This window comes from Macaca fascicularis, chromosome 3 (genome assembly GCF_037993035.2).
Source record: "Macaca fascicularis isolate 582-1 chromosome 3, T2T-MFA8v1.1".
NCBI lineage: Eukaryota > Metazoa > Chordata > Mammalia > Primates > Cercopithecidae > Macaca > Macaca fascicularis.
Genome location: NC_088377.1, coordinates 85,253,999 through 85,393,703, shown reverse-complemented (window position 1 = coordinate 85,393,703; position 139,705 = coordinate 85,253,999). Strand labels below are relative to the sequence as shown.

Here is a 139,705-nt window from a genome sequence, read left to right as displayed (position 1 = left end):
CCATTCTCTGGTGCTCAGCCTCTTACTCCACACTTGCTCCTGTCCCATCCATCCATGTGGCTTGTCACTAGCCTCATTCATGAGAGTAATGGGTTTTCACACCCAGAGTCTGCCTGCTGCCTCTGTGCTCTCACCTCCACACCCAGCCTGTCCTTGCAGCAGCTGTGGCCAATTCCTTTCTGCTCTGTCTCCCTCTGCTCAGGCTGGGGTCACAGCAGTGTGGTGGGGTCAGCCTTGTGTGGGGAGGAACACTCAGCATAGCTTATTGCTAAGGAAGAGCTGGGAGGTTTCTTTTTTTTTTTTTTTTTTTTTTTTTTTTTTGAGACGGAGTCTCGCTCTGTCGCCCGGGCTGGAGTGCAGTGGCCGGATCTCAGCTCCGCCTCCCGGGTTTACGCCATTCTCCTGCCTCAGCCTCCCAAGTAGCTGGGACTACAGGCGCCCGCCACCTCGCCCGGCTAGTTTTTTGTATTTTTTAGTAGAGACGGGGTTTCACGGGGTTAGCCAGGATGGTCTCGATCTCCTGACCTCGTGATCCGCCCGTCTCGGCCTCCCAAAGTGCTGGGATTACAGGCTTGAGCCACCGCGCCCGGCCGAGCTGGGAGGTTTCTGTCCTGTTTTGTTCACTTGGAAAATGTATTGATTGCTTGGTGGCACATTTTTCTGGTAAACAGGGCATGGATGGTGTATGGGAACTGGACCTGGGGAAGCTAACCCCACACTGCTATGATATAGACCTTGTGATGTGCAGCATTTCTCCATCTGCAGGATTGTTCTTCTGTTTGCTCAGCTCAATGAAGATTTAAACTGAACAGATGGTCATGTTCCTTCAGATTTTCTTTCTAGAATATTCTGACCTTTTTTAGCCTGTAAGGATTTTTTTCTCCAAGCAAAAGTAAAAGCAAGAGTATATCTTGGTTGCATTGGGTGTTACAAAAGTGATCTCTGCAGGTCTCTGAGTCTTAGGACTTCTCCCAGCCGCTGCTCTGTGGGAGACAGTACCCTTGGACTTCTCTACTAGGTGTTGGAGGTGGAGGCCTCACATCACTGATGAGGCCTATTCCCACCCCATTATATGCATGTTGACCAAAGCTAGGTTGAATTTTCCAGGTCCAGCCTCAAAAAATACCATCTCCCAACTGACAGGGATGGAGGCAACTGTTTTGGTTAGCTTAAGGGGCAGGTAGGGGTCAACAGAAAGCTGTCTACCCCCACCCTGTGGCTTATTTTGGCCCTGAGTGGCCTTGGTCCAAGGCTGCTTACTTTAGTCCAAGATGGAGCTGGCCTCACCCCCTGATGAAATATTGCCCTCCTGCTGAGAGCTCAGCACATGGGGGAACCATGGGAGCACAGACAACCCCTGGCCTATAGCCACGCTGTGCCCTGCCACCGATAAACTGGCATGACTTGGCAGCATTCATTGTAGCCATTTGGGGGAAAATAGGAAAACACCTACAAAAACAGGGTAGAAACCCCCCTGCAATACCACCAGCTGGACACAAAGCACTCTCAATGTTATATTTTTTTTCCTACCTACACAGAGAACGGATACTACCACAGTTTTGTTTCTGACTACCCTGGCCTGGAGCGCCTCTCTCCAGCCCCTCCCAGCATCTTCCCTAGATCCGTCTCACGCATCAAGGTGGGGTCTGGGCTCCTGGGAGGGACAGTGTGTCATAGTGCTCTCTGTGGCCTCCAGCTCAAGTATCTTGTGAACCTGCAGCAGAGTGACAGCAAGCCAGGGGTTGCTGCTCCATCTGTTCTTCAGGAGCTCTGGGGGCTGAGCATCACTTTAGACCAGGACAGAGCTTCCAGAAGACATGGCTGCATTCTAGGGGAGGGGCTGGTGTGGGCAAAGCTCTGTCCCTTCTGGGGCTCGGGAGCAGTTTTTGGAGAGGATGAGTTCGTCAATGCCCACCTGTGGTGCATATGCACCCACATGGCTGTAGGACGTGCTGTCTGCCCAGAGCGCTTGCCCCTCCTCTCCCACACTGCCAGGCAGGGAGAGGGTCACAACGGACAGAGGCCAAAGCCAGCTGTTCCCTGAATGGAAAAGGAGCACCCTGGTGACCACTGGAGAATGGCCTACAGCCCATGAATTAAAAAAAAAAAAAAAGGGGGGGGGTTGCTGGGGGGAGGCTGGGTGTGATGGCTCACGCCTGTAATCCCAGCATATTGGGAGGCCAAGGCAGGTGGATTGCTTGAGGCCAGGAGTTGAAGACCAGCCCAGTCAACATGGTGAAACCCCGTCTCTGCTAAAAAATGTAAAAATTAGCTGGATGTGGTGGCACATGCCAGTAGACTCAGCTGCTTGGGAGGCTGAGGCATGAGAATTGCTTGAACCTGGGAGGCAGAGGTTGCAGGAAGATACAGATTGCAGTGAGCCAATATCGCACCACTGCATTCCAGCCTGGGCGACAGAGTAAGATTCTGTCCCAAAAAAAAAAAAGAAAAAGAAAAAGAAAAAAGAAAGAAAAGAAAAAGTGGGGCGGGGGCAAAGAATTTTGAATAAACATTCCTCCAAAGACGATATATGAATGGCCAATAAGCACATGAAAAATTGTCCAACATCATTCATTATTAGGGAAATGGACATCAAAACTGCAATTAGGTAAGACTTCACATCCTTTAGGATGGCTATTAAAAAACAAACAAACAAACAAACAATAAAACCACTTTGGGAGGCCAAGGCGGGTAGATCACCTGACGTCAGGAGTTCAAGACCAGCCTGGCCAACATGGTGAAACCCTGTCTCTACTAAAAATACAAAAACTAGCCAGGCATGGTGGCGGGCACCTGTAATCCCAGCTACTTGGGAGGCTGAGGCAGGAGGATCCCTTGAACCCAGGAGGCAGAAGTTGCAGTGAGCCGAGATTGTGCCATTGCACTCCAGCCTGGGCAACAAAAGCAAAACTCTGTCTCAAAACAAAACAAAACAAAAAACAAACAAACAAACAAAAAAAGAATTATCATTTGACCCAGAGGTTCCACTCCTAGATACATACCAAGAGAATTGGAAACATGTGTCCACACAAAAACTTATGCACAAATGTTCCTAGCACCACTGTTCATAATAGCCAACCCAGATGTCTATCACCTGATGAATGGATAAACAAAATGTGGTGTCTCCACACAGTGCAATATTATTTGTACATAGAAGAATGAAGTACTGACAGATGCTACAATATGGTTGAGCCTTGAAGACATTATGCTCAGTGAAAGAAGCCAGACAGATGAGGCCATATATTGTATGATCTCATTTATATTAAATGTCCAAAATAGGCATAATCGAAGAAACAGAAAGTACATTAGTGGTTTCCAAGGGCTAAGGGTAGAGGTAGGTAATTACTACCAGGTAATGAAGAGTGACTGCTGGTGGGTATGGGTTTCATTTTGGGGTGATGAAAATGTTCTAAAATTAGACAATGGTGTTGGTTGGTTGCACAACCTTGTGAATATACTAAAGATTACTGAATTGCATGTTTTCAAATGGTAAGTTTCATGGTGTGTAAATTACACTTCAATAAAGAAGCAGGAGGAGTGTAAGTGAGGATAATTAAAACAATTACATCTAAGCATTTTTTGAGGGGAGACCAATATAACTTCAAATGTAAAAAAACAAAAAGAGAAAAGGTCACCTTTATGGTTCTGTTTCTTCATCTGCAAAACGGAGACAGTCACTCCTGCTCCCAGAGCTGCTGGGGGACTGGACACTACAGTGAGGGAAGCCATCCCCCAAGCCCATGTGTAGGATCTCCTATTCCTGCATCCTGGAATAAGGATCTCCTCTGTGTGCATGTCATTGCATGCCATGTCATGTAGTCCTCGTACCAATTTGAGGGGAGGGTTCTAGTAAACTCGTTCTGTTGGTAGGAAATATGGATAGACTGGAACAAGTGGGTAGAAGGTGGACTCCAATATAGGCACTGTCCAACACAAGCCAGTGATGCCATCCCAGTGCTTAGGCATCACTCCCCATCTGCAAAGTGAGTGTGTTGGTGTGACATGGAGGGCGTGTGCCTGCATGCCGCGGTCACAAGTCCTGACCTCACCCTGCTCAGTGCCTCAGGCAAGTCATGGAACCTCTGTTTTCTTACCAGTAACTAGGCAATGATGGTAACTCTCACCTCAAAGGTATTGGGTGGGGGATTTTTGCAAAGTGCTAGAACTATGGTAATTTGTGAGTTTTTCTATTCACTATAGTGAATGCTATGTATGGGTTTGTCAAAGTGGTGTGTGATGCAGGTGAACCTTCTGTCACCTTCCCCTTCCTAGCATGTCATCCCATCTCTTGGGCTGGATCTCAGGACCCCAGGAACCACCTGTCAATTATGACCTTTTCCCCTCAAGGCTGTGGGCATGAGCAGGGAGTGCCCACCAGCAAGCTGGACCCCAAATGTGTCTCCCACTCTGGACTTCCCTGAAGTTTTCACTGGTCACTAAGGCCCTCCGCTCAGCCTGACAGTGGGGCTTCCTAAAGATCTGGGGGAGCTTTGGGCTTTCCTCTCACTTCCAGTGCACTAGGGAGGAGAATGTGAACAGGAAGTGGGCAGATACTGCTGGGCTCTCTGATGAGGTGACCTGCAGAGGGCAGAGGACCCACCTAATGTCTAGGACTGTGTAGGATTGTGTGGTTGAAAGGTACCCTTCATGTCTGATTGCTCTGTGAGGGAGGTGCCTGCCCCATCCTGAATTCACTTAAGCCAGGGACAGACTCCGGAGTTGGCTGCGTGGAGGTTTCTGGGGGCTTTTGGGTTGGGCTAGGAGTCAGCTGCCCTCCCCAGGGCAGGAGCAGCCAGACATTGACCTGTAGGCCGGAGGTGACCCTGAGCCCCCGCACCTGCAGGTGCCTGGCCATTCAACAGGAGAGGCCCCAGAAAGTACAGAGATTGAGGCCGGGCGCGGTGGCTCAAGCCTGTAATCCCAGCACTTTGGGAGGCCAAGACCGGCGGATCACGAGGTCAGGAGATCGAGACCATCCTGGCTAACCCAGTGAAACCCCGTCACTACTAAAAAAAAAATACCAAAAACTAGCCGGGCGAGGCGGCGGGCGCCTGTAGTCCCAGCTACTCGGGAGGCTGAGGCAGGAGAATGGCGTGAACCCGGGAGGCGGAGCTTGCAGTGAGCTGAGATCCGGCCACTGCACTCCAGCCTGGGCGACAGACCGAGACTCCGTCTCAAAAAAAAAAAAGAAAGTACAGAGATTGGATGTCCCAAACTGTCATATGCCACACAAAGGCCCTGCTGGAAGACGTGAACCTGCCCACACAACAAAGTGGCAAGACGAGAACCTGCCCACACAACAAAGTGGCAAATCAAGCCAGGGTGCTCTCTGAATTTAGGTTGACACATACGAAGGAGGAGAGCACAGCTCTGGGGGCACAGAGAACACCAACTGATGGAAAAGAGGTAGGAGCTAAAGGGCTGAGGGCTGAGGGGATTGAGGGGGCTAAGGGGGCTGAGGGGCTGAGGGAGCTGAGGGGCTGAGGGGGCTGAGGGCTGAGGGACTGAGGGGCTGAAAGGGCTGAGGGGTCTGAGGGGCTGAGGGGGCTGAAGGGCTGAGGTGGCTGAGGGGGCTGAGGGGCTGAAGGAGGCTGAGGGCTGAGGGCTGAGGAGCTGAGGGGGCTAAGGGCTAAGGGGCTGAGGGCCGAGGGACCTGAGGGCTGAGGGGCTGAAAGAGGCTGAGGGCTGAGAGGCTGAGGGGCTAAGGGGGTTGAGGGCTGAGGGGGGTGAGGGCAGAGGGGCTGAGGGGCTGGAGGCTATGGGGCTGAGGGGGCTGAGGGCTGAGGGAGACGAGGGCTAAGGGGCTGAGGGGCTGAGGGTTTGAGGAGACTGAGGGCTGAGGGGCTGAGGGGCTGAAGGGGCTAAAGGGACTGAGGGGCTGAAAGGGCTGAGGGGGGGCGAGGGGCTGAGGGGGCTGAGGGGCTGAGGGGCTGAGGGGCTGAAGGAGGCTGAGAGCTGAGAGGCTGAGGGCTCAGGGGCTGAGGAGTTGAGGGGGCTGAGGGCTGGGGGGCGGGGGGCTGAGGGCTGAGGGGGGTAAGGGCTGAGGGCTGAGGGGCTGAGGGCTGAGGGGCTGAGGGGGCTGAAGGGCTGAGGGGGCTGAGGGGCTGAAGGAGGCTGTGGGCTGAGAAGCTGAGGGGCTGAGGGGGCTGAGGGCTGAGAGGGGTGAGGGCTGAGGGGCCTGGGGCTGAGGTGCTGAAAGGGCTGAGGGCTGAGGGAGATGAAGGCTAAGGGGCTGAGGGGCTGAGGGGGCTAAGGGCTGAGGGGTTGAGGGGGCTGAGGGCTGAGAGGCTGAGGGCTGAGGGGCTGAGGGCTCAGGGAGATGAGGGCTAAGGGGCTGAGGGGTTGAGGGGGCTGAGGGGTTGAGGAGGCTGAGGGTTGAGAGGCTGAGGGCTGAGGGGCTGAGGGTGCTGAGGGGGCTGAGTGGCTGAGAGGCTGAGGGGATAGGGGGTTAAGGGGACTGAGGGCTGAGAGGATGAGGGTTTGAGGGGGCTGAGGGCTGAGGGGCTCAGGGATTGAGGAGGCTAAGGGCTGAGGGGTTTAGGGGTTGAGGGCTGAGGGACTGAGGGGGCTGAGGGACTGAGGGGGCTGAGGGGGCTGAGGGGATGAGGGATTGAGGAGGCTGAGGGCCTGAGGGCCTGAGGGGTTGAGGGGGCTGAGGGCTGAGGGGCTGAGGGCTGAGGGCTGAAGGACTGAAGGGTTGAGGGAGCTGAGGGCTGAGGGGCTGAGGGGGCTGAGGGACTGAGGGAACTGAGGGGCCGAGGGGTTGAGGGGCTGAGGGGCTGAGGGCTGAGGGCTGAAGGACTGAAGGGTTGAGGGAGCTGAGGGCCGAGGGGCTGAGGGGTTGAGATAACTGAAGGCTGAGGGGCTGAGAGCTGAGCCGGCTCAGGGCTGAGGGGTTGAAGGGGCTGAGGGGCTGAGGAGCTGAAGGGGCTGAGGGGCTGAGGAGCTGAAGGGGCTGACGGGCTGAAGGAGGGTGAGAGCTGAGGGGCTGAAGGGGGTTGAGGGTGCTGAGGGGCTGAGGGGCTGAGAGAGCTGAGGGCTGAGGGGGCTGAGGGAGGCTGAGGGGCTGAGGAGCTGAGGGAGGCAGAGGGCTGAGGGCCTGAGGGCTGAGAGGCTGAAGGCCTGGTTCCATGAGGGCCCCTGAGGGGCTGGAGGAGCTGCTGAAGGCTGAGGCTGGGGATGGCCTGGAGAAGGGGTGGTCAGCCCGGGGGCTGCAGGTGTCTCCCGAGGCTTCCCTGTGGGTCTTTCCAAGAGCACAGGCCCTGCTCCCGGAGGCTGGGAGTTCTGGCTGCAGGACCTGTCCCACAGTTACCAGGCTCCAGAGGTCGGTCCCAGCGCCTCAGACATCCACTTCCAGCAGGGACAGGGACAGGGACAGCTCGAGGCTGGGATAGCGTCAGCCCTGGGCCACGGCGGCGGCTCAGCAGCACATCCCGTGACAGCTCTCGGGGCTGCTCTGTCTCCAGGCGTACTCCCCAGCCCTGCCTGAAGATGAACCCTAAGCCTTCCCCAGTGGCCGGGTAGGAACAAGGCCAGGAGCCCTGTGGAGAGGAACAGGGGACCACTGCGTGGACGGGGCAGGCTGGGGCACAAAGGCACTGCTTCCTCTGGAGAGCGCTTACTCCGAGAGCTCGGGCTTCTATCCCCCGTCGGCGCGCCGGGCCTCCTGTAGTCAGGGCCCCAGCGGGTGAGTGGGGCGCGGGTGGACCTGACCGAGGAGGCGGCCGGAGACCCTGCGGGTGAGGCGGGAGCGGCGAGCAGGCGGGTTGATTCAGAGGGTTTATTTGCAGCGCGGGCGGGGCGGACAATGCGCGGCCTCGGGGCGCGGCGGGTGCGGGCGCTCAGCGGCTGGGCCAGAGTAGGGTGAAGGTGCCGCGGGCGCAGCGGAAATCGGGCTCTGGCTGCTCCGGCCTGGGCTCCACCGAGACGAGGCGCCGGGCCCCGCGCTGGCTCAGCGGGATGCAGTCGGAGACGCGAACCTCCAGGGCGCGGCCCTCCCTGCGGCAGGAGGAGAGGTCAGGGCGGCCGCGCGGTCGGGGCTTCGTGCCCGCCACCGCCCGGCCCGCACTCACCCCTGGCAGTGTGCGGCCAGCACACCCACCAGCTCCCCAATGCGGTTGTCCAGCGGCGGCCGGGAGCGGTGCAAGCACACCACGAGGTCGTCCTGGCCGCGGGCGTGCAGCACCACCAGCTGGTCTCCTCCGCTGGTCACGCTCAGCCCTGTCACCTGAGCGGAGCGCGGGGTTAGGGTGCAGCCGCCTCAACCCGCACCCCAGCCTAACCGGACTCACCCCCTCCCCAGGAAGCATCTCCCGAACCCCCAACCGCACCCGGGGAGAGCCGCCCTCGCCAGGGCCACCAGCCCCCCACCACCCTCTCCTCCCTCTCAGGACCCTGCTGACAGGGGGAAGGTTGGGCGGGACGCTGCACAATAGGATTTTCTCCAGGACCGATAGTTCTAGATCCTTGCTGTCCAACAGGGCCGCCGCTGCTCACCTGTGGATGCTGAGCCCCTGCATGTGCTACTGCCTGGAGGAGCTGTTTTTAGTTCCAGGTCACTTTCACTACATTTAAACAACCACTCCGGCTCTGGGCTGCGGCGTTAGACAGAGAGGCACTCACCGCCCTTTCTATTGGGACAGTCATGGGACCCCTGAAACTGTGGGAGACCCCGAGGTAGCCTGGCCTTGATCCCTGCCCCCGTCCTGTGGGAAAGAGAATTTATGGGAACAGCAACTGCTAATGAAGGGAGCAAGTAGGCCACGGAGCTCAGCAGAAGGTTCCAGAGTGGCCGGGACCGTATCCCACAGGAGGTCCTGACATTGTGGCGGGGACTCAGGTCCCGGAATGCCCAGGTGGGAGAACCCCTAGTTGGGCACAAGTTGGGAGAAGGGACCATTTGGCTTGGCTAGAGTGTGAGAGTGTGGCGGATGGTCGCTGGGCTGGTGGGGATCACAGGACGAGACCTTTCACTCTGTGGGCGTGGGAAGCCACTGCAGGGTTTTCGGCACGGGAGCTACCATCGCTGAGTTTTAGGATGGTCTGGGCCATCACAGGTAGACAGTGGGGAGAAGACTGACGCAGGACTCTGAGAAGCCCAGCAGTGCCCCTCACAGATGCTGCACACTACCCCCAGCCCACGATGCTCACCGCCTCAAGGGGCACAGCCCGCATCACCCGGTACTGCCGGTCAGGGTCCAGCTTGTAGAGGTGCCGGTCTGTGAGCAGGAGGGCCCGGTTCCGGATCTTGTAGAAGCGGTTCACCTGTGCGAGAGGTGGCTTGGCCCAGGCTGGTGCTGCCCCGGCAGTCCCTACTGCCTCCCCTCCCCGCTGTCCACAGTTTCGGGAGTGTCAGAGCAGCTGGGCCTGGGCTGGGATTGCCTCCATTTTCTCCCAAGTGCCCCCCCAGAACTCTGCACCAGCTTCTAACCTTGCAGAGGTGGCTAGAAAAGAGCACAGCCCTGAAGCCATCCTTGTCCCTTGTCTAACCTTACGGATGTGGCTTGAAAAGAGCACAGCCCTGAAGCCATCTTTGTCCCGAAGTGTCTTTAGTCGCTGAGCAAACAGGCTTGATGCTGTGGGATTGTCAGTGGCCTGAGGACAGATGGAGGGGAGGGGGCGCTGCTTGGGATTGAGTCATGCGACCAGACTCAATTGATGGCAGCTCTCTGTGAATCAGCATAGCTATCCTTCATCTCAGGAAACTGAGTCACACAGACATGTGCATGAGCTGAGCAGCCCTGGATTTCCTGAGGGCACAGAGCCCTCTTGTGTTGACTTCTAGGCTGCATCTGAGCCCGGCCCTCCTGTCATCCACACCAACCCCGGAAGGCCACTGCTCCTGAAATCCGGGTTGATACCTTGCAGAGCTCTGGTAGGGGCTGAGGTGCAGGGCCTCAGACAACCCCAGGCCTGGGAGAGGACATCTGAGGGGACCTGGTCACAGCGTTAGCCAAGAGCCCTCTTTGGCAGCCCACCTCCCCCAGCAGCCCTGGACTCGCCTGGCACTTACAGAGGACAGGTAATCTCGGGCCCAGGCCCGCCGGCAGCCCCAGTCCTGACGAAGCCCTTGCAGGGCCCCCATGGCGGCCACCTTGGCCTTGATCTGGGCCATGTCTGAAGGGGGGATGTTCTTCACCAGCTGCCGGGCCCGCCACCTGGGAGAGGGCATGCAGTCAGACAGATGCTGGCCATGTGTTCATGTGCTCGCTGAGCCCCTTCTCCATGGAGGAAGCCAAGACCTCAGCCTGGCGCTGCCAGCTTTTTATGTCCCAGCCTCTGCCGGCTTCTCTGGTCTCGGACCCTTGTGCCTAACGCTTGTTCCTGGAAGGTGACCCAGAGACCAGCAGCCGCCCAGCGCCCTCCTGTTCTGAGCATGCTCTGTGCCCATCCTTCTGGAGAACGCCTGCTTGGCCTTCAAGACCCCGCTCAGATGCAGAATCCCCTTACTTCCCAGCCCTGACGGGCTCCCCCCTGCAGGCTGCAGCCCTGGACTTTGAATGCCCACAACAGTACCCAACATGGTCAGGACTCTGCACCAACTGGGGGACACGGGCAGTCAGCTAATGTGGCACAGCATCCACCTTCCCACCTATTAAGGGGGCTGGTATGTCTCCTGTCCAGGCACTGCAGGCCAGGGATAATGGGTCAAGGTGTTCAGTGGATGCTGGCTGAATGGAAAGTGTGATGGGCTGAGAGTAGTACCTGCAGAAGAGTGCTTGGCAGGTGTCCTGGAAGGGCTGCAACACAGCAGGGGGCAGCGGCCACACAAGGTCACGCCCGTAGAGCGGCGGCTGCCTTGCAGCCTGGAATCGCCGCTGCAGCTCAGCCAGGTGAGCCCGCACCTTGTGTCTCCGGAACCAGCGCATGATGGTGTAGATAGCCCTCAGCCTCCGGCAGCGCCACCTCGCCAAGGTGCCCCGCCATGCCTGGGTGGGCCAGGCGGGATGGGATACGCAGTCAAATTCAGCCAGGCCCTAACCCTTAGCCCCAAACCTGGCCCTAAGCATTTATTAAACACTCTCTGGCCTGTCTCCATCAAGCAGAGACGCCTGTGAAACTTACAAGTGTGTTTGTAGCCCCTGGGACACAAGCTTTCCCCACCCCCATAGTGGATGTCTGCCTGCCCTGCCCACCTCACCTTCTGCAATAGTAGCACAATGATGGGGATGAGGCGGGCTCGGCTCTGCTCCAGTGTGACCAGTGTCCGGGGTGAGCGGATGAACAGCTTGCTGTGGCCAAAGGCCACGTCCCCCTGCAGCCCGTGCTGCTCCAGGAGAGCGCTCACAGCTGCCCTGTCGGAGCCCAGCAGGTGGTTGGGCCATGTGTATTCACAGGTCATCTTGTACCTGTCACCACAGGACACGACAGTGTGACCCAGGCCTCGGGGAGAGATCATGGAGCCCACCCTGCCCACCCCACACCTGGGGAGATGGCAGGGATACAGAGTGTGTTCCTGGAGCACTTATGACACCTGTGCACATGTGTCTTCCCATACACATGTCCTCACATACATGTCCTCACACAGCTCTCATACCCATGTTCCCACCTGTGTGTCCCCATATGCGTGTGCTCACACACATGTTCTCCCAGATATTTTGGTGTCTTGAGGCCAGCAGCGTGCTGGTTCCTGCTTGTATCGATGTTTGCGACGTGCTGACTGGGGACCCTCTGCTCCTACCCCTTGGACTCCACACACGGACTACGGCCCATGGAGTGATGGGTGTCAGGTACCAGTACCTGAGCAGGAATCGAGAGTAGGGCTGGCGGGAAGCGAAGCCAGCCCTGCGGACCCTCACGTTCTCCAGCAGCCCCAGGTATGCAACCTGGTGGCGACAGTGGTTCTCATCCAGCTTCCCAGCCACCTTGTCCTCATTGGGCTTGATGCAGCGGACGTAGAAGGGCTCCTGCGGGGACAGAGGGGACTTGGAGAGGGTCTGCGCCAGCAGCACTGTGCACCCTGCCCCACATCAACCCCTCAAGGTCCCAGGCCAGGAGGAGAGTCAGGAACAAACAAGGGTAATCAGCAGAACAAGGGCCCTGGAAGTCCTAAGTGCTGGGCAGAGGCCAGCAAGGCCAGATTCAGAGCCAGGTTCCAGCCCCTGGTCGGGCAGGTGGGTGTGGCAGAGGCAGGAGCAGGCCACATCTGCCTTCCTTCTCTCCTTCCAAAAGGGGCTGACATCTCTGGATGTTCTGTTGTTAAGCTCACCTCACGCTAACATGTCCTCTCCCCGACCCTTCACCTGTTCCCCCTCTGACTTTGGACCCAAAGCTCCCCAAGAAAGCTTGTGTTTCCTGTCCCTCTGGCCCCACCTGCCAGAAGAATCCTGGGTTTTTGCCAAGAGCTGGGCTGGGTCAAGCCAGTCTCCCAACAGGGTCTCCTCAAACGCCTCCCTGCTCAAGAGACAATGGGGCAAGGAGAAGCCTGGGTTCCCCATGATTGATCAAGCCTCAGCCCAGCCCTTAAGGCCCCACATCTCACCTGTGCAGTAGGTGGGGTCCCCTGCTGGAGCAGATGTGGCTCATACAGACAGGACAAGAACCCTCCCCCCACCACTATGGTGTACAGAGGTGGTTGGGACCCTACTTGGCACCGAGGGCACAGAGAGAAGGATCCAGAACAGCCAGAGTGGGAGAGGGGTGGAACATACCTTGGAGGCAAGGTTCTCCACCAGGGCCACCATGGAGTTCTTGAAGAGTGTGCCGGCCGTCAGGGGGCGCTTGGTCACCTCTGTGATGTCCTGCTGCCCATCTGGCCACATGGCCCGTAGAGTGGGATCCGTGCTGCAGACACAGGCCGAATTCCCAGCCATCCTCAGGGAGAGCAGCCCCGCCCACCCTTGTTCTGATGCTAGTCAATGCCTGACCCTAGAGTGTCTGGGGCCCCAGGGCCCTGGCCCTCCCTATGGTGCCCAGCAAGCCGTGCTCACCTGTTGTACAGCAGCCGCTTGAAGTCCTGGAAGAGGAAATCTCTGTTCTTGTCGATGAAGCCTTCCACGGAGTACCTGCCAGAAGCCAGGGCTGGTGAGGGAGCAGGGGTGGGGGCTGCCAGGCCAAAGTGCTGATGACCCCAGCAGCCCCCAGGGCAGAGATGATTCTCTTCCCATCTGCCTTTGTTCCCATAGGTCAGTCTCTCTTCCTCCCTCTGCCTTGGCTCCTCTCCTTCCCCTTCACACCTGCTTTCTCTTTCATCACCTAAGACTCCCTCCTTCAGGAGACATTTCTCTCCTGGAAGATGAATCGAGTGGTTAAGCCCCCAACTCCGAAGTCAAATGTTCTAGCACTGAGTCCTGCATCTACCACATGCATGCTGTGTGACCTTGCCTAAGCCACTCAACCTCTCTGTGCCTCAGTGTACATCAATTGCTCAGAACAGTGCCTACCGAGTTTTGATAAACATCAGCGACTACAACTATGAACTAGGAACTCCTGAGTCCTGGGCCTATTTTGATCTGTGGGCACTGAGAGCCTCAGAATCACTGTCTAGTTCTTGGACTGCTAGAAATGTCAGTGCTAAATGTTGGCTCCAACTGCAGCACCTGTGAAGCCTCAGGGACTGGATTTTTATTATTTTTTATTTTATTTTATTTCTTTTTGAGAAATAGTCTCACTCTGTTGCCCAGGCTGGAGTGCAGTGGTGTGATCTCAGCTTACCACAACCTCCACCTCCCAGGTTCAAGCAATTCTCATGCCTCAGCCTCCCGAGCAACTGGGATTACAGGCATGTGCCACCATGCCCAGATAATTTTTATATTTTTAGTACAGATGAGGTTTCGCCATGTTGGGCAGGCTGGTCTCAAACTCCTGGCCTCAGGTGATCCACCCACCTCAGCCTCCCAAAGTGCTGGGGTTATAGGCATGAGCCACCTCATGCAGGCAGGGCGTAGATTTTGCAAACAGATACAGGTAGATGATATTGGGCTGCTTTGTCGTCATCATCTATTCCTCTCCTTGAGAAGTTCTCATGAAACACTTGTACCTCGCTGTGAGTCACCTTAAATCGTTTTGGGATGCGGCAAGCAGCACATAAATTAATAGCCATCATGACAACCTCTGAAGGACACCTGGGCTTTGGCACTGGGAGCGTGGTCCAAGTATGGTAGCGAGGCCTCACCTGGGAGCTTGTTAGAAATGTAGAATCTTGGCCCACTCTGCACCTTCTGCTCCCTCCCCACTCCCACCTCACCAGCCTGCAGCTCCCCACCCCACAGATGCTGGCATAGGGTTGGGCCCAGACATGAGACGCGGGTATTTTTTAAAGGCTCCCAGAAGAATGCAGCCATGGTTAACGACTATCCTCAAACCCTGTTTCCGGTTCGTCACTTGTGAATCTGCTGTCTGGCATGCTTTCAGTGTCTTAAAGGGGTGGGGGTGGCAGAAGGGGCCATAACACCTGTCTCCCAACCACTCTCCTGAAGCATTCCTGCTCCATGACACATGCCATGGTGCCTGTGGGAAGGCCAGGGATATGGGGGGGAGAGGGCCCTTACGTGACATCCCCTGCATAATGCTTGATCCGGAAGTCTCGGCCAAACTCCATGGTCTTGTCTGTGGGGCAGAGCTATGGGGACAGGCTGAGGTCAAGGCACAAAAGGTGTGTGGGGGGTCTGTATGAGGGGATAGCCCTGCTTCCCCACCTCCAGGACACAGAAGGTCGCCACAGTGACGACAATGGCACCAAAGCTGGGTCCCCACCCAGTCCCCACGAGGTATGGGCAGTGTGGTGCCTGTGGGGCAGGTCCCACCAGCCCACTGTGGTGGTGCTGGGACAGCCGGGGGCACCTGGCGGCTCGTGTAATGTAGGTGATGGCGGTGGTGCGTGTCCAGGGTCTGCAGGAAGATTCGGTCAGTGATGGTGCCGGCAGAGCTGCAGGCCTCGTCCAGCACGGCCAGGATGCCACGGTGGGGCCGCTCCACCAGATCCACAATGGTGGCGTTGTTGAAGTACTCAACCTGGGGCAAAGGCAGCCAGCAGGGAGGCTCCCAAAGCCTTTCAGGGCACCTCCCCTCCTCCGCCCCACACTCAGCCACCTGCCAGGCCAGCCCGGGCCCCTCCCCATGGGCACCCTGCCGCCTGCCCTCCCTCCAGGCCACAGTGCTCACGCTCTGCCAGGCGATGCCCTCGCGCTCGTACTCCTCCTGCTCCTGCTTCAGGATGAGCCGGATGAACAGCTGCTGCAGCTTCTCGTTGCAGTAGTTGATGCAGAACTGCTCAAAGCTGCGGGTGGGTGGGCCTTTCAGAGGGGAGGTCGCTGCTTGTGGTGTGCATGGTAATGGATGGCTACTCCCCCAAACATCTCTGCTAATGTTCATCAAGGGTTCTGGTGCCAGCACCCCATATGGCTTCCCTGTGGCTTATGCATCCCTGCGCTGGACTCCTCCTTTACCCTACCCACACCTCCTGCATGTGCGTTCTGGAGTGGACTTAGGAGTCACAACCAGGAATTACTCATGCCCCGTAATTCTGCCTTCCATCAGGGCACCAATGGCCAGATGGTGCAGGTGAGGCAGGCCTGGGAGGCATGAGCCTTGGGCCCAGGGACTAGCTGGGAGAAACCCAGACATTCCTGCTGCCCAGCCCCAGCTGAGCTTTCCAGGACGAAGTGGGCAAAGCCACTGGGCATCAGAGGTGGAGATGTGGCTGGCTGGCCACCCACCTGTTGACGGGAAACACCTCAAAGCCATAGATGTCCAGCACGCCAATGACTGTGTCCTTGCCATCACGCCGAGGGTCTCGGCCTCGGGGTTCCATGACACTGTTGATCCTGTTCACCACCCACTCAAACAGCCGCTGGTACACCGCCTAGGAGATAGGAACACCTTACTTCCTGCTGCCTCTGGCCTGGCCTCCCCCATGAAGGCCTCCTGGGCTTCCCTCCCTGTGCCTGCCCCAAAGTACCTTGGCACAGGCATCCCGGGCGTAGCTGGCCTCAGCCGCAGTGTGGCCCTTCTCTATGAGTTCCCTGCCTCCCGAGGCAACTGTACGAGCCAGCAGGGAGCGGAGCACGAGGTCCCGGGGTGTGGCCGTCAGCTCAGCCACATGGTCCACCAGTGTCTCCTCGGCCACTGCCAGGCCCTCCTTCTGCAGCCCACTCTCCTCCGTCTCCACAAATTCGATGTTTCCCTGGTGGTGGGAAAACCATGAACAGTCCAGGCTCCATGTCCCAAAGGAGCCTGGACAACTTTGGACAGAAAGGAGGAAGGAAAACAGGGGACATGGATGTGGTAGAGTATAGCTCCTTCTCAGACCAGCGTGGTCAGCTGCTCATCATAGGCACAGACACAGCCAGAGATTGGGGGAAGGGGGCACGGGCACACCAGAGTCTTTGCCAAGGTCTCGAGTCCAAATGGTATGTGACCGACCCCATTGCATCCTCCCAGCAGCTAGAGGAACCCTGCATAACTTACTCCTCATGCCCCTTAGAGAAAACTGAGGCCAAGAGGCACTGAGTAAATGCACCCAAAGCCACACAGCTCATGACTGCACTAAGAGGCAGTCTGCATGATGCTCAGCTTTTACTGTGCCTGGCTGCCCTGGCCCTAAGAGTGGGGTCTGGACCACGTACCAACTGAGCTCATCACTCAAGCAGCTCAGCTTCTGCAGGAGAGGCAGTCAGCCTAGCACATTGCTGGGGAATCTCCAGCCAGTCTCCTCCTCCCTGGGTGCCTCCCAGCTGGGAAACCCCTGTGGGGAGGTAGCCCTCCCAGGCTTCTGAGCCAGGCTCACCAGGTGCAATATGGCAGCCAGGATGCGATGCACAGACTCCACCTCTTCAGGACTGAAGCCGATGACCCTCATGGCCTCAGTCACTGCCTGGTGGCTCTGCTCATCACTGTCCAAGGCCTAGGGTAGAAGGGATTCATCACTCCAAAACCACCCTGGGCCCAGGACACCTGTCCTTTAGGCTTGATTCCTCCATCCTAGGCACCTGCTCACCCTTTTCCCCTGTCCCCTTCCTGAACCCTGATTCCTCTGGCCTAGGCACCTGCTCACCCCTGCACTCTGTCCCCTCCATCAGCCATTTTTCCTCCACCCCGAGCACCCTCCCCACTCACCCAAGCAGTTCATTTTACCCTGGCCTGTGCTGAGTGCTGCCCATTCCCTGCCACCACACTTAGGCCCTGACACTGAGCCCAATTTGAGCCCTTGGTGCCCCTCACACTCACGCTGTGCACAATCATGTTGAGTCCTGCTCCCTGGCGCGTGAAATTGTATACAGCAGGGTTCCTCTCCAAGTGCAGTTTATGCAGCTGCTTGTCCTCACTGCCTCTCAGCAACTAGAGGACACAGACATCTTTAGACAAATAAGCTCCCAAGATGTCCCCCCGTACACACACAGGGGCAGGAGAACAAACAGACTTGTGCTTCCTTCCAGTGCTGAACCAACAAACAAGGGGGAAGGTCAGACAGTGTGAACACTTTCTGTGTGCCAGCGAGCTCCCCATTCAGCTGTTCAGTGGGTCAGGGAGCTCCACTTCAGTGGGAGCTATGACTCCACCATGAAGACACTATTCTTGTGCCAGACCTCATCTTGGTGGGTAGCTCAGATCCTGTGGAGACATTGCCCTAGACCCAGAGGGATCCCACCTCATTGGGGAGCTCAGAGTATGTGGAGACACACCCGAGTCCCAAAACCTCCCACTTGAGTGAGGAGGTAAGAATCTGTGGAGAAACTGCAGAATCCTAGGGAGCTCCACTTCAGTGGGAGCTCAGAGTTACTGGAGACTGCCCCTGTCCCAGGAAGCTCCCACCTCAGTAGGGAGCATGGGTTCTGTGGAGACATTGCTCTCCACCCAGGGAGAGCCCATGTCCTAGGGAGCTCAGCATCTGTGGAGATACGACCGGCGCTGCATGAACTCCCACCTCTGCAGGGAGCTCAGAGTTCATGGAGACACTGCCTATGTCCCCACTTCACTGGAGGCGGTAAGAGTCTGTGGAGATCCTGCTGTTATTCCAGAGAATCTGTGGAGATGCTGCCCTATGTCCCAAGGGGCTCCCACTAGTGGGAAGCTCAGATTCCACAGAGACAGTGGTCATGTCGCAGAGAGCTTCCACCTCAGAGGGGAGTGGAGAGTTCATGGAGACACCATCCATATCCCAGGGAGTTCCCAGCTCTGTGAGGAGCTCAGAGACCATAGAGACACTGCCAGTGTCCCAGACAGCCCCACTTCATGGAAGCTCAGTCTGTGTGGACACACCTTGTGTTCTAGAGGGCTCCTGCTTCAGGGGAGCTCAGAGTTCTTGGACACTGCCTGATTCCCAGGGAGCTCCACTTCAGTGGGAGCTCAGAATCCGTGGAGTGACGCTGCCACTGTCCCAGTGAGCTTCACTTTGGTGGGAATTCAAAGTCCAAGGAGATATAGTCCCTGTCCCAGGGGGCTCTTACCTCAGAGCAGAGCCCAGAGTTGGTAGAGACACTGCCTGTGTCCAAGACACGGCCCACCTGAGTGGGCATTCCAGAGTCTGTGGAGACACTGCTTCATGTGTCTCACTGAGCTCCCACCTCAGTGGGTAGCTCAGAGTCCTTAAAGACACTGTCCATGCTCCAAAGAGCTCCATTTCATGGGAGTTCAGAGTCTGAAAAAACTCTCTGTGTCCCAGGGAGCTCCCACCTCAGTGATGACTTTATAGTTCATGGAGACCCTGCCCAAATCCCATGGAGCTCCCGTCTCATGGGGAGCTCAGAGTCTGTGGAGACCCTGGCAACGTCCCAGGGAGCAATCCCCTCAGCCGGGAGCTCAGAGTCATTAGAGACACTGCCCATGTTCCACCGAACCTCCCCTTCAATGGGGGAACTCTGGGTCCATGGAGACCCTGCCCATGTCCCAAAATCTCCCACTTCAGTGGGGAGGTAAGAGTCTGTGGAGATCCTGCCAGAGTCCCAGGGAGCTTCATTTCAGTGAGAGCTCAGAGTCTGTGGAGATGCCCTCTGTGTTCCCAGCGGCTCCCACCAGGGGGATGTTCAGAGTCTGTGGAGACACTGCCAGTGTCTCAGGGAGCTTTTACCTCAAGGAAAGCTCAGAGTCCACAGAGACACTGCTGGTTTCCCAGTGAGCTCCCACCTCAGCACAGACTCACTGGTAACACTGCAGTTTCCAGGGGCCTCCCACCTCAGTGGAGCTCAGAGTCCTTAGAGACACTGCCATGTCCCAGACAGTGTGACTTCAGTGGGAAGTCAGAGTCGTGGAGACACTGCTGTGTCCCAGGGAGCATCACGCCATGGAAGCTCAGAGTCCTTAAAGGCACTTTTTGCATCCCAGGAAGCTCCCACCTCAGCAGGCGGTTCACAGTCCCTGGAGACCCTGCCTGCCACTCAGGGAGTTCCTGTCTCACGGTGAGCACAGAGTTTATGAGATACTGTGCTTGTCTCAGGGAGCTCCCACCTCAGTAAGAAGCTCAGAGTCCATGGAAACACTGCCTGTGTACCAGGGAGCTCGGGCCTCAGAAGGTAGCCCAGATTCTGTGGAGAAACTGCTGTGTTCCAGAGGGCTTCCACTGCACTGGGGAGCTGAGAGTTCGTGGGGACCATGTCTGTGCTGCAGGGAACTCCTAACTCAGTGGGGAGCTCCAAGTCCCTAGAGACACTGCCCCAGTCCCAGGGTGCTCCCAGTTCAGTGGGGGAGTTCGGAGTCTGTGGAAACACTGCCAGTGTCCCAGAGGACACAGTGGGCAGCCCACAGTTTGCGAACACACCACTGGTGTGCCAGGGAGCTCCACTTCAGTGTCAAGCTCTGAGACTGCAGAGACACTTTGTTTCCAGGGAGCTCCCACCTCAGTGGGATGTCAGAGTTTGTGGAGATAGTTCCTGGGAGCACTTATCTCAGAGAGGTGCTCAGAGTCAATACCCGTGTCCCCAGGAGCACCACTTCAGTGTTGAGCTCTGATACCACTAGAGACACTGCCTGTGGGGACGCCCACCTCAGTGGGGAGCTTATTGTGCACAGAGACACTTTATGGGCCCCAGAGAGCCCTCATCTGGAAGTGTTTCAGATAAAGGGGACATCCTGCTTTCGTTCCCCATAAGCTCACACCCTCTTGTTTGTGGGGTGTGGGGTACTAGTTGGGGTGAGTGTGGTGGGAAGTGAGGATGATGGGCTAGGTGGGGTTGAGTGGGCAGAGAGGGGGAATTGGGGTAGTGACAGACGGGTCACAAGCTGGCCCAACTTGCTGCCCTCCCTTTCCCCACCCCATTGTTCCTCCTCCCCGTACCCTCAGGGCTTACCTGGTAGAAGGCGTGGAAGTTTCTTTCACCCACGTGCTGCTTGAGGACCCGAGACTGAGGAGAGAGGGGCAGATGGACTCAGGCCTGGGGAGGAGTCTGACCCTGGGGACCCCATCTGAGCGTTCCCAGGTGGAGGTCAGAGAGTCCTGACTATGAGGACACTGAGGCCCAGAGAAGGGCCACAGGGAGAGAGAGCTCAGCCCTCCTAGGCTGCACTGTTGGGATGGGTACCTTCCCAGGCCTGGGATGGTTCTCAGCCAGGGCTCCCCATGGAGGTCTCCTCAGCCCACCTGCCCACCTTCTCCAGTAGATAGCTGTGGATGTGTCCTCCGATCGGGTCCCCCTTGAAGTCGAAGTTGATGTCCATGTACTTGCCAAAGCGGCTGGAGTTGTGATTGCGGTTGGTGCGGGCATTGCCGAAGGCCTCTAGCACACAAGTGGACTTGAGCAGCACGTCCTTGACCCTGTCGGGGCAGAGGGGCTGGGGCTCAAGGCAAAGACTTCCTATCTGGGGAAGGCTGTCCCTGCCCCCGAGTCTTCCCAACAGAAATCACAGCATCTCAGGATAGGTTCCTCTGAACTTGCTGAGAGGGAGCCAATGGCCTGGCCTCGCCCAGTGTTGCCTCTGAGGTTGTATGATGGTCACTTCACCTCTGAGAGGCTGGGAAATGCACTTGCCAGGCTGGCTGTGCTCGGCATGGTCTGTGTAGCACTGAGGTCCTTGTTTCTCACAGCCACCTCTTCCCCTCCCAGGCCTCAGCTGCAGCCTGGTGAGGAGGGGCCGTTCTGACCATTGGGCCTTAGACCTCCAGCTACAGGGGTGGGCAGTGATGCTGGCCATATGTGCTCAGGAACCAACATTGCTTGTCCCCCTGAATCCCATCTCACTGCCTCTTGACAGGAAGAGACAGGCGCTGACAGAGGAAGCTGCTTCCATAAGGAACAGGTTTACTGGTTTCAAGGCTCCTGGCCACCACCCACACAGCCACCTGGCATGCTTGGCCATCTTGGCCAGGGCCTGCCAGCTTCTCCAAGTTTCCATGGAATCCGCCTGCTGCCCTGTCCATGAGCCATTTCAAGCATCTCTGGGTTCTGCTGCACTTCTTCTTATCCTACCTGTGGCTGCTGCCTCCGCCCAGCTGGTAGCCTGGGTCCCTTGGCTGGGTCTCATCCACCCAAGGAGAGGTCCTTGGCATGGGTCACCCTGTCTCACCTCCAGGTGTGTTGGCGTTATCTGGAAACTTCCCAAATTCCCGCTGAACTTGACCTGAGCTAGACTCCAGTTGCCATCTCTCGCTCCCCAGAGTCAGTCCTTCCTGCCACACCAAGGTCCCTGGCCTGCCATGCTGAGGCCCAGGGCTGCCCGTTGCTGCTTACCTCTCCACCTCAGCCCTCTGGCTTGGGTTGGTGACGGCAGCAATGTACTGCATGATGTGCTTACTGGCTTCTGTCTTCCCTGCCCCACTCTCACCTGCCGGAAAGACCAGAGTTGACAGAATCAGCCAGGTTCGATCTCTTAGCCCAGCTCCCCATGCCCACTCACACCCCTAAGACTGGTGAGATGGGGTCCTAGGGCCCCCATCAGGACACAGGGCACAGGAGATGCTCTAATGGCCCTCCCAAATGTTCACAAATGAAGATGTCGAGGGTGGGAGCCTGGCTGCAGGGACAGGTACCTGAGATGACGATGCAGGTGTCCCTGGACCGGTGCTTCATCGCCTTGTAGGTGGCATTGGCCACAGCGTAGAGATGGGGTGGCCGCTCATAGAGCTCGCGGCCCTGGTACCTGGCAATGGCCTCAGGCCCATACAGGGGCAGCTCCTGGTAGGGGTTCACGGATACCAGCACCTCACCAATATAGGTGTAGATGCGGCCCTTCTCGAACCTGGACACAGCAGGGACAGACAGGCCTCAGCACTGACAGGCTTACAGGCACCCACAGGCCTCTCACCAGAGCCCATATCAGGGCCTGGCCCCAGTAGGCCAGCACTCCCACCCCAAGGGCCTGAGAGAGGAGAAGCAAGAATGGAGCAGGTGTTGACCTTGTGTCTCCCTGGTGCCGCCCTGGGTGAGCTGAGCCACTCAGAGCCTGTCCCCATTGCGGCATAGAGTTTAGAGTCCACAATGGTCTCCCCAGGGGTCCCAAGGTCACTGGAAACATGACCACCCATTTTGCAAAGGAAACAGACTTGCCCAAGACTGCACTGGGCGCTGTGAGTCAGAGCTGGCTCCTGGGGTGAACCCCACAGGGCAGATGGGGAGATGGGGTTGAGAAGGAGTGACTGGGCTGGGAGGGAAAGGAGGGGCCTCCTCGGCTGTTTCCTGTCTCAAGGCCTGGGCGGGAACCCAAAGACAAAAGGGGACCCCACCCAGCCCCACCCAGATGACAGGGAGGGGGTTGGGGCAACAGTGTCCAGCACCTGATGTCATTGTCTTTGCACCCCCTACCCCCAAGCCTGTGGCCAGTGGCTGCTGCCTCTCCCCTGGCACAGCCTCAGACTTCTTGACCCTTCCCTTCACAAAATTGATCACCAGTGTGGGTGGATGTCTGCCCTTCTCTCGACCTTTCTGCCCCTGGGAGGAGGACTGGCAGGCTTGCCCCTCAGACCCTTCTCCCCTTCGTGTGTGGTACCCACCCTTCCCTGGATGGCCCTGTCTCCCAGCAGCCTGTCCTGGGTGGGCCTGTCCTGAGGTTCCTCTTTCTTCACCACCTCTGACATGGGTTTTCCTGGGCCCAGCTCCTGTCCTCCCACAAGCTGGGGATGAGGGCACCAGTCACCCACATCTCCAGGGCTCAGTGTTCTCATCACCAAAATGGAGAGGACAGTGTTTCATAAGCTCATTTTATAAGAATGAGGTAGAACAATGCACACAAAGGCTTAGCTCATTTCCTGGCTAGCCCTCCTCTCTTTGGGCCAGGCTCGTGGTCTCTTGACTTCTGTGCTTAGTGGGGCTCCTGGTCCCCAGGCTCTCCCCAGGGAGCTTCCTGAGCACACAGCAGGCAGCCTTCTGCCCCTCCATGAGAGTCCTGGCATGAGACCCAGCTGCCTGCATGGCCACCCTACTGTGCCATGCCCCCACCTCCCGGGCTTCTCCCTGCCCTCCACCTGCCCTCCTTGATGGTAAATTGAGCTCCGATACCGCTTCTACCAACTGTGTCCTGTGATACTCCTTGCACCCCAAAAGAATGTCACCTCAACCTGGTGGGAATGTTTGGACCCTAGGGTGGAGGCTGCCTGCTTCATCTCAGTGTCCTCAGGGCTCAGGCCAGGCCCCATGGCCTGGCCCCATGAGATGCATTGAGGGAGCATCAAAAACTGGCTGGGAAGTGGCTGGAAAGAGGTGCCCCTGGTCCCTGCTGGAAAGAGTGCCTGGTACCTATCTGTCCAAGAAGTGTTATGCCCTGGCCCCTTCGGGCAGGAAAGAAGGGGCAGAAGATACCTGGACTGTGTGGGAGGCAGGGGTGGGTTGGGGTGGTGGGCAGATCCAGTGCTGACTTGCCAGCCCTGACAGGGACAGTTGCTTCCTTGTCTGTTCCCGTCCCCTGGGGCTGTGCTTTGAGGCGCTCATTTCGGCCCCATCGGGTCTGGGTGGGTGTATGCCACTGCCCCCTCCCTTGGACAGCAGCATGCCTTCCTTTTTCCCTCAGGTCTCTGTGAGGATGCAAGGTGGGAGACCCTGGAGGAGGGGAGCCAGCGCCTCCTGCCCTGGGCCTACCTGAGCTGCAGGTTCCTCATGAAGTCCTCCATGGTCACTTGGTCCAAAAGCACGAAGTCAGGTTTGCCACACTCAGGGCCTTCCTCGTCCTCCATCCTGCCGGCTGGAAACACCTTGCCTCACCTTCCTGTGCCTGCCGGCAGGACAGTGAAGGAGAGGGGAAGGGGAAGGGAAGGCTTGGGGAGGCCCCACCGCCCCCGCCCTGCCTCACCAGCCTCCTCCAGTGCTGGTGTAAAGTAGGAAGTGGGTTCTGGTCCTGGGAGGGGCTGCCCTCCCCACTTGCCACTCCTTCCCTTTCGAGGTGCTCTAAACCCTGCTTCCTGTCCCTGCGCCCCATAGGGAGGCTGTGCCTAACGGTCTGACCTGCTTGCACGCCAGGGCCGAGGGGCCGGATGCTGGGTCCTCCCTGCTCTGGAGGGTTCTTTGCTGGCCTCCTTCGGAAGCTCCCTTCCACCCACAAGCAGGAGACAAGACTCTGTGGGTTGGTTTCCAACCCTGGTAGCACGTTAGAGTCACTTGTGGGAGTTTAAAAGATTTTTTGACGTGATCTTGGTTACCCGGCTGTGCGTGTCTGTCAAGTCAGAACTGAACACTAGATGCAATTTACTGTATGTACATTGTACATTAATACAAAAATGAAAAAAGATCCTAATATCCAGGCCTTTGGGGTGGGGGCAACAGCCTTCTTTGAAGTGTGAAGGCCACACTGGGGTGTAGATGAGCAAAGCTTCTTGTGTAACCTGCCAAGGACCAGTGGTCCTAGCACTGCAGTTCCCCACCCCAACCACGGGGGAGGGACGGAGGACCCCAGAGCATCCTCTGCATAGGGCTGGCCTTCAGTGGGACCCCTAACTGTCCTCTGCCTTGTACTTGCATCCAGCTGATCCCCCATAAACCCAGTGAGGACCAGGCATGTGCCTGGAGCCCTGGGGACCTCATCTCAGAGCTGCTGTCCCTGCGCTTTGAAGATGAGGCAGCGCATTTGGGGAGCGGCTGCATTTGGGGAGTGGCCAAAATCTCCAAACACTGCATTCCTGACACTGGGTGCCCGTCTCCTGAAAGAAGTGGGAGGGGTGCAGTTCTCTTAGCCTCTAGGCAGACTGGGGAAAGTTCTTTCTCATCCCAGGACAGACTGGGGCAGGTCACACCCATCCTCTAAGAACACTGGGGCAATTCACTCATCAAAGGTCCTCTAAGAACACTGGGGCAATTCTCTCATCAAAGGTCAAATGGACACAGTTCTCTCTCATCCTACAAATAGACTGGGAACATTTCTCTTTCACCCCTGCCCTCATACAGGGAGGTCAGAGGGCGGACTCCAGAATTCCCAAACTTCAGTCATTCATGTGCTGCCTTTGAGATTTGTTGTACTCGTAAGCACTATTTTAACTATTGTCTTTCAGTCATCCCATTTTTCAAACTTCGAAGTAATGGATAGGCAAGTTAAGGTTATTTTTTTTCTCTCAAATACCTTAAAGTGAACGCATTCCTGATAAAACTGAAAGTATCCAAGTACCTAATAAAACTGAGTCATGCACCATCTGCGATAAGGGACCACTGGCCTGAAAAATCCCCAAATTTGTAAGTGGGCAGCCTCTGGCTCCACCCTGGGCCAGACCTGGGGCTCCTCTTAGGCAAATTCAAATTCAGACCTTCCAAGCTCTGACAAGTGTGGTCTCCTCTCCACCCCCAGGCTCTTGGGCTGGTGCTTTTGAAGGGTTTCCCAAACCTACACTCAAGTCTGGGAATTCTCACCCAGACTCTTGCCAGCTCATCTCCCTTTTCAGTTTCACTTCCCCAACCCCCAGGGAGTCAAGCCAACCAATGGAACCAACATGGCTGTGTTCCAGGAAAACGTTAAGGACACCGAAATGTGAACTTTGCAAACTTTTCATCTGTCACGTAATCATACTATTTTGGGTTTCCCCCCTGCCACTAATGACTTAAAAATGTCAAGACCACTCTTAGCTCAGAGATTTGGCCAGCAGGAGGAGTTTGCCCGCCCTTGCTTTAGACGCTGCTGGTTGCTGGGACCCTGGTCCTTCCTTGGTTGTTTGCACAAATTTGCCATGCATTGCCTCATTTGATTCTCATGACCCATGTAGGAGTTACTGTTATTTTCGTTTTACATCTATTAAAACTGAGGCCAAGATGACATCACTGCAAAGGAAGTTCCCTCCTGGGTCAACAGACCTCTGGGCCCTTCTAGCACTGAATTCAGTGGGTCCTACTCAAACCCCAGGCAAAGCCAGTCAGTCAGAGTCACGGCCTGGTCCTCAGAAGGCAGGACAAGTGGTAGCTCTATCTGCTAGGGCATCCCCAGGGCATGCTCCTTACAGGGTCTGACTGGTAAAACAGGTAGATAAACAAAGGCAGAGGCTCCTAATGGAAGGACAGCAAGGAGGGGCCACCACCAACTCAAGCCTGGAGGGAGCTGAGGAAACCATCCTGGCCCTGGTGAGTTTCACTCTCATTATCTCATCCGGATCAGTTTCACGATACCTCCCAACACCAAGGCTCCTACTGCTGCATCTACAGTCCCCTTGCCCTCACCCTCCACGATGCAATCTTCAAATCCCAGGCGTGCTCTGTTGGTGCTGACCTTGCAGCAAATCCCCAGCCCCAGAAAAATGTCCCCTTTCAGGGGAGTTGCTTTTTCAGCTCTACACAATGTACCATAACTTAGTATTTGTATTTAAAATTTTTTTACCTCATCTGAGGTGCTACCATTGGGCTAGTTGTAGGGGAATGGCTCTACCAAGGCGCATACTCTCAGAGGCCATAGGCCACACAGCTCAACTGAGCCTGAAAAATCCCCAAATTTGTAAGTGGGCAGCCTCTGACTCCACCCTGGGCCAGACCTGGGGCTCCTCTTAGGCAAATTCACATTCAGTCCTTCCAAGCTCTGACAAGTGTGGTCTCCTCTCCACCTCCAGGCTCTTGGGCTGGTGCTTTTGAAGGGTTTCCCAAAACCTTCTGGAACTGAGGGTGGAGGCCTGAGAGGCACTGCCATAAGGCCAGCTCCACTCCCTGTTCCATCCCTTTGGGAGGCTATCAGGAATTGCTGTCTCCTGGGATTTTTTTCTAAGCAGGGATGTGAGGCTTCCGGTTCATACCCCACTCCCCCCATGGTATAGCTGCAGACTAGACAATCTGCTCAGCTGCAGTCTAGAATTGGCTCCTCAACAAGGGTAGATGCTGTGCCTCCTGTTGCAGGCCCCTTTGGGTGCTTTTCCATTCACTGTCAGTAGTAAATTGAATGTAAGTCACTGGAGGCTGGGTGCGGTGGCTCACGCCTATAATCCCAGCACTTTGGGAGGCCAAGGCAGATGGATCACCTGAGGTCAGGAGTTTGAGACCAGCCTGACCAACATGGTAAAACCCCATTTCTACTAAAAATACAAAAATTAGCTAAGCGTGGTGGCATATGCCTGTAATCCCAGCTACTTGAGAGGTCGGGACAGGAGAATTGCTTGAACCCAGGAGGCGGAAGTTATAGTGAGCTAAGATCATGTTACTGCATTCTAGCCTGGATGACAGAGCAAGACTTCATCTCAAAAAAAAAAAAAAAAAAAAAAAAGGGCTGGGCGCGGTGGCTCACGCCTGTAATCCTAGCACTTTGGGAGGCCGAGGTGGGTGGAGCACGAGGTCAGGAGTTCCAAGACCAGCCTGGCCAAGATGGTGAAACCCTGTCTCTACTAAAAATACAAAACTAGCTGGGCATGGTGGTGGGCGCCTATAATCCTAGCTACTTGGGAGGCTGAGGCAGGAGAATCACTTGACCTGGGAGGCGAATGTTGCAATGAGCTGAGATCATGCCACTGCACTCCAGCTTGGACAACAGACTCTGTCTCAGATTAAAAAAAAAAAAAAGTCACTGGTACTTTAATGGCTCTATTTGTCAGGCCTTGGCCTGCTGCAACATTCCTTGACAACATCACCAACACCAACCTGGGGCACATCACACATATTAAGGGTATTACTTCTGTAACTTGTTTGAATGCTTAGGTGAATACCTAAGACGATCTAAAGAGACAGAATGTCTTACCGAGCCAACCATCAGATGTTCCTGGAAACCACTCAGGATCTCAAGGTAAAGCTCCTGATGACAGTGCCTTTGTGCATCACCACCCTACTGCAGAATTCAGCCAGCTGGCCTTGGCTTGTGAACTCTCACCGCAGTTTGCCACTGTCAGTTGAAACTGGTGGCACATGCACATAAGGTGATCAGAGTTCCAAGTGGCTATCTACAAGCATGAGCATTGAGAATGGTGAAGTATTTGGGGATCCCTTGGACTTAGCTGACAACTCCTTCAAGAAGACACAGGGTCTTCCTTATCTTTGCTTATGGAAAGAAGAGGCAGGACTAAATCACATATTTAAATCCATATTTATTAAATAGCCCTTGTTTTTCATTCAGGAGATACCAGAAGGGCCCAGGTCCTGGTGCACAGCAAAGCTTCTCATTCTGGAACAGAGAACCTGGCACCCAAACCTAGGGCCAGAGGTCTGTCAGACCCATAGGCCAGGCCCAGAATTGGAAATTCCTGACTCCTTCCAGAAGGGCAGCAAACAAGGTTTCAAACTTGCTCAATTAAGGTGCCAAGACTTGCATTCAAATTCAGCTCCACTCATCAGCAGATGTATTAACACAGGCAGGCCTCATCTGTAAAAATGAGATGAGAAACACTTCACAGACCTGTTGTGAAAATTAAGTGACATAATTGACACAACTAGGGATTATTACAAACCCCTATTGCCATCAGCGGCAACAAGAGAACTGAACCCTACTTACCAACTCCTGAACCCACTCCCACCATGAGCTGAGAGGCCTGTGACCAACCTCAGTGGCAGCCCATGCCCTTTCCAGGGACTGAAACACTGGCCACTGACCTAAGGTTACTCCAGAGAAAAGACTATGTATGTTGAAACCAAATCACAAAAGCAGTAAAATACCACCCCCAAGAATCAGGGTTCATGAGTCCAAACACTAGACAACTGTTTGTCCCAAAATAGTCTTGTGAGCTCAAAGACAAAGAACTTTTCTGGGATTCAATCACCTGACTTACAATACGGGAAGATCAAAATAAGGCGATGGTTTTTGAACTTTTTCTAGCCAGGTGATTCTAAATAAAACAGGAGTGAAGTGACTTGCTAGGTGAGACCTTCCTGCACACTTACCCCTGCACAGGTTCCAAGGAACAGCCTAGCAGCCACTGAAGGTATCTTCTCTCAGGTCAGGTCCCCTCTAGCTCCGGCATCTCAGGATTGCTGCTGTAGAAACACTGAGGGATGGCAGGTACTCTTGTGCCATGTGCTGGGTCAGGGACACAGAGTGGAGCCATTGGTGAGAGGTGGCTGTCAGGAACTGGCAGCTAACAAGGTCGCCTCCCAGTTTCATGGACACTGGTAGAAAATACAAAATTCCTCGATTAGGGACAAGGGATCATTGATTATTCAAAGCAATAGCAATAGCCAGAGCATCAGCATTTTCTACCACCCTCCCAAGCCCCAGTTCCCATAGGGAAGTCAGAGGCACCTGCCTAGGCCATTGGACTACTACAGGAAAGGAGTGCAGGACTCTACCCTTTCATAACGCACAGCAAGAATGCCTGCTCTCTGCTCTGGAAGAAGGTACTACCTCGTATGTTCCAAGGCTGTCTGCTGCACAAACATCCTTGAAAAGATAATAAGGAAAAGGGGTAGCCAGTGCTTTACTCACAAGATTGCTTGAACACGAGACTCAAGGAGGGACCTCAGCAGGCCTGGGGTGTTCAGCAACTGTTCCTGGCCTGAAAAGACAGAATCAGCTGGAAGCCTCTACCTTTAAGAGAGGCGACCCCACCACCCAAAGGAACACAGGAGCTGTGCTGCTTGTGCTATGCCCAAGCCAGCAACACTCTTCCCATCCCAGTCAATTCTTTTTTTTTTTTTTTTTTTTTTTTTTGAGACGGAGTCTCGCTCTGTCACCCAGGCTGGAGTGCAGTGGCCGGATCTCAGCTCACTGCAAGCCCCGCCTCCCGGGTCCACGCCATTCTCCTGCCTCAGCCTCTGGACTAGCTGGGACTACAGGCGCCCGCCACCTCGCCCAGCTAGTTTTTTTTTTTTTTTTGTATTTTTAGTAGAGACGGGGTTTCACTGTGTTAGCCAGGATGGTCTCGATCTCCTGACCTCGTGATCCACCCGTCTCGGCCTCCCAAAGTGCTGGGATTACAGGCTTGAGCCACCGCGCCCGGCGCCCCCAGTCAATTCTTTAACACACCTAACACCAAGACAAGAACTTGAAGGCATCCATCTCCTTCCCACCGGCTTCTATATTCCACTCAGGCTGCAGGATGAGAGAGGCCTGGCATCAAACCCTGATCTGCTGGTTTGTGGCTGGGCAACCCTGGACCTTGGGCCCCTCATGTGTACTGAATTTAAACACAACCTCATGATGATACCTCAAATATTTAAAACAAGAATTAAGAGGTCTGGGCAAAATAGGTGTTCAACATTAGCATCTTCCTCTTCCATGAGTTTTTCCTTTAAGATGAGTACACATTGACCTCACCCTCCACTAGCTCCTGGGGCACTCAGCCCCTCTGCAGAACTGAGACTTTGGTTCTCTTTGCTTTGCCTTGTAAATATCCTGTTCATGAGTCTCTCAGGGCAGGACTCTTCCCTGTTACTCCTCTCCACTGTTTCAACTCCTACCCTTACCACCTCTCTTGGCTTCATTCTCAACTTTTAAAAGACTTTTGGGCCGGGCACGGTGGCTCAAGCCTGTAATCCCAGCACTTTGGGAGGCCGAGACGGGCGGATCACGAGGTCAGGAGATCGAGACCAGCCTGGCTAACACGGTGAAACCCCGTCTCTACTAAAAATACAAAAAACTAGCCGGGCGAGGTGGCGGGCGCCTGTAGTCCCAGCTATTTGGGAGGCTGAGGCAGGAGAATGGCGTAAACCTGGGAGGCAGAGCTTGTAGTGAGCTGAGATCCAGCCACTGCACTCCAGCCTGGGTGACAGAGCGAGACTCTGTCTCAAAAAAAAAAAAAAAAAGACTTTTGCTTTAAGTGTATAATAAAATAAAATTTGTACTGAGCCTGGAGCATAGCAAACACTCAGAATTCCCTTTACCTTTCACTCTAGCATCGTCCAAAACAACTTCCACAGCGACAGAAATGCCCTCTAATCAGTGCGGCCCAATATGGTAGCCACTGGCCACCTGTGGCTACTGACCGTCTGAAATGTGGTTAGTGTGAAAATTAAATTAAATTTAATCATGCATACCAAGTGGCTGCCACATTAGATGGGGCAGATCTATATAAGGCCCAGCTCTATACAAGACACCAGATCCAGGAGGGAGCCAGTCATTGTCTGAAATTTCTATAACCTTGCTCTGGATGGAGCAGAGCAAGGCCTCAAACCGTTTCAAAACTGTTCTAGCAAGCACTGAAGGAATGCATAGGGTCACCGCAGACCCAAGCACGCTGGAGGCTTGCTACCCTCATTCACCCAAATCCCCCACACTCAAGGAATCTGGCAGCCCACTCTCACTAAGCACCAGTCCCTGCTGGAGGCTGTGGGAAGAGAACAGAGTTCAATTAGGCACCTGAGCTTGGTTCCAGGAGCCCAGAGCTACTGATGACTCTCAGGGAAAGATCATTTCTGGCTAAGGAAGAAGGGAAGGTGTCTTGGAAGAGATAAACTTACTAAATTATTAAATAGATCAGACAACACGAACTAAACTTCCACATTATTCTATGACACTACAATTCTAGCATGGCTCTTCACTGTGACCAGAAACATCCTTATTTATCATCATGTAGTTAATATAAATGCAGCCTTTTCCCCTTTATTTTTCTGTCATGTATCTTTTTTTTTGACACAGTGTCTCGCTCTGTCGCCCAGGCTGGAGTGCAGTGGCCGGATCTCAGCTCACTGCAAGCTCCGCCTCCCGGGTTTACGCCATTCTCCTGCCTCAGCCTCCCGAGTAGCTGGGACTGCAGGCGCCCGCCACCTCGCCCGGCTAGTTTTTTGTATTTTTTAGTAGAGACGGGGTTTCACGGGGTTAGCCAGGATGGTCTCGATCTCCTGACCTCGTGATCCGCCCGTCTCGGCCTTCCAAAGTGCTGGGATTACAGGCTTGAGCCACCGCGCCCGGCCTCTGTCATGTATCTTACGGCTCAGAAATCACTTCTGAACGAGTAAGACAGGACACATGAAGTAGATTTCATTTTCCCCATGAAATAATGGTTCAGAGAAAACGCAGGCCTAGTTCCAGGAAGGCAGAGTTGGGGTCTTTGCAACGTGATTTACCGGGGCATCTTGCGAAACAGTTGCTGTGACAGTAAGCTCTTCCACTTTGAGACCATCACCTCAGCCAAGGCTCCCACCTAGAAGGGAACAAATGTAGTTAGCTCCAGCTTGTGCCTCTGAACCATTATTCAGCTCTAGCTCCATGCAACGCCTGGCCCACTCTACAGCCTCTCTTGAGGCAGGTCTACACACCACCCCATGCCTTCCGGTGAGGTCCCTCCAGACCACACGTCTCATACCGCCCACTGGGGTCCACCCACGTCATGCAGGAGAAGCCCCATTTCTCTGCTGAAAGAGAAGCACGAGGTTACTTATCACGTAACCCCCGAGTCTCCTCCGGGGAAAATGTTCCGAACGCGCTCAACCCCGTCTTGCGAGGAAGTAGCACGTGTAGTGAAGGCTTGGGCTCCAAGAACTACTGGTGCCCCCACTCACTGCGGCCCAGCCTCCCACGCCGCCCGCCACTCAACCCGATCCCCCAAGACCCCTACCTGGGCTCAGGAATGGTCAGGCAACACGTGAGGCCCAGGATTGCGGTGGATGACTATGCTGCAGAAGACCGCGCCGCGGCGAGTACGGAATATGGAGTACAGACGCCGCCAGCCAAGACTGACGCCGCGCGCTGCGCCGCGCACCTCGACGTCACCGCATAGTCCCGCCCCGAAGCCGTGCGCGGCCCGGGCCACAGCGTTTGGGGCAGATTACGTCACGCTGCCGCGGGCGGTCGCTTGGTGGGGTGCGGTGGGCCGTAGACTTTAGGGTCCTGGGGCTCGACCGCGCTGCGTCCTGAGGCGTCAGCGGAGTCTCTGGACCGCCCTCTGTTATCCTCCTTTAGTGACCAGAAGACTGGAGTTACGTAATCTGCCCCTGCCGCTGAAAGGACGGAGGTCTGACTCCGTGGCCTGGAGGGGCGCGTTGAGCCCCTAATGGGTGGTGCCTTCCTGATGCGGCCGCACAGGAAGGGCCGGGCGGAATCCAAGCACGAAGTGGATGTGGAGCCTTGGGAATGAACAGGAGCCTGCCGGTGGGAAAGATGATGCAGGTGGAAGGGCAAATACAAACTATACATAGGGGGCCGGGCGCGGTGGCTCAAGCCTGTAATCCCAGCACTTTGGAAGGCCGAGACGGGCGGATCACGAGGTCAGGAGATCGAGACCATCCTGGCTAACACGGTGAAACCCCGTCTCTACTAAAAAATACAAAAACCTAGCCGGGCGAGGTGGCGGGCGCCTGTAGTCCCAGCTACTCAGGAGGCTGAGGCAGGAGAATGGCGTGAACCCGGGAGGCGGAGCTTGCAATGAGCTGAGATCCGGCCACTGCACTCCAGGCTGGGCGACAAAGCAAGACTCTGTCTCAACAACAACAACCAAAAAAAAAAAAAAAAAAAAAAAAAAAAACCCAATTATACATAGGGTTTAATTTTCCCTGCGGAAAATAAGGGACGAGAAACCATCCCCCCTCCCTTTTTCTTTCAAAATTTCAGCATCTCTCCTTTCCAAATGTACTCAAGTCTTTTTCTTCTATGGCTAGGTTCAACTCAGGAGTGTTTCTTGGGAGCCATCTCCTTGAAGTGTAATTGTTGGCCGGGTGCGGTGACTCACGCCTGCAATCCCAACACTTTGGGAGGCCGAGGCAGGCGGATTACAAGGTCAAGAGATCGAGACCATCTTGGCCAACATGGTGAAACCCTGTCCCTACTAAAAGTACAAAAATTAGCTGGGCATGGTGAAGCGTGCCTGTAGTCCCAGCTACTCAGGAGGCTGAGGCAGGAGAATCGCTTGAACCCGGGAGACGGAGGTTGCAGTGAGCCGAGATCGCGCCACTGCACTCCAGCCGGGAGACAGAGCGAGACTCCGTTTCAAAAACAAACAAACAAAAAGAAAAGAAAAGGAAAGAAAGAAATGTAATTGTTAAGGGACGAAAGGGCCCAGAGTCCGGTTTTTTTTTTTTTTTTTTTTTTTTTGAGGCGGAGTCTCGCTCTGTCGCCCAGGCTGGAGTGCAGTGGCGCGATCTCGGCTCACTGCAAGCTCCGCCTCCCGGGTTCCCGCCATTCTCCTGCCTCAGCCTCCCGAGTAGCTGGGACTACAGGCGCCGCCACCACGCCTGGCTAATTTTTTTGTATTTTTAGTGGAGACGGGGTTTCATTGTGTTAGCCAGGATGGTCTCGATCTCCTGACCTCGTGATCCGCCCGCCTCGGCCTCCCAAAGTGCTGGGATTACAGGCTTGAGCCACCGCGCCCGGCAAGAAAAGAAAAGGAAAGAAAGAAATGTAATTGTTAAGGGACGAAAGGGCCCAGAGTCCGGTTTCTTAGGAGGACAAAGCCTTAACTTGTCCCCTGACTCCAAATTGCAAAACCTACATAATGCGATGGGCTATCTCTACTTAGCTGTATACAAAAAGTGAGTTTCTGTCTTTGTGTTGCCTTTAGCAGGTTGCATGTGATGTACAGCATCACAATCTGGTTTAATACTTATTCAATAATGGTTTTCTGTCTCTTCTACGTTTGTGGAGAGGTTTCATGGGTTGGGAGGAAACTGCCGTCCATCCCCCACCCACCCCCAGGCAGAGGAAAGCACATTGAAAGGTCCTGAAATTGGGAAGGACATGGTTTGCTGGTGATACAGCTAAGTATTACAGTTTGTAGTGTTCTGGAAGGGTCTCAATGAGGAGCGGGAGATAAGGACTATGTGTTCAAGGGTCTTGAATGTTCAGGCTAGAAAAGTGAGAACGTGGTTCTGTAAGTAAAAGCAGAGTAGTGCTTGAAACTTGTATTTTACGTATAGCACCTACTAAATACATTCAATCACCTTACAGTATACAAATTCCATACTTCACTAAATGTCAAAACCCTAACGGACAGATAAGGCAGAACTATTACTTCCAGATTACTAACATGGAAACTAAGGCTCACCCAAACAAGTTAAGTGGTTTGTTCAAGACCTCCTACAACAGCCAGGGCCTGGTGCAGATTGTCCTAGTACAGGGTTTTCTGGGCTGTCCATTCTGCCACTCCGCTATGAGATTGTAATGGCCCAACAGGTTCACATTGCCTGCTGCCTAAGCTGAACCCATTTATCAAGACAGGGGAATTGCAATAGAGAAAGAATAATTCATGCAGAGCCAGCTGTGCGGGAAACTGGGACTTCTTTTCTTACTCAAATCAGTCTCCCCAAGCATTTGGAGGTCACACTTTTTAAGGATAATTTGGAGGGTGGGCGGCAGCCAATGAGTCAGGAGTGCTGATTGATTGGGTCAGAGATGAAATCATAGGGAGTTGAAGCTGTCTTGTGCTTGACTCAGTTCCTGGGTAGGGGCCACAAGATCTGATGAGCCAGTTTATTGATCTGGGTGGTGCCAGCTGATCCATCCAGTGCAAGGTCTGCAAAATATCTCAAGCACTGATCTTAGCCTTTAGTGATGTTATCCCCAGGAGCAATTTGGGGAGGGTCAGAATCTTGTAGCCTACAGCTGCATGATTCCTAAACCATAATTTCTAATCTTTTGGCTAATTTGTTACCCCTACAAAGGCAGTCTGGTCCCCAGGCAAGATTGGGGTTTGTTTTGGCAAAGGGCTATTATTGTCTTTCTTTTAAACTATAAGTTTTTCCCAAAGTTAGTTCAGCCTACACTCAGGAATGAACAAGGACAGCTTGGAAGTTAGAAACAAGATGGAGTTGATTCGGTCAGATCCCTGTCACTGTTTCAGTTATAATTTTGCAATGGTGGTTTCAAGATGAAAGAGAACTGGGAAAGTAAATAGTTACGAAGGGCCAGAGAATGTGTGTTACTGAAGAAAGTGGGCTCACCTAAGGAACTGAAAGAGAAGTGCTTTTTAACAGAGTGATAACCCCAAAAAATTCACTAGAGAAGAGGGGATGCGGCTGGGCGCGGTGGCTCACGCCTGTAATCCCAGCACTTTGGGAGGCTGAGGTGGGAGGATCACTTGAGGTCAGGAGTTCAAGACCAACCTGGCCAACATGGTGAAACCCCTTCTCTACTAAAAATACAAAAAATAGCCGGGTGTGGTAGTGCATGCCTCTCAGGAGGCTGAGACAGGGGAATCGCTTGAACTCAGGAGGCGGAGGTGGCAGTGAGCCGAGATGGCACCACTGTATTCCAGCCTGGGTGACAGAGTGAGACTCCGGCTCAGAAACAACCAAAAAAGAGCCAGGCGTGGTGGCTCATGCCTGTAATCCCAACAGTTTGGGAGGCCAAGGCTGGTGGTTCACCTGAGGTCAGGAGTTCAAGAGCAGGGTGACCAACATGGTGAAACCCCATCTGTACTAAAAATATAAAAAATTAGCCGGGTGTGGTGGCACACACCTATGATCCCAGCTACTTGGGAGGCTGAGGCAGGTGAATTGCTTGAACCCGGGAGGCGGAGGTTGCAGTGAGCCGAGATTGTGCCATTGCACTCCAGCCTGGGCAACAGAGCGAGACTCTGTCTCAGAAAGAAAAGAGAAGGGGAGATGCTTACTTATTATCAAAGTAATTAGAGGCCAGACGTGGTGGCCTGTAATCCCAGCGCTTCAGGAGGCCCAGAAAGGAGGATCGCTTTAGCCCAGGAGTTCAAGACCAGCTTGAGCAACATCACAAAACCCGTCTCTACAAAAAGCTTAAAAAATTAGCCAGTCATGGTGGTGTCCGCTGATAGTGCCAGCTGCTCAGGAGGCTGAGGTGGTGGGTAGATCACTTGAGCCCCAGAGGTTGAGGCCGCAATGAGCTGTGATCGTGGCAATGCATTCCAGCTTAGGTGACAGACCAAGATCCCGTCTCAAAAACAAAAACAAAAACAAAACAAAAAAACAAAAAAAACTAATTAGAAAGGATGCTAACACAAAAATCACATAATCAGTTTAATTGTGATTATGCTGGGAAACTACATGAGACTGGCACAAAGAGAGAAACATGACAGCAGTATGTTAACTGCTTATCAGAATACTAAAAATAACTTTCTTCAAACCCACATCTCAAATGAGTAATTCCATTGTTCTTCCAGGCCAAGTAGTGACGCAGGATATTTTTCTTTAGTTCAGCTAAAATCTGGGTTCTTGTTTCCCAATCAGGAAAAATTAGGCACATGGACACGTTGAAGGGTCAGAATTTATTAAGTGAAAAGAAAGCCCTTAGCAAAGAGGCAGTCCTGCCAACAGTCTCCCACTCCACAGATTGAATACCAGGCCACCACACCGGAGCTGAAGAGGTCCGGCTCCTCCCCTGCATAAAGCGTGAATACCTGGTGGCTCCACCCCATTCCCCCAGTGCACACGTGGGCCCCTAGTCTGAGCCACTCCACACTGATTTATTTCCCTTACTACACATATGTTAAGGGATGGAATTTTTCACCATAGGCATGTTTAGGCAAGCCCCCTGCACATAATGACCTGGATGGCATTTGGCTGTCTCCTTTCTCTATCAGTAGCATATTTAGGGGAGGAAAGATGAATTTTCTTGCTACTCTTCTAAATTCTCAGCTAGAGCCCTTGTAACAAAAGATAGATTTTTTTTTTTTTTTTTTAAGACAGGATCTCACTGTGTCTCCCAGGCTAGAGCACAGTGGTGCTATCATGGCTCACTGCAACCTCCACACCCCCAGGATCAAGTGATCCTCCCACCTCAGCCTCCCAAATAGCTGGGACCACAGGAGCTTGCCACCACACCTGGCTATTTATTTATTTATTTGTTTATTTTTCTGAGACAGAGTCTTGCTCTGTCGCCCAGGCTGGAGTGCAGTGGCGTGATCTCGGCTCACTGCAACTTCTGCCTCCCAGGTTCATGCAATTCTCCTGCCTCAGCCACCTAAGTAGCTAGGATTACAGGCACCCATCACCATGCCTGGTTAATTTTTGTATTTTTAGTTGAGGCAGGGTTTCACCATCTTGGCCAGGCTGGTCTTGAACTCTTGACCTCGTGATCCACCTGCCTCAGCTTCCCAACGTGCTGAGATTACAAGCGTGAGCCACTGCACCTCGCCCTAATTTTTTAATTTTTTATTTTGTAGAGACGGGGTCCTGTCCTGTTGCCCAGGCTGATCTCCAGCTCCTGGGTTCAAGCAATCCTCTTGCCTCGGCCTCCCACAATGTTGGGATTACAGGCGGGAGCCACCATGCCCAGCCCAAAAGATTAACAAGAGAAAAACAAATGGAGCTATATTAACATGTATACTTTGCATATACCTGTGAGATGCCCAAGAAAATGAGTAATTCTCAAAGGAGTGGCTTAGAATTCAGGTTTAAGTACCATCTTCAGCTAAAAACAAGGGAGTGAGGAAGGCCAGTTTTGGGAAAAAGACCCGAAGAAGCACAGAAAACAAGTTGCTGCCTTCTCCATTGATAAGGGTCTCTGGTGATTTAGAGTCATCTTTCTCTTCCTGGTACAGAGAGGGAGACACCCTTATGAAGAGTGTAAGCGATTTCTTCTAAGACTAAATGTATCTTTCAAAGGGGTAGCTTATGCTGTTTTCATAGCTTCTGTTTCTCAAAATTATCAGCTCAAAATAATCCTCATGCCAACGAGGCATATTTTGGGGTGGCATATTCTGGTCTCCTACAGATGTATGCCTGAAAAGAAAATTAGCAATTTGGCTCTAGAAGAATAAACAGTGTTAGCTAATGAGATGTCAAAGTGGAACTTGCAAGGTTGCTTCCGTTGGGGGCCACACAGTGTGGCTGTATTTCTGAGGGGTCATTCTGATCCAGAGTTGATTTGGTCCTTCATGATTTATAGGCCTGGAAACTGGATATTAAAATTCACTGATAATTCACTCTAATCAACTCTAAAGTGTCTTTCCTTCACTAATGAAGTCTATATGGTTTTATCACATGCACAACAGTCGAAGTGTTGCATGTCATACGTCAAAGAATAACTCAAGAGAAGGCCAGGCATGGTGGTTCACACCTGTAATCCCAACACTTTGGGATGCCAAGGTGGGTGGATGACAAATGGGGTCAGGAGTTTGAGACCAGCCAGGCCAATATGGTGAAACCTGTCTCTACGAAAAACACAAAAATTAGCTGGGCGTGGTGGCACGTACCTGTAGTCCCAGCTACTTGGGAGGCTGAGGCAGAAGAATCGCTTGAACCCAGGAGGTGGAGGTTGCAGTGAGCCAAGATTGTGCTACTGCACTCCAGGCTGGGCCACAGAGCAAGACTATGTCTCAAAAAAAAAAAAAAAAAGAATAACTCAGAGACATCTAGTTAGTTATTTGCAAGTCAGTTAGTTCTCATATGAGGGAGACAATTGATAGACTCAAGGACAGATGACTGAGAGGCACAATAAGAAAAAAAGTGCAGTCAGCTTCAAGAACAGTGAAAAGATTCACTTAAAAAAATTGGCTGGTTGGTTGGCCACAGTGGCTCACACCTGTGATCACGATACTCTAGGAGGCTGAGGCTGCTGGATCACCTGAGGTCAGGAGTTCGAGACCAACCTGGCCAACATGGTGAAACCCTGTCTCTACTAAAAATACAAAAATTGGCTGGGTGTGGTGGCACATGCCTGTAATCCCAGCTACTCGGGAAGCTGAGGCAGGAGTTGCTTGAACCCAGGAGGTGGAGGTTGCGGTGAGCTAAGATCACACCACTGCACTCCAGCCTAGGTGACAGAGCAAGACTCGTGTCTCAAAAAAAAAAAAAAAAAAAAAAAAAAAAAAAGCTCATGCCTGTTTTAGCACTTTGGAAGGCCAAGACACATAGATTGCTTGAGTCTATGCATTCAAGACCAGCCTGGGCAACATGGCGAAACTCTGTCTCTACAAAATACAAAAATTAGCCAGTGTGGTGGCGTGCATCTGTAGTCCCAGCTACTTGGGAGGCTGAGGTGGGAGGATAGCTGGAGCCTGGGAGGTTGAGGGTGCAGTGAGTCGAGATGGTTCCACTACATTCTAGCCTGGGTGACAGAGTGAGACCCTTTCTCAAAAAAAAAAAAAAAAAAAAAAAAAATTGGCCGAAATCTAGCAAAAATGCAAATCTGGGAACACTGTCTTTGAATAGGCCAATTAAGTGTAAATTTTCAGTGTTTAGGGGCTTTCTGAAAACTCAAGGGCCTAGCTAGGAAGCATCTATGCGAAGCTATGTTCAGGTAATGTTGCCAGTGCCTCTCCACCTCAGTCTGGCTCGGTGTACATAATTTCCCTTATTAGAGTTTCTCTCAGATACAAGGAGGAATCCCACACAGTCCGTACCTCCAAAGGAGCTTATTCTGGTAGAGGAAATGTCCTAAACATGGTTAACTCTAGCATCACAGACATACAGATAAGGTTACCTGGAAACTGGAGGAGGGAAAAATTGCATCCAGAAATGTAGTGAAAGATGTGATTATTGAGCTGGGTCACAAAGCTCGACAGCCAAATTCACCAGCAATCTAAAAGACTTGGGTTTAAGCCAGGTGTGGTGGCTCACACCTGTAATCCCAGCACTTTGGGAGGCTGAAGCAGGCAGATCACAAGGTCAAGAGATCGAGACCATCCTGGCCAATATGGTGAAACCCCGTCTCTACTAAAATACAAAAATTAGCTGGGCAGAAAGATTTGGGTTTACTAACCCACCATGACCAGGGAGAGCACCCCAGAGGAAGAAAGGCTACTTCTCATTATGAGGGACTAGGAAGGGGATTTTGTAAGGTTTGGGCTGGCACTGAGTAATTCTGAAGAGGGGAGAAGGGGAAGTGAGTATCATGGTTATAAAGTTGCTTTCATGAAGTGTGGGCAGTTTAGTAATTGGGTACCTCAGTCGCTTTTGTTCAAGATGTAGGAGCTACAAAACAGCTGGGGAGGTTATTGATAAGCAAGCAGTAATCAGAAGTAGGTGGCTGTTAGGACATTTTACAGCCAAGGTGTGACCTGGATAGAAAGAAAAGATTGTTTTACATTATAATGGTCTCATTGGTGTCAGTTATGAGAGACTGAATATACAAATAGACAATGGCTGGACCATTTGTACTACTAGAACTCTGACCTACAACCTGCAGCAACCTCCTCAGGAAACCAATTTGTTATCTGCAGCAACCAGCCCAGGAAACAAGCCTGCTATAAGTCATACTTCCAGGAAGCCAGGTGTTATCTCTAGTGACAATCCAGGAGTAACTTTTGTAACAGCCCCAAAAGGCCAGGACTTAATTAGTAACTGGCACCCTTTCTCTCACCAGGTACAAAAATCAACTCAAAATGGATTAAAGACTTAAACATAAAACCTGAAACTACAAAACTACTAGAAGAAAACATAGGGGAAATGCTTCAAGACATTGATCCAGGCAAAGATTTTATGGCTAAAATTTCAAAAGCATAGGCAACAAAACCAAAAATAGACAAATGGGACTATATTAAGTGAAACTAAAAAACTTCTGCACAGCAATGGAAACAATCAACTGAGTGAAAAGACAACCTGTAGAATGGGAGAAAATGTTTGCAAACTATTTATTTGGCAAGGGACTAATATCCAGAATATACAAGGAACTCAAACAACTTGACAGCAAAAAACCACAAATAATTCCATGAAAAAGTGGACGAAGAATCTGTATAGACATTTCTCAAAAGAAGATGTACAAATGACCAACAGGTATATATAAAAAAATACTCAATATCATAATCATCAGGGAAATGCAAATCAAAACCACAATGAGATACTATTTCACCGCATTTAGAATGGCTATTATCAAAAAGGCAAAAAATAAAGAGTTGAGCATGGTGGCGCACCTGCAGTCCCAGCTACTTAGGAGGCTGAGGTGGGAGGATCCATTGAGCCCAGGAGTTCAAGGCTGCAGTGAGCTATGATCACACCACTGCACTCCAGCCTGGGTAACAGAGGGAAACCCTGTTTCTAAAAAAAAAAAATAATAAATAAACAAAAGACAGAAAATAAGGCTGGGCATGGTGGCTCAAGCCTATAATCCCAGCACTTCGGGAGGCTGAGGCATGAGGATTGAGACCAGCCTGGGCAACATAGAGACCTCATCTCTACAAAAAGTAAAAAAAAATAGCCAGGTGTGATAGCAGGCACCTGTGGTTCCAGCTACTGGGGAGGCTGAGGTGGGAGGATCTCTTGAGTCTGTGAGATCAAGGCTGCAGTGAGCAGTTGGCATACCACTGCACTCCAGCCTGGGTGACAGAGTAAGGCCCCATGTCAAAAAAAAAGTTAGTATATATACACAATAGAATACTATTTGGCCATAGAAAAAAAAATGAAAATGTCATTTGCAGCGACAAATAGAGCTAGAGGTCATTATGTAAGCCTGTAATCCCAATACTTGGGAGGCTGAGGTGGGAGGATGGCTTGAACTTAGGAGTTGGAGACCAGCCTGGGCAACATAGTGACCTCATCCCCATAAATTTTTTTTAAGACAAAAAAACAAAGACAAGTATTGCATTTACTCACTCATATGTGGGAACTAAACAACTGTTCATCTCACTGAGATGGAGACTGGGATGGTCGACACCAGAGGCTGGGAAGGGTGTGTGTTGGCGGAAAGTAGGGGGCTGAAGAGAGGTTGGTCAGTGTGCACAAACATACAGCTAAATAGAAGGAATAATTTCTAATGTGTGGTATGTGTGTGTGAGACAGATCTTGTTTGTTGCCCAGGCTGGAGTGCAGTGGTGCAATGACAGCTCACTGCAGCCTCGACCTCCTGGGCTCAAGGACCCTACTTCAGCCCCCTGAGTAGCTGGGACCACAGGTACACACCACTATGCCCAGCTAATTGTTGTATTTTTTGTAGAAACAGGATCTCACTGTATTGCCCAGGCTGGTCTCCAACTCCTGGGTTCAAGTGATCTTCCCAGCTTAGCCTCTCCAAGTGCTAGGATTACAGGTTTGAGCCACTGCACCCAGCCTAAATTCTAATGTTCCATAGCAGAATAAGGTGACTATAGTTAACAACAATGTATGGTATATTTCAAAATAGCTGAGATTTGAAATGTCCCCAACACAAAGAAATAAGTGTTCAGGTGACGAATATCCTAAATACCCTGATTTTATTATTACACATCATATGCATGTATCAAAATATCACATGCATTTTGGCCAGGTGCAGTGGCTCATGCCTGTAATCCCAGCAGTTTGGGAGGCTGAGTTGGGCAGATCACATGAGGCCAGGAGTTCAAGACCAGCCTGGGCAACATGGTGAAACCCTGTCTCTACTAAAAATACACAAATTAGCTGGGCGTGGTAGTGGGCGCCTGTAATTCCAGCTACTCCAGAGGCAGGAGAATCGCTTGAAACCGGGGGGTGGATGTTGCAGTGAGTTGAGACTGTGCCACTGCACTACAGCCTGGACAACAGAGTAAGACTCCATCTCAAAAAAACAAACAAAAAAAATTTGCCTGGTGTGGTGGTGCATGCCTGTAATTCCAGCTACTTGGGAAGCTGAGGCAGGAGAATTGCTTGAACCTGGGAGGCAGAGGTTGCAGTGAGCTGAAATTGTGCCACTGCACTCCAGCCTGGGTGACAGTGAGAGTCCATCTCACACACACACACAAAAATCACATGTACCTCATAAATATATACAATTATTATGTGTTAGCTGGGTGCAATGGCTCATGCTTATAATTCCAGCATGTTGGGAGGCCGAGGAGGGAGGATCGCTTGAGCCTAGGAGTTTGAGACCAGCCTGGGCAACATAGTGTGACCTTGTCTCAACAAAAATATACTAAAATTAGCTAGGCTTGGTGATGTGTGCTTGTAGTCCCAGCTACTTGGGAGGCTGAGGTGGGAGGATTGCTTGAGCCCAAGAGGTTGAGGCTTCAGTGAGCCATGACTGCATCACTGCACTCTAGCCTGAAGGACAGAGTGAAACCTTGTCTCTAAAAATACAAAAGAAACAAAAAATCATTTGTCAATAAAAAAAATAACTGGCAGCTTTCCTAGTTTTCGGCCCTGCTTCCAACTTAGGACCAACCAGAGAAAGACAAATATGTGCCCCTAACCAATCACTTGGGATGCCCTGCTTCTTGCTTCCCCAGGCCAACAGCCTCAAATGAGGACATCCCTGGAGGCTTCCCTTTTTTCACTATAAAGCTTACCCAGTGCTCTGCCTGACGTTGAGTCTCATCCAAATACAAATGATGGTGACTGATTCCCTTGTTATAGCAAGCTCCGAATTAGCAGCATTTTTGCTTTTCTCATTTTATTGTCCTTATTCCCAGTTATCACCATCTGATCATTAGCCGGTAGATTTTTACTTGAAGCATGAACCCGTGTATGCAAATACAGGGCAAAGGTATTCTGATGGATAAGAACAGCCTGAGGAAGTCAGCACATCCAGAGTTAGGCTAAGTGAAGTTTTAGTCGTGTTGTTTACTGTATTATGGAGTGGTAAATATGCATTTGTGGAAGACTGTGGAAGACTTTAAATATTAGGTCCTTGTTCTGTGAATGGTGGGAGAATAATGACAACCAGATGCACCACATCATTTTCGTGTGTAAATGTGGCAAGCTGGATTATTGCAGAAGGCAGATTGAAAGGGTGTTTCCACTATCTCTGCTTCATCTTGCAGAGAAAGGAATACTCATGCCTTTGGAGAAGTCTAGAGACCAAGTATTTCTTTTGTATCAGTATAAAATAGGCCCAGTCAGGAGACAGAAACACAGTAAAGAAAAGTTTAATATAAAGAATTATTAGGCCAGACGTGGTGGCTCACACCTGTAATACTAGCACTTGGGGAGGCTGAGGTGGGCAGATCATGAAATTGGGAGTTCGAGACCAGCCTGGCCAACGTGGTGAAACCCTGTCTCTACTAAAAACACAAAAATTGGCTGGGCGTGGTGGTGGGCAGCTGTAATCCCAACTACTCGGGAGGCTGAGGCAGGAGATTTGCTTGAACCCGGACCGGAGGTTGCAGTGAGCTGAGATCGCACCACTGCACTCCAGCCTGGGTGACAGAGCAAGACTCTGTCTTGGGGGAAAAAGAATTATTAGGGGTTGGGCACGGTGGCTCACATGTGTCCCTGCACTTTGGGAGGCTGAGGCAGGCAGGTCACTTGAGGTCAGGAGTTGGAGACTAACCTGGGCAACATGGTGAAACCCCATCTCTACTAAAAATACAAAAATTAGCCAGGTGTGGTGGCACGTGCCTGTAATCCCATCTACTTGGGAGGCTGAGGCAGGAGAATCACTTGAACCTGTTGTTAGGCCTCTGAGCCCAAGCTAAGCCATCATATCCCCAGTGACCTGCACGTATATATCCAGATGGCCTGAAGCAACTGAAGATCCACAGAAGTGAAAATAGCTTAACTGATGACATTCCACCTTTGTGATTTGTTTCTGCCCCAACCTAACTGATCAATGTTCTTTATAATCTCCCCCACCCTTAAGAAGTTTCTTTGTAATTCTCCCCACCCTTGATAATGTACTTTGTAAGATCCACCCCCTGCCCCCAAAACATTGCTTCTAACTCCACCGCCTATCCCAAAACCTGTAAGAACTCATGGTAATCCCACCACCCTTGCTGACTCTCTTTTCGGACTCAGTCCACCTGCACCGAGGTGAAATAAACAGCCATGTTGCTCACACAAAGCCTGTTTGGTGGTCCCTTCACACGGACACGTGTAACACTTGGATGGCGGAGGTTGCAGTGAGCCAAGATGGCTCTACTGCACTCCAGCCTGAGCGACAGAGGGAGACTCCGTCTCAAAAAAAAAGAAAAAAAAAAAAAAGGAATTATTAGGTATACAAGCGGATTGGAGTAACAAGGAATTAGAGGAGACAAGAATAGACCAGGCACGGTGGCCTGTAATCTGAGCACTTTGGGAGGCTGAGGTAAGGGGATTGCTTGAGCCTAGGAATTCGAGACCAGCCTTGGCAACATGGCAAGACCCAGTCTCTATCAAAAATACAAAAATTAGTCTCTATCAGAAACACAAAAAATGTGGTGGCACATATCTGTAGTCCTAGTTACTTGGGAGGTTGAGGTGGGAGGATCATCCAAGCCCGTAAGGTTGAGGCTGTAGTAAGCTGAGATCATACCACCACACTCCAGCCTGGGTGACAGAGCGAGACCCTGTCTTAACCCCCCCTCAAAAAAAAAACCCAAGAAGAATAGTAGAGATAAGGAGCAGCTACTATCTTGAGGGCTGAGATAAAGCTGAGATAAATAACACCACTCCCACACCCCCAGGGCTGGGACACAGACCTTAGAGCGCTGAAAATGATTAAGTGATTCTCCAAAATATGGCACTTTGGCATGCTGAATGCCTTAAAAATGGAAGATCTCAGAAATAAGCCTCTCTGGAATTTCCTTATCTGACTAGGAAAGCTTCTTTCCAAAACAAATGCAATTGTCCCCACCCAGGCAACGTGCAACGTGGCAAAACCTTGTCTCTACAAAAAAATGCACTCCACCCAGGGCAACAGAGTGAGACCCTGTCTCAAAAAAAAAAAAAAAAAAGAAAAGAAAAAAAAAAAAAAGAAAAAAAGAAATGTAATTGTCTTAAAAACCTCTCTCTAGGAATCTCATCGCATAACCAGGAAAGATCAACCAAGAGACTGGGAGTTGTCATTGACTATTATCTATTCTGAGGACAGCTCCAAGAGATTACCTGACAGGGGACTTATCTGCATAGTAAAGCAATCTTTGTTCTTGTGCAGTTCTGTCCCTCAGCTTCCAGAGATGAGGGGCAGAACTCATCAAGTCCAAAGCTCATACAGTTTGCCACACAACAGCCAAAGACAAGAGAGAAGGAAAGCGATGTTTATTTTGGAGAGCCAGTGAACTGAGAACATGGGGGAGTAATGGCCTAAGACCCATTTTAAGTTAATATGAATTTCAGGCTCCTTTTGTGTTAGGGGGAGGGTGAAGAGGGAGCAGGTTGAAGTCATGAATTGTCCAATGATTATGGACAACTGGGCAACAGTGAGGGCCCGAGGGGGGTTGTGAAACTTCTTTGTCCTTGATTGGGTCACAATGCTCCTACAAATCTTTCTTTCTTTGTTTTTGAGACAGAATATCACTCTGTTGCCCAGGCTGGAGTGCAGTGGTGAGATCTCAGCTCACCGCAACCTCCGCTTCCTGGGCTCAAGCGATTCTCCTGCCTCAGACTCTGGAGTAGCTGGGATTACAGGCGCGCACGACCACGCCCAGCTAATTTTTGTATTTTTAGTAGAGACGGTGTTTCACCATGTTGGCCTGGCTGGTCTCGAACTCCTCAAGTGATCCGCCTGCTTCAGCTTCCCAAAGTGCTGGAATTAATAGGCGTGAGCCATCGCGCCTGGCCTACTGATGATCTTAAGATTTTGTCTTCGGCAAAGGAGGAATGCTTAAAGGGCGCAGCTCCATATTCTCAGAGCAGGATGGGAGAAGTGAATGTCGAGCTACGAGACAATACACTGACAAATGGTACAATATCCAATACTTAAAAAAAAATCAGTTGAGGCCGGGCGCGTGGCTCATGCCTGTAATCCCAGCACTCTGGGAGGCCGAGGTGGGCGGATCACGAGGTCAGGAGTTTGAGACCAGACTGGCCAACACAGAGAAACCCCGTCTGTACTAAAAATACAAAAAAAATTAGCCGGGCATTGTGGCGGGCACCTGTAATCCCAGCTACTCGGGAGGCTGAGGCAGGAGAATCGCTTGAACCCAGGAGGCAGAGGTTGCAGTGAGCCGAGATCTCACCACTGCACTCCAGCCTGGGCGACAGAGTGAAACTGTCTCAAAAAATTAGAAAAAAAATCAAAAGGAAACGAATCAAACGGAAAAAAAAAATCAAAGGGAACGAATACTGGTTCCTTTTGTTAACAGTTTACATTCTAGCTGTGCTACAAAGTTCTTACTGGCAGATGGGTTTAGTGGCAAAATAGCAGACCTGCTGGTGACTCCAATTTGCAGTGTGCTTTTGGGCGAATCACCTCATTCCCCGGACGTCATCTGGAAAATGTGGAAATTATACCAGATGACTGACAAGGTTCTACGATTTTATTCTGATAGGGTCTGCACATCCTTGTAGTTGCATTTTTATTTTCCAAATGTGTTTGTCTAAGGCAGGCAGACTTTAGAACAGAGAAGTATTAGAAAACGGATTCCCTGTGGCCCAGGGAATAAAGTGGGACACAAGAAAAAGGAAAACCGCACCGCACCCAGACTCTCGGCGGGACGCCCCGCCCCTTAAGAGGGGCCACCTCCTTGCGCCCCTCCTTCGCCATCTGCTGGCCGCGTCCCCTCCCGCCGGCCCCCGTCCCCTTTTCAGAGACCTAAGCTCCGCCTCCCTGGACGCGAGGGAGGTTGGGAAGTCGGCCGCCGTAAAGATGGCGGCAAATTGAAAAAGTTGGAGCTGCTCCCGCGCGCGCTCCCGCGCGCGCTGAGTGGGCGGGGCGAACTGGGGGCTGGACAGGTGCGTTCTCGCGACTGTGCAGAGGCGAGGTTGGGGTAGGAGCGTTTACAGCTGTCCTGAAGGACGCGGGGCAGGCTGGGGGTGGGGCAAGGCAGGCGCGTTCTCGGCCGTCCTGAAGGGGCAGGATCTTCAGCCTGTGGGCGGTGCTCTTGCCGTCAGCTGGGCCAACGGGCCCTGTTCTCCGTGAAGGGGCGGGGTCTGATCGCCGCGGGTCCCATTCCCTTGGGCCTGAAAGTGCCGATGAGCGACAACCGTGGGCGGGGCCTGCGCTGGGGAGGGTGGGGCCTGGGCGGGGCGGGGGGTGGGCCGGCTCTCTCGGGCCCGGAAGTGCGGGTGCGGGGCGCGGCCGGGGCGGAGACTTCGGGCCCGGCTGGCGGGCGGCGCCGGGAGCGCGGGGGCGGCGGGCCCGGGACGAGCATGTAGCGGCCGCTGGCGGCGGGGCTCCCGGGGCGGGCCGGGCGGGCCGCGGGAGCCGCACGCGGCGATATGGAAGAGGAGGGCAAGAAGGGCAAGAAGGTGAGCGTGCGCGGGGGCGTCCTGCTGCTGTGGTCGGCGGGCGGCTGGGTTGGGGGGCCAGGATGGGGTGAGCGGGTATTCCTCGGGGCCCGGGCGGGGGTAGTGGGCCCGCTGGCGGGGCGGGGCAGGGCGAGACCCCGGACAATGGTCAGGTGGGCTTTCGCGGCCGGGCGGACAGGAAGCGCCGCGCCTTTCCTCCAGCCCGGGCAGCGGCTCGCCCCGACCTCGGCCCCAGACGGCCTTCCCTGCGTGTCGGGACCTGGGGCTGCAGAGGAAGTGGGCCCGGCGAGGGGCCAGAAAGCTGTCCAGGGCTGGAACTGGAGCCAGTGGGCTGTGTGGTTAACGTGGAGACGTTTGCTGCTCACTGGACTTCGTTTTTGGATATCCAGTAAAATCAAGGGTAGCCTTCACTTTATGGCCAGCTCACTTGTTCACTATCAGTCAGATTTAAAACCATTGATTGATTTTAGTGACGCTACGTTTGGCAGTGGGATTTAGGGCATAGTTCAATGTTTAGGACACAGTTTAGGACATAGTTGAGGACGTAGTTCATAGTCAAACCCCAGTTTATGTAGTTTTACAAAATGTGTCTTTAATTACAGTGAAGGGGTATATAGTCGATAAAGAAACATTTTAAGACTGGAAAAACGATGTGGATTGAGCTACCGTTAAAGTGGAAAATTGATTTTAATAAAATGTATCTTTTTCAAATAAATGCTTTATAATCTTCACGTCTTGGCTATCATTTTCTTTTTGATGTGTGTGTGCGCACTTTTATCCACAAGTTTAAAGCAGACCTCTATAAGTCCTGACTATGATTTTACTACCCTGTACTCTGCAGGACAGTGTCCTTTAATTGACAGCTGCTCACCGCCTTGTTTGACAGAGTGCCCCATTTAAAAGTCCTGTATGAAATAGAATGTAGCCAGGTGGCCTTCAGGGAGTCCTGTGGTGCTGGTTCTCTACTTTCTCAACTCATTGTTTCATGTTAGCACCATGCATGTCTAATTTAGGTGCAATATAATTTGCGGTTACCTACAAAGATGTTTTAAGGCTGGAAAATAGCTCAAGATAGTGATTCAGCCAGCGGGGGTTAGACTAGAGATGGGTGCTGCGCACAGAAGAGGGAGGAGCCAAGCAGTGTAAAAGGAGTCAGCTGGAAAGGAGAGGTGTTAACCCGGTGACTGCTTAGCAGGGACCATCATGCCCGAGTGTGGATGATGGTGAGCTTTGTGGAAAGTAAGCCATCTTCTCTGTGGAATGCCGGGATCCAAGAGCGCGCTGAGGACTGATGACCTCATTGTGCAACACTTAAAGGAGTACCTGGCTCATCTACCTGTGTGTGATAGGCACGGATGGAATTGAGTGATTTTTTTTTCTAGAGCTGCGTATCAGCTTTGGTAGAAACATGAAACATCCAGCAATAGGGAGAAAGAGAGAGAAGCAGTAAGACTGTTGAGTTTTTGGGATATAAGTGAAAAAACAGTAAAATTATTAAGAATTTTCCAGTTGGGTAATGAAAAAATTTAGGCATAAAGAAGGTTAATTTTTAATTTCATTGTCTCACTAGAGGAGATAATCAATTGTTATATAGTTGCTTAAGCCAAGGGTTTTGTGTTTTTTCTGTATTCTACCACTTGTCTTAGCTTGTTTCCTGTAGACAAGCCAGACAAGGAGCTTTGGGGCATGAATTCTTCTCCAGGTCGTGACTTAACACACTTTACCTCGTGTACTCTGCCAGTTGCAAGCTGGCAGAACCTTCCTGCTCAGCTCCCACATTCAATGTGAGATCACCTCCAGTTTAATAACTGGTAGTTAAATCATTCTCGTTAAGGTAAATTGCATTGCTCTAAACTTATACACAAATTCAGGCATAAGTAGCAGAAGTACTGACGATAGTTTTATGAAAGTACAGTTTGGACATTTAAGTTCTTCTAAGTTAGCTCCTTCAAAAAATGTAGAATTAGGCAGGATATAGTGGCTATGCCTGTAATCCAGCACTTTGGGAGGCCGAGGCAGGATCACTTTAGCTCAGGAGTTTGAGACCAGCCTGGGCAACATGGCAAAACCCCATCTATACAAAAAATACAGAAATTAGCCAGGTGCAGCAGTGCTCGCCTATAGTCTCAGCTACTTGGAAGGCTGAGGCAGGAGGATCACCTGAGCCCAGGTGGGCCTTTTTTTTTTTTTTTTTTTTTCTTTTTAGTCTCAGACACTTGTCTTGGTGTCTTGCCAAGCAGTGATTCAGGCTTGTTCTACCTCGGCCCATTTTCCTCAGGACACAGGAATCAGTGAGTTGGCAGAGAACCGATGGACTGAAGTGAGTCTCATGGGAACTTGGCCCCAGTGTGGCACTGCCCTTTCTCAAGCCACCTCAGCACATGTGGTTATGATGACTGTACACCTGGGTTTCCTCAAGTGGGCCATGGTTCATTTAACAAATGTCTGTTGAGCCCCTCTTGTGTCCCATGAAACTCACTGGGTGATGGGGATGCAGGAGGAGCTTGTGGCCCTGAGGAGCTGATGGGGAGATAGATCACTCATGGGTCCATCTGAAGGAATGAGTGCATTGACAGAAAAGTGCTCTGGCCACTAAAGGTGTGGGGCCTGGGGAGTCGAAGTGACGACTTGGGGCTGCTCTTCTGTCTTGATGTCTACAGAGTAGTACTTTTTAGCCTACAAGTTCTGTTTTGGGGTTTGGAGAGTAAGGTTCCTACCTACAGTATGGACTCATGTTCTGTGCATTGTGGCGCTACTCTGTAATTCCTTTATTTTTTTTTTTTTGAGATGGAGTTTTGCCCTTGTCGCCCAGGCTGGAGTGCATTGGTGCCATCTCGGCTCACTGCAACCTCCGCCTCCCAGGTTCAAGTGATTCTCCTGCCTCAGCCTCCCGTGTAGCTGGGATTACAGGCATGTGCCACCATGTCCAGCTAATTTTTGTAATTTTAGTAGAGACGGGGTTTCTCCATGTTGGTCAGGCTGGTCTCAAACTCCCGAACTCAGGTAATCCACCTCGGCCTCCCAAAGTGCTGGGTGGCATGAGCCACCGCACCCCACAGTAATTCCTTTTTATTAGAAACTTGAATACACTTGGCCGGGCGCGGTGGCTCAAGCCTGTAATCCCAGCACTTTGGGAGGCCGAGACGGGCGGATCACGAGGTCAGGAGATCGAGACCATCCTGGCTAACACGGTGAAACCCCGTCTCTACTGAAAAATACAAAAAAAAAACCTAGCCGGGCGAAGTGGCAGGCGCCTGTAGTCCCAGCTACTCGGGAGGCTGAGGCAGGAGAATGGCGTGAACCCGGGAGGCGGAGCTTGCAGTGAGCCGAGATCCGGTCACTGCACTCCAGCCTGGGCCACAGCGCAAGACTCCGTCTCAAAAAAAAAAAAAGAAAAAAAAAGAAACTTGAATACACTTAAGTTGGGTTGTGTGGATTTTTATACTCAGATCACAGCCCAAAAAAGCTGTCTTGTCAGGGCTGGGTGTAGGTAATCCTAACACTTTGGGAGGCCGAGGCAGGCGGATCACTTGACACTAGGAGTATGAGACCAGCCTGGCCAACATGGTGAAACCCTGTCTCTACTAAAAATACGAAAATTAGCTAGGCATGGTGGCATGTGCCTATAATCCCAGCTACTCAGGAGGCTGAGGCAGGAGAGTCGCTTGAACCTGGGAGGCGGAGGTTGCAGTGAGCTGAGATCATGCCACTGCACTCCAGCCTGGGCAACAGAGTGAGACTCCGTCTCCAAAAACAAACAAACAAACAAAAAACCATCTTGTGGCCTTAACCTTGTTGTGAGTCTCAGCTTCTCTGCTGCCTCTGGTCTTTGCTTGCCCCACCAGGAGGTGGCTGTGATTTCAAACTGAACACAGTTAAATATTTTTACATTGATCTAATTTACTTGCATTGTTTAAGGTAGAAAAAGGTTATAGGCTGAGTGCAGTGGCTATGCCTATAATCTCAGCACTTTGGGAGGCTGAGGTGGGAGGATTGCTTAAGCCCAGGAGTTTGAGATCAGTCTGGACTACTTAGTGAGACCCTATCTCTACAAAAAATAAGAAAACCAGCTGAGCATGGCGTTGCATGCCTGTAGTTCCAGCTACTTGAGATGCTGAGAAGGGAAGATTGCTTGAGCCATGGAGGTCGAGGCTGCAATGAGCTGTGATTGTGCCACTGCCTGAGTGACAGCAAGACCCTGTCTCAAGGAAAAAAAAAAGAAAAAATTATAAAGTTCCCTAGAAATGTAGGACTAGATATTAAATAATAAGGAATTATTGATTTTGTTTGGTGTGATAATTATATTAAGTTCTGATCTGATAGGCATGTATACTGAGATATTTGTGGGTGAAATAGTATGATTTCTGGGATTTGCTTCACTCAAAATAGAAGAAACAAAGGGGATAGCTGAATGCTTTGGTAGTGGTTATACATTGTTCTGTCTACTTTTATTTTTTTTTTTTGAGAATTTCCATAATAAAACGTGGAGAGGAAAAGATCCTCTAGGTTACAGGCCCTGAGCTATCAGCTGCTGTAGTCACTGCTGGACCAGTGTCTGTGAGGAACTGAAAGCTTGGATTGGACCAATACCTTTTAAAATTTGGTCACTGTAGGCACTAGGAAGCCATACCTTCTCCATGCTGACCCGATGCAGACACAAATGTGTGTGTCTGTATAACTGAAGTGAAAGTTTAAAGGAACCACACTTAAATGCTCTGATTTTATAATTCTATTTTTTTTTCTTTCCATTAAAACTGGTGGTTGGCCAGGTGCAGTGGCTCATGCCAGAAATCCCAGCACTTTGGGAGGTTGAGGTGGGTGGATCACCTGAGGTCAGGAGTCTGAGACCAGCCATGGTGAAACCCCATCTCTACTAAAAATACAAAAATTAGCTGAGCATGGTGGCAGGACCTGTAATCCTAGTGAGGCTGAGGCAGGAGAATCGCTTGAACTTGGGAGGTGGAGGTTGCAGTGAGCTGAGATCGCGCCATTGCACTCCAGCCTGGGCTACAAGAGTAAGACTCTGTCTTTTAAAAAAAAAAAAGCTTTTGTGGTTGTGACCCACTAAACCTATTCTATAACTGTCACAAGCCATACTTGGGTTCAGAAGATGAATTGGGGCTGCTATATTTTGTTTTATCTTTCCTTTTGGGTAGCTATTGCAGTAATTCTTGGATGACAACTTGGTAGCTCAGGGTCGGGAGGCTGGAGAACCAGGCAGGAGGTGCTCAGCAGAGAACCTAAGGCAGCCAGTAGATGAGGCCACAATGATCGGCAACATGAGGCTGGTTACTCTTCTGTCTTGAAGAGTTACCATTTACATAGTATATATTTATTAATTTTTAACATACTGTCAGATTCTGTCATAGTTTAGATTCAGAAAGCACATCAGAACCTTCCAGGGCTGCTCTGAACATTCTTTCAGAGGAAGATAGTGTAAAGCAAAACATTTCTCTTAGCAATATTATTGCAGTGAAGGGCTTCCCTGCAGATGAGAAGGGCGTCTGCAGTCTGCCCCACTGGGACACTTAGTCTTGATCTTCCAGTTTCTTCATTTGCGTCAGCAACGCCCACTCCTTGTTGTCAATTTGCAGTGTAAGTAAATGGTCATGATTAAGTCCTATAAATCTAACTATTGAACATTTATATCATCCTCTATTTACTTGTTGGTTTAAGTGGTGGCAATACAAGTTTTTAATGAGATAACTTGATCCTGCCTTGCCTATTATGTGCTTAATGCACTGAGAAGAGGTTAGGGACATTGCACTTTGGAAAGTAGGTCTCTTACACCTAAAATTAGAGTAAGGGCAGACCTAGGATGTCAGAAGAGACATGGGACAGGCAGCAGCCACTTCCAGACAGATTGGGACTGGCTCTGTGTCCTGCAGTTCAGAAGCAGAGATGAGGTGCAGAGGGTCCCCCAGTCCTGGGAGGTCCTTGGGCTGGGGAGTTGGGTGTTGGTTCTGTATGCACTTGAAGCCACTGGAGGTGTTCCACATCATGCATTCACTTGTACATTAAACTACTGTTTATTAGCACCAACGGTGTCAGGCATAGATGCTCGAGACTGAACTGTGTACGGTGAGCCTGTGGCCGCAGAGCGGGAAGTGGAGCCTGGGGATAGATGGTGGAAGCAGGCTTTGGTAAGAGTGATCAGGAAAACCTTTATGGAAACTTCAAAAGCAAATGTAAAGAAAAAAATCATGTAATAAAGTGCCCTGGGCCCATGTGTGGGCAGTCAGTTTCATGTGCACCTTCTCCTCATCCCTGCCTCCTTCCCGTGTGGGCTGAATAGTGTCCCCTCAGAGTCATGTGCTGAAGCCCCTACCTCCAGGACCTCAGGATGTGACTGTATTTGAAGATGGAGTCTACTTTTTTGAGACGGAGTCTTGCTCTGTCGCCCAGGCTGGAGTGCAGTGTCGCGATCTCGGCTCACTGCAAGCTCCGCCTCCCAGGTTCACGCCATTCTCCTGCTTCAGCCTCCCAAGTAGCTGGGACTACAGGCTCCCGCCACCACACCCGGCTAATTTTTTTGTATTTTTAGTAGAGATGGGGTTTCACTGTATTAGCCAGGATGGTCTTGATCTCCTGACCTCTTGATCAGCCTGCCTTGGCCTCCCAAAGTGCTGGGATTACAGGCTTAAGCCACCATGCCCAGCCTGAAGATGGAGTCTTTAAGGAGGTGATTGAGATAAAATGAGGTAATTGGGCCCTAATCCAATCTGATGGATGTCCTTATAAGAAGATGTTAGGACACAGAGATAGAGGAATGGTCATTTGAGGACTCATGGAGAAGGCAGCCATCTGCAAGCCAAGGAGAGACCTCAGGAGAAACCACGCTGCATTTACCTTGATCTTGGACTTTCAGCATCTAGACTCTAAGAGAGTAAGTTTCTATTATTGAAGCCACTCAAGTCTGTAATACTTAGTCCTGGCAGCCCAAGAAGGCTAATGCATCAGGTGATTTTGAAGCAAACCCTAGAGTTCAGTTTGTAGATAGAAGTGCAGTAGTAACTCATCAAGACAAAAGAGTAACAAGCCTTATGTTGCTGGTCATTCTGGCCTCACCTGCTGGCTGCCTTACGGTCTCGGGTGAGTTCTGAGGACCAAGTCTACGCTGTCAACATGGCCACAGAAGAGCTGCTCAGAGTGACAGGACAACCCTTACCGTGCTGTATGTAAACCATAAATCACAGCACACTCTTTGTGGTTGGGAGAACATGTATGGTATTTTGGGAGCTGGCACAGTCAGGGATGTCATTCATTTCACCTGGGACAGGCTTTGTGCTCTGGGATCTGTGGCGGGAGCAGTGAGCCCAGCCATGTCCTCTGCATGCATCGCTGTGTCCTTGTGAACAGTGGATCTTTGTTAGCGCACTCTGCACTCCTTGGCTTCCTTATCTCTCAATCAAGAACAGCAACTGCTCTTCAAGTGATTCTACAGGTATGAGGGAGTTTACATTTGGATTTGTCAATGGAACCACTAGGGTTTTTTGTTTGTAGAAATAGGAAATTTTTTCCTTAGCCTTGTGTTGTGCCAAAAATGTGACTTTTTTTTCTCCCAAGTGTGCCCAAACAGTAACAATTTTTTGCTTGGACTATGTTAAGAATTAGGGCATTTGATTATAGGCATTAGATGTATGTATAATGAAAGTGATCCCCTTTAATAAGCATAATAGGAACATGGAATTTAGACTTTTGTTTGTAGCTTAGCGTGGTGTGTCTTGTAACCCAAGGAAGTTTTTCACTTTTCTGAAAGTGAGAAGACTAGTCAGCCTAAACCCATGGTGTTACCGTTACTCTTTTTTTTTTTTGAGATGGAGTCTCACTCTGTCGCCCAGGCTGGAGTGCAGTGGTGTGATCTCAGCTTACTGCAAGCTCCGCCTCCCGGGTCCATGCCATTCTCCCGCCTCAGCCTCCTGAGTAGCCGGGACTACAGGTGCCTGCCACCAGGCCCGGCTAATGTTTTGTATTTTTAGTAGAGACAGGGTTTCCCTGTGTCAGCCAGGATGGTCTCGATCTCCTGACCTTGTGATCTGCCCGCCTTGGCCTCCGAAATTGTTGGGATTACAGGTGTGAGCCACCGCGTCCAGCCCATTGTGTTCCTGTTCTTAGTGAGGAGTGGGAGATACCATTTCACACATTGTTTTTGTACCTTGGCGAAAAAAAAGAGAGAAGACTTTATTTAAATCTTTATGTCCATTCTGTAGGTTAAAATTCCATGCAGTTTTTTTTTCAGAAAATCAAATTTGCTTCCTGTGTGTTGTCACCATGAGCTCTCTGGTCAGGTGTGGAAACTGAATGTTTCCCTTGTTGGTTTATGTGGTGGGGTACATGCTCTTTTTTTTTTTTTTTTTTCGAGACAGAGTCTTGCTCTGCTGCCCAGGCTGGAGTGCAGTGGCGCGATCTCGGCTCACTGCAGCCTCTGTCTCCCGGGTTCAAGCAATTCTCCTGCCTCAGCCTCCCGAGTAGCTGGGACTACAGGTGTGTGCTCTCACTCCCAGCTAATTTTTTTATTTTTGGTAGAGATAGAGTTTCACCATGTTATCAAGGATGGTCTTGATCTCTTGACCTCATGATCCACCCGCCTCACCCTCCCAAAGTCCTAGCCACTGTGTGCCACCGTGTGCCACTGTGCCTGGCCAAGGGTACATGTTCTTAATGAGATGCCTTGGTCAGGTCTAAGTGTCAGTTATAGTGCATGTTGATTTTCTGTCGGATGTCTGAAGATGCCCTAGGTGTGATTATGTCTAACCGATTTATTGCTGCCATTAGGTACATCACCTTCACATAGCTTTTACTTTTCATGTTCTTGGGTATAGACAATAACCATAGCCCACCTGCTTGTGCACTTCTAATGTCAGGTTGAGTTCAGGTTCTTTTCTAAGGCTCCTTCTCTCACCTAGTATTGTCCGTCTTCCTTGAAAGGGGAATGTGCAGCCTCCGTGTCTGCTTTTTCCAGCCCATTCTTCCACCCTCAGCATTTTATTATGAAAAGTTTTGGGCCGGGCGTGGTACTCATGCTTCTGATCCCAGCACTTTAGGAGGCCAAGGCGGGCGGATCACCTGAGGTCAGAAGTTTAAGACCAACTTGGCCAACATGGCGAAACCCCATTGCTACAAAAATACAAAACTTAGCAGAGCATGGTGGTGTGTGCCTGTAGTCCCGGCTACTCCAGAGGCTGAGGCGGGAGAATTGCTTGAACCTGGGAGGCGGAGGTTGCTGTGAGCTGAGATTGAGCCATTGCACTCCAGCCTGGGTGACAGAGGGAGCCTCTGTCTCAAAAAAAAAATAATTTTTTTTTGAGTACACCAAAGTTGAAAGAATTTTGCAGTGAATACTTTCACACCTGCCACCTAGATTCTGCCACTAACGTTGGCGATTCTTGTTTTTTTTTTTTTTGAGACGGAGTCTCGCTCTTTCGCCTAGGCTGGAGTGCGATGGTGTGATCTTGGCTCACTGCAACCTCCGCCTCCTTTGTTCAAGCAATTCTCCTGCCTCAGCCTCCCCAGCGGCTGGGATTACAGGCATGTGCCACCACGCCTGGCTAATTTTTTGTATTTAGTAGAGACAGGGTTTCACCATGTTGGTGGAGCTGGTCTGGAACTCCTGACCTCAGATGATCCGCCCACCTCATCCTCCCAAAGTGCTGGGATTACACGCATGAGCCACCCCGCCCGGCCTGGCTATATTGCTTTATCCCATATCTAGCATCTGTTTATCACTGTACCTACCCATCAACTCATTTTATTTTTCTGATGCGTTCCTCAATAAATTGCAGACATTGTTTCACTTTGATCTAAATACGTTAGCATGCATGTCATTAACTAGCGTTCAAGATTTGCTTACAGTTTTCTTTTGATGTAAAATTATGTAACAATGAAATACACAATTTTTTTTTTTTTTTTTAAAACGGCCTGACAGGCTGGAGTGTGGTGGTGCAATCACGGCACACTGCAGCCTTGACTTCCCAGACTCAAGTGATCCTCCCGCCCCAGCCTCCTGTGTAGCTAGGACTAAATGGGTTTGTCACCATGCCCAGCTAATTTTTCTATTTTTTGTAGAGACGAGGTCTCACTGTGTTGCCCCGGCTGGTCTTGAATTCCTGGGCTTAAGCAATCCTTTTGTCTTGACCTGCTAAAGTGTTGGTATTACAGGCATGAGCCACCGCACCTGGCCAAATATATGCATCTCCAGTGAATATTAGCTAAATTTTGACAAATGCATACTCCTACATAACTGAAACCCCTACTAGGAAATAAAACATTACCTACCATCACTGAGAAAATTCCTCTATGCTCCTTAGAAAATCCTTACCACAAGGTACTACTGTTCTGATTTTTTTCCCACCATACGTTAGTTTCGTTCATTCTAAAACTTCATACAGATGGTTTCATACAGTATACATTCTGTTGTGCAAGGATCACTGTACTCAGCATAATGTTTTTGAGATTTATCCATATATTGATGCATGTTTCAGTTGCTGAGTAATATTTTGTTGTATGTTTATGCTGTGATTTGTTTATTCATTTGTTGGAGATTTAGTTTCTTTCTAGTTTGTGTTTGTATGTGTGTGTATATATATATATAAAATTTTTTTTTTTTTTTTTGAGACGGAGTTTTGCTCTTGTCGCCCAGACTGGAATGCAATGGTGTGATCTCGGCTCACTGCAACCTCTGCTTCCTGGGTTCAAGCGATTCTTCTGCCTCAGCCTCCTGAGGAGGTGGGATTATAGGCACTCGCCATCATGCCTGGCTAATTTTTGTATTTTTAGTAGAGATGGGGTTTCACCATGTTGGCCAGGCTGGTCTCGAACCCCTGACCTCAGGTGATACACCTGCTGCGGCCTCCCAGTCTACTTTGTATTTTGAAAAAGCTGCTGTGAACATTTGTGAATGAGTCATTATGTGAACATGTTTTCATTTTTTTGGGGTAAATACCTAATAATGGAATTGCTGAATTTTATGGGAACTACATGTTTAACTTTATAAGACACTACCAAACTTTCTGCTAAATTTTTGTCTACAATTCTTTGTTTTTTTGTCTTTCCAGAGACAGGGTCTCATTCTGTAACCCAGGCTGGAGTGTAGTGGTGCAATCAGAGCTCAGTATAACCTCAAACTCCTGGTTCAAGCAGTTCTTATGCCTCAGCCTCCCAAGTAGTTAGGACTATAGGTGTGTGCCACTATGCCCAGCTAAATTTTTTCTTTTTTTTGAGACGGAGTCTCACTCTTACTGCCCAGGTTGGAGTGCAATGGTGCAATCTCAGCTCACTACAACCTCTGCCTCCCAAGTTCTAGTGATTCTCATGCCTCAGCCTCCCCGATAGCTGGGATTACAGGCGCCCACCACCACACCTGGCTAATTTTTGTATTTTTAATAGAGACGGGGTTTCACCATGTTGGCCGGGCTGCTCTCGAACTCCTGACCTCAGGTGATCCAGCCGCCTTGGCCTCCCAAAGTGCTGGGATTATAAGCGTGATCTACTGCACCCAGCCCAGCTAATTTTAAAAAATTTTTATATTTTTTTAAATTTCATAATGGTTTATTTATTTACTGAGATGGAATCTCACTCTGTTGCCCAGGCTGGGGTGCAGTGGCGTGATTTGGCTCACTGCAACCTCTGCCTCCTGGTTTCAATCAGTTCTCCTACCTCAGCCTCCCAAGTAGCTGAGATTACTGGTGCCCACCACTATGCCCGGCTAATTTTTGTGTTTTTAGTAGAGATGAGGTTTCAACGTGTTGGCCAGGCTGATCTCTAAATTCTTGATCTCAAGTGATCTGCCTGCCTCGGCCTCTCAAAGTGCTGGGATTATAGGTGTGAGGCATCGCGCCCTGCCCTGGCTAACTTTTAAAAAAGTTTTTATAGAGTATCAGTATTTTAGTATGTTGTCCAGGGTGGTCTTGAACACCTGGCCTAAAGCCACCTTGGCCTCCCAAAGTGCTGGGATTACAGGCATGATCCACTGCATCCAGCTAATTCTGTCAGTTATTGAGAGAGAGGGTGTTAAGTTCTCTAGTTATTATTTTGGATTTGTTTTTCCCTTTAGTTAGTTTTGGCTTCATGTATTTTGAAGCTCTGTTGTTAAATACCTACACAGTTAGGATCATAATGTGTTTTTTTTTTTTTTTGAGACGAGGTCTCTGCCTTGCCCAGGCTGCAGTGTAGTGGTGTAATCTTGGCTCACTTTTACCTCCACCTCCTGGGTTCAAGCGATTTTCCTGTCTCAGCCTTCTGAGTACCTGGAATTACAGGCATGCGCCACCATACCCGGCTAATTTTTGTATTTTTAGTAGAGATGGGGTTTTGCCATGTTAGCCAAGGTTGAACTTCTGACCTCAGGTGATCCACCGCCTCGGCCTCCCAAAGTTCTGGGATTACAGGAGTGAGCCATCACTCCCAGCCCATAATGTCTTGTTGAAATAAATCTTTTTCATTATGAAATGACCATCTTTATTTCTAGTAAGACTTCTTGTCCCAATCTCTTGTCTGATGTTAATATAGCCACACTGTGTTCTTTTTTTGCTTTAGGGACTTTAGCAACTGCCAAAGAGTCTCGCTGTGTCACTGAGGCTGGAGAGCAGTAGTATGATTAAACTCACTGCAGCCTTGAACTCCTGGGCTCAAGTGATCTTCCGCCTCAGCCTCCCAGGTAGCTGGGAGTACAGGTGCGCGCCACCATGCCTGGCTAATTTTTTTTTTTTTTTCAGAGATAGTGTCTCACTATGTTGCCCAGGTGATCTCAAACTCCTGGCCTCAGTGATCCTCCTCAGCCTCCGGAGAAGCTGGGGTTACAGGCTTGAACCAGCCACGCCTGGCTACCCCACTTTCTTATGCCGCATGTTTGCATGGTGTGTCTTTCAACATGTCTGGAGTTTTAAACTGCATGCTTTATAAAGAGCATTTTGTTATAGCTTGCTTTTTTATCTAGTCTGATAGTTTCTGCCTTTTAATTTTGAAGTTTACATAATTGATGTCATTGTGTTTAAGTCTATCATTTTGCTATTTGTTTTCTCTTTCCCTTTGTGCTTGCTTCCTTTGTTTCTCCATTTTGATTATTTTTAACTCTGCTCTATTGCTACTGGCTTTTTTGCTGTAACTCCTTTAGATATTGCTATATGTATCCATGTCTTGTCACAGATTACCATCCATTAATGTTATGTCATTTCTTTCTTGTACAGTGTAAGAACCTATCAGCAGTATCGTTCCATTTGTACTCCCTCCTGTTATTTGCACCCTTTTTGGCATATATATTCCTTCTATCCATGTTATAAATCTTACATTAGATTGTTTTTTGCTTTAAACTATTGACTTTTCACCTTTTTATATTGAAATGATTTAAATATATATGTAGTAGATATAAAGCACACAGAGTGTATACAGAGTACACAGAGCATTCATACACTTTCCACCCAGATCCTTCAAGTGTTAACATTTCTGAACCATTAAGAATAAACTGTAGACATAATGCCCCATGACCCTTTAACACTTCAACTGTACCTTCCTTGGTGCAAGGACACTGTAACCACACTATTCTGACGTCATTAAAATCAGGAAATTGACATTCATTTGATTTTGCTAGGTAATTCATGACCCCATCCAGACTTGCTGATTGTTACGATACTTTCTTTTTTTTCTTTTTTTTTTTGAGACGGAGTCTCGCTCTGTCGCCCGGGCTGGAGTGCAGTGGCCGGATCTCAGCTCACTGCAAGCTCCGCCTCCTGGATTTACACCATTCTCCTGCCTCAGCCTCCCGAGTAGCTGGGACTACAGGCGCTCGCCACCTCGCCCGGCTAGTTTTTTGTATTTTTTAGTAGAGACGGGGTTTCACCGGATTAGCCAGGATGGTCTTGATGTCCTGACCTCGTGATCTGCCCGTCTCGGCCTCCCAAAGTGCTGGGATTACAGGCTTGAGCCACCACGCCCGGCTGATACTTTCTTTATATAGCTCTAGGATCCATAGATTTTATAGATTCAGGATCATGTGTTGCACTTGGCTTGCATGTCTCTTTAGGCTCTTTGAACTGAAATGGTTCCTAGTCTTTTCTTGTCTTTGATGATTGATATTTTTGTTTTTTTTTTTTTTTTTTTTTGAGGCGGAGTCTTCACTCTGTCGCCCAGGCTGGAGTGCAGTGGCACCATCTCGGCTCACTGCAAGCTCCGCCTCCCGGGTTCGCGCCATTCTCCTGCCTCAGCCTCCGGAGTAGCTGGGACTACAGGCGCCCGCCACCGCGCCCGGCTAATTTTTTGTATTTTAGTAGAGACGGGGTTTCACCGTGTTAGCCAGGATGGTCTCGATCTACTGACCTCGTGATCCGCCCGCCTCGGCCTCCCAAAGTGCAGGGATTACAGGCGTGAGCCACCGCGCCCGGCCGATGATTGATATTTTTGAAGATCACAGATCAGTTACTTTGTAGGATGTCTCTCAGTTGGGTCTGTTTTTTTCTCATGACGTTATGTGTTTTTGGTAGGACTACCACAGAGATGATGTATTCTTCTCGTTGCATTATAGCAGGGAAAATAATGTCAATTTGTCCCATGTTGGTGATGTTAACTGTGGTTACTTGGTTAAGATAGCGTTGCCAAGTTTCTTCATTTTAAAGTTCTTATTTATTCTTATTTTACTTACAAGACTATAGTCCTCTAATATCCTTATTTATTTTGAAGCTCAAGTTGTCCCAAACTCAGCCAGTGGGAAGCACTTTAAGCTGGCTCTGGTGTCTTTTATTTGTATTTTTATTATTGTTATTTTTCTTGAGATGGTGTCTTGCTCTGTTGCCCAGGCTGGAGTGCAGTGGTGCAATCTTGGCTCACTGCAACCTCTGCCTCCCAGGTTCAAGCGATTCTTCTGCCTCAGCCTCCCAAGCAGCTGGGATTACAGGCACCCACCACCATACACAGCTAATTTTTGTACTTTTAGTAGAGACGGGGTTTCACCATGTTGGCCAGGCTGGTCTCGAACTCCTGACCTTGTGATCTGCCCTCAGCCTCCCAAAGTGCTGGGATTACAGGCATGAGCCTCCGCGCCCCGCCTATTTTAATTTTTAATTACAGTAAAAAAGCAAACACGTAATAAAATTTACTGTCTTAACCTTTTTATTTTGGCCATGTTACCCACACTAGTCTTGAACTCCTGGGCTCAAGCTGTCCTTTCACCTTGGCCTCCCAGAGTGCTGTAATTACAGGGCTGAGCTACAACTCCTGGCCAGTCTTAACCATTTTTTATTTTTTGAGATAGAGTCTTGCTCTGTCACCCAGGCTGGAGTACAATGGCGCCATCTTGGCTCACTGCAGCCTCCGCCTCCTGGGTTTAAGCCATTCTCCTGCCTCAGCCCCCCCAGTAGCTGGAATTACAGGCATGCGCCACCATGCCTGGCTAATTCTGAATTTTTGGTAGAGATGGGGTTTCGCCATGTTGACCAGGCTGGTCGTGAACTCCTGACCTCAGATGATCTGCTCATCTCAGCCTCCCAAAGTGCTGGAATTACAGGCGTGAGCCACCGTGCCCGGCCTCCCAAAGTGCTGGAATTACAGGCGTGAGCCACTGTATCTGGAATAATTTACCTTTGGCCTTGTCAACTTAAAATTCAAGAGATGTACATATTTGGAAAGGATACTTTATTTCTTACAAAGAGTTACAACCTGTAGGCTGGCCATCTGACAGGCTGGGAAGCATAGCCTTTGGCAGAGCCTGAAAGGTAGGCACTTCAGAGGAGGAGGTTGAAACAGGAATTTGTGCTGAACGGTTTGACCAAGTATATACATTCAACAGGTTATAGGAGGAGTTATGAATATTCATGGAGGGGGTTCTGATGCATGTGTAGTGAACAGACATGCAAGTTATTTTATTTTATTTTATTTGAGAAGGAGTTTCACTCTTGTCACACCAGGCTGGAGTGCAATGGCGCGATCTTGGCTCACTGCAACCTCCGCCTCCCAGGTTCAAGCAATTCTCCTATCTCAGCCTCCTGAGTAGCTGGGATTATTGGCGCATACCACCAGGTCTGGCTAATTTTTGTATTTTTAGTGGAGACGGGGTTTCATCATATTGGTCAGGCTGGTTTCGAACTCGACCTCAGGTCATCCACCCGCCTCAGCCTCCCAAAGTGCTGGGATTGCAGGCATGAGCCACTGTGCCTGGCCCAAACATGCATCTTTATTTTTTTTCTTTTTTTTTTGAGATGGAGTCTTGCTCTGTCACCCAGGCTGGAGTGCAGTGGCGCGATCTTGACTCACTGCAACCTCTCCCTGCCAGGTTCAAGTGATTCTCCTGCCTCAACCTCCCGAGTAGCTGGGATTACAGGCGCCCACTACCACGCCTGGCTAATTTTTGTATTTTTGGTAGAGATGGAGTTTCACCATGTTGACCAGGCTGATCTCTAACTCCTGGCCTCAAGTGATCTGACTGCCTTGGCCTCCCAAAGCTAGAATTACAGGTGTGAGCCACCTTGCCTGGCTAATTTTTATTTATTTATTTATTTATTTTTTTGTTGTTGTTGTTGAGACAGAGTCTCGCTTTGTCGCCCAGACTGGAGTGCAGTGGCTGCATCTCAGCTCACTGCAAGCTCCGCCTCCCGGGTTTACGTCATTCTCCTGCCTCAGCCTCCCAAGTAGCTGGGACTACAGGCGCCCGCCACCTCGCCCGGCTAGTTTTTTGTATTTTTTTAGTAGAGACGGGGTTTCACTGTGTTAGCCAGGATGGTCTCGATCTCCTGGCCTCGTAATCTGCCCGTCTCGGCCTCCCAAAGTGCTGGGATTACAGGCTTGAGCCACCGCGCCCGGCCTGGCTAATTTTTTTGATATTTTTAGTAGAAACGGGGTTTCACCGTGTTAGTCAGGATGGTCTCGATCTCCTGACCTCATGATCCACCTGCCTCGGCCTCCCAAAGTGCTGGGATTACAGGCGTGAGCCACTGCATCTGGCCCAAACATACATTCTTCAACGAACTTTTAGGTTCAGGGGTACATGTGCGGGTTTGTTATATAGGTAAACTTTTGTCATGAGGATTTGGTGTATAGATTATTTCATCACCCAGGTACTAAGCATAGTATCTGACAGTTATTTTTCCAGACAGGCATGTTATTTGCATTCCATGTTCACTTTGAGGTGGAGACAGTATTATATTCAGGCACCATACCTCAAAAGGTGAAGCAAGGAGACAGGGCACTCAAGTGCACAGCCTCTGTAAACCAGTCTATGACTGGTGGTCTCTTGTCAGGAGAGAGTTACTGAAGTCAGTCTCTTTTTTTTTTTTTTTTGAGACGGAGTCTCACTCTGTCACCCAAGCTGGAGTGCAGTGGCCGGATCTCAGCTCACTGCAAGCTCTACCTCCCGGGTTCACGCCATTCTCCTGCCTCAGCCTCCCGAGTAGCTGGGACTACAGGCGTCCATCACCTCGCCCGGCTAGTTTTTTGTATTTTTTTAGTAGAGACGGGGTTTCACCATGTTAGCCAGGATGGTCTCGATCTCCTGACCTTGTGATCCGCCCGTCTCGGCCTCCCAAAGTGCTGGGATTACAGGCTTGAGCCCGGCCCTGAAGTCAGTCTCTTATCCAGTCACAGCTATAGTTTTGGCTTGTGGACCAGGAGGTCAGTTGGCATCTGGTGGTGAGCTGCAGTTGTTTTCCTATTGCTTATCCAGGACAGTGCTTGTTTGGCTGCTAGAGAAAAAGAAAAACCCTGTGGCAGTTAGAACAGAGTTGATCTTGAAGAGTAAGACTGTATGGCTGAATCCTTACCTGGTATGGTCGTAGGTCTTGTTTGTAATTTGGTATCTTTTTTCCCCCATGATCTTCATGAACACATATAATTTGGTATTTTATTGCCACAGAGTCCATTCTGTCAGTTTTGTGGTCTCTGTTTTAACATTAATGCTGGTCACTTGTGCCTGAACTACAACAGGGAGGGAATATAACGAGGTGTGTTCCAAGCTATCTTGTCATGGCTGGGACCAAAACAGGCTTTGTTCAGTCAGTTGGGATGCTTAGGATTTTACTTTTAGATCTTAGCCTGAAGACCTTGCTTAGAATTTTTCATGGTGTAGGTCTGACACATTGTTTCACCTTTTATTATCTGAAAATATCTTCATTTCGTCTTCATTTTTGAAGGATAGTTTTACATCAGCAGTCCCCAACCTTTTTGGCAGCAGGGACCAGTTTCATGGAAGACAATTTTTCCATAGACTGAAGTGAGGAAAAGGTTTTGGGATGAAACAGTTCCATCTCGGATCATGGAGCGCGTAACCTAGATCCCTCCAACACACAGATCAGGGTTTGTGCTCCTATGAAAATCTAATGCAGCTTCTGATCTCACAGGAGGTGGGGCTCAGCTGGTAACGTTCGCTGGCCCTCCGCTCACCTCCTGCTGTGTGCGGCCTGGTTCCTAACAGGCCATGGACCTAGACCAGTCTGTGGCCTGGGGTTGCGGACCTCTGTTTTACAGGATATAGAATTCTAGGTTGACTGTTTTCTTTCAGCATTATTTATTTATTTAAGACGCAGTCTTGCTCTGTGCCCCAGCTGGAGTGCAGTGGCACGATCTCAGCTCACTGCAACATCTGCCTCCTGGGTTCAAGCAATTCTCTGCCTCAGCCTCTGAGTAGCTGGGATTACAGGCACCTGCTGCCACGCCCAGCTATTTTTTTTTGTATTTTTAGTAGAGACAGGGTTTCACCATCTTGGCCAAGCTGGTCTTGTACTCCTGACCTTGTGATCCACCTGCCTCGGCCTCCCAAAGTGCTGGGATTACAGGCGTGAGCCACTGCGCCTGACCTTATTTATTTATTTTTGAGACGGAATCTGGCTTTGTCACCCAGGCTGGAGTGTAGTGGCGCGATCTTGGCTCACTGCAACCTCCACCTCCTGGGTTCAAGTGATTCTTCTGCCTCAGCCTCCTGGGAGGCTGTCATTATAGGCACATACCACCACGCCAAGCTAATTTTTTTTTGTATTTTTAGCAGAGATGGGGTTTCACCATGTTGGTGGGGCTGGTCTTCAACTCCTGACCTCCAGTGATCCACCTGCCTGAGCCTCCTAAGGTGTGAGCCACCATTGCTAGCTTCTTTTAGTATTTTAAAGATGAAGACTCATTATCTTCTAGCATCCATTGTTTCTCTTGAGAAGTTACCTGTCATTTTTGTTGTATTGAATGTCTTTTATTTGACAGTCTTTTTTTTTTGAGACGGAGTCTCGCTCTATCGCCCAGGCTGGAGTGCAGTGGCTGGATCTCAGCTCACTGCAAGCTCCGCCTCCCGGGTTCACGCCATTCTCCTGCCTCAGCCTCCCGAGTAGCTGGGACTACAGGTGCCCGCCACCTCGCCCGGCTAGTTTTTTGTATTTTTTAGTAGAGACGGGGTTTCACCACGTTAGCCAGGATGGTCTCGATCTCCTGACCTCGTGATCCGCCCGTCTCAGCCTCCCAAAGTGCTGGGAGTACAGGCGTGAGCCACCGCGCCCGGCCTTATTTGACAGTCTTAAGAATATCTTTTTTTTTTTTTTTTTTGAGATGGAGTCTTGCTCTGTCGCCAGGCTGGAGTGTAGTAACGCAATCTCGGCTCACTGCAACCTCTACCTCCCAGATTCAAGTGATTCTCCTGCATCAGCCTCCCAAGTAGCTGGGATTACAGGCATGCGCCACCATGCCAGGCCAATTTTTATATTTTTAATAGAAATGTGGTTTCGCCATGTTGACGGGGCTGGTCTCGAACTCCTGACCTCAGATGATCTGCCTGCCTCAGCCTCCCAAAGTGTTGGAATTACAGGCATGAGCCACTGCGCCTGGCCTTTTTTTTTTTTTTTTTTTTTTGAGACGGTCTCACTCTGTCACCCAGGCTGGAGTGCTGTGGCGTGATCTTGGCTCAATGCAACCTTGCAACCTCTGCTTCATGGGTTCAAGTGATTCTCCTGCCTCATCCTCCTGAGTAGCCAGGACTATAGGCATGCACCACTGTGTCCGGCTAATGAAAAAAAATTTTTAAATATAGATGGAGTCTCAGTATGTTGCCCAGGCTGGTCTTGAACTCCTGGCCTCAAGCCATCCTCCTGCCTCCGCCTCCGAAAGTGCTGGGATTACAGGAATGAGCCACCACACCTGACTGGGTGTTATACTTTGTTTTGGTAGATCAGTTTTTATCTTTGTCCTTACTCTTAGGGTAAATCTCTTAGTCCTAGAATGTACTTTTTACTCCTAAGATGTGGCCCTTGTGGGGTTTCAAATGGATAGCCTCAAGTGTTTAAGGTGCTTATTAAGCCCCTCTAACTTGGCAGGACTTGGATTCCAAACTCTTATCTACCATGCAGCTAGGGAGAGCTAAAATCTCAGCTTTTTTTTTTTTGAGACGGATCTTGCTGTGTCACCCAGGTTGGAGTGCAGTGGTGTGATTGTAGTTTACTGTGACCTTAAACTTCTGGGCTCAAGCAATTCTCCCACCTTAGCCTTCCGAGTAGCTAGGACTACAGGCATGCACTATCTGGCTAATTTTTATTTTTGTAGAAATGAGGTCTCACTATGTTGCCCAGGCTGGTTTCAAACTCCTGACCTCAAGTGATCTTCCTGTTTTGGCCGCCCAAAGTGCTGGGATTACAGGCATGAGCCCCTGTGCCCAGCCATCAACTCAGCTCCTTCAACCTTCACGCTATTGTGTCCTTTCTGGGCTTGTGGGAGTCTCACCCCTACTTACACAGTTCAGGGTTCAGCCAAAGATTTGAAGGGACCTTATACTCAGACTTTGGGTTCCTTTTATAGTGGATTCCTCCTTTCCTATATTTCCTTCTCAATTTCCAGCTTCTTTAGCAGTCTTAAATCCTCCTTTAACCTGTCAGGCCAATAAAATTGCAGCTTTTTTTTCTCTGCTCCACTCCTCTCAGACTGGGGCGCACTCTCAGGAGTAGAGCAATATAAAAGTGCATCTTGCCCAGTGATGTTCCCTTCTTTCAAGGGTCATATAAATTCCAAGCTTCTTTTTTATTTCTTGTTCGTCTCCAGTGTCTTTAGAAGATTGTTTTTCACATTTTATCTAGAGTTCGTAATCTCAGTCTGTGAGAGAATTATTTTGATACAGTCTACTTCTCTCTTAAGGGAATAAGAACTTCTTTGGGTTTATTTTTTCTTGACAGTGTGTTTTGGAGCTCTTTCATTATAGATATATAATTTCTTTATTCTTCTTTAGGGTGGAATGGCATTTTTATCTGTAGGTTACTATATTTAAACAGTAGCCCTCCTATGGACTTTTAGGTTGTCATTTTGCTTAACAAATAATAAAACAATTAATCTAACCTGTCATGTATGTAATGCATCTGTAGGATTAATTCCCGAAAATGCAATTGCTGGGAAAGCATATGTGCATTTGTAATTTTAGTAGATGTTAATTCTCTATAGTAGAACCAAGGTTATTCTTTTTTCCTTTACCCACCTCTCAAGAGAACAGTTTTTATTCAGTGAAAGTGGTATTTGCTAAAAATTTTGAGTATTTTCCAAAATGAACTTGTTAGTTTTCTTACTAAAAAATACACTTATATCTCAGAAGAAAATAGCGAAATATATTATATGAAAAAAATCACACCCACTAGAAACAACTATTATTAGAGTCTTTCACGTTGCTTTCCTGTTTGTGTATGCTTTTCTGTGTTTGCAGTAATAATACAATCTTTTTTCCTTTTTTTGAGACGGAGTCTGGCTCTGTTGCCCAGGCTGGAGTGCAGTGGTGCAATCTCGGCTCACTGCAAGCTCTGCCTCCCAGGTTCTCGCCATTCTCCTGCCTCAGCCTCCTGAGTAGCTAGGACTACAGGCGCCTGCCACAACGCCCAGCTAATTTTTTTGTATTTTTAGTAGAGACAGGGTTTCACCGTGTTAGCCAGGATGGTCTCAATCTCCTGACCTCATGATCAGCCCACCTCGGCCTCCCAAAGTGCTGGGATTACAGATGTAAGCCACCGCGCCCGGCCTTTCTTTTCTTTTTTCTTTTTTTTTTTGAGATGGAGTCTCACTCTGTCACCCAGGCTGAAGTGCAGTGGCATAATCTCGGCTCTCTGCAACTCTTGCCTCCCGGGTTCACACCATTCCCCTGCCTCAGCCTCACGAGTAGCTGGGACTACAGGTGCCCGCCACTGCGCCTGGCTAATTTTTTGTATTTTTAGTAGAGACGGGGTTTCACCGTGTTAGCCAGGATGGTCTCGATCTCCTGACCTCGTGATCTGCCCGCCTCACCCTCCCAAAGTGCTGGGATTACAGGCGTGAGCCAGCGTGCCTGGCCTTTTCTTTAGAGTTTCCGGTAAATTGCTTTTCTTGTGCAGTGGTGCGATCTCGGCTCACTGCAACCTCTACCTCCTGTCCTCAAGTGATTCTCCTGCCTCAGCCTCTCAAGTAGCTGGGATTATAGGTGCCCACTACCACGCCTGGCTAATTTTTGTATTTTTAGTAGAGACGGGGTTTCACCATGTTGGCCAGGTTGGTCTCGAACTGTGGAGCTCAAGTGATCCACCCGCCTCGGCCTCCCACAGTGCTGGGATTACAGGCATGGGCCACCGTGCCCTGCAAGTCTGGGCTTTTAGTGTACCCATCACCCAAAGAGTGTACATTGTACCCAGTAGGTAATTTTTTATCCCTCACCTCCCTCCCACTTTCTCGCTTTCTAAGTCTCCAGTGTCCATTATATCACTCTGTATGCCTTTGTGTACCCATAGTTTAGCTCCCACTTATAGGTGAGAACCATGCCCTGCCCAAACTTCTTTTTTTAAATGTTCTAATAAAACTTTATTTACGGCTGAGCGAGGTGGCTCACGGCTGTAATCCCAGCACTTTGGGAGGCCGAGGTGGGTGGATCACCTGAGGTCAGGAGTTCGAGACCAGCCTGGCTAACATGGCGAAACCCCGTCTGTACTAAAAATACAAAAATTAGCCAGGTATGGTGGCGCGCATCTGTAATCCCTGTTACTTGGAAGCCTGAGGCAGGAGTATGGCTTAAACCTGGGAGGTGGAGGTTGCAGTGAGCCGAGATTGTGCCACTGCACTCCAGCCTGGGCGAGAGAGTGAGACTCCGTCTCAAAAGACAAAACTAACAACAACAAAAAAACACCAAAAAACCCCCCAATTTATTTACAAAAACGAGGCTTGCCTGTGTGGTAGAGTTTACTCAGCCTTTTTCTAGAGAATGCCTTGTTATTATGAATGAGGTTCAGTTTTATTATGGCAGGCAGTGAGATTACTGGGACATCTTTTTTTTTTTTGTTCTGTGCATCTTTTTTAGTCATTATTTTGATAGCTGTGTATCAGTTTTTTTTTTTTTTTTTTTTTTTTTTTTTTTTTTTTTGAGATGGAGTTTCGCTCTTGTTGCCCAGGCTGGAGTGCAATGGCGCAATCTCGGCTCATCGCAACCTCCGCCTCCCAGGTTCAAGCAATTCTTCTGCCTTAGCCTCCCTAGTAGCTGGGATGACAGGCATGTGCCACCATGCCTGGCTAATTTTGTATTTTTAGTAGAGTCGGGGTTTCTCCATGCTGGTCAGGCTGGTCTCGAACTCCCGATCTCAGGTGATCCTCCCACCTCGGCCTCCCAAAGTGGTGGGATTATAGGCATGAACCACCGCGCCCAGCCTCTGTATCAGTTTTGAATTTAGTTCTGGGTGTTTTCCTTACACCTAAAGTGTGGACTTTTTGGATTTCTACTGAGTAGCCAGTTCAGCAAAGTCTCTTCAGCTGATTATAATGTTCAGCAAAGCCTCTTCAGCTGATGATAACTTCTGGCATCACCATTCAGCAATCAGTCAAACATTAAATGATTACCTATAGGCTTTGTGGAGTTTCATCTCTGCATGTCGAGGCCAGCCCTTAGTCAAGGCCCAAGAAACATGTTTTTATCATCAAGAACTTCTAGGCTCTTGGTTTACATAATGGAATCTTCTAGATTTTCCTTTGTTTGCTTGCTGAACACTGTCATTGTCACCCTGGGATTTCTTTTCTCTGCTTCCTGGGTTGGTTCCACCATTTCTTGGAGTCCACATCTTTTCCTCTCTTGGATCATCCTCCTTTTGCTGGGAGTATATCCTCTAGTATGTTTTTCAAAAGGGGGTTTTTAGGGTGTAAAGTTCCCAAGGCACTGCAGGTGTGAAACTAACAATTTTGCACCTTGACTGACAGTTTGGTTTTAAATTAACTTCCAGAGTTAAATTAATTTCCCCACAGAATTTTAAAGGGATTACCATATTCCCATTTATCGTGATACATCTGATGCTGATCTGAGTCTTACTGCTTTTAAAGGTACTTTTTTTTTTTTTTTTGCATTTTCTTATTGGAAACTTTTAAGATTCTCTTGAAATTCTGCAGTTTTATGAAGATGAGTCTAAGTGTTTAGGATTTGTCTCTTACATTCAGCCTACTTGTTACTGTGCTTTTTCTGTCCATAAAATTGAGTTCATCATTGTTGTCTTCTGATATTTGTGTCCCTCTGATTCTGCCCGCTTTTATTCTCCTCTTAAGAAACTGTTAGACTTGGGCCGGGCGCGGTGACTCAAGCCTGTAATCCCAGCACTTTGGGAGGCCGAGACGGGCGGATCACGAGGTCAGGAGATCGAGACCATCCTGGCTAACATGGTGAAACCTCGTCTCCACTAAAAAATACAAAAAAAAAAAAAACTAGCCGGGCGAGGTGGCGGGCACCTGTAGTCCCAGCTACTCTGGAGGCTGAGGCAGGAGAATGGCATAAACCCGGGAGGCGGAGCTTGCAGTGAGCTAAGATCCCGCCACTGTACTCCAGCCTGGGCGACAGAGCGAGACTCCGTCTCAAAAAAAAAAAAAAAAAGAAACTGTTAGACTTGATGGACCCGGCTTCTGTGGCCTTTAATTTTTCTCACATTAAACTTTTTGGCTTTTCGCTTTGTTCTAGGACAGGGTTGGCAAACTTCATGTAAAGGACCAGATAATAAATATTTTAGGCTGTGTGAGCCAAGGGGCAAAATTGAGGCCATTAAGTAGGTACTTATATAAGAGAGAAAGCACATTTTCATACATTTTTTATTGATGAAATTTAAGGCATAATAATTGAGTACAATTTTTTGTAATGTGGTTCTACTACTGAGAATGGAATTCTTTTTGGGGGCTAACATTTTGCTTAATCAGGGTTCAAAGTTGGTGATTACGTTTATCGAATTGGTGGCAAATGTTCATCTGTAAAACATTTGCAGCTGTGGCCATCAGCAGCAGGCAGGCATTGGCCAACCCCACAGTTCTCCTTCGTGTAATTCTTTGGGCTCTCAGCTATGTCCATGTTATTATTCTATGAATTTTTTATTTTGGCAGTCATATTTGTAATTTCTAAGATATCTTTCTTGTTCTCTGTTCTCTCTTTTTCTTTTTTTTTGAGACGGAGTTTCACTCTTGTTGCCCACGCTGGAGTGCAGTGGCACGATCTTGGCTCACCTCAGCCTCCACCTTCTGGGTTCAGGTGATTCTCATGCTTCAGCCTCCCGAATAGCTAGGATTACAGGCATGTGCCATCATGCCCGGCTAATTTTGTGTTTTTAGTAGAGACGGGATTTCTCCATGTTGGTCAGGCTGGTCTCGAACTCCCGACCTCAGGTGATCTGCCCACCTCAGCCTTCCAGAGTGCTGGGATTACAGGCGTGAACCACCACGCCCGGCCGTTTTTTCTTTTTCATGGCTGTCTAGTCTTATTTTATGAATGCAGTTCTTCTCAAGTGTCTCTAAGTATACTAGCTAGAATGTAGGTTCCTGTGCCTGTCTCTTCCCCTTTGCTCTTTGGCTTTTCTCTATCATGCTGGCCGTGGGGATCACAGTGTGAGGGAAGGTTGGGGTTGACTAGTGTTCAGAGCATGTGGGTTTTCTTTTTAGTCATGTTTGTTTCCCTGTAACCCTTCCCCTTTGCAGTAGCCAAAATAGAGGTGAGGCTGCTGAGCTGAGTGGCACCTCTTTCTGTATCTCACTCCTGGTTTGCTTTTTCCCTTTGAGCCTGCCTGAAGGTCAGGGTCAGCTGGTTCTGCCCTGTATAGGCAACTTTTAGAAAGGAGCAGTCTGAAATTGTGACTCTACTCTGGTTTTTAAAGACAGAAAGTGACAGTCCAGTTAATACTGGATATTGATTCGAATCTAGTTCTAATGCTGCTTTTCCAACTTTATGACAGTTTCTACATCTGTGGTATATGGAATAATAATTGAAGCACTAAATTATTATTCTGAAACAGTCTTTTCAGAATCAAGAAATATTAAACTTTGTTATAGGTTAATGAAATAGAACCATACGAAAGTACCATTTTTATAGCTAGAACACTGTTGAAAATCAACACTTTGATTTGGTTCAACTTAATATTTAAAAAATTATAGGCCGGGCGCGGTGGCTCAAGCCTGTAATCCCAGCACTTTGGGAGGCCAAGACGGGCGGATCACGAGGTCAGGAGATCGAGACCATTCTGGCTAACACGGTGAAACCTCGTCTTTACTAAAAATACAAAAAACTGGCCGGGCGAGGTGGCGGCGCCTGTAGTCCCAGCTACTCGGGAGGCTGAGGCAGGAGAATGGCGTGAACCCGGGAGGCGGAGCTTGCAGTGAGTCGATCGCGCCACTGCACTCCAGCCTGGGTGACAGAGCGAGACTCCGTCTCAAAAAAAAAAAAAAAAAAAATTATAATTGTTATGTTTATTTATTGATCTGTGAATATAGTCACTCTAACCAGAATTTTTTTTTTTTTTTTGAGATGGAGTCTCACTCTGTCACCCAGGCTGGAGTGCAATGGCTTGGCTCACTGCAACCTCTACCTCCCAGGTTCAAGTGATTCTCCTGCCTCAGCCTCCCAAGTAGCTGGGATAACAGGCGCCCACCACCACGCCCAGCTAGTTTTTCTATTTTTAGTAGAAACGGGGTTTCACCGTGTTGGCCAGACTGGTCTTGAACTTCTTACCTCAGGTGATTCACCTGCCTCGGCCTCCTAAAGTGCTGGGATTATAGCAGACATGAGCCACTGCACCCGGCCAACCAGAATATTTAATTAAGTAGCCTTCCCTATTGGCAAACCATTCTGGAATTTTCAGAGTTCTAAGAGCCTTCACCAGCAACAGATCCAACTTCTGCTTTTCTAGATTAGGAAATTTGCCTTAAAGAAGTGAGGTTGCCCAGAGGCGGGCGCCCTGTTTAGTTTCAAAGTGCTGCTGACTCAAACTCATGAGTCCTGGAGGCAGGTAGAGGCACTTGTAGGCTGAGGACCCGTAGAGCCCAGTGTACCCTGCCCAAGCCCCATCTGGGAATGGAGTTATCTCTGTAAAGATCTTGCTGCCTTTGAGCAAGCACTGCAAACAGGGTGGCTGGAACAGCCTTGTCGCGTGTTTCCACCCTTCGTATGAGGCGGGTACCGTGGGTCTTCACCAGCAGCACGGCCTGTTGTCTCCAGGAAAGGGTAGCCCCTCACAGTGCTTTCTGTCTGCTTGTTTAGCTTTGGCATTCGAATGTGCAGAATGGTGGACTTTCAAATTAATGTCCTTCTGTTGACTGCAGAGTTTCTGCTGGAAATGCAGGGAGGCTGCCTGTGGGGTTCGCGTGCTGTGGGGAGTAGGGAAAATGAGCTGATTTACTTTGTGTCTTTTTGTACATGCAGACTGTTTGGATTTTGCCAACAGTTTCTGGGTGCTGCCTGCTTTTTGAACTTTTAAAACATTGTAAACAGCTTCAGTGGCTTTGCAGAAGGAAGCTGTGGTTTCTGGTCTTCCTGTTCAGTCATGTTTTTTTCAGAGGGAGGGCTAACATCTGGCCATATTTTTCAACAAATTCAGAAGTGAATAGAGAATGCATAGTAGCTGTCGGCAGAGGAGAAGGAACCAGAATCTCTCCAAAGAAATTCCTCAAACAGAATTTCACACGGGGTATTCCATGGAGAATGAGGTAGGTGCAAGTCCAGTGTGGAAAGCGCCGTTTAGAATGATGGTGTGAGTCCCTTGTGGGTGGCTTTCATGGCTGCTTCCCAGGGCTTGCCCATTGTGAGCTAGGGTGGCCCGGTCTCCATGACCCCTGCTTTGGGAGGATGGGGTGGAGGGTTCATTTGTTGGCTTCCTGATCTGAGACCCTGTGGCAAGGGGCGTGTATGGAGGAGAAGCGCTGTCTCTTCCAGGTGGGGTGTATAGGTTGTTGCATTCATCCATCTTGACTCAAGGAAGAAGCCACAGGTTTTACATCTTCCAGGGAGAAGTAATTTTCCTATGGATTTGTGGTCAGTTGGGACCCAAGAGCTTGCTTGAAAAATTATATAGGGAGATGGTCAAGCAAGAGAGCACCCAAAACTGGAATTCCATCCACGAGACCTGCAACACGAGTGGGGTGCTGCTTAAGACCCCACCAGCATGGATCCTGGCCACCCCCAGTGTGGCCTCCTGTGGGCACTAAGGTGCCTGTGTTTTTCTCACTGAAGCAAACAGGCAGTAGTGGGCAGAGCTATGGTTCCCCTTGAAATTCGCTCTGTCGGCTGGATGCAGTGGCTTACGCCTGTAATCCCAGCACTTTGGGAGGTTGAGGTGGACGGATCAGGAGGTCAGGGGATCAAGACCATCCTGGCTAACACGGTGAAACCCCGTCTCTACTAAAAATTCAAAAAATTTGGCCGGGCTCGGTGGCTCAAGCCTGTAATCCCAGCACTGGGAGGCCGAGATGGGCGGATCACGAGGTCAGGAGATCGAGACCATCCTGGCTAACACGGTGAAACCCCATCTCTACTAAAAAATACAAAAAACTAGCCGGGCAAGGTGGCGGGCGCCTGTAGTCCCAGCTACTCGGGAGGCTGAGGCAGGAGAATGGCGTAAACGGGGGAGGTGGAGCTTGCAGTGAGCTAAGATCTGGCCACTGCACCCCAGCCTGGGCGACAGAGCAAGACTCCGTCTCAAAAAAAAAAAAAAAAAAAAAAAAATTGCCAGGTGTGGTGGCACACGCCTGTAATCCCAGCTACTCAGGAGGCTGAGGCAGGAGAATCACTTGAACCCGGGAGGTGGAGGTTGCAGTCAGCCGAGATTGCACACTGCACTCCAGCCTGGGCAACAGAGTGAAACTGCATCTCAAAAAAAAAAAAAAAAAGAAATTAGCTGTGTCCTGAGATGTGGGTGCACACCGACTGTGTCATACTCATCATTTAGGCCTCTCTAGCACTGAGGAAAGGTCCTTTTTCCATTGGTAAGCACCAAAGCACTAAAAAAAAAAAAAAAAAAAAAAAAATGCTAATCTGTCAACTGGCACTGCAGGGAGTGCTGGAAGTTTGTTGAAATTCAGATAGGCAGGGCTGCAATGTGAGTGTCCACAGAGGAGTTCTTTGTCATGGAGCTTGTAGGAGGGGATTTGTTGTAGTGCCTCTGATGTGCACCTTAGGCGGTGTGATTTCTGAGGGATGGCAGATGTCACTCTGGGACTATAGCCTCTCACTGTCCAGCTGGACAGAATCATCGCTCCAGGTCCACTGTCTTCTCAGACCCGGGCACTGAGTTTGGTGCCTCTTCCAGTCATTTTCCCTCATTCCTGCTGGGCCCTCATGTGGCTGTGCAGTTGCAGTTTGTCTGTCTCCCTCTTTAGACTAGGGGTTCCCTGGGGGCAGGGACGGTGGCTCCTACAGCTCCAGTGTCTGGCGCATGTGAATACTCATGAGATGTGCTGAATGTTAGCCTTAAGGATACCTAGGCCTTTTTATAATATTTTAAACATCTTTGTTCAGAGGGAGTTTTGTTTTATTAGATAAAACCCACCTTGTGGTTTAGTCATAAGGATTAAATAATTTGCATAAATGAAAATGCCTGAAACCTGTAGCAGAGACATGCTGGGTACTGCTCAGTGTGACTAAGTGTTCTTCCCTTTCTTCCTTCATAGACTTCTTAGCACTTTCTCCAGAGTAATACTGAGCTCAGTGTTTTGCATGGAGAACACAGCTAGAAGGTATAGTCATAAAATTTACTTTGGTCCCCAAGTAGAGGCCACTGTTTCATGAGTCTGTGTTTGCTGGTTCTTTTAGTGGATTCATTTCTCCTTGTAAATTAATAAACAGGTGCCCTGACTTATAAGTTAGTTTCTGAGAATTTATTGGGTAGACCCAGTTACTCCAGATCCTGTTCACCCAAGTGAGCTGATAATGTTGAGCCTCAGATCTAACAAAACTCAAGACCCGCCATTGGCACCTGAGGGCCAGCCTTGCCCAGAGCCTGAGCCTTGGCTTTGTGTGAGGAGGGCATTCTGACAAGCTAAGCCCTAGTAGGCCAGATTTAGTTTTAGTTTTTTAACTTAGAAGTACATTTTAGGTTTCCAACTTTAAGAGTTGTTTTAAGCTTAAGACATAAACTTTGCAAGAATTTGTAAGGATCTAGGGATCTTCCAGAGTGAGTTTAGAAAGTTCTGTACAGTTATCTGAGGTGGCATATATTCCGTATCGATGTCTTTGCACAGCGCTGCATGGTGACTCAGAGCCCTGTGTTCCCTCCTCCTGGCTCCGTGCTGTGGATTTTGGCATGTCCCTTCAACCCTCGCAGCCTCAGTTTCTTCAGGAGAGACTTAGGCTGGGATAGACCCCACACCTCACCTTGGTGCTGGGACTCCACTCATGGAAGAGAAATAGCACTTAGCCTGGTTTCCTTCTGGGGACTGAACTGGTCTTTTGGTCTCTGAGGTTCAAAGGTGATGAGATCATTTGGTGGTGATGAACACGCGTACTCAATAAAATACATGTTGAATGGAAGAATGGTTGCCTGGGCTAATCCCACCTTTTAAATTCTATAGTACATCTATAGTACATTCTAGTGAGTTAAAGAACCCATGATGATTTACTGGAATCCTGATTCTGTACATTAAAAATATTCTAAACCATTTAATTATTTCCCTCCTTCTTTCCAGACAGGATCTCACTCTGTTGCCTAGGCTGAGTGCAGTAGTGTGGTCACAACTCACTGCAGCCTGAACCTCCCAAACTCAAGTGATCCTCCCATCTCAGCCTCCTGCGTACCTGGAACTACAGGCTAATTTTTAATATTTTTTAGAGACAGTTCTTGCTATGTTGTCCAGGCTGGTCTTGAACTCCTGGCCTCAAGTGATCCTCTTGCCTTGGCCTCCCAAAGTGTTGGAATTACAGGTGTGAGCCACTGTGCCTGCCCTCAATTTATTTTATTTTGCTTTTTCTTGAGACGGAGTCTTGCTCTGTCACCCAGGCTGGAGTGCAGTGGCGTGATCATGGCTTACTGCAACTGCCACCTCCCAGGTTCAAGCAATTCTCCTGCCTCAGCCTCCCGAGTAGCTGGGACTACAGGTGTGCGCCACCATGCCCAGCTAATTTTTGTATTTTTAGTGGAGACAGAGTTTCACCATGTTGACCAGGGTGGTCTCAAACTTCTGACCTCAGGTGACCCACCCGCCTCAGCCTCCCAAAGTGCTGTGATTACAGGCGTGAGTCACTGCGCCTGGCCTCAATTATTTTTTAACTAGAACTTTCCTTTATATTTATTTTCCTTCTTTTTTTAGTTTTAAAAGAGACAGGGCCTTGCCGAGGTATAGTGACTTACACCTGTAATCCCAGCACTTTGGAAGGCCGAGATGGGTAGATCACTTGAGGTCAGGAGTTTGAGACCAGCCTGGCCAACATGGTGAAACCCTATCTCTATAAAAATACAAAACTTAGCCAGGTGTGGTGGTGTGCACCTGTAATCCCAGATACTCGGGAGACTGAGGTGAGGTGGGAGAATCGCTTGAGCCTGGGAGGTGGAGGTTGCACTGAGCCAAGATCACGCGCCACTATACTCCAGCCTGGGCTGTATAGTGAGACTCCATGTCAAAAAAAAAAAAAAAAAAAGAAAAAAAAGAGGGCCTTGCTCAGTCACTTAGGCTGGAGTGCAGTGGGCAGTCATAGCCCACTGCAGCCTTGAGCTCCTGGGTTCAAGCGATTCTCTCACGCCAGTCTTTCAGGTAGCTAGGACTACAGACATATGCCACCATGCTCAGCTTTTTTCTTTTTAATTAATAATTATTATTTGTTTTGAGATGGTCTGGCTCTGTCACCCAGGCTAGAGTGCAGTGGTGCGATCACAGCTCAAGTGATCTTCCAGGCTCAAGTGATCCTCCTACTTTAGCCTCCTGAGTAACTGTGACTACAGGTGTGTGCCACCACGTCCTGCTAATTTTTGTATTCTAATTTTTGTATTTTTTTTTTTTAAAGATGAAGTCTCATCCTGTTGCCCAGGCTGGTCTCAAACTCCTGACTCTAGTGATCCTCCCGTCTTGGCCTCCCAAAGTGTTGGGATTACAGGCATGAACCACTGCGCCCAGCCATCAGCTTAAATTTTGTATTCAAAAGCAACTTCTTTTCCAAAAATCTAAGGTGGCTTCTTGTTCGGAGAGCTCTCCCCCAGCACCGACTGTCCCTCCTACCACCCCCTGCAGCTGAGAGCTGAGCAAACACTACCTCTGAAAAGCCCCATCATCCTCAGCGGGAACAGCACCTACCCTGCATTCTGTGCTGAATGGGTAGGAGTGGCAGAGGGAGGCTGCAGCAGATGTGCAAGGATGCATTTCTTTACTTAATAGTGTTAATATCCCGCTTTCTAGGAAGGCTTACCCATCAATTAAAATTATTTGAGACATTAAAAAAAGAAACTTGTGGTAGCTGCTGTTGAAGACTAAGGACTAGGGCCAGAGAGATGCCTGCCTCCAAGTAGTCCTCAGAATCTGCTTGTTAAACTGTTCGTGATTTGGAGGCCCAGGTAGAAGGGCCAGGTTCCTCTGAAGCACCTTGGCCTGCCCTGTCTTTGGTGTTCCGGGGTCACCCTCCTCTGCTAGCCTGTGAGCAGTCAGATGGCTGTATCTCCTGCTCATTACCTCTCCTTGTCTCTGCTGCTCAGAACAGCAGCTTTAAGAACAGAGTGGCTGAGCCCTAAGTGTACCTTTGGAGCATCCTATGTGTCTTCAGCATTGATTGGCTGTTTTTACTGTGGATTTAATTTCAGTTACTTTACTCTGGTCTTACTACTTCTGCTTGACTGTGACATCGTTGAGGGCAGGGGCTGTGTCACCTCTAACCAAAGGGCCTCCCTGGATGCCTAGCCTGGTCCAAGTGTTCCATCAAGAGTCATTACCAGCATTTATTGCTGTCCAGTCTGTGCAAGCTCCATGCTGGCTGCTGGGTAAGAGCCAAGGGCAGCCAGGCACAATGGCTCATGCCTGTAATCCCAGCACTTTGGGAGGCTGAGGCGGGTGGAACACCTGAGGTCGGGAGTTTGAGACCGGCCTGGCCAACATGGTGAAACCCCGTCTCTACTAAAAATACAAAAATTAGCCAGACATGAAAATTAGCCAGGCATGGTGGCAGGTGCCTGTAATCCCAGCTACTCCGGAGGCTGAGGCAGGAGAATTGCTTGAACCAGGGAGGCGGAAGTTGCAGTGAGCCAAGATCATGCCACTGCACTCCATCCAGCCTGGGTGACAAGAGCAAAACTCTGTCTCAAAAAAAAAAAAAAAAAAAAAAAAGAGCAAATGCCAGAGGAGGACAGAGCTGGGCTCAATCTAGGGAAGAACTGATGCTTGGGCAATAAGAGGCATCTACAGAGGGCCGTCCTGGTTTCTTGCCCTGCAAGAGTTCCTACTGTTTCTCACTGCCTAACTGCAGAGGATCTCTTTTTAGGGGTGGGATTGTGGGACGGGGGGGCCCCAGGGTCCTTCCCAGTGCAGACTATAATTCTGTGTGGAGACTATAATTTTATGACCTGTACATCAACATTAAAATAACAGTGTAGGTTGCATGAGGTTTGTGGGACCTGTTGATTTGGTGTGGGCTTCTTGGTTAGAGGTTGATCTTGGCAAATCTCCTGTCTCAGAGTTGGTTTCCTGTTGCTCCCGTAGGTAGATTAGTAACTAGTTTGGCTAACAGACAGCTTTGAGAAGAGCCAACAAATGGAGCCAGACTGCTTGCCCGCACTGTCAGATTCAGAGCTCAGTCACTGTCCATGACACAGCTAGTTATCATTTAGGAATGAGCTTTGGGGGCTAGCAGGCAGAAATGGTTTAGGGACAGCTATTTTCCTGTGGCTGATGTGAGATTATCCATGTCTGTGGAGATGCAAGCTTCTGAAAAGCTGGGCTCATGGGCCACATGCCTCTGTATTTCCATAACCTCCAGGCCAGGGTCTTGCACATCATAGGGCCTGGGAGAATAAGTGAGTGGTCAAGCATACACATTTGAAAAATAATTCATGTGCCATCTGGTCACCTGGGGATGCCAGCAGAGAGGAAATCACAGGCAAGCAAAGCCTGGTGTGCTTTTAGTGAGGCTAGAGAAACATGATTTTTTGCATGGCTAAAATTGCACCACTAAATTTTAAGGGCCATTTTTAACTTACAGTTTACCATGATTTCTTGGCTGACAAATCATAGGTGACCATTTCCCACCATTCTCCCATGAGAACCCCACACTGCAAACTGCCTGTCATACCCAAACTTGTCCTGGGGCTCAAAGCTTGTCAGGGATTAAGGAGAATGAAGCCTGAAAGTGCCTCAGGGACATCCTGTCTTCACTGCTGTCATAGAGCCAGGGCCTGGGCAGCACAAGGCCATATGCTTTCTGAGCCCAGGCCAGTCCCAGCAAGCTCTCCTGGAAACACTTTTTCTTTTTTCTTTTCTTTTCTTTTCTTTTCTTTTCTTTTCTTTTCTTTTCTTTTTTTTTTTTTGAAACGGAGTTTGGCTCTTGTTGCCCAGGCTGGAGTACAATGGTGCAATCTCAGCTCACTGCAACCTCTGCCTCCCGGATTCAAGGGATTCTTCTGTCTTAGCCTCTTGAGTAGCTGGGATTACAGTTACCTGCCACTACGCCCAGCTAATTTTTGGAATTTTTTTTTTTTTTTTTTTTTTTTTTTCCTGAGACGGAGTCTGGCTCTGTCACCCAGGCTGGAGTGCAGTGGCGCGATCTCGGCTCACTGCAAGCTCCGCCTCCCGGGTTTACGCCATTCTCCTGCCTCAGCCTCCCGAGTAGCTGGGACTACAGGCGCCCGCCACCTCGCCCAGCTAGTTGTTTGTATTTTTTAGTAGAGACGGGGTTTCACCGTATTAGCCAGGATGGTCTCGATCTCCTGACCTCGTGATCCGCCCGTCTCGGCCTCCCAAAGTGCTGGGATTACAGGCTTGAGCCACCGTGCCCGGCCAAATTTTTGGTATTTTAAGTAGAGATGGCGTTTCACCATCTTGGCCAGGCTGGTCTCAAACTCCTGACCTCAAGTGATCTGCCAGCCTTGGCCTCCCAAAGTGCTGGGATTGTAGGCCTGAGCCACCATGCTTGGCCTTTTTTTTTTATTTTTGAGATGGAGTTTCACTCTCATTGCCCAGGCTGGAGTGCAGTGGCACAATCTCAGCTCACTGCAACCTCCGCTTCTCTGGTTCAAATGATTCTCCTGTCTCAGCCTCCGGAGTAGCTGGGATTACAGGCGCCTGCCACCACAACTAATTTTTGGTATTTTTAGTAGAAATGGAGTTTCACCATCTTGGCCAGGCTGGTCTCGAACTCCTGACCTCAAGTGATCTGCCTCCTCACCCTCCCAAAGTCCTGGGATTACAGGTGTGAGCCACAGCACCCAGCTTCTGGAAGCACTTTTTAAAAAGTTTTTATTTTTCTTGAGACAAGGTCTCACTCTGTTGCCCAGGCTGGAGTGCAGTGGCATGATCACAACTCACTGCAGCCTTGACCTACTGGGCTCAAGCAACCTCCTGCCTCAGCCTCCCAAGTAGCTGGTACTACATGCATGAACCACCATAGCTGGCTAATTTTTGTAGTTTTTATAGAGATGGGGTCCCACCAGGTTGCCCGGGCTGGTCTCGAACCCCTAAGCTCAGCAGTCCACCCACCTTGGCCTCCCAAAAGTGCTGGGATTATAGGCGTGAGCCACTGCACCCAGCCTGGGAGCACTTTCTGTCGCCTCTGTGGTTCATCTTAGAGAGGATCATCTTGTAAGGATATTGGCGATCTTAATTTTTTATGCTTTTGTATTTTGCCTCAGTTTAAGTGTAATCAGCAGGAAGCAGAAAATATTCATCCTTTTCAAAAAATATTTAAAAATTCAAATATTAAAAATATATACAAAGAAAAGTAAACAAAGCTACTGTATATATCATCTGGCTCCAACTGTTACCAACTCTGAGGACCTTTAGTCATCCTTACTCCATACTCTTCCCCCACCACAGGTTGTGCTGAACAGCAGAGAATGGGACCTGGGAGGGGGCCTATTCCAGGTCAAAGGGGAGACTTCTCCTGATCAACGGGGGACTACTCTGGGTCTATGAGAGGACTAGTTCAGGTAGATGGGGGACTATTCCGGGTCAATGGGGAACTACTCTGGGTCAAGGGAAGACTATTCCAGGTCAGGCGAGGGGAGCTATTCCAGGTGAAGAAGGCAGATGCAGGGCTGGGTCCAGTCAGCCCAAGTGAGGGAGGAAGCATTTTAGCAGATTATAGGGCTTTAAGCCTGGGTCACAGATGTGTCCCCTGGTGGGGGCATGAATATAGAGCTTAGGCTGGGATACTGCTCCAACTTTATTATCTAGTCTGTGGTCATGATGTGTAGGAGACAGTCTGATTATATATATATATATATATATATAGACAGCAATGGAAGAAGAGATGAATTTTAACTTATTGTCAAGGTAAATACAGTCATAAAATTAACTGCTGTATATTTTGTTTGTTCACAACATATCAGACATGTGCTCAGAGCTTTATGTAGATTACTGTATTGATTGCCTGTGGCACTTCTCTAAGGATTGTTAGCCTGTTGTGCAGATGGTGAGAGTTTGCTTAGTAAGTGGTGCAGCCCAACGCATGCCGGAGCAGAGGTCATGCCTAAGACCTGAAGAATATCTGTATTTACTAGCAGAAGAAAGAGAGCTGGCAAAGGGTACATGAGATGCAGGAAACACAGGGGACAGAGTGACAGAGGTGTGGTGGCAGCATTAGTGCACTTCTCTGGAAGCAAGACTTTGTTGTGTTTTTTGTTTTTGTTTTTGTTGAAAGAGCCTCCTGATTCCATATCTGTTTTAGTGGGTGAATGCAATAAAAACCTAGCTCTGAAAGGGTGAAATAAAGAAGGGTAAGGAGGAAGCTGAGGAACAGAAAGCTCGCCTTGGCTGTCAGGAGGCAGCAGGGTCAGGAAAAATGTTGGGTTTTGCTTTTTGAGGATTTGTTTTCTTTGGGGTGGCCTTTGCTTGTTTATTTTTTCCCCCTAATTCTGGAGAGCTGAGTGTGATGGTGGTGGGGAGGGGCTCATACAGGGCAGGGTCCAACCCCAACCTCGTTAGGGAAGCCGCTGCAGGGCCTGCTGGGAGCCACTGGTTGACTGATTTCTGCCTTTGTCAGGAGTGGTTACTGAACAGTGTAGTCCTTGGCTGTGATTGTCCATCTGTGAAACTGGTTTTGAGGAGGTGTCCTTATAGGACCACAGGTTCTGCTATACTATTTTATATTGGATTTGGTATATGGGTGAATTTCCCATATGCTGGAGAGAGACAGAAATGAGAACTTTTAATGAAAGGTTGGTGATTTATTGTATATATGTTTTGTTTGTTTCTGTGTTTGGTGATAAGGGGGGTCTGAGCTGGGACTACTGTGGGGGTTTTGGCTGCCATCTGTGCATTGGGTCACCACATCCTGGCAGGCACCTGCAGAAGGAGTGTTGTCATCTCTTCCTGCATTTCCTCTGTTGAGAGTTATGGAGAAGACAGTGGGGAATAAGTTCTCACTCTTAGTCACGGCTCTGGTTTTTGCAGGCCTGTGTGATGTTTCCTTGCTGCGGCTGCACATCAGTGTCTTGTTTTCTCAGGTTTATGTTCCTTTGGGTGACTGTAGATGGGGATTGTAGCATGATCTCTCAGCACGATTTGGGTTTGCTTCGCCCCCCAGCCCCCCAACCCGGCACCATTGTCAAAGGTGGTGATGAAAAGCTTTCTTATGGAGTTACTGTGAAGGAAGTGTCAGGTCTTTTCCTGGGTTGTGCAGGTGAGGCTTGCTGTAATCCTCTCTTGCTCTCTCACTCATTCTCACGCTTTAAGGTGACTTTGATTGCAGGATTAGCCTTCAAAACCCTCATGAGATGCTGGATAGGGTGTGAGGTCATCAAAGTTAGGGGCTGGCCAGCTGCTGATCAGAGCTTCTCCCCCGCAACTTTTTTTTTTTTTTTTTTTTTGAGACACTATCTTGCTCTGTTGCCCAGGCTGGAGTGCAGTGGCATCTCGGCTCACTGCAACCTTTGCCTACTGGGTTCAAGCAATTCTTCTGTCTCAGCCACCCGAGAAGCTGGGATTACAGACATGTGCCACCACACCTGGCTAATTTTTGTATTTTTAGTAGAGACAGGGTTTCATCATGTTGGCCAGGCTGGTCTCGAACTCCTGACCTTAAGTGATGTGCCTCCCTCAGCCTCCCAAAGTGCTGGGATTACAGGCATGAGCCACCGTGCCCGGCCTGGTTTCTCCCTTGTTGATCTGCATTGGAGCTCATCATGCTCAGTGTCCCCACTTGGAGTCATGAGGTCCCCATTGGGGCAGGAATTGCATTAAAAACATGTGCCCCATTAAGCCATTAAGAAATGTGCTTCTGTAGAATGTGCTCAGCCTTGGCTGTTGAGATGCTTAACTTGTTGATGCCAGCACTGACCACACCTTCCACCTGCCTTCCCGGAGTTCTCAGAGATGAAGGGTCCAGCTGAACTGGAAAGAGTTGGAATGATGTTATGTTTTATCTTCTGTGGGGAATCTCCCCCTTCTGTCATTGTCTTGCCAGATAAGGTTACCTGCCTTCTATGTGTTGTACGAACAGGTGAAGAACAGGGCCCCTCCACGCCAGAGGCTGCATGGCAGCCCAGCCGCACCCTGCCGGCCTGCGTGTTGGCTGGGGTTCCTCAGGCTTGTGTGCTGTTGGTACCTTTCTCACCAGTCTGGCAGTCAGTGATCCCTGATCCCTGTTGCATGGGGACCATGGTAGTAGTTTTGGCTACTTCTGTTTGTTAACCATAGGTACAACACAAAGCATTTGTAAATAATGAACTCCAATCATTGCCATTTCTGCCTGCAGCCTGGAATTGTCTCGCCATTTAAACGAGTATTCCTAAAAGGTGAAAAGAGTAGAGATAAGAAAGCCCATGAGAAGGTGACAGAGAGGCGCCCTCTGCACACTGTGGTGTTGTCATTGCCTGAGCGCGTCGAGCCAGACAGACTGCTGAGCGACTATATTGAGAAGGAGGTAAAGGTAAGTCGTCATGGGCCACAGGATATGCCTGCCAAACGACAGTGACGGTCATGCTTGTATCCACCAGACACTCTTGAGTTTATAAGACACAGCCACACAAACACCTTAGTAGTTGATTATCCTACCCATTGTCTTGTCCTTGGTGATAAATTTAATAATTGGATAACTGAAAACCCAGATTCTATCTGCTGACCCCAGTTTGTTTTTTTCTGTAGTAGCAATGCCACCTTCTTTCTCTTGAAGGCTTGGCTGTGTGGGTAGTATGTGCTGCTCCACCATAAAGAGGGTTCAAGAGCTGGGAGAAAACTCACATCTCCTGTAGTTTGCAGTTGAAAAGAGTTACCTGGTCAAGGCCATGACCTTGCAGGTCTAACAGTCACTGCCTAGAATTCAGAGCATGTGTTTGAGACTCATCATTGGGTCTCATTTGGCCTGAGGCCAAAATACTGTGCATAAACCATGTGATGTGCATAAGTTGATTTTTAATCCCTCCCCTAAAATGAAAGTAAATGAATAAAAAGGTATAAAGCCATGAGGTCAGAGGGAATAGGAAAGGAGACAACAGTGGATGAGGTGGTCCATAAACATGGAAGAAGAAAACTGCTGAGGGTGAGATAACTGAGTTAGAGCTAACGCAGCCAGACCCGAGTTCCTGCAGAGGACACGGAGTCCAGGGGGCTCAGGAGGGGCTTGGGGCAGTGCAGACGTCCATGGGAGGGATTTCCACTCTCACCTGGCCCAGCCAGATGATTAACTCACCCCCACCCACTGGAAGATGGGGCTTTGGACATACAGAAACCTGATACAGGGGCAGGTGGGGAGAGACCAACACAGAAGATAAGGAGTCAAGTCAAAGCCTGTATGTGGAATGGAGAGAATTCCCAACTCCTTTTTCTTTCAAGCTTCTAGAATGCCTTCAACCCAGGCCTTTCCAACAAAGGAATTCTTGGAAGGGTGCTCACTGGAGAAGTTGAGCAGCCCATACTGGCCCTTGGGGTTACCCACCCAACCAGCCTGAATAAACTCCAACAGTCAGGACTCCCGCCAGGCATCCGGCGTCTGTCAGCTTTTTGGAGCCTCATTTCAAACATTGGCAGCTGAGTATAAGTACACATTTGAGGACAACTTTCAACCTCAAGGCAGAACTCAAGACAAATACACAAAATAAACATGAATAAACAGCAACAATGCAGAAAATAGGGGAAGAAATTTAAAAGTATATAATATTTTCAGAAAGATAAGAGGAAATATTGTTGACAGTGACAACAGGATTCTACTTTTAAATAAATAAAAGGTGAGAGGAAGAGCTTCTGGAATTAAAACTGTGTTAATTAGGTTGGGTGCGGTGGCTCACGCCTGTAATCCCAGCACTTTAGGAGGCCGAGGTGTGCGGATCACTTGAGGTCAGGAGTTCGAGACCAGTCTGGCCAACATGGAGAAATCCCATGTCTACTAAAAATACAAAAATTAGTTGGGTGTGGTGGCAGGCACCTGTAATACCAGGTACTTGGGAGGCTGAGGCAGGAGAATCACTTGCACCTGGGAGGCGGAGGTTGCAGTGAGCCAAGATCATACCACTGCATTCCAGCTTGGGTGAAAGAGTAAGACTCTGTGTCAAAAAAAAAAAAAAAAAGCAAAACAACTATGTTATTTATGTATCTTTAAAAAATTCAGGTAGAGGTGTTGAAAGATAAAAGTAAAAAAAAAGTCCCAGAAAGAATATTCAAAAGACAAAGAAGGTTAATAAACAAAAGATGAGACAGAGAAATGAAATTAGATGATCAATTCAGGAAGTCCAACATCTGACTCCCAGGAATAAAGAATGAAGGGAAGAGTGAAAAGAAGTTATTAAGACAGTAAAGGAAGAATATTTTGAAGAATTGACTGATGGACATGACTCCCCCCATTGAAAGGATCCTGTCATGATGACTAGACAGGTCTGTAAAACCTCAACTCACAGAAGCTGGTTCTTAGAAGTTACCAGAGGATGTGCTGCATCAAAATATAAGGGGAGGCTGGGTGAGGTGGCTCACGCTTGTAATCCCAGCACTTTGGGAGGCCAAGGGTGGGGCAGATCAGATGAGGCCAGGAGTTTGAGACCAGCCTGGCCAACATGGCGAAACCCTGTCTCTATTTAAAATGCCAGAAAAATTAGCCGGGTGTGGTGGCACATGCCTGTAATTCCAGCTACTTGGGAGGCTGAGGTACGAGAATCGCTTGAACCCGGGAGGCGGAGGTTGCAGTGAGCCAAGATGGCGCCACTGTACTCCAGCCTGGGCAACAGCATGAGACACAGTCTTCAGAAACAAAATCAAACAAAACACAAGGACAAACCAAGAAGAGGAAAACATGGATTCATAGCCCAAGGGGTCTGCCAGGGAAAGGAACAAAGATAATTCCCAGGATAACAGGAAAGCAAAGTCCTAGGAAAATAAGAAACAGGCCACAGAAGCTCTGGGATAAGTAAGTATAGACTATATGTTTGGGTAGAATAACGTATTGAGAAGTTGTTGAAGAAATAGAATAGTACATAGAAAACGAAGCAAATGGAGGTGTGGAGGAATTGATAATAAATCATTAAAAATGAAAACTTAAAGGTTGGAGACACCTGTTTCTGGGAAGATGAAGTAGACATTCTTTTCCCTATTCTTCTAGTTAAGTGCACCTAAAATCTAAAATTCTTGGACACTAGATGCAGTAACATAAGAACACTCTGAAAGGTAGAGAGAAGGCAGACCACCCAGGACCCAGAAAACGACCCAGTAGTGATTTCTTCAGGTTGTCTTTTTGCCTCATGTAGCCCAGACTATGAGCTGAAGAAGCTGGCAACCCGGAAACACCAACAGGTACAGACAGAACCCCCTGCAAAAGTCAGCTCCTTCTGACCAAAGGACCAGGAAAGGGGCAGCCTAGCACAAGACAGAAAATATTTAGACAACTGCTCAGTGCCAACCAAACATGACAGAAAGAACTGTGGTCCTACCTCTGTGCCTGCTAGCAAAGGCTAAGTGAGAGCCACTTATTCCTCCAGAGAAAGTTGAATAGGGAGGGACCATGGACTTTTATCCCTGTTGGGCAGTAACAAACCCCTAAGGAACCTTGTGTGGTTCTGGAGTGTTAGTGGAGACCACATTGGGTGGGGCAGTAATGAGGCCCTCCTTTTCCTCCCAACCAGTGGGAAGAATCAGTGGAAGCCACATGGGGAACCAGAACTCTTATCATACCCAGCAGTAATGAGGAAGGAGCCCTCCACGCAGGATGGCAAGTAGGGAATCCGACCTTTGACCCCTACTTGGTGGTAAAAAGGTGGTGTTGCCGAGAGCCGTGGCCCATGCCTGTAATCCCAGCACTTTGGGAGGCCGAAGCGGATGGATCACAAGGTCAGGAGTTCAAGACCAGCCTGACCAACGTGGTGAAACCCCATCTCTCCTAAAAATACAAAAATTAGCTGGTTGTGGTGGCACATGCCTATAATCTCAGGAGGCTGAGACAGGACTATTGCTTGACTCCGGAAGGTGGAGGTTGCAGTGAGCCGAGATCTCACCACTGCAGTCCAGCCTGGGTAACAGAACGAGACTCTGTCTCAAAAAAAAAAAAAAAAAAAGGGTGCCATTCCCTTCCCTTCTGAGGGTCTAGGTTAAATTTTCTAACATTTGTATTGTTGAAGTCCTGAAAAGAGAGGAGAAAGAGGGAAGGGCTGAAAAGCTTTTCAAAGATCTTACAGGTTGAAACGTTTGGCAAAGGACAAACTTAAAAGATTCAGAAAGCTGAGCAAATGCCAAACAAGATGAAGAAATCCACTACTGAAGTCCATCATAGTAGAATTTCTGAAAAGTAAAGACAACAACAAAAAATCTTGAAAGTGGCAAGAAAGAAACACTTTACTCATAGGGGAAAATGGAAAGACAGCAGATTTCTTGTTACGCATAGTGAGGACCAGTGGCACAATATTCTTCAAGTTCTGAGAGACCCTGAGAATCAAAAGGATAACGAGAGAACACAAGCAACTCCACACACAAACAGTGGGCCAAAAAATAGACCAATTCCTTGAAAAGCACAAACTCCTCCCACAGGCATCCAATATGAAATAGATCATTTGAATACCCCTATAATTATTAAAGAAATTCAGTATCTGATTTGAAAACTCCCATTTAAAAAAATCTTCAGACCCAAATGGTTTCACTGGAGAATTCTATCAAACATTTTAAAGAATTAACGTCAATTCTACATACTCTTCCAGAAAAACAGAAAGGGAGGGAACTCTTCTCTTCTCCCCTCTCCCCCTCCCCTCTTCTCTTTTCTCTTCTTCTTCTTCTTTTTTTTTTTTCTTGGGATAGGGTCTCTCTCTGTTGCCCAGGTTAGAGTGCAGTGGCATCGTCTTGGCTCACTGCAGCCTCGACCTTCCAAGCTCAAGCAGCCCTTCCAATTTGTAGAGATGAAGTCTCACTGTGTTGACCAGGCTGTCTTGAACTCCTAGACTCAAGCAGTCCTCCCACCTCAGCCTCCCAAAGTCCTGGGAATATAGGCCTGAAGCACTGCACTTGGCTGGGAATATTTTCTGATTCGTTTTGTAAGGGCAGTATTGCCCTGATATCAAAACCAAACAAAAAACAGTGCAAAATTAAAAGAAATAACAGACACCAATACAAACATAAAATTCCTTAGGAGAATATTAGGTAACATATTCAGCAATATAGAAAAAGAATTATACCTACTGTGGCTGTGAGAGTAAACAACAAAAAAGAATTATACACCATGAACAAGTGGAGTTTATTCTAAGGATGCAAGGCTGGTTTGATACTTGAAAATGTAATCCATCGGCAGGAGAATCACTTGAACCCAAGGAGGCAGAGGTTGCAGTGAGCTGGGATTGCACCAGTGCACTCTAGCCTGGGTGATGGGGCAAGACTCCATCCCCCCAAAAAAAAAATTGTGGAGAAATTTTAATTAACAGTTCTTCAAATATTTAACTTTATTTTTTTCTTTCCTTCTAGGGCTCCCATTAATCACATGTTGATATTTTATTTATTTTATTTTTCATGCCCTTCTCTCATTTTTACTGTTCTTTACTCTTCCTGATGCCTTCTGGGAATGTTTCAAACCACTCTCCATCTTATGAATTCATTCATCAACTGTATTCATTCAACCCTGAATTAAATTGTTTGTTTCTACTATATCTGATTCGTCCTTTTTTATAACTCCTGGTCCCTATTTGTTTCCAGTGCCCTCCTACATGCCCTTGAGAATATTTATTAGGATTATTGTAAATTCTTGTTTAATTAGTTGTTTAGTTTGTGATATGCGTTTCCAGTGCTTAGGTCTGTATTCCACAGATCTCTCTTTATTTTTTCCATTCCCTCCAGAGTATCAGCTATAGTTTTTTGTTTTGTTTTGTTTTGTTTTGGGACGGAGTCTCGCTCTGTCGCCCAGGCTGGAGTGCAGTGGCGCAGGCCCCACTGACTGCAAGCTCCACCTCCCGTGTTCATGCCATTCTCCTGCTTCAGCCTCCTGACTGGCTGGGACTGCAGAGGCCCACCACACCCAGCTAATTTTTTTATATTTTTAGTAGAGATGGGGTTTCACCATGTTGGTCAGGGTGGTCTTAATCTCTTGACCTTGTGATCCTCCCGCCTCGGCTTCCCAAGGTGCTGGGATTACAGGCGTAAGCTACCATGCCCGGCCCAGCTATAGTTTTTATATTACATTCTGAGTTCCATCGATAGCCCACTTGCTTTTGAGGCATCTCCAGGATGAGATTCAAAGGAGGGAAAACCCAATTGTGTAAGTTCCCCATCTTGACTTTTGACTTCCCTACAGCATAAACTATACTTACGGTCCTCAAGATTTAGCCCAGTTTGACTGGGCTGTCTTTTTATGTTCAGTAGAATTAGACTACATCACAGAACCTCCAAACATTTTCTACTAGTTTATGGAGAGAATTATCATTTTCTAGAGGGTAGGGAAGAGACATTAGTGGCCTCATATGGCAAATTACTATGGAAAATGTAATTATTTCCAAATTTTCTTAGAACCATAATACTTTGTGATTGTTATAGTGATTCTTATTTTCCTTCCTTCCTTCCTTCCTTCCTTCCTTAGATCTCTTAAGTATACCCTATATAATTTGATTTTTAATTCAAAAGTTATTAAAATTTTGTTTTGAAGATTTCATAACTAAACTCTGACCGATCCCTAAGATAACTAGAAAAACCTCTTGGTTTTACAAAACTAGTTTGGATAGTGCTGTTCTGAAAGTATAATTTGAAATTGGTGAAATTATCTGTGGCCTGTCTTTATGTTCTTGCTGTATCAATATTTGTATCTTATCAGATACCTTTACATATGTCTAGTCTTTTCTTTCTATCTGACATTAACTTATTCAACAAATGTTTGTTGAACACTTGCTGTACTATTGTTCTAGCTGCTAGGTGCAACTAGAAGTGATAGCTGATAGAGCAATTTCTTTAGAGTAGTTTGTGCAGGTTCAGTTGAAAAATCAGTACCTGGTTTCCATTCAGGCCCTCCTAATGTGCATGGGAACTTGAATCACCTTGAAACTTTTGTATTGATTTCCATAAATGAGAAGTTAGATGAATTGCTTAATAATACCATATATTTGCAGAAACAAAAGAAAAATCACAGCTTAAAAAAAAAAAGAAAATGTAATCCATCATATTAACAAGCTAAAGAAGAAAAATCACTTGATTATATCAATCAATGGCAGAAAGTTTATTTGACAAAATTCAGCACCCATTCTTGATTAAAAACTCAGACAAACGGGGCCGGGCACAGTGGCTCATGCCTGTAATCCCAGCACTTTGGCAGGCTGAGGCGGGTGGATCACAAGGTCAGGAGGTCGAGACCATCCTGGCTAACACAGTGAAACCTCGTCTCTACTAAAAATGCAAAAAATTAGCCAGGCTTGGTGGTGGGCGCCTATAGTCCCAGCTACTTGGGAAGCTGAGGCAGGAGAATGGTGTGAACCCAGGAGGCGGAGCTTGCAGTGAGCCGAGATCATGCCACTGCACTCCAGCCTGGGCGACAGAGTGAGACTCCACTCAAAAAAACAAAAAAAAAAACAAAAAAAACTCAGACAAACAAGATACGTGTACGAACAATAAATATGTGGATATCAAAATTAAATCAATACCATTTACAATCACTTAAAAAATGAAACGGATATAAATCTTACAAAACATGAATAAGATTTGTATGCTGAAAACTATACAACACTGATTAAAGAAATCAAAGGTCTGAATAAATGGAGAGACATACTGTATTCATGGATTGAAGTTTCAACCTAGTTAGTATGTTAGTTATCACTAAGTTGATATAAATGGATCAACTCCTTGAAAAGCACAAACTACTACTACAAGCCATCCAATGTGAAATAATTTGAATAGCTTGTAACTATTAAAAGTGAATTTTACAGTTCCTACCAAAATTTCAGCAAGAACTTTTTGTAGATATAAACAAGACTATTCTTAAAGTGCAGTGGCACGATCTTAAATTTCAAGCTATTCTTTAAATGGAGAGGCAAAATCAGTAGAATAGCTAAAAGTAATTTTGAAAAAGAAGAAAATGAGAGGAGTCAGCCTGCCTGATTTCAAGGTAGATCATACTGCGATCACAATCAAGACAGTGTGGTACCTGCAGAGGGACTGACACAGAGATCAGGGGAGCAAAGTCATGAAAAACAGATCCACACATATATGCCCAGCTGATTCTTGACAGAGGTTCACAAGCAATTCAGTGGAGAAAGGATAGGATAGCCTTTTAACAAATGGTGCTGGAGCAGTTGGACATTTGTAGGCAAAAACTGAATCTTGCCCTATATTTCACAACTTAAGAAACACAAAAATTAACTCAAAATGGATCATAGGCTTAAATATAAAATACAACTTCTAGTAAAAAGCATAGAAAATCTTCAGGATGCAGGGCTACACAAAGAGTTCTGAGACTTGATACCTAAAGCATAATTCATAAAAGAAAAAACATAAACTGGACTTCATCAAAATTTAAAACTTTTGCTCTATAAAAGACAAAAGATACGCTACAGACTGATGTGCTGAGAGGACATATTTTTAAACCATATATCTGACAAAGGGTTGGTATCTACAGTATATAAAGAACTCTCAAAACTTCAACATTAAAACAAAGAATCCAATTAAGACATAAGCAAAAGACAGGAGGAGATACTTCACTGAAGAGGATATACAGATGGCAGTAAGCATATGAAAATATGCTGAAATCATTAGCAATCAGGAAAATGCACATTAAAACCATAATGAGCAGCCAATACACACCTAACAGAATGTCTTAAATTTAAAGTAGAAAACAAGATGCTGGAGAAGATGTGGAGGAACTGGACCCCTCATTGATTGCTGGTAGGGATGTAAAATGGTACCCCCACTCTAGAAAGCAGTCTGGCAGTTTCTTTAAATCTCCACATGCAACTACCAATAACTTGACAATTGCACTCCTAGGCATTTATCCCAGGGAAATGAAAATTTATGTTCACATGAAAACCTGCATATTAATATTCAAAACAGTTGTATCCATAGTAGCCCAAAACTAGAAACAACTCTATGTCCTTTGGGGGATAAATGGTTAAACAAAATGAGGTCCATCCATGCCCTGAAAGACTATTCAGTAATACGAAGGGCTGGGCATGGTGGCATCTGCCTGTAGTCCCACCTACTGGGGAGACTGAGGCTGGAGGATTGCTTGAGCCCAGGAAGTGGAGGCTGCAGTGAGCCGTGATCACGCCACTGTGCTCCAGTCTGGATGACAGTGAGACCCTGTCTTAAAGCAACCACAAAGGAACAAACTACACAGCAACCTGGATGGGCCTCCAGAGAATTATGCTAAGTGAAAAAAGCCATTCTGAAAGGTTTCACACCGTATGTTCCTTTCTGTAACATCCTTGAAATGACACAGTTGCTGAGGTGGAGAACAGATTAGGGTTTGCTAGGGTTGGAGAGAAGTAGGTGAGCCTATAAAGGGCAACAGGAGGGGTCCTCACAGTGATGGGTGCTCTGGCTGTGTTTACGTCAGTGTCCTGGTGTGATGTGCTATATAGTTCTGCAAGATGTCACTGCTGGGGGCAGTAGGGTAAAGGGAGCGATGGATCTCCCTGTATCATTTCTTATAATAAGAGGTGAATTTACAGTTACCTTAAAATAAAAGTTTAATTATAAAGAAATTGTAATTTGACTACTACTTGGCATGTCAGTGAGAGAATGTGGATAATAAAATGATGTAAGAACTAAGTATTGATTAAGAAAAATTATCTAAGTTGTAAGAAAAGAGAGGGAAAGTGGGAATGGTGATATAATTGGAAGTCAATACATAATGTCTTAAATTGATAAGCAATCGCAACATAAGCCCATTATTTAGAAAAATGGCTCTAGATGCTAGAAGAATCAGAAGACTCCTGTGTGGCCGCCTCTTGGAAGTGGTTTGTGGATGGGGTTGTCCCTGTTAGTAAAGGAGATTGTTGTTTTTTTGTTTTACAATTTTTTTGAACTTTATTTGCCTTTTTATACTGTATACATTTCATAAAATAAAAACAATGACAACAATAAAATCCACCAGTGATAGGAGACATTTAATCCCACATACTCCAGTGTAGTGTTTATGGGAAGTATTTTGTATTTAGAATGAACATTAATGAACAAGTTGAAAGGAATTTAATAGTAGCTTCTGTTTTGGAATGCTTACTGTGTGCAGCAGTACTGTTTAACATTTTAAATACATTTTTCTCATTTAATCTTCACAAAACCTTCATAAAGTAGGAACATTACTTTGGGAGGCCGAGGCGGGCAGATCACCAGGTCAAGAGATCAAGACCATCCTGGCCAACATGGTGAAACCCCGTCTCTACTAAAAATACAAAGATTAGCTGGATGTGGTGGTGTGCACCTGTAGTCCCAGGTACTCAGGAGGCTGAGGCAGGAGAATCGCTTCAACCCAGGAGGCGAAGGTTGCAGTGAGCTGAGATTGTGCCACTGTACTCTAGCCTGGTGACAGAGCAAGACTCTGTCTTAAAAAAAAAAAAAGGCCGGGCGCGGTGGCTCACGCCTGTAATCCCAGCACTTTGGGAGGCCGAGAGGGGTGGATCACGAGGTCAGGAGATCGAGACCATCCTGGCTAACACTGCGAAAACCCGTCTCTACTAAAAAAAATGCAAAAAATTAGCCGGGCGTGGTGGTGGGCACCTGTAGTCCCAGCTACTCGGGAGGCTGAGGCAGGAGAATGGCATGAACCCGGGAGGCAGAGCTTGCAGTGAGCCGAGATCGTGTCACTGCACTCCAGCCTGGGCAACTGAGCAAGACTCTGTCTCAAAAAAAAAAAAAAAAAAAAAAAGCATTCTTTCTGTAGTTTCTATCACAAGCTGACATTTGCCCCAGTAAGGTTTCGTGCAGTGCAAGGCTCATGTGGGTTCACCTAGTGACTATGAATGGACTCATAGCAGGCTTGCTGTATGGTTTTAATAATGGGACAGGGTAATTAATTACATTTGTGATACCAAACCCAAGAAGCTCTTATCAGATTTGTTGTTGTTATTATTTTTTGAGACAGGGTCTCACTCTGTCACCCAGGCTGGAATGCAGTGGCACAGTCATGACTCACTGCAGCCTCAACTTCTCTAGGCTCAGGTGATCCTCTCACCTCAGCTTCCTGAGTAGCTGGGACCACATGTTGTTCCATCACAGCTGGCTAATTTTTGTATTTTTTTTTGTAGTGATAGGGTCTTGCCATGTTGCCCAGGCTGGTCTTGAACTCCTGTGCTCAAGCGATCCTCCTGCCTTGGTTTCTCAAAGTAATAGATTACAAGTGTGAGCCACCATGCCCAGTGTATTATTTATTTTTATCTAATTGAATATGTAATTTATGTACATGGTTCAAAATTCAAATGATAACAAAGAGACTCTTGGTGCAAAGAAATCCTGTGCGTCCTCCATGGGAGGAACTGCTGAACCAGATTCTCGTGTCTTTATAGTCTCTCCATATATGAGCATACACATGCATTTGTTTCCCAAATGATTACATGGTGTACACTGTTTGCACCTTGCTTTTTACACTGAACGGTATATCTTGATTTATCACAGAGTGTTCACATTAGCACACATAAAACTGCCTTGTCCATTTTAATAGTTGCATGATATTCCCTTAGATAGCTGTGTCATATTCTATTTAACCAGTGATTTATTAATACATATTTATTTTCAACTGTTATACATGTTTTACTCTACCTTTAGGATAAATTACAAAAGTAGAGTTTCTAGATCTAAGGCTAGGTTACTTTTTAATTTGACAGACATTTCCAAATTGTTCTTCATAAAGGATTGAAGTCAGTGCATACGTGAGGACTCTGTGAGTGTGCAGGCGGCCCCCTACCTCTGCAGGTTCTTCACCCGAGGAGTTAAGCAACTGTGGGTTGAAAATATTCAAAAAAACAATAAAAAAACCCACTACAACAATTAAAAAAATACAAATTTTAAAAATACAGTGTAGCAACTATTTACATAACATTTACATTGTATTAGGTGTAAGTAATCTAGAGATAATTTGAAGTACAGTCTTGGCCATATAACAACATATTGGTTAACGACAGACCACATGTATGGCAATGGTCCCATGAGATTATAAGGGAGCTAAAAAAATTTCCGTTGCCTAGTGACATAGCTGTCTTAACATTGTAGCACAACGCATTACCTTTTCTGTGTTTGAATGTATTTAGAGTCACAAATACTCACCATTGTGTTACAGTTACCTGCAGTATTCATACAGTAACATGCTGTAGAGGTTGTAGCCTGGGAACAATAGGAGCAATACCTTATAGCCTAGGTGTGTAGGAGGCTATATGTACCATCTGGGTTTGTGTAATTACACTCTGTGATGTTCACTCAATGATGAAATTGCCGAATGACGGATTTCTCGGAATGTATCCCTGTTGTCGAGTGATGCATGACTGTTATACAGGAGGAGTGTAGGTTATGTGCGAATAATACTGCCATATTGCTTGAGGAACTTGAACATCTGCAGATTTTGGTATCCCAAGAGGCTCCTGGAACCAATCCCCAGCAGATACTGAGGAACAACTGTACCTGTTTCTCCACCCTCTGAGGAACACAGTGTTTATTCAAACTTTTTGATCTTTGCCAGTCTGATATTCTTAAAATGTTTTCTTATTATAGTTTGTACTTACAAGTGAGGTTGAGTGTCTTTCAAATGGTCAAAAGTCAGGTCTCTTTCAGACTACATTTCTAGATCCATTGCCCATTTTTTCTAGTGGGTTGTTGCTTCTTTTCTTATATCTTTGCAGTAGCTCTCAGTATGTCAGGTAAGTTAGTCCTCTGCTGTAAAGTTAGTTTTAAATGTTTTCCCCTAGTTTGTCATTTGTCTTTGTTCATCATTGTCTTCAATTGCTTCTCGTGCAGCAGAGCCTGAAACTGGGGATCATGTTCCACTGATCTGTTAAGGGCATGCTCAAGAGAAAGAGTGAAGGGGATAGGGTAGGGCAGAGGGGAAAGATGCCTGAAAATCATAGACTCAGGTTAATTTCAACCTGATTCATGCTCTAAAGCCTAGAATGCCACAGCTTGGTGAAGACAGAAGTAGCTCAGGGTGTTACCCATCCACACTCAGAGCAGTGGGGGGTCCTGGGTGGGACACCACTGCCTGTACTACACTCCACCCCGCACTCCCTCATCCATGTATTTCTCAAGTTGAGTTCACTCCATCCAGACTCAGCTTCTCCAGAGGCATTTGGTCATAATTTCTGGAAACTTCTCCAGATGAACTACAGCCCTGACTACTTCAGTGGGACCCAAGGCCTCATTCAACCCACTGGGGACATGACACCATGTAGCAACTATTGGTTTAGATGTAACTGCATCCTAAAGGAGAGGGGGCATCCTTTCAGGGTGTCATCTCCCAGTCTCCCAGCTGGCCACAGCTTTATCAGGATGACAGCTCCAGGTGCTTACGGTTTTTTTTTTTTTTTTTTTGAGATGGAGTCTTGCTCTGTCACCCAGGGCACGATCTCAACTCACTGCAAGCTCCGCCTCTCGGGTTCACACCATTCTCCTGCCTCAGCCTCCTGAGTAGCTGGGACCACAGGCGTATGCCACCATGCCTGGCGAATTTTTTGTATTTTAAGTAGAGACGGGGTTTCACTGTGTTAGCCAGGATGGTCTTGTCTCCTGACCTCGTGATCCGCCCATCTCGGCCCCCCAAAGTGCTGGGATTACAGGCGTGAGCCACTGCGCCCAGCCACGCCTGGCTAATTTTTTGTATTTTTAGTAGAGACGGGGTTTCACTGTGTTAGCCAGGATGGTCTCGATCTCCTGACCTCATGATCCACCCGCCTTGGCCTCCGAAAGTGCTGGGATTACAGGTGTGAGCCACTGTGCCCGGCCACGCCTGGCTAATTTTTTGTATTTTTAGTAGAGACGGGGTTTCACTGTGTTAGCCAGGATGGTCTCGATCTCCTGACCTCATGATCCACCCGCCTTGACCTCCGAAAGTGCTGGGATTACAGGCGTAAGCCATCACGTCTGGCCACACACGGCTAATTTTTTGTATTTTTAGTAGAGACGGGGTTTCACCCTGTTAGCCAGGATGGTCTCGATCTCCTGACCTCATGATCCACACGCCTTGGCCTCCCACAGTGCTGGGATTACATGTGTGAGGGTGTTTTATGGGACATTGAATTCCATGGTCATGTGCCTGCTGCTGTACCTCCTTTAGCACTAAGTGAGTCCCTTGATCCAAGGTGATGGTACATGCTGTCCCACATCGGCAACCACACGCCCCACAAGCCCTTGGAGAGTAGTTTGGCAGCTGCTGCAGGCAGGAGAGGCAAACCCTTATGTGGAGCATGTGCTAATTTTTGCCAGAACAATTGTTTCTTATTGCAGGGTCAAAGGAGTTCTGAAGTATTCAGCTGGCCGGCAGACAGGACAACTGGTTGGTCTCTTTGAGGGGATGATGCCTTATCAGGGCTGCAGAATTGGTATCCTGCCGGCAGGTCTGCCACGGTGAAGGGTTGTAGTGTATTTGCTTGTACCTAAGTATGTGAACCATGCTTGGGATTTTCTTTCTGTCAGCTGTGTATTGGGAACCCTTTCTGAGGCTGTGGGTGCAATTTACGGGAGAGGCTTCAGAACAGCTCTGCTAGGCAGTGTTTGGGTTTGGGCCACCTGTTCCTGCAGCTGGCACTCTTAGCACAGTCTTGTAGTAAGAACGTGAATGTGTACTGTTGTCCATCCTACATGAACATCAGCAGTTCCTGATAGTTTTGAAGAGGAAGTGTTTACCGCATCAATAGCTACAAACCATGTACCCAAGATTATTTATTCACTTGAGTAAAGATTCCATTTAGCTCAGTTTGTGGCAGTCTACAGTCATCTACCACAGTTTACCCACCATAATTTCTATAGGAGCCAGACTGGGCATGAGATGGGGACCCCTACCCTGCATCATTTACGTTTTCAAGAGCAGCATTAATTTGCTTTTCCCGCTGGGAAATGATACTGTTTTTGATTTACTATGGCCAGGGGTCAGGGGTCAGGACAAATTTCAGGGGCTTCCAAATGGCCTTTTCTACTTCAATAGCACTTATTCTTTAGATCAGAGGACCAATAGGAGGATTCTACAAAGTGCTAAGTATGTCCGTTTCTCTTGTATTACGTCTCTTATATTCAGGGAAGTGGGCAGATGGCCACCAGTTGAATCTTTATCCAGTGGATGCACTTTGAGGTGTACCTGGCTGGGCTTCATGTATTATCTGACTCCCATGTGTTCCTACTCTGTGGAGGACCTTGTTGACAGTTTGGGTCCCTAAGTATCAGCATCGTCTCAGACCCTCTATTTCAAAAACCTCTGAAGACTTTCAGTTCCCATGGTACTTTTACGCAGGTGAATGAAGTCCCTTTGGGGAGAGCTGGGGAAATCACTGGGGCATGTACTTGCCTTGGTGTTGCAGATTGACTCCCACGCAGGCTTGGTCTTTCCTTCAGTCAGTGTGTCTGAGTTTGAGAGCTGCTCCAGATCTAGAAACGGAGTCAGGGATTGATACTTTGCATTGCAGAAGCTCACCTTAGCCTTCTGCTTCTTCCGTTTTGATTTTTCTTATGTATATATATTAAGCAGCACCCTTGTTGGCTTCGTATCTCTCCTGCCCGTGGAAACTCCAGCATTCTGTGAGCTGTCTCCATAGATCCCTGCATGGAGCCCAGGCTCCCCTGGCTGCTATTTTGACCTTGCTGCCTGTTACTGGCTGACACCTACACCTGCTCTATGCGAGTCAGTGCTGTTCCGTGGCTTCTGCTAGGGGGGGTCTTGTTATCCCCTTGCTCCTGGGGAGCCCAGTTCTGTACAAGCACACCTGATGGTTAGCTTCCCCTTCAGAGGCTGACCAGCACAGAGCTTCTCAGTGATGCCCGTGGTCCTTCTGCACACTCATTAGTGCCATGGTTGATGGAATGCCATCATGTTCTCCTGAGGGACATGGGCCGCTGGTGGGCTTTCCTGTCATTTTGTAGGTCAATTGTAGTATGTCCACTTCCCCGAGCCTTTCGATACCTGGATCCACTTTGCCGCAGCAGTCCCACGATCTCTGCTTTAATATGAGCCATCACTTATGCTGAACTTGAAGAGCCTGCCAGCAGTATCTGAGAACGGCCTCTGGACGCCCCCCTCAGGATGTTAAATGCTGTGTTATAGTATGTGCCCTAGTAGAGAAGATCTCCCATTCAGCTTAATATTCTGTCCCCCTGGATCCAACACCTTGAGGTCCTCTCCCAGGTGCATTCCCCAGCTCTGTCAGAACTCGTTAGGCACATCCTGTAGCGAGTCCTAGCCATGAAAAGTGGACAGGGCAGATTCTGGGGAGAGCAAGCATTATCTCATGAGATTCCCATTTCATTTGAGGCCTATGTGTTATATGCAAGCAAGGAGTGTGTCGGGGGCTTCTGTCGTACAACAAAAGGGGATAGGTCACTTCTGTAGGCATAGTTTTAAGAAGAATTTGAGGACTAAGTTTCTCAAAGGCATTTACCCAGCTATCCCCATCCCAAATCTCAGAATCCTGTTCCTTCCCTGTCAGGGCCCAGACCCTGCCATGGGAACCTTATCAATCAAGGCCAATAAAGAGAAGTTATGGGGAGACTGATTTGGTATCAATATTAAAAACAAAAACAAACAAACAAAACACTTCCATTGTATCTTGTCAGAAGTTATTTTTAGAAGAACTTTCTGTTTAGAGCCAATTCCCCTACCCCAACCTCTAGACAAGGTGCTTGAGGAGGGGGTGAGCCTGCCAGCATGGAGCTGTGTGGTTGGCAGTCAGGCAAGGGTGTGTGAGAGGCTGCCTGGCCATACCGTCTTCTTTCACTAATCTCAGAACTAATGAACTAATGGAGCTGATGGCTGGCTGGTCAGATGTCCCCTTGCTCTCTCACTGCTTCACCATGGTCCTCTCTCTCGTAGCTGTGCTCTTGGCTTTCTGGGACAGTGGGTGTAGGCTGGGCATGGCATTACCATAGGGGCACTGGGTGTTGGCCAGGGGACACCCAGGAGACAGGGTTTCCCATGGCAGATGGGGAGCCCATTGTGAGAACTGTCCAGGAGGCATACATACTGTGTCCTATTCAGATATTAGAACAAGGATTAGAGCTGTACTTTTTCTTTACTGATAAAAGTTGTTTTACTAATATAAATATTTCACAGTGAAAGAAATCTCAAATGAGTAAAGGTTTATCCCTATAGGAAAAAAGTAGAATCGTGAATCCCCTTTAGAGATCTGTGAGCCTGAGTTTTTGAAGCATCATGGCCAGATTTTGGGTAACACCAAAGAAAAGCAAGATAGTGATGGTGATGTCGTGTCACCTCAGCCACAGGGAGGCCAGGGAGAATTCCTGTACAATTCTGTAAACTTAATTCCGGGTACTTTTGTTTCAGCAAAGCACTTGACATATGACCCCATCGTAGTCAATATTTTTTATTACCCTTTTGAGAACAGAGAATAATATTTGTGGATGATGCAAAACTAGGAGGGATAGCAAATGAAATTATTGAATAAAACTAATAACATGAAATTTTTATTGTGGTAAAATATACATAAGATATATTATCAGCCAGGCCGGGTGGCTCACGCCTATAATCCCAGCACTTTGGGCGGCTAAGGCGGGTGGATCACGAGGTCAGGAGTTCAAGACCAGCCTGGCCAAGATGGTGAAACCCCGTCTCTACTAAAAATACAAAAAAATTAGCCGGGTGTGGTGACGGGTGCCTGTAATCCCAGCTATTTGGGAGGCTGAGGCAGATAACTGCTTGAACCCGGGAGGCGGAGGTTGCATTGAACTGAGATCGCACCACTGTACTCCAGCTTGGGTGACAAAGTGAGACTCCATCTCAAAAAAAAAAAAAAAAGATATACTGTCTTAATCATTTTCAAGTATAGAGTTCAATGGCATAAAATCAATTCACACTGTTGTGCAACCATCAGCACTATCCATCTCCAGAGCTTCCCATCAGCTCTTACTGAAACCATGTTCCCATTAGACAATGCCTCTCCATCCCCCTCCCACAGCTCCTGGCAACCACTGCTTTACTTTTTGTCTCTATGATTTGACTACTCTAGGTATCTTATGTGAGTGGAATCATACAATATTTGTCCCTTTGTGACTGGCTTATTTCACTTAGCACAGTGTCCTTTTGTGACTGGCTTATTTCACTTACCACATGTAGCATGTGTCAGCATTTCCGTTGCTTTTAAGGCTGAACAATATTTCGTTGTATGTATAGACCACATTCTATTTATTCACTTATCTGTCAATGAACATTTGAGTTGTTTCTTGCTTTAGTTGATTGTGAATCATGCTGCTGCTATGAACATGGGTGTACAAATGTCTTTTCAAGCCACTGCTTTTATTTTGTGTATATACCCAGAAGTGGAATTACTGAATCATATGCTTATTCCATGTTTAATTTTTTTGAGGAACCACCATATTGCTTTTCACAGGAGTATCATTTTACATTCCCACCAGTAATGCACAGGGTTTCAATATCTCCATATCTTTGCCAACAATATCTCCATATCTTTTTTAAATAGCTGTCTAGGCCGGGTGTGGTGGCTCATGCCCGTAATCCTAGCACTTTGGGAGGCCGAGGCAGGAGGATCAGTTGAGCTCAGGAGTTCAAGACCAGCCTAGGCAACATAGTGAGACCCCACCCCTGTCACTATTAAAAAAAAAGTAGCCATCCTAGTGGGTGTGAAGTGGTATTTCATTATGGTTTTGATTTGCATTTCCCTAATAACTATTGATGTTGAAAATCTTTTCTTAGGCTTGGCTTATTGGCCATCTGTGTATCTTTAGAGAAATGTCAAGTCATTTGCCCAGTTTTTAATAGTGTGAGCTACCATGACCAGCCTAATTTTCTTATTTTTAGTAGAGACTGGGTTTCACCATGTTGGTCACGCTAGTCTTGAACTCCTGACCTCAGGTGATCCTCCTGTCTTGGCCTCCCAAAATCCTGGGATTGTAGGCATGAGCACCGCCTCTGCCACAATGATTGATATTTGAACAATGAATCAGCCTTGCACACCTGGGATAAATCCCGCTTGATCGTGGTATATAATTATTAATACATTATTGGATTCAGTTTGCTAATATTTTATTTAAAACTTTTCGCCAGGCATGGTGGCTCATGCCTGTAATCCCAGCACTTCGGGAGGCCAAGGCAGGAGGATCACTTGAGCCTAGGAGTTTGAGACTAGCCTAGGCAATGTGGTGAAACCCTGTCTCTTAAAAAAAAAAGAAGAAAAAAGAAAAAACAAAAAATACAGGCTAGGTGCGGTGGCTCATGCCTGTATTCCCAGCACTTTTGAAGGCCGAGGTGGGCGGATCAGTTGAGCTCAGGAGTTCGAGACCAGACTGGGCAACATGGCAAAACCCTGTCTGCCTCTACAAAAAATACAAAAATTAGCTGGGCCTGGTGGCATGTGCCTGTAGTCTCACCTACTGGTGGGAGGATCGCTTCAGCCTGGGAGGTTGAGGCTGCAGTGAGCTGTGATCGTGCCACTGCACTCCAGCCTGGGTGACAGAGCAAGACCCTGTCTCAAAAATGTATGTGTGTGTATATGTATTTATTTTAATGGTTACCTTAGGGTTTACAATATACATTCACAACTAATCAAAATCCACTTTCAAATAATGCTGTGCTGCTTCACAGGTAGTACAAATACCTTGTAACCAAGTATTCCCAATTCACTCGTCCTGCTGCTTATAACATTGCTGTCATTTATTTCATTTATCTTTAGGCTACAGTCACCCAATACACAAATTTTATTTTGAACAAACTGTTAATGTGTTAGAGCAATTAAAATTTAAAAAAATACTAATTTTACCTACCTTTATTTCTTCTCTGATGCTTTTCCCCTTTACATAGATCAGAGTTTCTGACTATATCATTTTCATTCTCTCTGAAGAAGTTCTTTTAACTTTTCTTGAAATGTTAAATCCCTGAGTTATTGTTTTTCTGAGAAAAATCATTTATCTTTCACTTCTGAAGGGTAATTTCACTGGATACAGAATCAAATAGTTCCCTCTCTCTTCTTGCTTGAATGGTTCCTGAAGAGAAGTCCAGTGTGATTCTTTTTCTTGCCATTTTATAGGTAGGGTGTTTTTTTCCTGTGGAAAAAATCCCCAGATTTCTGCAGAAGAGATAGTCTTCCTTTCTGATTTTCTTTTTGTCTTTCATTTCTGCAATTTGATGTGATTTGCCTCAGTGTAGATTCCCTGCTTTTTACCGTTTCATGTTCTCTGACCTCATTGGATCTGTGGGTGGGTGTCTGACATTAGTTGGGGAACTTCTCAGCTCTCATTACTCCAAATAGTTATTGTGTTCTTTTCTTTCTCTTGATATCCTCATTGCACATATGTTACACCTTTTGTAACTGTCCCACAGTTCTTGCATATTCTGTTTTCTTTCTTTCATTCTTTTTTCCCTTTGATTTTCACGTTTGGAGGTTTCTGTTGATGTATTCTTAAGCTCAGAGACTCTCTCCTTGGCTGTGTCCAGCCTCTTGAGCTTGTCGAAGGCAGTCCCCATTGCTGTTACAGGACTTTGCTTTCTGGCATTTCCTACTGATACTTGCTTAGCGTTTCCAGCTCTGCTTATGCTGCCTGTCTGTCCTTACATGATGTCTACTTTTTCCATTAGAGCCATTACCATATTAATCGTAGTTGTTTTAAATTCCCAATCTGGTAGTTCCCAAATCTCCACCATGTCTGAGTCTGTTTCTGATATGAGGAACTTAGGCATCAGGTTAATAGGCCTTAGTGTGAGGTATGTTTGTCTGGCTGGGAGTTGGGCTGTGTTTACTGTTTGCTGCCCTTGTAGATGCTGGGGGATAAAATCTCTTGTGTGTCCTTGTTTTTGTGTTCCATTGTTTTTGGGTTTTCTTCAAGGTTCCTTCTTAAATAGAGTCTGAGGCTTGCAGTTCTTATAGGTGTGCATCCCTGTTACTACACAGGGGTCCTGTTGATGTGGCTTTCAGGGGAGAGAAAGTGTTCTGTAGTCCTGGAATTAGGTCTCAGTGTTTTAGTGAGCCTATGTCCCTGGGCCGTGGCCTTCACATGTGCTTCTTAGTTTTGTTTTTTTCCTCCCCGTTAGGAGAGACATAAACGATAGAGGAGGCAGGAATTGGGTGTTTCCTTACCCCTAGGTGGTTAGGCTCTGGTAAAATAGTTTTCCTTGAGGAAGGGCCTTTGTTAAGGATAACAGAATGCTCTGGTCATTCCTTTTTCTTTTCTTTTTTTCTTTCTTCTTTTTTTTTTTTTTTGAGATGACCTCTGAGCCCTTTATATGTTGGTTGGAAAACTGGAGTGCTGTGGCACCATCATGACTCACTGCAGCTTCGACCTCCTGGGCTCAAATGATCTTCCCACCTCAGCCTCCTGAGTAGCTGGCACCACAGGCACGCCGCCATGCCCAACTATTTTGTTGTTGTTGTAGAGATAGGGTCTCACCATGTTTCCCAGGCTGGTCTCAAACTCCTGACCTCAAGCAAACCTCCCGCCTTGGCCATCCAAAGTCCTGGGATTATGGGCATGAGCCACCACACCTGGCCTGGTTATACTTTTAAATGATGTATTTTCCCTCCTTCTGCCAGAGTATGAGGAGATGTTTCTCCAGTCACCCTGACAGCCTGGTGGGACTCCTAGTGGTAAAACTCAGACTGGTATGGGGACCTCCCCAGTGACTGTTCCCCTGGAGTTTTTGTCTCATACTGGTCCATGCGCAGTCTCTGTCATTTATCAGTTCCCCTTTCCTCTCCGCTGGTGCTGGCTCTAAGGTTTCTGCTGCGTAATGAGCTGTGATTCTTAGCATTGCATATCTGTCTCTCCATCTTTGGGGTTATTGTTTTTTCATGTGACCTCAATTATCTGATGGATCTAAGAACAGTCATTGATTGTAAGTTTGCCAGCTTTCTTGTTGTGAGGATGGGAGTGATGACTTCTGAGCCCTTTACAAGCTGGACAAGAAATTGGAAAGTCCCATTTCATTCTTTTTTAATAGAGAACTTAACTGTGTGAAGTAATGAGCAACTGAAAAATGTTGAGTGCAAGAAGCCTGTTCTTGGGAAGAATTGGCAACCCATTTTAAAAAACAGAAACATTAAAAATGTTATGGTGGTTGGTAAGATACAGGCAGGAGCACAGCAGGTACAGTGCTGCTGCCCACCGCCTTCTGCACCTGAGGCCCTGTGTCATGGAGGTTTGCTAAGCTAAGTGCCTCACAGCCATGTGTGACCAAAAAAACCTGTTTACTAAATGTTTTAGTCTGTTTTGTGCTGCTATAACAAATACCACAGACTGGGAAATTTATAATGAATAGAAATTTCTAGGCTGGGCATGGTGCCTCACACCTGTAATCCCAGCACTTTGGGAGGCTGCGGTGAGCAGATTGCTTAAGTCTAAGAGTTCAAGACCAGCCTGGGCTACATGGCAAAACCCTATCTCTACAAAAATTAGCCAGGTGTGGCGGCACACCCCTGTAGTCCCAGCTACTCAGGAGGCTAAGGTGGGACAATTGCTTTGAGCCTGGGAGGCGGAGGTTGCAGTGAGCCAAGATCACGCCTCTTCACCCCAGCCTGTGTTACAGAGTGAGACCCTGTCTCAAAAAAAAAAAGAAAAAAAAATCGTTTAGTTCTGGGGGCTAGGAGGTTTAACGTTGAAGGGCACAGCTGGTGAGGGGCTGCATCTGCATCTTATGTTATCCCAGGGCGAAAGGTGGAAGGGCAGGAGAGGGAAGGGGGTCAAATTCATCCTTTTATCAGGAACCTGCTCCTGAGATAACAAACCCCCTCCCAGGATAACAGCATTAATCTGCTCACAAGGGCAGAGCTCTTGTTGCCTAATCAGCTCTTTTTTTTTTTTTTTTTTTTTGAGACGGAGTTTTGCTCTTGTTGCCCAGGCTGGAGTGTAATGGTGCAGTGTCGGCTCACTGCAACCTCCGCCTCCCGGGTTCAAACAATTCTCCTGCCTCAGCCTCCCGAGTAGCTAGGATTATAGGCATGATCCACCACGTCCAGCTAATTTTGTATTTTTAGTAGAGACAGGGTTTCCCCATGTTGGTCAGGCTGGTCTCGAACTCCCGACCTCAGGTGATCCACCCGCCTTGGCCTCCCAAAGTGCTGGGATTACAGGCCTAAGCCACCGCACCCAGCCTAATCACCTCTTAAAGGCCCCACCCTTAACACTGTTGCATTTGGGGACTAAGTTTCCAGCACATGCTTTTTGGGGGACACTTTGAAACCATAGCACTTCATTTTTCTATTTATGCTCATTTCTCAGCTGCGTTGACCTTTGCAATTGAGTAAGTTTATTTTTTAGTGAAGTTGTGCATGGTGCCATTGTTTTCAGTTTCCCCAGCAGTGACTAGAAAACACTGGCCATCCCTGTTTTAGAATACGGATTCTACCAAAACTAGTAGTTTTGGTACTAGTAGTTTGGGATGTCCATTGCAGGACTTTTGATGATGACCTTCACTGTAGAATAGTAGGAGATGGGGCAGCACTGTCCTCAGCCAGTAGAGATTTCTGTAAGAACCCAGGACTCTCTTCCTAGAGTTGGCCCTCCACGCGAGCCAGATTGGAGACCCATGGGCCTGGTGGCTTGAGTATGAAGCACTTGGTTTGTGCTCTCGGCGGTAGTGATGGTGGTGTTGGCTCAGCTCCCATTTCTCATGGCATTTTTTTTCTTCACTTTCTTTCAGTATTTAGGTCAGTTAACGTCCATACCAGGATACCTGAATCCCTCCAGTAGGACTGAAATCCTGCATTTCATAGACAATGCAAAGGTAACCCTATCCTCTTAACCCTGTGCACTAGCCCTCAGCCCCCACCAGCCCTTGGTCCCTGTACACTTGGCCTCGTGGCTGTGAGGAATGAGCCAGTCTCATCACATTATGGGTACACTTGGCTCTTGGCCATAAAGACTATTCCTTAGTATGGACATTAACTTGATTCTCGAGACTTGCTCCATGTGATTTTGGGCTGTTTCCAGAATTTACATTTTCAAGATATTTCAAACCACGTGCCGTAAGTCCGAATCTGAAGGCAGTTCCAGAAGAATCTCCCAAATGGTTTGAACACATTGGTGTCCCTGGAATAAGCACTGTTCTGAGGGGAATAACACTGACCTTATTCACTCAGCATTTGTCACATGTATGACATCGGCCAGCACAATATTCTCAGGAGAAGAGCCCCATGCCGGTTGACAGCTGAGTCTGCATTTCTGACGCCCTGTGGTTCTTTCCAGAGAGCCCACCAGCTTCCGGGACACTTGACTCAGGAGCACGATGCCGTGCTCAGCCTGTCTGCATACAACGTCAAGCTGGCCTGGAGGGACGGGGAGGATATCATCCTCAGGGTGCCCATCCATGACATCGCCGCCGTCTCCTATGTTCGGGATGACGCCGCGCACCTGGTGGTCCTGAAGACAGGTACAGGAGGTCAGGGGTCAGGAGGGTCCTTGTCCTAAGGAGTGCATGTGTGAATTTTATGAACTTCTGGAGACAGTTTTTGCAGCTTTGTGTTGGGTGCTGCTGTTTGTCATGACCAATAGTTGGCTTTCCTGTCTCTGAGATCAGCCAGAAGAGGGCTTGAGATCAGTTACCAGACACTGGGAGTCACTGGCACACTAAGAGCCTTTGGGGACTCAACAATACTGGGATACAATATTTAGGACTGGTATCCTGTTCCTCTGCCCGGCGGGGCTCCTATTGACTCCCACTGGGTACACTGGAGTTGCCTCTCTGCCTAGGTGTGGTGGATCCTAGAGAGAACGCAGTGGGTAGGGACCTCACCTCAGCTTGACTGACATTTTGAGCTCTGCACAGTGTCCTTAAAGCAGGGACAGCAAAGATGAGACCCAGACCTCGCAGGAGTTCTTGGTCGTAGAGGTTACTCTTTGTGTGTCCTTGCTGCCTGCTGCTTTCACAATGGGATAGAATTGGGCAGAATGTTATTTTTGGCTGTGGTGAGTACAGTGATGCCTCACTGGACCCCATCCCAAGCTGCCTATTAATTTCCAGTGGCTTCCAGCCCAGGCATTCATGCCACTGAGGATGAGGGGAGAGACCATGGTTCACCCTCCCTGTATTTTGCCCCTCCCAGTCCTGAGTTTTAAAGCTGGCGTTGCGGTAGGGACAGTATCCTGGGTTCCTTGGATCTCTGCTGGTGACTGGGTTGATCCCAAAGCCTTTCATTTCCCAAGGTCCAGTGGCAGGGTGTGAAGAGGTCACAGTGGGTCTGCTTAGACCACACACTGTGTTTGAGGTAGCAGAGAGGGGAAGTTGTTGTTCCGTTTAGGGTCAGTAGTTCATTGAGAATCTGGCGAGTGTGTTCATTATTGACCCCTTGAGCCATGAAGCTGCCAGCTTGAGTGCGCTCTTGAGATCCGTCCACAGAAAGCCTGTGAGTCTAGATGCTTGGAGTTGCTGTGGTCACAGACTACACAGGGAACACTGGCGGGGTTTATGAAGATGACTGTTGCTCTGCTTTGTTCTCTGTGTAGCAGTAGCTTAGACTTGCGTACATCCTCCCCAACACAGGCACACACCACACCTATACACATGTACGTTACTCACCCTGTCTGGCTGAGAAGGCTGGCTTGGTGGCTACTTCTAGCCATACTGTCCAACACCATGGTGACCCTCCTGTTTTTCTACCTTTGGACCCTGCAGGAGGCCTTAGGCCTGGGCCATCCTTAGGGACAAGGAGTGAGGAGACTGGTTTCTGACTGGCTTCCTGCAGGTATTTCAAGCTGGTAGGGAGGAGAGATAGGCCCCCCCTTTAATTCTTCTGCTGCATGACAGTTTCTCAGCTTTAATTATTAGAACACATTGCTAAAGGAAATGGATAACAGATTTTTTTAAATGGAGAGAGAATGAGCGCCATAGTGAGAAACTTTCCAAAAAATAGATGAAAAACAGGACCTCTGGTCTTTGAGAGAACTTTTGGTTTAAAGGAAGAGAGTGAATCCCTGGGTCCTGGGGGCCATCTTTTTTGTTTTTGCAGATGCACTGGAGCAGTTTTGTGTCTCCTGTGTTACATGAGGCATGCTGTGTTTATTTTGTAATTTTTAAAATATTTTAACTTTTTTTGTTAAGGATGAGGTCTCTCACTGTTGCCCAGGCTGGTCTTGAACTCCTGGCCTCAAGTAATCCTCCCGTCTTAGCCTCCCAAAGTGTTGGGACTACGGGCATGAGCCACTGCACTGAGCCGCCATGCTGTGTTTAGGATTAGGAATCCAGAGTTCTCAACATAAGAGACCAGCAGGTGAATAGCTAACGTTTACTTAGTGCCCGCTATGTGCAAGCAAGTCTCTGTGTCTCTTTGGACCAAAAGTACCCTGGTATTTGGGATAGCACAGGAACGGGGAAGTTAGGGGCCAGGTTAGCTGCAATAGGGTCCATGTGGCAGCAACTGCTTGGAGGGCGGTGACTTGAGTTGGTGCCAGATGAGGTAGGGTCACCCGTGCACCCACGGTAGCACTTCCTGGATGATACAGGAGAGGCATACAACTTGCTGCCTGCATCCTTAGGCTGCCCACCCTGCTGCTTTGAGAACTGCCACAGGTACACACCAGGGAGCCAACATTTAAAAAATGTTTAAAAGGTAGAGATTTCTTACCAAACTCATACCAAAAAAAGAAAAAAAGTAAAAGGAAACAAGTGAATTTTTTTTTTTTTTGAGACGGAGTTTTGCTCTGTCACCCAGGCTGGAGTGCAGTGGTGCGGTCTCGGCTCACTGCAAGCTCCACCTCCCGGGTTCACGCCATTCTCCTGCCTCAGCCTCCCGAGTAACTGGGACTACAGGCTCCCGCCACCACATCCAGCTAATTTTTTGTATTTTTAGTAGAGATGGGGTTTCACCATGTTGGCCAGGCTGGTCTTGAACTTCTGACCTCAGGCGATCCACCCGCCTCGGCCTCCCAAAGTGCTGGGATTACAGCCATGAGCCATCGCGCCTGGCCAATTATTTTCAATAATATATTTTATTTAGCCCTCTGTACCCAAAACATTATCACATCAGTATATAATCAATATAAAAATTGTTGAGCTACATAGCATTCTTTCTTTGTCTACCTCTGAAACCCTGGGTATAGTTTGCACTCACACGTTTCAATGTGGACTCATCACATTTTGCATACTCAGTAGTCCTGTGGCCAGTGGCTACCACAGGGACAGAGCAGCCCCAGGAGTCTCACTGTGGGGTTTGAGGTACAGTCCCTTATGGAGCCCGTGTCTCTGTGCATGCGCCTACCTTGTACCTGGCCTGGGACAGCCTTCCTCTCCCTCCTGAGGCTGGCCTGCCCTCCGACACCCTGGCACTAATGGCACTTCTAGGTTTTGTTTTCAGTCCTGAAGTCCTCCCAGGGTGGTCCGAACTGATGGTAAGAGCCCTGCTTCCTGGGGATGGGCCTCCCTCCTGCTATCAGGAAAACCACTGAGTTACTCCATGTATTTCAAGAGATCCTCATTTGTCTAGGGAGGCGATGGGTAGGATGTTAGAAACGAGGGCACTGGCGTCTGACCATCTAGATTGCCACGTGGACAGTGCAGCTCACACACCCTCAGGCCTGGCCTTTCACTTACCCCGCCTCCGTTTACCCATCTGTAAGAAGGGAACTCCCTCAGAACACATGGAAACCTCCTGGAGGTGACTGTTCTCAGAGTTGTGTATGTGGTCTGCTGTATATGAACTTGAAGCATGTGAAACTACAGGATGACGTGCAGCTCTGGTGCCCTGGTGCTCAGGGGTCGTGTGTTCCCACCCTTCTTTAGAGAAGCAAGGTGCGTCTGGTGCAGGCCCTTCACCCGGGTCGTTCTGTGGGTGCCTGAGCCAGGTAAAGGTCCTCTCAGCCTGTTTCCATAGTGGCCTCAGCTGTTGCCTCCAGTGCCCCCATGCCTGCCCTTTCACTGCACTAACCTGAGATGGTATTGACTTCTTAGCCCAGGACCCAGGGATCTCCCCCAGCCAGAGTCTGTGTGCGGAAAGTTCCAGAGGTCTCAGTGCAGGCTCCCTGTCGGAGAGTGCAGTTGGGCCCGTGGAGGCATGCTGCCTGGTCATCCTGGCTGCAGAGAGCAAGGTGAGACTTTCTCGCCCCACTCACTCAGAACCGAGTCCTGTTCCTGGCTCCTCCCAAACCCTGCTCATGGCCACCTCCACCTGTGGCCCCACCCTGGCCATACCCAGCACAGTGCTGGGTACTGCCCTGGACCCAGCTACTTCCTCTGCCATTGCCTGTCCTCACCCCTGCCCCAGGCATTGCCCCCATCCTGGCCCTGCCCACAGCTCCTCTACCCATGGCTGCATCCCAGGTCCTGCCCCAGGCCCAGGCTCCCTAACGGTTCCCGCCCCTGTGCCTTCCGACCCTTCTATCTCCAAGCCCCAGCACCTTCTCTGAGACCACCTGGCTACTGAGCTTTTTGCTTATCATTCTTCAAGGTGCCCCCACGCTGATGGGCGGGCAGCGGCAGTCACCTGCCTGGGAGCTGCATCCTAGACCTGCCTGGTGTTCAGGACTGTGCTTATAGATTACTCACCACCTGGAAGAGCCAAGGGCCGGGCCCTTGTAGGCTAGGGTTTGGGGCCCCCTCAGCCACCCAATAGCTGTGGGGCCTTGGCAGTCACTTAACACCTTTCTGTTTAATTTCCATATCTGTAAAATGGATACTAGTGACCACCCACCTTAAATATCCTGTAATGAGCATTTCTCAGTGTTGATGCTACTGTCATTTTTAGCCCAATAATTTTCCACTGTGGGAGGCTGTCCTGTGCATTGTGGGGTGTTGAGCAGCATCCCAGCTACTCCCCTTGTGACAGCTGAAAGTATCTCCAGATATTGCTACATGTCCCCTGGGAGGGGTACAAAAATTGCCCCAGTTGAGAGCCTCTGCTTTAGACAGCACACTGTCATAAAACTGTTTTATAGCTGTTAGAAACGCCTCCAGGTGGGCTGTGATACTGATGGTATCTCCTCTCACCTGTTTCCTGGGCTGGGATAGGGTTGTGAGGGTGTTGACAGGTCAGGTTAATGGAAAGAGGACGTAGGGCTGGCAGCTAACACTTGTGCCCTGCACAGTCCTCTCACACTTGCAAAACCACCCCTGGGCCATGTGGCAGTCCTAGATGGAGTCCTGGGGCAGTTGGCTAGGTCTCCCTTTTGACACCCCTTTGGGTCAGTGAAAGGTAGAGGGACACATTCTGGCATCCGCTCTTCATTCATGTTGATTGAGCATCTGGGCTGCCCCAGGTATCCTGGAAGCTGCTTGGGAAGGCACAGTCTCCAGCCAGACTGACTGAGCAGCTGCTGTCCCCTCCTGCAGGTTGCTGCCGAGGAGCTTTGCTGTCTGCTAGGCCAGGTCTTCCAGGTTGTTTACACGGAGTCCACCATCGACTTTCTGGACAGAGCGATATTTGATGGGGCCTCCACCCCCACCCACCACCTGTCCCTGCACAGCGGTATGTTGAGTGAGAGTGGGCAGCGGGTGGGAGCAGGGACAGGAGGGGCTACTGCAGTGGCCCCCAGCTCTCCATGAGTTACCCCTGGAATAGCGCAGTTACTGCCGTGACATGGTGGCCTTTTGTTCCCAGACTTTGCTGTTCACATTAGCCCATAGGGTTTCATCAAGGCAGAAATGTCACCTGTCCTTGAGCGAGTTGCACCAGGTCAGCACGATGGCTTCCTGGAATACATTTGGGGTCTTCGAACACTTTTTTGGAACCACTTGTGGCTAAAGTCACTTAATTTAAGTCAGAACAAAGAGCCTGGAGAAGTCTGCTAGCATTAGGGCCTGTGATGGAATTGGGGAGGCTGAGAGTGGATCTGGGGAGCCTCCTTTTCGGTATGCCCAGACCATGGCTGCTCTTAATGTGAAACTCCTTCCAGGACCATGGCCAGACCCATGGGAAGCTGCTCAGGCTGCCCTGGGAGGTCAGCTGGTAGTGGTGGAGCAGTGGCAGATGGGGAAGAATCGAACGCACCCCAGAGCTGCCTCCTCCTGCATGACCCACACAGCATTTTCAGGAGTCTGTTAGTCCATTGAAAACACTTCATCAGCAAGCTCACTTGAGTTAAATCTTTAAAAACATCATCTGTTTTTCAGATGTATTACTTATTGAGGATTAATGGTTTACATAAATCAGGTGCATAAAAAGCTGTTGGAGGCCGGGTGTGGTGGCTCACGCCTGTAATCCCAGCACTTTGGGAGGCTGAGGCGGGCGGATCACCTGAGGTTGGGAGTTCGAGACCAGCCTGACCAACATGGAGAAACCCTGTCTCTACTAAAAATACCAAAAAAAAAAAAAGAAAAAAAAAAACAAAAACAAAAGCTGTTGGAAACAGTGTGGCTTGTTGAGTGCAATTTCTTCTTTTTATGGAGATAAGTACCAGCCCTCTACCCTTTCCCCAGTAACACACATCTCAGTGAAGAGAGTAAATGGTGGAGAACCCTGGGGAAGCCTGTGCCGGTGTGAGGGCTGCTCCTCAGTGCCTCCTCCCTCCCTTTCTTGCTGCTGGTGCCAGAGCCCTTTGGGGCATGTTACGCCCTGTGTTGGCCCAGCAGCTGCAGAGAGGACAGCTGCTGAGCTCTCAGGCATGCTCTCCATCTCATTTAGTCCTCAGTGACCTAGTGAGTTAGGTGCAGTCTTCATCCCCATTTTAGAGATGGGGAAGTAGAGGCTTAGAAGTCAACAGTATATCCAGAGGAATGTACCATATGAGTAGCAGACGATTTATCAAACTGCCATTCAGTTTCAGTGTGATTGGTTTGGCCCTTGTACTTTAAAATTCCCAAAGGGCCTTTTTTTTCTTTAATAATTTTTTTTACTGAGAAGTACACAAGTCATACATGTACAGTTGAATGAATTTTCACAAAATAAACACATCATGTAACACCACTACTGAGGGCTGCTGAAGTGGGCTTCTTCCCCTGCCAGCCTTTCCCAAGACCTCCCCCTGGGATCCACACACAGATGTGCACACGTTATGCACACCCATACGCACATGCATGCATTCTCTGCTTATTTCTGCCTTGGAGTTTTGCTTGCTGTGTTCTCTCTACTCCAGCTATGCCAAAACATAGCAGCATAAACAGCAGAAATATATTCTCTTATAATTCTATACATTAAGAGTCCAATGTGGGTTCCACTGGGCTAAAGTTGAGGTGTCCACAGGGCTGGTTCCTTCTGGAGGCTCCAGAGAAGAAGCCATTTCCTTGTCTTTCCAGCTCCTAGAGGCGGCTGCATGCTTTGGCTCATGGCCCTTCCTCTGTCTTCACAGCCAGCCACGTGACATCTTCCACAGTCACATCTTCCTTTGACTCTCAGCTTCCTCTGCATTTCAGGACTCTTGCAATCACATTGAGCCCACCCAAATTCTCCAGGGTCATCTCCCTATTTCAAGGTCAGCTGATTAGCATCCTTTACTCCCCTTTGAAATTGGTAACATATTCACCAATTCCAGGGATTAGGATGTGGACATCTTTGGGGGGTCATTATTCTGCTCTCCATACTTACCTTGTTCCTAGTGCCAGAAATGTCCCTTTTATCTCCCAGCCTCTCCCTCTGCTCCCATTTAAAATCTTACCCTCTCCGCAACACTCACCTGCCTCACTCACAAAGCTTTCACTCACTGCCTGCGCTGGTGTGGAAATGTGCCTTCCTCAGGTTTAGAATAGCAAATTACAGTCTGTGTCACGCAGACCTAATGTCATTTGTTGAATGTAGCTGCTCAGTGTTAGACCCTTTGCTGGTCTGAGGGTCTCAGGAATCCTGTGGCTTCGCTGGGTTCAGGTGGGGAGTCAGACTGCCCGGCTCTGACTGTGGTTGCTGCTGCATGACCTGGGCCAAGTTGTGTAATCTCTTTGACTTACTTCCTCGTCTGCAAGTGAAGATAGGGGTGATATGTGCCTGGGTTAAAGGAGACAAAGCCCCAGTAACCCTGCGTGGCACATGAGTGATACCTCAAAAACAGCTTTTGTTGACTCTGGCCATGGGTGAATGTGAACTTCAGCCCAGCCTGCAGCAGGATTTGCATTTGCCAGGATCCCCAGGAGGGGTGTATGTGGGCTTAAGTCTGGGGAGCCCTGCCCTGAGGCACACAGCACATTCCAGAGTGTGGGCAGCTTGCTGAAGGACAGCAGGGTCCCTGAAGGCCAGGGCTGCCGCTGTCTCCTGTAAATACAGCAGTGGGCTGGACTCAAAATGCCTCCCCACCATGTCCCCGAAAGTCATCTTAGTTTTCTGCATCTTCCTTACAGATGACTCTTCTACAAAAGTGGACATTAAGGAGACCTACGAGGTGGAAGCCAGCACTTTGTGAGTGCACGTGCCACCAAGCCGTGCGGTGGGACACGCACCAAGTGCATTGCCCAGTGTTGTCCAGGCTGCAGCCAGTCGGTGCCCCCATCTCAGCCCCACCTCGCTAAGCCATCCCCAGACCCACTGTCCCCAGCTTAGTGAATGGTTGAGGCCTGACTCACCGCCCTCTCCTCGTAGACTTCTAGAGCTCTTGCTGTCCCTCTGGTCTCTCCCTGCCCACCTTCCCATGGCTTCCCAAGAGTGAACTTGTAATAGGCATGTTGGATGGAGCTGTTCCCCTACCCAAGTCTGCCGAGGCGCTGGCCTTCCAGCCCATATCTGCCACTGCCTGGGCCTCTGTAGTACTTCAGCCCACTGATGCTCTCCATTCCTGCCACCCCACAACCCCGGCTCCTCCCTCCGAGCCTTTCGCTTCCCCCTCCCAACAATGCTGCCCACCACCTTGACCTATGTACTCCCTCCCTTCACTCAGAGCCCACCTCAGAGCCACACCCCCGGGGAGCCCCAGGACCAGGCCAAGCTGACCACCTTGCACGCTCGGCCAGCTCTCCTGTTATCATCATCATCACTTACATTCCTCTGTTCAGGGACAGTGACCCACACACACAGCATGGACTAAGTTTCCTGAAACGTGTGTGGGATGGAGGGTCAGGGAAGCCACCCACTCACATACCACATTCTTCCGCAGCTGCTTCCCTGAGTCCGTGGATGTGGGTGGTGCGTCACCCCACGGCAAGACCATCAGTGAGAGTGAGCTGAGCGCCAGCGCCACTGAGCTGCTGCAGGACTACATGCTGACGGTAGGCCTCTGCCACAGGGGCGCTGGGTTGCTTGAGGGAAGGGGTGCCCTAGGGAGGATGCGGGGAAGGGGAGGAGGAGGAGCAGTGCCTAGCACTGTTGGTCAATTTTGCTGACATCATTGCCTTTTCCCGGGGATAGTCTAGGAGAGCATGAGTCAGTAGGGCTGAGTTGGGGGTGCTGTGGCCATCAGGACTGGACTTCGGGCCTGTGCTTGGGTCCTGGGGGAGGGGAGGGAACAGTGGCCTCTGCAAGGCTACATGGCCAGACACTTTTATCCTTCCCATCTTATATAGTTCTGTCATAGAAAACTCAAGTCTTCCTAATCTGCCTGTGTGTAGCCTGAGGGCACAGGCATTGGCCTGGTACCAGGTTGCTAACTTCCACCCTGCCCTGCTGGCTCCTGTCCCTCCCATGCACTCTGTGTTCCAGCTCAGGAGAGTGGAGCTGCCCGGGTGCCTTGGTCTCTTCTGGGTGAGCCCCGTGCCAAGCCTGATAGTATGCGGACACATTGTGGGCTTTCTGATGCCCCAGCCTGTGCAGAGGTGAAGCCAGAGACAGCTGGTGCTCTGGCTGGGGTTAGTGGCTGTCGCAGGGTGGGCCCGACTGCCGACTCTTGCCCACTGTGCCCAGCCCTGCACCTGGCTCTGCTCTCTTGCAGCTGCGCACCAAGCTGTCGTCGCAGGAGATCCAGCAATTTGCAGCGCTGCTACACGAGTACCGCAATGGGGCCTCTATCCACGAGTTCTGCATCAACCTGCGGCAGCTCTACGGGGACAGCCGCAAGTTCCTGCTGCTTGGTGAGTGGGCCCCGGAAAGAGAGTGGCTTGTCCAGACCTGGCTTGGGGAGGCTGATCCCTCCTGGGAATGTGCACACGGACCCCTCAGTGGGTACAGCAGGGGCTTCATCAGGGATGGGAGATTTGAACCAGAGATGGTCATGAGAGCACAGTCCAGAGATTGGGGAATCTGCTGTGATTAATCAGAAGGGCTTTTCCCAGGGACTGTTGGGGGCCCACCGACAGGCCTTCATTCTCCTGGGAACTCAGGCTGAGCTGGGTGGGTCCTGCCAGGAAGCAGCAGAGATCTCCCAGGAGCAGGGCTGGGAGTGAACACAACCCTGAGATTTAGGAGAAGAGTGCAGGAGGAGCCAGGGAGGCATGGGTTTTGGTGAATGTGTGGGACTTCAAGGCGGAAGGACCAGCGTTTGCCAAGACCCCCCAAAAAGCTCAGCACATTAGGTCAGTGCAGCTAGAGGGCTGTGTGGTCTGAGCAGCAGAGTTGGATGTTGGCCCCACACCTCTCAGGGACGGTGACTTAGCTGTGGGTTCCCTCTGCCGACAATTAGAACACAGCAAGTTGGCAGTAGTTTGTTGCTGGTAGCCATTTGAAGGCTTCTGGGTCCTGGGCCTGTTCTTCCCGCAAACCAAGGAAGGTGGGTTTGTTACCATTGTACCGATCTGGCAGTGGCAGGCATGGACTGCCTACCCAGGGCTCCCTGCTCTTAGAAGCGTGAAGGGCTGGAGGCTGGGGCAGCCTGTCTGTACAACAGGTTCTGTCTAAGCAGTGCCCACCCCTTCTGTGCTGCGTCCTGTGTCACCTCCTGGCGTGGGACTCTGTCTGTCCCTCCACAGCAGGGAGTGGAGATTCTGAGAGACACACTAGGCTTCCCGCATAAGAAGGCAGCCCTCCGAGTTGGGGCAGCCACCCAGGCCATGGCAGGGAAACAGTGGACTTTGGCATGAGGCCTGCCTCCGAGAACCGCACCCTTGTTGCTGGGTGCCAGCAGGCGGCTTTGAGGACTGCTCTGGGCCTCAGCTTTCCCCACTGTAAAATGAGGACTTTGTGAGGACTGTTAGAGAAGGAGAGGAGACCACAGGTTCTTGGCCTGTGCTGGTGCCTGTAGGCCATGGAGTGTGCCTGTGGCAGAGGCAGTAAGCTGTCAGGGCCAGCAGCAGTGCCTGTCAGAGTTGAGGTTTTAGCCAAACTGTCTGGCCCCAGGAAGCATGATTTCAACCAGGATGCTAGATGCAGTGAGCATGGCATCAGGGTCCCCAAGGCCATGCACCAGGGGCAGCTGTGGCCCTGTCAGGGGGCTTTGAGCCCTGAGAGAAGAGCTGAGTGGGTTGAGCCGAACTGGAGGTGCCATGCTGGGTGTTGTGTGTCTGCAGGTCTGAGGCCCTTCATCCCTGAGAAGGACAGTCAGCACTTCGAGAACTTCCTGGAGACCATTGGCGTGAAGGATGGCCGCGGCATCATCACCGACAGCTTTGGCAGGCACCGGCGGGCCCTGAGCACCACATCCAGTTCCACCACCAACGGGAACAGGGCCACGGGCAGCTCTGATGACCGGTCAGCGCCCTCAGAGGGGGATGAGTGGGACCGCATGATCTCAGACATCAGCAGCGACATTGAGGCGCTGGGCTGCAGCATGGACCAGGACTCAGCATGATGGGCAGTGGATCGGGGGGCACCCACACCTTCTGCACAGTCATCGTAGGCCTTCCCAGAAGGAGCTGCCCAGACCTGCGTGTCAGCCCTTGGTTGGGGCCAGGGAGAGGCTCCAGGCGCAGGTGGCCCTGGGTGGCCCAGGTCCTCTACTGTGAAGGAGCAGGGAGCTGCCGAGGGACACGAGCCCCAGTGCGGGGTGGAAGGCTCTGCCTTGTCCACCAGGGCTCAGCCAAGCCCTGCAGCGTGTCCCCGCTCGGGGAGGGCCTGGTCGAGCTGGCAAGGAGAGCCAGTCCTGTCGGCTGGGCCCTTGGACAGCTGTCAGTTTTGCACATGATGTTCCTATTGTAACTCTCAGAGACCTTAAAAAGTTTACTGCAATGTGAATAATTTAATCTCTGGTTGCCAAGCATGTTTCTGATCCAGTTGGGTGAAAGCCATCGGTGCCAGGAGGGGTGTCTGCTCTGGTCTCTGTCCCTGGGTCCCGTCTGCCCTGCGGCACCTGGGACTCAGGTGGAGGTGGAGGAGGCAGCAGGCTCCTGTGCCACAGGAAGGACTTGATTGCAGCGTGGATGTGGGGCAGGAGCGAGCGTTCTGAGGCCTTTCGTGGGCAGCAGGCGTGTGTTTGGGAGCACCTTGGTCTTGACACCCTGTGCACTGAATCCTTCAAGGTCACTGGCTGTGCCCCGCACTGCCCCCGCTCCCGTCCCCCTCCCCCCCTTCTCCTCACCAGCTGTGCTGCAGGTGTTTTCCTCAAGCAGCCTGCACTACACCATGGAACAGAAATGCTATCTGAGATCTGGTCACCTTGGAGCCCGGGGGCTGGGTCTTCAGAGGCCAGTGTGCAACTCTGCCGACTCTCCCTGTGCCCTCATTGTGGTCCTGTCTCCATCCCTGTCCCATGAGCTCTGTTGGCCTTGGTCTTGCCTATACCCTTTAGGCCCTTGCACACCTTCCTTGGATATGGGAAGGGGAGGAGAGGTGACCTGGGTCAGGTTGTCCTGGGCCTCTCCCTCCACTGGAGAGCAGCCACACCCCTGCTCAGACCCCCAAGGGGATAGACATCTGGGAAGGAGATTGGCTGTCATATCTCCCTCCTGCCCAGGTGGGGAGCCTGGCCTTGCTGGCTAGAGGGGCTGCATGTCAGGCCCCAGGGCTTCTCTGGCCCAGGCTCGGGGGAGCAGGGAGAGCCTCTGGGGCTCCATGGATGCCCTGATTGTGTCCAGGCCAAGCCAGAGGATCCGGAGTATCTCAGGGACCTTCCTGAAAAAGGTGGATGGGTTTTTGCGGTATCACAGCTTCTGGACAGGAAGGGGTGTGGTCAGTGTTTTTGTTTGTTTTGTTTTTCTCAAGACGGAGTCTCACTCTGTTGCCCAGGCTGGAGTGCAGTGGCATGGTTTTGGCTCACTGCAACCTCCACCTCCTGGGTTCAAGAGATTCTCCTGCCTCAGCCTCCTGAGTAACTGGGACTACAGGTGCCCGCCACCACGCCTGGCTAATTTTTATATTTTTAGTAGAGACAGGGTTTCACCATATTGGCCAGGCTGGTCTCGAACTCCTGACTTTGTGATCTACCTGCCTCCCAAAGTGTTGGGATTACAGGCACAAGCCACCGCGGCCAGCCCTGGTCAGTGTTTTATGGGTGAGTTTTCCCACTGTACTGTGCTGTTGTAGAGCTGCTTACTCATGGGACCCCAGGCCAGGGCAGGTGGCGGGCTCTTTACTGTTGACACTGTCTCTAAGTTTCTATGAAAATGGACATTCCCTGGAAGCATCAGGAGAGGCTGAGGATGAACCACACAGTCTCCTGGGCTCTTGCCCCCTACCAGAGCCCACCCTGTGCCAGAAGGGTCATGTCCCCCGTCCACCCCACTGGTTGAACATGGCCTTGCGTGGGCCTTCTGTGTGGAGTGTCAAAGGAACCACATGCCTGCCCCTCCAAGGTCCATCCCAGATGTGACCCCCATGCTGCAGTCACTGGTCTTTGCTAGTAGAAAGAGTAGAGGACATGGAGCAGATGAAGGAACACCAGAGGGTAATGAGGGGACACCAGAGAGTAATGAAGGGACATCAGAGGGCAGTGAGGGGAAACCAGGGAGTAATGGACATCATGGAGTGATGAAGGGACACCAGAGGGTGATGAGGGGACACCAGAGAGTGATGAGGGAACACCACAGGGCTGTGACGGGACACCAGAAGGTGATAAAGGGATATCAGAGTAATGAGGGGCACCAGAGGGCAGTGAGGGGGCATCAGAGGGTGATGAGGGGACACCAGAGAGTATTGAGGGGACATCAAAGGGTGGTGAAGGGACACCAGAGAGTATGCAGGGGACACCAGAGGGCGATGAGGGGACATCAGAGGGCAGTGAGGGGACACCACAGAGTAATGGGACACCTGAGGGCAGTGAGGTGACACCAGAGAGTGATGAGGGGACACCAGAGAGTAATGGGACATCAGAGGGCAGTGAGGGGGCACCACAGAGTAATGAGGGGACACCAGAGAGGGGACATCAGAGGGCGGTGAGGGGACACCAGAGGGCAGTGAGGGGACACCAGAGGACGATGAGGGGACACCAGAGAGTATTGAGGGGACACCAGAGGGCGATGAGGGGACACCAGGGAGTAATGGGACATCAGAGGGCAGTGAGGGGACACCAGAGAGTAATGAGGGGACATCAGAGGGCAGTGAGGGGACACCAGAGGGTGATGAGGGGACACCAGGGAGTGATGAGGGGACACCAGAGGGTGATAAGGGGACATCAGAGGGCAGTGAGGGGACACCAGGGAGTAATGAGGGGATACCAGAAGGTGATGAGGGGACATCAGAGGGCGGTGAATGGACACCAGAGAGTAATGAGGGGACACCAGAGGGCAAGGAAGGGACACCACAGAGTATTGAGGGGACACCAGAGAGTATTGAGGGGACACCAGAGGGTGATGAGGTGACACCAGAGAGTGATGAGGGGACACCAGAGAGTAATGAAGAGACATCAGAGGGCAGTGGGGACACCAGAGGGTGATGAGGGGACATCAGAGAGTGATGAGGGGACACCAGGGAGTGATGAGGGGACACCAGGGAATAATGGGGACACCAGAGGGTGATGAGGGGACATCAGAGAGTGATGAGGGGACACCAGGGAGTAATGAGGGGACATCAGAGGGCAGTGAGGGGACACCAGGGAGTAATGAGGGGATACCAGGGAGTGATGAGGGGACACCACAGAGTAATGAGGGGACACCAGAAGGTGATGAGGGGACACCAGAGGGCGGTGAATGGACACCAGAGAGTAATGAGGGGACACCAGAGGGCAAGGAAGGGACACCACAGAGTATTGAGGGGACACCACAGAGTATTGAGGGGACACCAGAGGGTGATGAGGGGACACCAGAGGGCGATGAGGGGACACCAGAGAGTAACGGGACATCAGAGGGCAGTGAGGGGACACCAGAGAGTATTAAGGGGACACCAGAGGGTGATGAGGGGACACCAAGAGTAATGAGGGGACATCAGAGGGCCGTGAGGGGACACCAGAGGGCGGTGAGTGGACACCAGAGAGAAATGAGGGGACACCAGAGGGTGGTGAGTGGACACCAGAGAGTAGTGAAGGGACACCAGAAGGTGGTGAGGAGACACTAGAAGGAAGTGGGGGACACCAGAGAGTGATGAGGGGACATCAGAGGGTGATGAGGGGGCACCAGAGGGCAGTGAGGGGACATCAGAGGGTGGTGAAGGGACACCAGAGGGAAGTGAAGGGATGCCAGATGGTGATGATGGGACTCCAGAGGGCGAGGAGACACCAGAGGGCAATGGAGGGACACCAATTTATTGAGAAGCAGAGCTGAGGGAAGGCGTAGGATGGCTCCAGCTTCCGGTCAGTGGCTACATGGTCAGTTCCTGCAGAAAGAGACAGTCATGTTGGGGGAAGTGTCCCCCAATAGAGCCAACATCAGGACCCCTCGAGGCCCTTGGGGACAGCTCGGGGGCAGGGAAAGGGGCCAGTGCTCACCATGATGGCGTTGACAATGTCACTGTGGTTGTCTCTCAGAGCCCGCACGGCCTTGGCCCTGGACACATTGGCCTGCGCCATCACCAGCTCAATGTCACGCAGTTCCAGCCCCGCCTCGTCCACCTAGGGTTGGGAGAGCAGGGAAGTGGCTGGAGCTGCTTGAGGTCCCTGGGGCAGAGCCCCTGTGTAGCGCCTCCCACAACCCCCAAGAGGTCCTGGAGCCTCTGCACCTCACCTCTTCCTCCTCCTCCTCTTCCTCTTCCTTGCACTCCAGCCTCACCCGGGGCCTGGGTGCTGACTCAGGGACCAAGGCCGAGGGCTCTGAGGGCACCTTAAACTTCTCCGCTGCAGCTTTGTGCACTTGCTGGGACAGGTCCTCAATCTGCAACACGGAAGACGGCTGGGTCAGTAGAGCCTGTGACCCCCCTTGTCCCCCGTCCCTCGGACCCCCCAGTCCACCACAGCCTCCACCCAGACCTTGGCCTCGCCAAAGACCACATAAGTGTCTGAGGCTGGGCTCTTGAAGACATCAGGCTTGGCGATGACAAAGAGGATGTTCTTGGACTTCTGGATGGTGATCCTGGTGACTCCCTGAATCTGCCGCAAGCCCAGCTTTGACATTGCCTGGGAGTAGAGGGCAGAGGGGGGCTCAGACCTGGTGTTGACCCACGTCGGGGGAGGAGAGCAGCACAGTGCCCAGGAAGGCAAAGTGTCCACCGCCAACTTCCCCAAGACCTTGGGCTGGTGGTTGGTCCCTCCCCATGAGCCTCAGTCTACAAGGGCCCTCTCATGACATTCCAGCCTCAGCTGTTTAGGGGAAGGTGTGTGGGTTACTGGCATGGATCCAAAGGCCCCTGATGGATGGGATTTCATTAGCCATGGAGTGTGAGGGTCTTGGTAAGGATGTTCCCCACACAGATGGTCCCAGGCCTGAGGTCCCAGGGGAAACCACCAGCCCACCTTTCGGGCCTTCTTCTCACTGCGACTCTGCTTGGCTTTGGCGATGGTCTCCTCACTGCTGCCTGCTGGGGCCTGGGAAAAGGTGAGGGCTGAGCATCCGTGGGTGGGATGTGGGGCCCTCCCAGAGGCCCACCCTCTTCCCTGGACTGGGCACCTGGGCTGGACACTGCGCGGTCTGAGGAGCCAAGATGTCCTGCTCGTCCAGCTCGGCTGACGACTCCCCGTGGCTATCCGAATGCTGACCCGAGCCCAGGGCCCGAGGCGAGTCTGGGGAAGGGGAGAGGTGTGAGGATGGCCTTTTGCTTCTAGGTGGTGGGGAAGGGGATTCAGGACCCTGGCCCTGCTGCCACATCAGGGCCAGAGGAAGCAGTGCCAGCTCCCCATGGTGGCTGTGGGGTCTGGGCCCCCCACCCCACCACCTCAGGGGCCCTCCAGCCCAGGACAGCTCTAAGGAAGAGTCCAGTTGACCCAAGCCCCAGGGCACTTCAATCCTACCCTCCCCCTTACCTTCCTCCAGGCTGTCCTCGTCCTCTTGCTGCTCGGGGGCCGAGAGCCCTTGAGGGCCAGCTGGGCTCTGGGGCCCAGAGGGAGGAGGCACTTGGCAAGGCGGCGAGATCTGCAAGGCCAGGTCTTTGGCATCCATGGAGGCCACCTTGGGGCTGAGGAGCGGGGAGTGAGGCAAGAGGCTGACTCGCGGCCCAGTCCCCAGAGGCTGTGTGGTTCCTGAGACAGCAGCAGCGGCAGGCTGGGCTCCTGCCTGGGGCGTTGGGAGGCCCAGAGAGCCTGGGGGCTCCTCTTCTTCCACGGAGTCTTTCTGGAGGTCCTGGCACAGACAGGGGGCTGGGGGCTCCAGTGGGGGTAGGGCTGCCCCAGCAAGGGTACGAGGAGCAGAAAGATCAGGGCCCAGGGGCCTGTCCGGGGGTGCGCTGGGCAGACCCTTGCCAAGGTTTTCTGGGGGCTGCAGCAAGAGGGGGCCAAGGACACTGGGTGCTTTGTGGGGTCGCTCAACACTGCCCAGACCCAGCACAGGCTCCAGCTGCTGGGAGGTTGGTGTAGACATCGGGGCAGGTGCATCAGGGCAGCCTCCCAGCACAGGCTCCGGCTGCTGGGAGGTTGGTGCAGATGTGGGGGCAGGTGCGTCAGGGCAGCCTCTGTCCAGCCTGGACACAGCCCCTACTGAAGATTCTGGGCAGGAGTCCAGACTGGCCTCTGTGGCCACAGCGGAGGGAAGCGTGGGCTCCAGTGTGGACTTGCCACTCAGGCCTCTTCCTTCCCTGGCTGGGCTCAGGAGCCAGGCCTGGCTGACCTCAGGGCAGGCAGCAGGAGGTGTCTCGGGGACCTCCCCTGCACCTCCAAGTGTTGACCCGGGTCCATGCTCCTGTGCCGGTGGCTTGAGGCCTCCTCCCTGCTGGTTCTCAACCTCCAGGGTCTCCTTTTGGGGTGAGTCAGGCTTAGCCCCATCACTTGTGTGCACTAGGGCTTCCAGACATGCTTCCCATCCAGGCCTAGAAAGGGCTTCTGCTACTTCCTCCCCAGCACCAGAGGCAGGCTCAGGGAGACAGAGGGCCTCCATGCCCAAAGTCGAATCCACATCTTCCTGTGCGGCCCAAGGTGTCCCAGCTTCTGCAGCTGGCTGTGGGTCATCCCGTTGGACCTGGTCCAAGGCTGCAGGCTCCGGTACTCTAGAGAGGGCTGCATTCTTCTCCTCAGGTGCTGGCCTGGGGCCTAAGGCCGCACCTACTTCCTGCTGAGCCATGGTGGCCACAGGCTCTGTCCCTGGGGTGCAGCCTGCTTCTGCCTGCAAGGTCTGAGGGGTGGCCACAGCCAGAGGCTCTGGACCTGAGGTGGGGCCTGTGTCTTGCAGAGGCAGAGGTGGTGTCATAGCAGAGTCCTGGGGTAAGGTGGGGTCCTCTTCAGCCTGCTGGGGCACAAGCGAGGCTGCACCTACAGGCTTCGGGGCTGACGAGAGATCTGTGTCTTGTAGGGGCAGAGGTGGTGTCACAGCAGGGCTCTGGGGTAAGGTGAGGCCTTCTTCAGCCTGCCTGGGGACAATCGTGGCTGCAGCCACAGGCTTCGGGGCTGACGAGAGATCTGTGTCTTGTAGGGGCAGAGGTGGTGTCACAGCGGGGTCCTGGGGTAAGGTGGGGTCCTCTTCAGCCTGCCTGGGCACAAGCGAGGCTGCATCTACAGGCTTCGGGGCTGACGAAAGATCTGTGTCTTGTAGGGGCAGAGGTGGTGTCACAGCGGGGTCCTGGGGTAAGGTGGGGTCCTCTTCAGCCTGCCTGGGCACAAGCGAGGCTGCATCTACAGGCTTCGGGGCTGACGAGAGATCTGTGTCTTGTAGGGGCAGAGGTGATATAATAGTGGGGTCCTGGGGTAAGGTGAGGTCCTCTTCAGCCTGCCTGGGGACAGTCGTGGCTGCAGCCACAGGCTTCGGGGCTGACGAGAGATCTGTGTCTTGTAGGGGCAGAGGTGGTATAATAGTGGGGTCCTGCGGTAAGGTGAGGTCCTCTTCAGCCTGCCTGGGGACAATCGTGGCTGCAGCCACAGGCTTCGGGGCTGACGAGAGATCTGTGTCTTGTAGGGGCAGAGGTGGTGTCACAGCGGGGTCCTGGGGTAAGGTGGGGTCCTCTTCAGCCTGCCTGGGCACAAGCGAGGCTGCATCTACAGGCTTCGGGGCTGACGAGAGATCTGTGTCTTGTAGGGGCAGAGGTGATATAATAGTGGGGTCCTGGGGTAAGGTGAGGTCCTCTTCAGCCTGCCTGGGGACAGTCGTGGCTGCAGCCACAGGCTTTGGGGCTGACGAGAGATCTGTGTCTTGTAGGGGCAGAGGTGGTATAATAGTGGGGTCCTGCGGTAAGGTGAGGTCCTCTTCAGCCTGCCTGGGGACAATCGTGGCTGCAGCCACAGGCTTCGGGGCTGACGAGAGATCTGTGTCTTGTAGGGGCAGAGGTGGTGTCACAGCGGGGTCCTGGGGTAAGGTGGGGTCCTCTTCAGCCTGCCTGGGCACAAGCGAGGCTGCATCTACAGGCTTCGGGGCTGACGAGAGATCTGTGTCTTGTAGGGGCAGAGGTGATATAATAGTGGGGTCCTGGGGTAAGGTGAGGTCCTCTTCAGCCTGCCTGGGGACAGTCGTGGCTGCAGCCACAGGCTTCGGGGCTGACGAGAGATCTGTGTCTTGTAGAGGCAGAGGTGGTATAATAGTGGGGTCCTGCGGTAAGGTGAGGTCCTCTTCAGCCTGCCTGGGGACAATCGTGGCTGCAGCCACAGGCTTCAGGGCTGACGAGAGATCTGTGTCTTGTAGGGGCAGAGGTGGTGTCACAGCGGGGTCCTGGGGTAAGGTGGGGTCCTCTTCAGCCTGCTGGGGCACAAGCGAGGCTGCACCTACAGGCTTCGGGGCTGACGAGAGATCTGTGTCTTGTAGGGGCAGAGGTGGTGTCACAGCGGGGCTCTGGGGTAAGGTGAGGTCCTCTTCAGCCTTCCTGGGGACAGTCGTGGCTGCAGCCACAGGCTTCGGGGCTGACGAGAGATCCATGTCTTGCAGAGGCAGAGGTGGTGTCACAGCGGGGTCCTGGGGTAAGGTGAGGTCCTCTTCAGCCTGCTGGGGCATAAGTGAGGCTGCAGCTACAGGCTTTGGGCCAGAGGGGAGGTCTAGCCCTCCTTCTTCCTTCAAGTTCTGAGGAGAGTCTGGACACAATGTGAGGCTTGTTTCTTCCTGTGGAGTTGGAAGTTTTTCTGCAGTGACAGACTCTTGGCCTAAGATCTCGCTGATGCCCTCCTGGGAGGGCTGAGGCATTGCCATGGCAGCAGATGCTTGTCCAGTGGTGGAGTCTGCTTTTTCCTCCCCAGCCTGAGGGGTCACCCTGGTAGCCGCCTCCACCTGGAGGCCTGGGGCTACCTGCAGAGTGTGAGGGGTCACAGTGGCAGTGGACTCCTGGCCTAAAGCAAGGCCCTCTTCTGTTACTTCTGAGATCGATTTCTGTCTCTGGGAGAGATGGGCCCCTCTGTCTGAGGTCTGAGGTGCAGCCTCCAGGGCCCAGGACATAGTCCCTTCCTGAACCTGCAGCCCCTTGGCCCCACCTCCGCTCTCCTCCTCTGTCTTCTGGACACTGTCCTGGAGGAGGGTGGCCTGGGCATGGGGCTCCCCGCTGTACAGCCTCTCGTCATCTGCCTCTGCGTAGGAGGCTGAGTCCGAATCAGAGGAGGCTGCAGAGGTGTCGTCTCGGAAGGCAAAGGCCTCATCCATGCCCTCCGTGATGGACAGGTCAGACAGCGACTGCAGGAAGGAGGCGGACGTGCTGTCCTCCTCACCCTCCCCAGCCAGGTCCCCACCTGGGTCGGGATCCGCCACAGCCTCCTCTTCTTCCTCTGGGGATAGCGGTGTCACCTCCACTGCCTCCACCTGGAAGATGAGGCTGCCCTGGAAGGGTAGGAGGGCTGCAGGGATCATCGGGTCATTGGCCAGGAAGTCCAGGTCAAAGAAGTGGCTCTCCTGGCCCCAGGAGGAGCTGCTGTCTGCAGAGAGGCTGGACTCAGAGGAGGGGGGCTCTGGGGTTCCGGCAGGGTGCAGCTCTCGTTCATCCGCCATGGACCCCTGGGGGGACAGGCCCCAGCCTGAGGGGAAGTCCAGCCCTTCAGCTGGAGCCAGCAGGCTGAGGGAACAGGAGGGTGAAGAGGCCCAGCTGTCCCCATCGGCCGTAATGTAGGAGCCCGAGGGTGAAGGCGGGGGCGAGTCCAGCAGCTCATCCCACAGCTCAGCCTCTGAGTCCCCCGCATCTCCAAGGGGCCCACAGCCGGGAAGCAGGGCATAGGTGGTCTTGGTGGGGGTGGAGGGAGGTGTAAAGAAGGAATCAGGGTCTGGGGGAGGGGAAGGCACAGAAAGATCACCCTGAGAACACAACTCGGGGGGTGGGTCTGGGCTTGCATGCCCACCCTCCCGGTCCCTGAGCGCTGTCCGGGCAGCCCTGGGTGACAGGAGGGCTTGGCACGTCTCCTCTCCCATCACAATCCGGGGCTCCAGGGTGGCCGGGAGAGGAGCCTCGGTGGACAGAGCCTGGGAAGACAGGCCCTCAGGGAGGAGCATGGGGCTCGGGCCGCCCTCCCCTGGATTTGCCCAGGCTGAGGGTGCCCCACCAGGCCCTGCATCCCAGCTGGCTCCCTCAGGCTGGGGCCGGGCGCCCGGCTTGCTGGGCAGGAACGTGAGGGTCAGGTGGCTGGGCCCTGGGGTCAGAGCACAGGGCTCCCGCCGGTCCCCTCCCAAGATGGTGGTGGCAGCAGCTGCATCGCAGGACAGATCTGTGGAGATAGAGAAGATTGTGAGGTGCCCCTGGATGCATCTCCCAGGCAAGGGCCAGGCCTGGGGAGATGAATTTCCGCTGCATAGGGCCCAGAGGAAGGCAGACCCAGGAAGGCAGGAGAGAAAAGAGAAGATGCTGCGCGCGCTGCGTTTGAGGGAGAACTTCCAAGAGTTTTGACAGCAGAGAGCAGCTACTAGCAGTTTCCTAGAGAGGGGTTTTGAGGGAAGTGCTGCTGGGAGTCATGAACAGACCTGCTCAGCGGCTTTCCTCAAGGACAGCTCAGCAAAGAACTAGCATTTCAGCCTCTCTGAGGAGACTGGATTGCAGTTTTCATTCCACAGAATCAGTGTGGTTCAGCTGGGCTCAGCGGGAGGGGCTGGCAGTGGGAATCTGCCAGGCAGCGCCAGCCCCATCCCATGACCTCCCAATAGATGCGCCACATGAGGCAGGGGGCACCAGCACGACGTGCGCAGCTCGAACGTTCCAGGCTTCATGCCTCGCTGTGCCTCCTCTCTCTGCTGTCCTTGCTACCTACACTTCAGGCCAACATATCAGGGTTTCACCAGACCCCTCTGACCCTGCTCCCCTCCTGCGGCCAGGGAGATGGGGAATCCAGGGGCCACCACACGCAGCAAGTTTCTGGAGAACAGAGATGAAGTGTCCCTCGGAGGCTTTGTTGGAGCATCTGGCTACAAGGGCAGTGGTAGGCAGGAACGGGGGACTGTGGAGCCCAGCAAGAGCACGGGACAGCTTCAGAGGGCCAACAGCAGCCTCTGGCCAAGTCCTCTCCTTGGTGGCAGCCACCCCATGGGTGACCACCAGTTCCTTCCCGGGTGCTGGGAGTTCCCACCCTGCCCTGTGGGCCTTCTCTGGGTCCCATGGTGCACTCCGCCAACCCCCTGGGCAGGCTTCAGTATGAGGAGGCCGTGGTACTCAGTAAACGTCTGTGCGCTAACACACCTCCAGCTGAGAAAGGAGTCCATGCACATAGGAAGTAGCAGCCATGGGTCGGAAAGGGGACTCAGGAAGATGGAATAAAACCCCTCCGAGGTTGCGGCACACCACACCGCTATGGTTTTCTGCCTCCTGGACTCTTACTGGCCTGTATTTTATCACAGGCGAGATCACATTGCACATTCAGTTTTGAGTCTAGCTGTTTTCACCCAACCTAATCTCATAAGCATTTTTCTGTGTGCTCTAAATGCTCATAAGCCTCATTTTAAATGTCTCCATTATGTCCACTCCCTCACTTGGACCTAGGCCAAAGGCACCTCTGTTTGAAGCATCCAGTGAAGGCCCTTCAGAGTCCAGGCCAGGTCTTGCCCAGGGTGGGGGAGGGGCGGCACACAGGGACCAGCTCTCCAGGCTGCAGATGCCTGCCCAGTGGCTCCTGCTCTACTGAACTCACTAGTGACCAGGACATCTCCTGCACCTCAGTTTTCTCATCTGCAAAGCAGAGCCAGGATTAGAGGTGAAGCTTAAAGAAGGGGGGCCCTCTTGCCAGGCTGCTCCAGCTCCCCTCAGCAGCATCAGAGCCCTGAACCCTGAGCCACCAGCCAAAACTCGTCCCCCGAGGGCTTTGCTGCTGGGGTAATGGGACAGCCAGGGCGTCCTGAGACAAGGGGTCCTTTGGGTTTCTGCATGCCTGACACTCAACACCAGGAGTGGGCGTGGCTGGTGGGGCATCACTGGGTGCCCTGAAGCTAGGCTCTTGGTTCTGGTCCCTGGTGTGGCCCCCAGGGCAGGGGAACGGCTGAACTGTTGGGATGGAACAGAAATCAAAGGCCAAAGGTTTTTGTAACTCATTCAAGGTCACCAAGCAAGCCAGAACAGAGCCAGCACAAGACCCTGGGGCTGGGAAGTCCGGGCCTGCACTCCCTGCCTCCCACCTAGAGCAGAGGCAGCAGCCTATGTCACCCCAAACCAGGCCCCAGGCCCCAGCACTGGTCCCATCTCTAGGTGACTTCTTGCCCACAGCAAGGTGCCCTTGGCCCTACCCACACATGGCTGACCTCCACGCCAGGACTGTGCAGGCTGGGCTCTTTCTAGGCCCTGGTAGACCCCATCAGCCTCCACCAGCATTTGTTGACCCAGCCTAAGGACAGGTGGTCTGCACACCGGGGCCATTGCTAATCAGGCCACCTCCCCCAAGGCCTTTCACTTTCCAGACCCAACTTAGCCTTTCTTCCACAACCTGGCCCTCCATCCAGGCTTCCCAGGCTCCAGCCAGTCCTGCTCCTCCCTCCAGAGCCATGACCAGTCGCCAGCCCAGGACAGGCCTGGTGCAGCTGAGGACCCTCCCGGTGGTCACCTGATCGTATTGGGGGTATCGGCCGGACACCCCGCCTCCAGAACCCACTGCCTCTGTCCAGAGTGGCCCAGCCCCGGCAGGCTGGCAGCTCGGTGCGGACAACGGGATGCAGCGGGCGGGATGCGAGCCCCACGATCCCTGGGTCAGAGGCCAAGGGCTTAAGCCCCCATGTCCTTTCTGGCTCGCGGAGGGCACGTCGTGCGCCCCACCTTCCCCGCAGTTCTGGGAGAGGCGGGGGCAGGGTTCAGATGGAGGGAAGGACAGGGCGCGGAAAGGGGAGGGGACTCGAGGAGATGGGGGAGGGGGTGAAAGGTGAGCGATGGAAAGAGAACCCGGGCTGGAGAGGGGAGACGCTGGAGGCAGGGACGGAGTGGCCACGGCCTCACCTGTGCGGGGCCCGGGTCCGTCCGCCTCGGGCAGCAGCAGCTCGGCGCGGGCAGCCTCCCCAGGCATGGCCTGGCCGTGCGCCCGCCCGTCCCTCAGTCCTTCCGACCCTCTGTCAGTCGGTGCCGCCGCCCCGCCGAGCCTGCGCGGCCACCGCCCCTCGGCCAGGCGGTGGAGGCAGTGGGTGACGTCAGGCCGCCCCGCCCGCCTGTCCCCGCGAGTGAGCGTGCGCGGGCTCGCCCGGCACTGCGGAGGGCGTGCGGGGGGTGGGAGGGCTCCCTCCCCGCCCCCGCCCCCGCCCCCGCCCCCGCCCCACCCGGCTGTGGCCTCCCTCTAGCTGTGCGCGGTTTCGAGGGGGAGCGGGGGTGGGCGCCTGCGCCCGGTCCCGCCCTTTCCACAGCATTAACGAGGGAGGGTTTCAGGGCCAATTGGAAGCTGGCTTGCCTCAGGGTGGCATTAGCCCGTGGCCGGGAAGAGGCGGGGACGCCCCCAGAACCCTGGTTGTGGGAGATTGGGGAGGTGGTTGGGATCCTGGAATGCTCGGAGCGCTTTGGGCGGCGGTGGCTGCGCTGACCAAGCAGAAGGTGCAGGGCCTGGGGAGGAAGGGGGCCCCGCCCAGCCCGATGCCTCCAGCCAAAAGGTGAGCCCTGGAGCTGCAGCTCCGGAGTGATTGGCTGGTCCTGGCAGTCGTCGGTCTCCGTGGCAACAGCCTCCTGTCTCCATGGCAACCAGGGATGGAGCCGGCGAGAGCGCACCAGGGAAGGCAGCCCGGATGGGTCGGTCTCCAGGTCTCTTGGCAACTCGTTGATCTGTCCCTTCACCTCCCCTCCACCCCCACACTTCCCTAGGCAGTAGAAGGAAAAGGGAAGAAAGTGTTTCCCTCTATTCCTGGCAGCACCCTCTGCCACACCTCCCAGGAAGAAGCCCGCCTCATGAATTTCCTGAAATGCCTCTTGCTTTCACACAGGCTACTGCGCCACCCAGATTCACTGAGCACCCCCCGCCCCCCGTGCCAGGCACCAGGGAGACAGATGAATGAGGCATTGTCATCACCCCTGATTGGGGTGGGGGGAATCAGAGTAGCCATTGTCACAGACAGGGAGGGAGGTTTCAAAATCCTCAGTCTTCTGTGGGTTCTAACTTTGAGCTAATTAAGCCAGGGGCTGCCCTCTGACTCCCCCAGACCTGCCTCAAGGCTCAGTGCTACATACCTGGCTGCCTGCTGGGCATCTCTCCCTGCTGTACCCCAGGAACCAGACACACCACACCATTAGAATTAACATCAACTTTAAACAATCTCTTTCAGAAAACAAAAGAGAAGGGGACACTTCCTAACTCATTTTATAAGGCAAGAAATATCCTGATGTCAAAACTAACAAAGTGTCAATACCCCCCAAGACCTCCAAAACAAAAACTGCAGACCAGTATCTCTCATGAATTCAGGCACAAAAATTCTCAATATTGGCAAATCAAATATAACGATGTATAAAAAAATATACACCATGACCAAGTGGAATTTATTCCAGGTATGCAAGGCTGGTTTGACAGTTGAAAATCAATCAACAATAATCCACAACACCAACAGGCTAAAGAAGAAAAATTATGGTATCAGTTGACACAGAAAATGTGTTTGACACAACCATCCTTCATGATTAAAAAAAACACACACACTTTCAGCAAGTTAAAAATAAACTTGATAAAGATCTTATACAAAAAACTTATATAGCTAACATCATACTTAATGGTGAAAGATTGAATGATTTTAAGATTGGGAACAAGGCAAGGGTGTCTGTACTCACCACTCATTTCAATATATTATTGGAATTTCTAACCCTTGCAATTAAGCAAGAAGAAATAAAAGGCAGATTCACTTCCAGAATGAAAGCATGGGGAGTTCTGCTGAGCAGCTCCCCAGTGAAACTGGTAAAAATTATTGTTATTAATTTTAATTTTTATTTTTTTGAGATAGAGTCTTGCTTTTTCACCCAGTCTGTAGTATAGTGGCACGATCTCGGCTCACTGCAACCTCCATCTTCCAGGTTCAAGCAATCCTACTGCCTCAGCCTCCCGAGTAGCTGCGACTACAGGTCCCACCACACCCAGCTAATTTTTGTGTTTTAAGTAGAGACGGGGGTTTCACCATGTTGGCCAGGCTGGTCTTGAACTCCTGACCTCGTGATCCACCCACCTTGGCCTCCCAAAGTGTTGGGATTACAGGTGTGAGCCGCCACGCTCAGCCTGGTAAAAATTATTTAAAAAAAATAAAGCTGGCCGGGCGCAGTGGCTCAAGCCTGTAATCCCAGCACTTTGGGAGGCCGAGACGGGCGGATCACGAGGTCAGGAGATCGAGACCATCCTGGCTAACACAGTGAAACCCCGTCTCTACTAAATAAAAAAAAAAAAATGCAAAAAACTAGCCGGGCGAGGTGACGGGCGCCTGCAGTCCCAGCTACTCGGGAGGCTGAGGCCGGAGAATGGCGTGAACCCGGGAGGCGGGGCTTGCAGTGAGCTGAGATCCGGCCACTGCTCTCCAGCCTGGACGACAGAGCGAGACTCCATCTCAAAAAAAAAAAAAAAAATAAAGCTGAGTTGAAAGGTCAACAAGCCGGGCGGGGTGACTCACGCCCGTAATCCCAGCACTTTGGGAGGCCGAGGGGGGCGGATCATGAGATCAAGAAATCAAGACCATCCTGGCCAACATGGTGAAACCGTTTCTACTGAAAATACAAAAATTAGGTGGGCATGGTGGCACATGCCTATAGTCCTAGCTACTCAGGAGGCTGAGGCAGGAGAATCACTTGAACCTGGGAGGTGGCGGTTGCAGTGAGCCGAGATTGCGCCACTGAACTCCAGCCTGGTGACAGAGTGAGACTGTCTCAGAAAAAAAAAAAAAGAAAAAAGAAAAAGAAAGCGCCCAATAAAATAAAAATGAAAGAGAGAACAAATTAAAGCTTCTGGAAATGGTCTGAAGGGCAAACAGCAAATGAAGAAACATCTATTCAAGGCCGGTTGTGGTGGCTAATGCCTGTAATCCCAGCATTTTGGGAGACCAAGGTGGATGGATCACTTGAGATCAGGAGTTCAAGACCAGCCTGGCCAACATGGTGAAACCCCATCTCTACTAAAAAAAAAAAAAAAAAATAGAAAAATTAGTTGGGTATGATGGTGCATGCCTGTAATCCTACCTACTAGGGAAGCTGAGGCAGGAGAATTGCTTGAACCCCGGAGGCGGAGGTTGGGTGCAGTGAGCCGAGATCCTGCCACTGCACTCCAGCCTGGGTGATGGAGTGAGA

The 139,705-nt window shown here is 50.1% G+C and overlaps 4 protein-coding genes, 2 long non-coding RNA genes and 1 other non-coding gene across 39 annotated transcripts; 2 read left to right on the top strand and 5 right to left on the bottom strand.

The window, feature by feature from the left end:
- The first annotated feature begins 5,337 nt into the window (after positions 1-5,337).
- LOC135970154 (uncharacterized) lies at positions 5,338-25,479 on the top strand. Of its 2 annotated transcripts, none has more exons than XR_012432486.1 (3): positions 5,338-5,406; positions 7,467-7,687; positions 23,872-25,479. It is a non-coding gene; the product is annotated as an uncharacterized lncRNA (long non-coding RNA). The 2 variants fall into 2 exon arrangements; XR_010585676.2 differs by lacking the exon at positions 23,872-25,479 and adding an exon at positions 9,785-13,418.
- MYO1G (myosin IG) lies at positions 7,767-24,184 on the bottom strand. Of its 6 annotated transcripts, none has more exons than XR_012432477.1 (23): positions 24,151-24,184; positions 23,940-24,042; positions 21,899-22,107; positions 21,600-21,693; positions 20,521-20,686; positions 20,223-20,276; positions 17,167-17,277; positions 16,727-16,843; positions 15,899-16,123; positions 15,657-15,802; positions 15,103-15,217; positions 14,782-14,952; positions 13,994-14,560; positions 12,930-13,004; positions 12,651-12,783; positions 11,740-11,906; positions 11,141-11,348; positions 10,705-10,928; positions 10,013-10,157; positions 9,490-9,594; positions 9,151-9,264; positions 8,073-8,227; positions 7,767-7,998 (listed from the first exon to the last, which is right to left on the bottom strand). XR_012432477.1 is itself a non-coding variant. In XM_045389079.2 (23 exons), exons 2-23 carry the CDS (start codon positions 24,032-24,034, stop codon positions 7,842-7,844), a joined length of 3,057 nt encoding a protein of 1,018 aa, XP_045245014.2. In that variant the 5' UTR covers positions 24,035-24,042; positions 24,151-24,184; the 3' UTR covers positions 7,767-7,841. The 6 variants fall into 6 exon arrangements, 1 of the variants encoding a protein (XP_045245014.2); XM_045389079.2 differs by having other exon boundaries at positions 14,490-14,560; XR_012432474.1 differs by having other exon boundaries at positions 13,994-14,952.
- A 2,834-nt stretch (positions 25,480-28,313) lies between the features above and the next one.
- On the bottom strand, positions 28,314-32,878 carry LOC107129198 (uncharacterized). Of its 4 annotated transcripts, XR_012432485.1 has the most exons (6): positions 32,732-32,878; positions 32,241-32,317; positions 30,202-30,267; positions 29,662-29,731; positions 29,121-29,345; positions 28,314-28,605 (listed from the first exon to the last, which is right to left on the bottom strand). It is a non-coding gene; the product is annotated as an uncharacterized lncRNA (long non-coding RNA). The 4 variants fall into 4 exon arrangements; XR_006696896.3 differs by lacking the exon at positions 30,202-30,267 and having other exon boundaries at positions 32,021-32,317; XR_006696895.3 differs by lacking the exon at positions 30,202-30,267.
- On the bottom strand, positions 31,293-31,425 carry LOC123572652 (small nucleolar RNA SNORA9). The gene has a single exon (XR_006697205.2). It is a non-coding gene; the product is annotated as a small nucleolar RNA SNORA9 (small nucleolar RNA).
- A 16,032-nt stretch (positions 32,879-48,910) lies between the features above and the next one.
- Positions 48,911-123,846, top strand: CCM2 (CCM2 scaffold protein). 23 transcript variants are annotated; one of them, XM_045389080.3, is made up of 12 exons: positions 48,911-49,073; positions 76,844-76,952; positions 88,126-88,299; positions 111,592-111,675; positions 112,137-112,320; positions 115,834-115,970; positions 117,211-117,346; positions 119,166-119,288; positions 120,145-120,202; positions 120,894-121,005; positions 121,665-121,803; positions 123,175-123,846. In XM_045389080.3, exons 2-12 carry the CDS (start codon positions 76,857-76,859, stop codon positions 123,453-123,455), a joined length of 1,524 nt encoding a protein of 507 aa, XP_045245015.1. In that variant the 5' UTR covers positions 48,911-49,073; positions 76,844-76,856; the 3' UTR covers positions 123,456-123,846. The 23 variants fall into 23 exon arrangements, with proteins under 23 accessions (XP_045245015.1, XP_015302942.1, XP_015302943.1 ...); XM_015447456.4 differs by having other exon boundaries at positions 76,803-76,952; XM_015447457.4 differs by lacking the exon at positions 76,844-76,952.
- On the bottom strand, positions 123,830-126,774 carry LOC141409860 (uncharacterized). The gene has a single exon (XM_074035087.1). It carries the CDS (start codon positions 126,482-126,484, stop codon positions 125,522-125,524), a length of 963 nt encoding a protein of 320 aa, XP_073891188.1. The 5' UTR covers positions 126,485-126,774; the 3' UTR covers positions 123,830-125,521.
- A 487-nt stretch (positions 126,775-127,261) lies between these two features.
- On the bottom strand, positions 127,262-136,556 carry NACAD (NAC alpha domain containing). 2 transcript variants are annotated; one of them, XM_005549652.5, is made up of 8 exons: positions 136,415-136,556; positions 128,928-133,715; positions 128,575-128,687; positions 128,421-128,492; positions 127,938-128,084; positions 127,696-127,842; positions 127,461-127,583; positions 127,262-127,348 (listed from the first exon to the last, which is right to left on the bottom strand). In XM_005549652.5, exons 1-8 carry the CDS (start codon positions 136,479-136,481, stop codon positions 127,334-127,336), a joined length of 5,472 nt encoding a protein of 1,823 aa, XP_005549709.3. In that variant the 5' UTR covers positions 136,482-136,556; the 3' UTR covers positions 127,262-127,333. The 2 variants fall into 2 exon arrangements, with proteins under 2 accessions (XP_005549709.3, XP_065398069.1); XM_065541997.2 differs by lacking the exon at positions 128,421-128,492.
- Between the last annotated feature and the right edge of the window lie 3,149 nt (positions 136,557-139,705).

Coding starts and splice junctions, on each gene's coding strand:
- LOC141409860 (XM_074035087.1), bottom strand. CDS start 126,484: ATGTCCCCTCATCACCCTCTGGTGTCCCCACTGCCCTCTGATGTCTCT.
- MYO1G (XM_045389079.2), bottom strand. CDS start 24,034: ATGGAGGACGAGGAAGGCCCTGAGTGTGGCAAACCTGACTTCGTGCTT. Junction 15,803..15,898: donor CCCGGGATGCCTGTGCCAAG/GTACTTTGGGGC, acceptor CCTATCTCCTAG/GCGGTGTACCAGCGGCTGTT. Junction 12,784..12,929: donor AAGCGGCTGCTGTACAACAG/GTGAGCACGGCT, acceptor CTGTGTCTGCAG/CACGGATCCCACTCTACGGG.
- NACAD (XM_005549652.5), bottom strand. CDS start 136,481: ATGCCTGGGGAGGCTGCCCGCGCCGAGCTGCTGCTGCCCGAGGCGGAC. Junction 128,493..128,574: donor CCGCGCAGTGTCCAGCCCAG/GTGCCCAGTCCA, acceptor ACCTTTTCCCAG/GCCCCAGCAGGCAGCAGTGA. Junction 127,584..127,695: donor AAGAGGAGGAGGAGGAAGAG/GTGAGGTGCAGA, acceptor TCCCAACCCTAG/GTGGACGAGGCGGGGCTGGA.
- CCM2 (XM_045389080.3), top strand. CDS start 76,857: ATGCATAGTAGCTGTCGGCAGAGGAGAAGGAACCAGAATCTCTCCAAA. Junction 88,300..111,591: donor ATATTGAGAAGGAGGTAAAG/GTAAGTCGTCAT, acceptor ACTTTCTTTCAG/TATTTAGGTCAGTTAACGTC. Junction 115,971..117,210: donor TCCTGGCTGCAGAGAGCAAG/GTGAGACTTTCT, acceptor CCCCTCCTGCAG/GTTGCTGCCGAGGAGCTTTG.